The sequence below is a fragment of the Melanerpes formicivorus genome, unplaced genomic scaffold, assembly GCF_026170545.1.
Source record: "Melanerpes formicivorus ecotype bairdi unplaced genomic scaffold, bMelFor1.0.p_v2 SCAF_9, whole genome shotgun sequence".
Lineage (NCBI taxonomy): Eukaryota > Metazoa > Chordata > Aves > Piciformes > Picidae > Melanerpes > Melanerpes formicivorus.
The window spans coordinates 871,453-1,015,631 of NW_027142361.1; the positions used below are offsets into that span (position 1 = coordinate 871,453).

At 45.4% G+C, this 144,179-nt stretch overlaps 1 protein-coding gene across 1 annotated transcript; it reads left to right on the forward strand.

Moving 5' to 3' along the window:
• The first annotated feature begins 4,875 nt into the window (after positions 1-4,875).
• GCLC (glutamate-cysteine ligase catalytic subunit) lies at positions 4,876-117,880 on the forward strand. Its single transcript, XM_068142948.1, has 16 exons — positions 4,876-5,183; positions 72,707-72,819; positions 79,092-79,274; positions 86,519-86,632; positions 88,960-89,018; positions 89,107-89,243; positions 98,548-98,622; positions 104,122-104,238; positions 105,085-105,223; positions 105,727-105,839; positions 107,130-107,222; positions 107,948-108,052; positions 112,110-112,191; positions 112,288-112,391; positions 112,494-112,614; positions 116,049-117,880. Exons 1-16 carry the CDS (start codon positions 5,034-5,036, stop codon positions 116,252-116,254), a joined length of 1,911 nt encoding a protein of 636 aa, XP_067999049.1. The 5' UTR covers positions 4,876-5,033; the 3' UTR covers positions 116,255-117,880.
• Positions 117,881-144,179: the final 26,299 nt, after the last annotated feature.

The window sequence follows — 144,179 nt, forward strand, 5'->3', positions numbered from 1 at the left end:
AGAAAAATTTACCATTGCTTTTTCAAGTTCAAGTCTTTTCTCTCTGGTCTGATCAAGATTCCACACATGGGAACATGGTTTTTGATTTCGATTGGACTACTTATGTACAAATAGAGTTAGGATCAAAATTAGGCTCCACCAAGTATATGTGAACTCTGCCTCCTCAGCCTGCTGGGGTGCAACCAGCAGCCGGGTGTATTTTCTTCTCGGCAGCAGTTACATTCTTCAGGAGCCCTACAGATTTTTTAACTCCTTAACCCACTTCAAAATTCCATTTGGAGTCTCTTCTCTATTTCCTTGGTTAGTTTGTTTACCATTTCCCATTGTGCTTTTGTTATTTCAATTCCTCTTCCTTCAAAATCTTACGTCTCTTACTTTTCCTTTTACTAATCCTTTTAATTATTCCTGAGATTTCCCAACTAAAATTTCTCTAGTCTTTATTTCCCACTTATGCCAATCCCTTTCAATAATTTTCCATGGGGATTTAAATCCTTTTTCTCACCACAAAATAGGTTTTCTGTATTTACCAGCCCAAACTGCCTATTTTCAAATTCAGCATTCAGGACAAAATTATTTTGATTGATGCTTTTGACCCCAGATTATCAGAACAGTTATTGTGATCGATGTTCGACTTCATGGGAAATGTTGTTTCCTCTCAGTCTTGGTTCTTCTGCACATTAGTGATGGAATAGTTGTTAAAATTAATACCTATTTACTACAAACCTTAACTTATGCTAATACCAAAAATCCTTAAACCCTTAAAAAACTATGTTAAAATTAATCCATCAAATCAGTGTCTAAAAAGAAATAAAATTGTTACATTAACTAAAAAACACTTTCCAAAATTAAAACCTGTTTATACATTCCTTAACTATATTACATGGAGCTCCTTTGAAATGCCTAGGCAGACAACTAAGAAGGTTCGAACCAAAAGAAAATCTTACAATTTGAACTCTTAACTAAGTGCATACACCTTACTGCAATTACTATGTACTAAGTACTTATAAATACCAAATGCTTACTTATTCATTATGCTTATTAGAAAAACTTAACAAAACTCTAAATAACAAATCTCTGAAAGACGTTACAATCAGAAATGACAAAATGAGTACTGTTGCTTTAAATCAAAACAGAGTAGTGCGGCTAAAGCCGCTGCGGGGGAAAGGGGTGGGGGCTGCTGCCGTGGCAACTGCTCCGCTGCTACTGTCGGTGCTGTCGGTGTCGGTGGTGCGTCAGCCGGTACCGCCTTGGTCGGAGCCGTCGGTATCCGCGGGGGCCGGCAGGGCTCGCGGGAGGAGTGCGGTGGCAGGAACGCTGTAACCGCGAGCCTCCAAGCGCTCCATTTTTTCTAAGAGGGGCCGTAAAGCAAAGTCGGCGCTGTTTGAATTCCTCGCTGCCGGTATTGTCTTCCGAATCCGAGCCGTCGCTGGCGATGTCAGAGGAAGGTTCCCCGCTGTGTGCTAACGGCAGTGGTGACGGCTGGTAAACGCGGTGTGGTCGCCGCAAGATGTATCGGGGGCGGCCCCGGTCGATCGGTCGACAGTTCTCAGACACATCTTTCAGCTGCAACTCAGATACACCTGGCGCTGCATCTCGTCCTGACAAAGTTGCTCTAACTGCAGCAGCCATTCGCTGTTTCAGTTCGTAGGTTTTAACACAGTTCATGCATTCTCGCCACGACTTTTGCAGCTTTACAGCAGTTTTATGACCATCTATAACCAAGTCCCACAACTTGTTCCTGTATTCTCTCCAACAAGCTTCATCAAAATAACTATCTCCGCTAGGGAAATGCCCTAAAGCGGATCTATGGGCCAAAAGTCCAGGCATTACTTTAGACGATATCTCCGCCTTACGCTTTTCGATGACACTGTATTTCGTCTGATGACTGCTTATAGGGTCGGCCTTGCCCTTTCGAGTCTGTGCGCAAAGGTACTAAGGCTGCCATAACCTGTTGACTATGCTCAAGCTGTTTTGTCATTGTCATTGACAACACCTCAGCCTGTTTTTGTAATCCCTTATCAATCACCTCCGTCAACATGGCCATCGGATTGCTTGGCAAGTCCTGAGCCCTCTGCAACAATTCGGCTACCGTCCATCTAGGATCTGCTGATGTAATAAGCTGCTGCGTCTGCTGGTTCCCATTCTGCATTAAACACTGCCTTAAAATTGCCTCTCGGATACCTTCTCCTACGCTTGCTGCTCTAAGTGCAGCAAGCAACTTATCCACAAATTCACCAAGAGGTTCCTGTCTACCTTGCTTAATTCCCATATAGTGAGGATTTGCATTTCCATCCTTCTGCTTGTCAAAAGCCATCCTCACTATCTGGGCTGATGCTTGCAAAACAGGCGGCTGTAAAAGTGCCTGTAACTCTGGTCTCTCATTCTGTCCCGTTCCACACAACTGATCTACTGTTACACCAAATAATGGATCGTTTTGCTGTCTTTGTACTCCAGCTGATTGTCTAGCTAGGTGTTCCCACTCATTCAAAAATGTCATAAATTGAGATGCTGTTAGGATCAGCTTCATAACATTATAAGAATCTCTAGGTAACATATTATAGTTCATGTAAATAAAATCAATCATCTGTCTAGCTGGTTCAGATTGAACCCCAAATTGACTCGCAGTCTGTCTTAATTGAGATAACAATTTCCATGGCAATTGGGTTACATCAGCCTGAAAAACATTTTGCTCCCCAGGGACCTGTGTATACATCACTGGAAAAGCTTGATGTGAAGCAGCCAGCCGGCTAAGCCCTTCCTGATCTCCTTCGGCGTTTAAGTGTTCTGCAACCTTTCGCCAATACTCTGTGTGCTTTCTTGCATGATCTTTAACACCACCTCCAGGATCTATCGCCCTGTTTGTCTCCTCTCCCTCACTTACTTTCTCCTCCTGTACAATTTGCTCAGCTAAAAGATACGGGGAAGGCTCCTCAGCAGAGTCCTGTGTTACAGATTGTAATTCGACTCTGCCACCTAGTCCTTTTACACACGCAGCCTTCTCCTTTCTTAAATAATCCTGAACCTCTTCTGACAAAGGCAACCCAGCATGTGTAACACTTGCTCCATTTGGGTCCGTATAATCTAATCGTACCCTGGCTTGATAAGCTGCCATTTGCTCAGCACGATGCTGATCCAATGCTGTCATAACCATCTTCCACCATTTTCCACACTCCTTTGCTCGTTTTTCATCATCTAAGCCATGCAGCCACAAGTCTTGTCCAGACTTTTTCCACTGCAATCTTTCAAACACCTCATTTGGGTCCTTAAAATATCCTAACTCTCCTGCATAGCTTAACAGCGGCACCAACTCCTTTGTAAAATTTAACTTACACTGTCGCTTTTCTAAAAAGCATATAAATAAATCATACGCTGCCTGCCTATCCATAACCGTATTTAAACGTTAATACCTGTGCGCACAGTCCTCGTTTAAGCAGTTTCCGGCTCTACAGCGTCTTCGGCTTCAAGGCTGTCTTCCCTTTTCTTGCAGCCTCCGGTACTGCTATCCCGGGCCGGCCGTCTTCTTGCCTCCCGGCTTACTGCGAATCTCCCAACGTCCCGAAGAACTTCTTAAACCCTAACGTTTGTCTTCATTAGGGTCCCGTGTTCGAGCGCCACTTACTGCAAGAAGGGGGCCGCTTTAACGACCAATTTGATCAGCGGATTCCACTTTATTGAGCATCAGACACATCTTATATACAGTTTGCTATAATTATGCCCACTTGGCAACATACTATTGGTTGCTCTCTAAAAGGTTATTCTTCCATCCGGCCTAATTGCTCTCTTTCCCAGATCTCGCCTCCTCCTTATCTTGCTTGCCTCCCATCTCAGGGGCAGCTGGACTTCAGCATACCAAGCAATCAGCACTTTCTCACATCTCCCACTCCGCCACTATATCATCAACAGAGAATTCTTCAAGGCCTGAATTGCACAGGTGTTCCTGGGACCCATGTCCCCTCTTGCCCGACAACAGTATTCCTCAGGGTCTTTTCATTAGTTTTTGTCTATATAAGGAGTTGTTTTGGCAGACTTCTTATCGTGCATTTGCACAACATCCTCTTTCAACATCCTCTTGCACAATACATTGACATATAGGGGCCTATTTTGACTTCCACTCCTACTATTAGTTACAGGTCATGACCACAGTACATCCTATGCTAACATAAATAGCTAACTCTATTGTATAGTAAAACAATGGACAAACATTTTCTATAACACTATCTATACAAAGCTTATCTATCTAAAAATAGCAGAAGTATACATATCATGCAGGTGTCCTTTATCTTATACAAAAGATCATCTTGTCTAAGACTAACAGAAGGAAATCACTGAAAAATCCTGTTATTCCTTATCTATGCAAAGGCTGTCTGCCAACCCCTCTCCCCCTCCCTGCATTCCAGCATTTCAGCTAACAAGCGGAAAATTCTTATCAACTCTGTTATTCTGTTAATGAGAATTTTCTGTTCATCAGGCCGGACGCGGAACCGAAGAGGCCGTTTCCCTGCCGCCATTTCAGTAGGCAGGAAAGGGCCGCCACCTGGACGCCTCCTGGACGCTATGCAGGGCCGTGCTCCGGCAAAGTAAAGGGACAGTGGCGCTTGCTCACAAGCGCGCTGACAGAGCCGCGGTCTCTGGCGCTGGCTTTTCCAGAGCCGCTTCTTTTCCCGCCAGCTCCCGGGAGCGCTGAAGCGAAGCCGCCGCCGCTGCCTTCACCGCGCCAGCTACCGACTAAGCTCCCCCGCTTCCTGCCGAGGCCGGGGGCCACCCCGCCGCTAGGCAGCGCCTCAGCCCGCCCGCGGCGGGAGCGGGGCGGGGCCGGCCAGCGGAAAGTGCTGAGTCACGGCCTGACGCGTTACCGACGTCAGTGGGGCACCGGGCTCGGCTCCGCTGCCGCCGCCACGGCACTGATCAGCAGAGCGGAACAGAGCCGGCTAGAGCAGAGCGTACAGCACGGCACCGTATCCTGTGCCGCGCAGGTTCCCGCGTTCCTCTTCTTCCCGGCCCCGCCGCTTTCCTCCGCACCGCCGCGGGCCGGCATGGGGCTGCTGTCACAGGGCTCGCCGCTGAGCTGGGAAGAGACGCGACGGTACGCGGAGCACGTGCGAAAGCACGGCATTCTCCAGTTCCTCCACATCTACCACGCCTTGCGCGACCGTCATAAGGACGTCCTCAAGTGGGGTGATGAGGTGAGACCCTAGCGCAGAGCGGACCGGCACGGCCTGCCGCGGCCTCCGCGACCCGAGCGCAGGTGCCGCGGCGGTGGCAGGTTGGGCGTTACGGCGCTCCGCTCCGGTGCGGCACGGGCCCAGCCCGCAGTGGTGCGCGGAGCGGGTAGGGCCGCTCCACCGCCGTTCGTCGGCGAGAGGGGAAAGTTCAGGCTGCCCGACAGGGCTTTGTTTGCCACAGACACGCTTTTGCTCTCTTGACGCCTCCGGTTGCGCAGCACGGTTGACCCGGTATTACCGTGTGATTTTTCAAGCCCTAAAACAACTTTCAGTGCTTCTATCAGGCATCTGTAAATCCGCCTGAACAGCCCCTCCGGAGGTGTGTTACCTGGGGCGGAGATGCCTGGCATCCTTTCCCTTAGTGTGTTTATTTTCCCCGGAAGGAGGTCTGATCACAGCATGTGTATGTCAGAACCTCAAGGTAGTGGCAGCTCAGCCTCAGAATCCCTTTTTGGGACGGGAACGAGGGAAGCAGGGGCTGGATATGGTCAGGTGGGCTTAGCAGTGTCAGCCCTCTCACCATGCACCAGATTCCTCCCTGGCTTGCCCCTGTGGAACATGGACCCACCAAGTCTTGTTTTGCCCCAGAGTCTTCCAGGAGTCCAGCATAAGTCAGCCCACCTTCTGAACAAGGGTGAGGATGATCATTCGGGTCCTGACTTGAATTTTGTTACAGGTGCTTTGTGCCTGAGGACTGTAACTTTATCTGCAGGTCTTAACACATGTTGCCATGCAAACCCATACTGATTTGTGTCCCAGCCTGACAAGCACTCTGTGAAAAGCAGAGGCTTCTTCCTGTATTGATCAGTAGGCTTTTGCAGGGGTCCTAGCTTTCCTTGGAGACAGGGAGCAACTTCACATGTGCTGCACTAGAAGCCATCCTTGATCGTAGTGCTGGAGTGGTCCTGTATTTGTTACTTGGAGGTGTCTGTGATGTGACTGCAGGGAAGTTAGAAGACCAGTGTGGGAGCTTGGCCATTGCATCTCTGTCTCATGCTCCTTTTGTTTCTGAAAGGCAAAGGCACTTGTGATGAAACTTTTATCTGGGTGATGATAGTAGCTGTTTACAGATGATCATGGCAGGGGGGTTGGAACTAGATGATCCTTGTGGTCCCTTCCAACCCTGAATGATACTATGATACTATGATCATTGCCAGATGAAAATGCTGTTTCGGTTGTGCCTTGAGAGACCTCATCTCTTAAAGTCTGTTTATTTAAGGAATTGCCGCCATACACCACCTTGCTGAGCAAGACAAGCATCAGAGCACAGGAGCTGCTTTTGAGAGGAGTGGGGGCTTGGCTGCTAAAATCTGAACAGAATGATACTGCCAGCATGTCTGATTTACACCACAGAGTTTTGCAACTAAAATGATAGTCACTCAGGAAATGCAAATACATCTATGCCTCTCAGGTGGCTTTGTGTTCCTTGTGTCTCTTGTATGAATGAAGTATGCTGACAGAAGGGTCTTACTAACAGTCCTAAGTTCAGAAATATAGATAAAGCAAAGTCTCCCTATTGCTCTGAGACTTAGTTTGAGGGTTTTCTCATTAATCTTTAAGATGGGGTACTCATTTTTCAATAGGCGTTATGTTTTAGTTGTGCTTGCCTTGTCAAGGGTGAGATTTCACAAGGTAGCTAAGGCTGATCCTCTAGAGAGCTGATTCACCTTCCTTCCCCTTGCTCCAGGCTCGTATTTCTTCTGCCTTCCTTGTGTTGTTACTGGCTATGCAAATTGAGGATGTTAACCCACCAGAAAACTCTTCTCCCATTCAGTTTTTTAGTATGGTTCATTTTCTCAGCAGAGCTTCTGTTGTTCCACTGCAAGATCAACAGGTTCTGCTTAATGTGAGGAAAGTAGCAGAAACATGTGGAACAAAAGGGCAAGCAGAACCTGCCTCTGCAGCACCTGCAGCTACTCACTTGGTAAGCTTAGCTGTACAATGGGACTGTGCCCCAGGAGCCTCATTCTTCCTTTGACATGGGGACTGTACTGAAGAAAGTATTTCATAAAATTATAGAATTGTTTATGTTGGAAAAGACCCCTGAGATCATTAAGTCCAACCATCAACCTAAGACCACCATGGCCATTAAATCACGTCCCAAAGTGCTCTGTATGCATGTTTCTTGAACACTTCCAGAGACAGTGATTCCACCACCTCCCTGGGCAACCTATTCTAATGCCTGACCACTATTTCTGTAAAGAAAGTTTTCCTGATTTTCAATTTAAACCTCGCCTAGCAAGTTTCAGGCCTTTTCCTCTCATCTTATCACCTGATACTAGGGAGAAGAGACTCACACCCACCTCATTGCAACTTCCTTTGGTAAGTGGTTGTGGTGGTACATTATGTTTATGGAGAGTCACAGTCTTCTGTCATGCCCAGTGTGGCAAGAGGCAATTTAAAAGCAATATGAGTACAATCACAACTGTGATAAGGAGGTAAAAGCTGTATATGAAATGCATGTAAATTTTCAGAGGTCAGGTAACCTGGTTCATCATCTACCTTTGATTTTAGCAAATGGTAATAAACTCAAGTATGGTAGCTTATTAGTGTTAAGCAATTGTACTTTTTTTTTTTGTGTACATAGCACAGCATTTAGAGGTATGTTAAAGTACCAGATACTTATTGCCAGTCTGCTCTTGTTGTACAAACACAAAAACATACCCATCTGCATCACTTATTTAATCTGTGCTGTAGGTAGACTAGTGGATAAAGCAGTACATTTGTTGGGGTTTAATTTTTTTTTTCTTTCAAATATCTAGTTATTAGGAAGAGGCGCCAGATGTACATGTACCTTAGATGAATCAACTGACTAATTGGACAGCTTTCATAAAAAGACATTTATGCAATTTGAGCTTCATGTATAAAGTCATAGCCAGAAGGTATTTTATTGTTTTAAAAACCTCTTGAAGATAAAAATCAAGAATGAGGATGACAACCCTCACATGATGGTAGAGATGAAATCAGAATAAAAAAATTACTTTGGAGTTTGAGAGACCATGTTTGGTGACAAATGTTGTGGGTTTTTTTTACTTCATTTTTGAGATACGTTTATGAGTTTTGTCTTTCACATCAGGCATGAATAGTTTAAAGATTATCCCCACCCAGCTGATACTACTGTGAAAAATCTTTTGCTTGCTCGTGAGTATAGAACTAGCTTTCACTTTGGATCTGTTTTCAAGAGGACTCCACTTTGTAGTGTTTATTTTAAGACTCAAGAGTGCTTGTAACCACCTAGGGACTACATTCCCTGCTCTCCCAGGGAATGAAACTGAGGGCAGTTGTCATATGCTTTTTGTTTCTTGTATGCTAGCCACTCTGACCCCAGCCTGTAGCTCTGCATGGGATTGCCGTGGCCAAAGTGCAGCACCAGGCACTTGGACTTGTTAAATGCCATTCCATTGGATTCTGCCCATCTGTCCAGTTGGTCTCTAACTGACTAACATCTGCTCCTAACTTGGTGTCATCTGCAAACTTGCTGATGACTGACTCTACCCCCTCATCCAGATCATCAATGAAGATGAGGCCTGGTACTGATCCCTGGGGCACGTCACTGGTGACTGGCCGCCAGCTGGATGTGGCACCATTCACCACCACTCTCTGGGCTCGGCCCTCCAGCCAGTTCCTAACCCAGTGTAGAGTGTTGTGGTCCAAGCCACAAGCTGACAGCTTAGACAGCAGTTTGCTGTGGGGGACGGTGTCAAAGGCCTTGCTGAAGTCCAGGTAGACCACATCCACAGGCCTCCCCACATCCACCAGATGGGTCACCTGATCATAGAAGGAGATCAGGTTGGAGAGGCAGGACCTGCCCTTCCTAAACCCATGTTGGCTGGACCCGAGCCCTTGGCCATCCTTCAGGTGCGCAGTTATTGCCGCCAGGATAATCTGCTCCATCACTTTCCCTGGCACTGAGGTCAGGCTGACTGGCCTGTAGTTTCCAGGTTCCTCCATCCGACCCTTTTTGTGGATGGGGACCACGTTGGCCAGTTTCCAGTCACCTGGGACCTCTCCAGTGAGCCAGGACTGGAGGAAAATGATGGAGAGCGGCTTGGCCAGCTCATCTGCCAGCTCTCTCAGCACCCTAGGATGGATCCCATCCGGTCCCATGGACTTGTGAGTGTCCAAGTGGCTCAGCAGGTCCCGAACTAATTCCTCTTGGATTTCTGGGGCATTACACTGCTCTCCGACCCCATCGCCCAGCTCCGGAGGCCACTCGTCCTGAACTCCTCCTGCCTTGCTGTTAAAAATTGAGGCAAAGAAGGTGTCCAGGACCTCAGCCTTTTCCTCGTCTTCAGTCACCGTGTTCCCTCCCAGGTCCAATAAGGAGTGGAGGTTCTTCTTGCCCTTCTTTTTAGTGTTAATATATTTGTAAAAATGCTTTTTATTGTCTTTGACAGAGGTGGCCAGCTTCAGTTCCAGCTGGGCCTTTGCCTCCCTAATTTTATTCCTACATAATCTAACAACTTCCTTGAACATACCTCGAGAAGCCTTCCCCTCCTTCCAAAGGTGATACAGCCTCTTTTTTCCCCTTAAATCCTCCAGGAGCTGCTTGCTCATTCATGCCAGTCGCCTTCCCCGCCGGCTCGTCTTTCGACACGTGGGTACTGCCAGTTCCTGTGCCTTCAAGTGCTCCTGTTTGAAGTAGGTCCAACCCTCCTGAACCCCTTGGTTCATGAGGGCTGGTACCCAGGGAACTTTACTAATAAGTTTCTTAAACAGGCTGAAGTTTGCCCTCTGGAAGTTCAAGGTGAAGGTTCTGTTGGTGCTCCTCCCTATCTCCCTGCATATTGAAAACTTCACTATCTCAGGGTCACTGCACCCTAGGCAGCCTCCCACGATCACATCTGTCGTAGGGTTGAGGGAAAGGCCAGGCCCTTCCCCCCCCCCACTGTGAGTAGAGGGAAAGAAAGGTGAAAGGAAAAAAACAAAACTCACTGCCAGATTAGCAAAGGAGTGGGTGCTGTATATTTACAAAGCAGTTTAGGAAATGCAGGGAAATATATACAGAATTTACAGTATTTACAATATATACAGAAATATACAACAAAGTCACACAGAAATGAGGGTTCCCTCCTCTGTTGGGGGGGGGGGGTTCCCCACCTCTGCTCCCCCTTCTCTCCCCCTTTCCCCAGACAGGGTTAGAAAGAGAGAAAAGAGAAAATTAATTAAAAGCAGTTATGTGTTAATTGGAAAGCGGTTAATACAGGCCTTGCAGTTTATCAGTTTCAAGGTCAAGCCTGGTCGAAAGCCCAGAAACTGCGAGCTGCAAGCCACCGAAGGAGGGGAAGACAGACTGACCAGAAAAGTGCAGGAATGCCCAGGATTCTCTGCTGTACTCCGAGTTCAAAATGTGCTTCCCCCCAATCTACCAATGAAATTAGTTTAGATCCGTCTTTCATTTACAAACATCCGACCACAATATTCCCTTTCTTAAGGGGACAGCCTCAAACGGTCACAACATCTCCCACCAGCCCTTCCCTATTGGAGAACAGCAGGTCAAGCAGAGCCTGTCCCCTGGTAGGCTCACTTAACAGCTGCGTCAGGAAGCAGTCCTCCATTTGCTCCAGGAATCTTCTGGACTGCCTCCTCTCTGCTTAATTAAGTTCCCAGCAGATATCTGGCAGGTTGAAGTCACCGACAAGGACAAGATCTGATGATCTTGAGACAGCCTCCAGTTGTTTGTAGAACAATTCATCAGCCTCCTCATCCTGGTTGGGTGGTCTGTAACAGATTCCAATCAGGATGTCAGATTTGTTAGGCTGGCGTCTGATTTTAACCCACAGGTTCTCAATTCCTCATCTTCCACCTCAAGTTGTGTGGCAGAGAGTGAGTCTCTAATATACAGAGCCACCCCTCCTCCTCTTCTCCCTCGCCTGTCTCTCCTAAAGAGCCTGTAGCCCCCCAGTGTAGCACTCCAATCGTGGCTGTTGTCCCACCAAGTTTCTGAGATAGCGACTATATCATAGTCACCCTTGATGGATCAGGACCTCCAGCTCTTCTTGCTTTTTGCCCAGGCTGCGTGCATTGGTGTACATGCACTGCAGCTGGGTTCCTGACTTCTCAATTGACCCTACCTTTTGCCCTTTAAAGCTTTCTCCTTTTTCCTAATGAAAGGCTGGGCTGTGAAAAGAACTGCTTTTCATTTTGAACTATTCTTCCCACGGACCTGCTGCAGTTTACAGCCTGAATGATTTTGGGTTTGGGTTTTGGGTGTTTTTTCTTGGTGGTTTTTTTGGGTTGCTTTGTTTATTTGTTTTCCCTCAGGAGAGTAGCAATGTGTAAATGATTATGGTCAGTGATATTATGTTACAGTCTGCAGGTCTTCAGACTGATGAAGTGATTGCTACATTTTGAGGAAATGCGTTTGGGCTCAGATGCACACAGTTTGAAACTCCTTTTTGTCTATCACCCATTTAAAACCAAGAACGAAGTCTATAGTGTTTTTTAACAATGGTATATCAAGCTCATCAGATGACGTTTTGGTCATTAGTAAAACACAACAGTGAAGCTTACTGAGAGATGTGTGCGCATGGAAACATTCAAATAGACATAAGGATTGTGACTGATCAAAGCATCAGTAGGTTTGGAGAGCATCATGGTGTACAGGATAGGTGATGTTCTTTTCTCATTTGCAAGAAGTTTGGCTTATCTAATGGAACAGAAAAGCAGCAGATGTCCTTTTAAGATAATTATTTTACAAAGCCCAGATGTCCTGTGGATCAAGATGCCATGTGATACCTTTGAAGCCAAGACAGGCACTTGGGAAACAAGAATAGATACTTGGTAATGGTTTCTTTAAACTCCATTTGCTGCAAGATGTATATCCCTCTGTCCAAAACACTTAGATAATTGTCAAGTGACTCCCAAGGTTTCTTTAATGTTCACCAGCAACTTTCTAACCAGCTTTTTATTGTATATTTTATAAATAAAACAGAATCACAAAAATAAGTTGTTATATTTTCTTGGTTATAAATAATAGATGTTCTTTAAAAAAAAAAATCAGAGAAGTCATGATACAGGCTTGTCATCAATATTATGATCTCACATTTTTACTTTGTACAGACTGCTGCAATATACCAGAAATTGCTCTGTTTTAAAGCTTTTTCTGGGAATCTTGTATTTATAATAAAGCTAATACAGATCAGAAGTCTTAGAAAATGTGGTTGGTTTTCATTTGAGCTCTTGTCATTTTAAGACAATCACTTTGAGTCTCCCCCTCCCCCAGCAAAATTCCACAAACAGAATGCATTCTTGAATTTCTTTCATGCAGAAATTCTTCATGATGGCCTCCTGCCAATTGCACATGTGTGGATGCCTCTGAATGGAAGCTGTCTTAATGGATGCACTCGCTCCCTTGCTGTGGAAGGGGAAGCAGCACTCGTGAATGATTTGGTTATTTTTCACGTGCCTGCTCATTCAGCCTTTCTTGCTGAGCTTTATTTGGCTGAATCAAGGGGCAATGGCATTGTTTGTTTACAAATAGATTTAGTGCTTCCTTTAATATGTTTTGTAGCTGCATCTGTTCTTTGTCATAGCAGTGCTTCTGGGACAGGGTCTGAAGGTATGTTGTTAATGCTCACCTGCTTGACAGCTTTGAGTGTATGTATGCAACCGCAAAAACAAGCACACTAATGGATGCAACTGTAACTCTTGAATCTTGAGTGAAATAGGTACCCTTAAAGAGTAGCCACCTTTATTCCTTCCCTGGGTGCTTGGATTTGCTGTTGTGGAGCTACTTTTTCTGCCTGGCTTGAGGCTTTCCTTGACATGAGGAATTAAATCGAACTATGGCTAAACCGTCTAGCTCTCAAAACATACGTGATGTGTTAACCTCCCCTGATAACTGATTATTTTCCTTCAGCTCCCTCATATTCAGTTCTTCCATGAGCAGGCAATAAGATAGATGTAGGATGTAGTGCAGCACCACTGACCTACCTGTAAGCTTTGCCACTGGATGTGTTGTGCATGTGACCGTGTGGGATTCTCTGGGGTTTGTAGTGAGCTGCTTTTTCAAAAGCTACTTTTTGGAAAAGCTGATTCATAGAAACCAGCTTGGAGGGGGTTTTGTTTGGTTGATTGTTTTTTGAGTGTTTTGGGGTTTTTTCCTAAACAAGCTGTAATTTATCATAAACAGTAACTTTCCCCCATTTATTTCTTCCTTTCCAATCTCAGATCTTAATAAGAGGAGCTTAAATTTTCTGCTGTTTGTATATTTCTAATAAATAGTCTGTTCACAGTGAACTTCCTTCTGTGGATGTCGAGTGAATTGCTATGGTCTTGTCATGGGATTGTCTGCTGTAATTCCCCTTTTGCTAGGACCTTCCTCTTGCTGTGCATGTGCCTTATAACAGTATGAGAAAGGGTGAGTCAGAAGGCTGAGTACAGGAAATTTTTTGTTGGTGGTGTTTGTGTTTTTTTCTTCTTTCTTTTTGATTCAAGAGGAAACTTAGAAGCTTGTATCATCTTGTTTCACAGTTGAATAAATGCTATTTTACTATTCCATAAAAGCATTTAGTCTGTGTGGAATAGAAAATAGAGCTGTGCCAAAAATGCATTCTCATTTTCTGGTTTAGATTTAAAAAGTCATGTCAGTATGTTAAAGTTGTTAATCTCAGATTTCTGAAAAGGCATTGTACTAGTCTTTTCTTCAAATGTATTAACCTCAGGTTTTGCATAGTACAACAGTTAAAGAATAGAATAGAGACACTTTGTTCTGTAATGTGCCATGGCTTGTTCTTTAGAAAGATGCAAAGGGTTATAACCTCTAGATTTTAGTTTTCAATAACCCAGCCTCCTGGTTTGTGAGCTGTGCAGCACAAGACATCCTCCAGTCACATCCTATCACATGCAGAACAAGAAGATCTGCAGCCCTGATGTTGGCAGCTGGGAGAGTGTGCTGGGTTGAGGCAGCCCCCTTCCCCACCCCTGGCAACAATAAGCACTCAGACAAACGGATTGCAAAAGTGATGGAAAGCTTAAATAGAAAGCAGTGAACTTTTACAGAAAAGCAAAAGCAGAGTGACAAAGAAATATCCCAAACAGACCCAGAGAGATCCCATCCCCACCTGAGGGTACACCCGAGACCCCCAGGGCTCCTTCTTCCCCCTCCCACTGCTAGGCTAGTCTCAGCTGGCCAGATCTGAGACTGCCCATCCCCCTGTGGCCTTGGGCTTAGCCAGGCCCAAAGCCACGAGACATCTCCCCAGTTACCGGCTGACAGAGGAGGAAGAAAAGAGAACGTGCTAGACTCCGCACTGGATCTTATAGTGGTGCAAAGGATTGTGGTGTGAAATACTACATAATTTCCTGTGTCCACCCCTCTGGGCTGGACTTCTGGACACAGGAAGTAAACACTGCAGGGGGGCACCCAGCTCAAACTGTAACAGAGAGGGAACAGGCAGGAGCACTTAGCTGAAACTGGCTGTGTTGACTGAGATTAGAGCCCCAGTATCCTCATTGTTTTCTTTATCTATGCTCATCTGTAACATGGCATAGAAGTTCTTCATTGCTTGCTTATTTTCAATGTGATAAAGCATCATTTTGGGGTTTAGAACATGGTTTCTGTGCATTGGTGTCATATAGAGCTGGAGATGGTACTTAATTGGATGGACCATTTCTAGTTTGCTTGATCAAAATTAAGTATTTAGTAAATACATTTGAATCTTGGTTCTGCTGTTCATGGCAGGTTTTTGAAGTAACTTCCATGGTAGAGAGCATCCCTAGTAATCTCATGAGAGTGGAAGTGCTCAGCCTCATTCCAGTGCATAGTTGCTGGCTAGAAGCGGGATAGCCAGCTTCCATGGTATTGCCAGCCTTTTTCTTCCTCTGAACTTTGCTCCCTCAAGGCTTAGACTCCTGTTTGTAGGCTAGTAAACCTGTCATTAAATCTGTGTTACCAGCTGGTTATTACTGTAGCTCCATGTTTTATCACACCAATGGTGAGAAAATAACTGCATTTAAAAAAATTGAGCAATACACTCTACATCCATCAGAAGTCTGTGCATCTATGTACAAAATCTGCTTTTTTCCATCTTGACTTTGAAAACTTGTGGCAGAGGTTCTTTAATGAACAGTCAGATTATTAAAACTTTTTGTTCTCCCACAGACTGTCATTTTAATCACACTTGGTATTTTAATGATGCCTTAATTGACCAGCACTTGTATGGGAGAACTACTTAACTACTTTTTTTTTCTTCCCCATAATGAAGCTTAATAACTAATGAAAAAGACTTTGTTTCTTTGCTTCTGGGAAGAAAGTTTACCTTGATTTTATCTTCTACTGTATACATAAATATATGAGGCATTCTTCATGAAAATTCTTACGTTAAGTGTTTTAGTGGCTTTTGGTAATAGTAAACAAAAGCAATGAGACCTGACTTGGTGTTTATGAAAAAATTTAAATTTCTCTTGAAGCTCCAGAAGTGAGGGAGAGTGTGTATGAGGAGACTGCTAACAGTTGTTCCAGGTACATGTAGCAGTGGAAGGAGAAAGAAACCATCAATAAGACAGTCTTTGAGGAGCAACAATGGTCCACAAGTTGCTGCAATCACAGGTTTTTAGAATCACAGAATGGTTTTGATTGGAAGGGACATTCAAAGATCATCTAGTCAAACCCCTAAGCTTGGGCAAGGCCATCTTCCAATAGATTAGGTTGCTCATCCAGCCTGGCCTTGAACACTTCCAGTGATGAGGCATCCACAGCGGTGACAGGTGATCATAGTGAAAGTTGAATTCAGGGAGCTGTTTTTCACAGGCAGAGAGCATACAGACTTTCATTGCTTTCTGTAGACGACGGAGATAGGAATCAATACGGCTGACCAATATGATTGAGTATTGTTCCTTTATTGTTCCAGTGTTGCAGGCCTGAGGTGCAGGCCTATGGAGCAGGCCTGTAGTGCAAGTATAGCACTGTAAAGTAAAGAAGAACAGGAGACAGGAAAGGCAGAAGTGTGTAGCAAGGGAACTGCTAGAACTTATATAAACTCGGAGTGCCTCGTTGGCATAGCTCCATTGGTTCCCTCTGAGTGACCACACATTGCACTATTACAGATTATTGGTCCAACTACTAACGACACGCAAGGTTTGTTGATGCAGGTGCATGTCCTGTTGTCCCAAGATAACTGTCCATGTTTATAGCTACCAGTGTCTTGTTTTAGTTGCATGCTGCAGGCACAGCACTGTTTTGCTACACTGCTAGCTGGCTCTGCATTTATGCTGAGCATGGCCTACCACCATGTCAGGCTCTAGGCCTACACTGCCAGATTGCTCACACTGCTCGTCGCTGGCATTGCCACAGCTTTCCTCTCAAAAAAGCTTTTCATCAGATCATCCTTCTTAAACTATTTTCCTATATTATATAATATTTTCAACACATTCCTTCTGAGTTTACCAAAGTCCAGATTGCATACTTAACCTGTGTTTCCATATGCAGGAATACCTTGTGGCAAATACCGGAATATTAAAAGGATTTTAACATTTACTCTAGAGCAGAGGAGTTACTCAGAATTATTAGGAAGGTCTTTTCCCCCTGTGTACTTAGCATGATGGTGCTATATTGGATGTAAAAGGAGAGGTTATGATATTGGAAAGCAGACCACTGACAAGGCTCATATTTGGGCAGTGATGCTACATGCATCAACTTCGGTTCTCCTTGTTCTTTAAAATTCTTACTCAAGAGTCAGTTGACTGATATTTCTTAATTTGTAAGTAGTGTGCTTTATGCAGAAATAATATGTGTAATTACAGTCAAAGAAATCAGGCTTAACTGTTCCCACAGAATGATCATCCTTCATGTTGCCACTTGGCAAGTCCTGCATGACTGTTTTGTCTTAATGCATGGAGAGTGGTTTAGCTCCTCCCCAGCTGAGGGACTCTAAGATCACAGAATCCTAGAATATCACTTGTGGCTCTTTCTGCAGAGGCAAGGTAAAAAAATTGTCAGACCCCTGAAATTTCCTTGGTGGCTGACTGTGAGAACTATAGCAAGTGAGGTAATGCCATTCTGGGTGCTGTCCTTCCAGCAAGCTAATGGTGCATACTCCTTTTCTAGAAGATACAGCAAGGGAGTGGAGCTGACATGGAAGTACTCTGTAGATGTAGTGTATTTCAAGTCAGTAGCTGATAGGAAGGAAGTCTGCAAAGAATAGTTTGTGTTGGCTCATTTAAATATGTTATACTCAGATTATCTGCCATTTAAATGCATTTAAATTTGAACTCTTTTTCAGGCTTGCTCTGTGTGTGTGTGAATTTAGAACTTTTGCAGTCTTGCTGGCCAAACTTGTTCCTTCTTCTGGTGAGGTGCTACATCACTTCTGTAAGCCAGACAGAGCTGGGCTGTTCAGTGAGTGTGTCTGTCTGCAGGGAGAAGCTGGGAGGTTGCCTCTTGTCCTCAACAGCCTTGCAGCATACATCAACTGGAGGACAGACGTGTAGGCCTTGCTGCAAGGTGAGAGCCCACCTGGGCAAATGGGTCCAAAGCAGCCATCTTCCTTACCCTGGCAAGGTGCACTTTCCTGCCCAGCTCTTAACAGGGCTGCTTGTCAGCCATCTGCATCAGTAGTTGACCTGACACTTAATTTGCTGCTTGCTAGCAAGACTAGTTAAACCAGGGGAGAAAAGTCACTCTGGAGAGCCTGGCAAAATGGTGAATTTTGAATGTTGGGTGAAACCCTAGATATTTGACTTTTGGACTCTTGAAGCTCTGGCAGGCATGCTGGTGCTTGCAGCTTGGCTGCAGTTCTCTGAACTTTATTGTGGATAGAAAACATGTAACAAGTCTGCAAATGACAAGCTGAAATTAAATGTAAAAATTTATGAACTCTGAATTTGTTTCTCTCTTTCTAGCTGTAGGCTAAAAGTTTTATGAGTTTAGATTAAATTCTTTAAGGATGCCCATTCAGTCAGCCCTTCTGTTTGCAAGATTCTGTTGTGGATTACTTGGAATTGTTCACCGTATCACAGTATCGCTTAGGTTGGAAAGGACCTCGAGGATCATCGAGTCCAACCTATCAACACAGACCCCATGACTAGACCATGGCACCAAGTGCCACGTCCAATCTCCCCTTGAACGCCTCCAGGGTCGATGACTCAACCACCTCCCTGGGCAACCCGTTCCAATGACGAATGACTCGCTCGGTGAAGAACTTCCTCCTCACCTCGAGTCTAAACCTCCCCTGGCGCAGCTTGAGACTGTGTCCCCTTGTTCTGGTGCTGGTTGCCTGGGAGAAGAGGCCAACCCCTTCCTGGCTACAACCACCTTTCAGGTAGTTGTAGAGGGCAATGAGGTCACCCCTGAGCCTCCTCTTCTCCAGGCTAAACAATCCCAGCTCCCTCAGCCTCTCCTCATAGGGCTTGTGTTCAAGGCCTCTCACCAGCCTTGTTGCCCTTCTCTGGACACGCTCAAGTGTTTCGATGTCCTTCTTAAACTGAGGGGCCCAGAACTGGACACAGTACTCAAGGTGCGGCCTAACCAAAGCAGAGTACAGGGGCACTATGACCTCCCTGCTCCTGCTGGCCACACTATTCCTAATGCAGGCCAGGATGCTATTGGCCCTCCTGGCCACCTGGGCACACTGCTGGCTCATATTCAGGTGGCTGTTGATCAGCTCTCCCAGGTCCCTCTCTGTTTGGGAGCTCTCCAGCCACTCCGACCCCAGCCTATAGCTCTGCATGGGATTGCCGTAGCCAAAGTGCAGCACTCGGCACTTGGACTTGTTGAATGCCATCCCATTGGACTCTGCCCATCTGACCAGTCGGTCGAGGTCCCTCTGCAGAGCCTTTCTACCCTCTAACTGACTAACATCTGCCCCCAACTTTGTGTCATCTGCAAACTTGCTGATGACTGACTCTACCCCTTCATCCAGATCATTGATGAATATGTTGAAGAGGACAGAGCCCAGCACTGATCCCTGGGGGACACCACTAGTGACTGGCCGCCAGCTGGATGTTGTTGGCAGATGTCTTTTTTTTTTTTTTCCCTTGTTAAAACTAATGGCAGATCTTCTGTGTGTTAAGACAGCTTTGAAGATTTAGTCAATGTTTCTGGAGACAAGAGTAGCAGTTGTTTCTAAAGCTTGATGCATAAATGCATTATATTCAGTGCTGCACTTGGATTATGGTTTATTTGATTTTTGCCTTCTTGTCTTAGTGTTTCTTTATGCTTTTGGCTTATTTTCTTTTTTGAAACTTGCAATGTGGTTTAAAGAATAATTCAGTGGCCACATTACCAGCTCATTGCCGTTACATTTGGAGAGGAATTTTTAAGATGTGCTCATGTAATGGGGGACCAGTGTTTAGCTTTTGGGGCTCTTGAAAGCATCTGCAGTTCCTTTGCCTTCTCTTCTGCTACCTATCCACACAGGTGGTATGGTTGGAGGCAAGGCATGCACTAAGCTTAATGCACATTCATGCACCTGTCTGTATGTCTTGGAGAACTGTGCAGTTGTGTACCTTCTGTAGTTTTGTCTGGGTCTGAGTGATTTTTTCCAAAGTAGGAAGGGATTTTGATCATGGCAGGAAACTTGATGATGTGGGAGAAGGCCCTTTTTATTGCCACTAGTCATAGGTTAGGTGTCTCTGGAGAGACTGGTACTAGGTAAGAAGAATATCAGTGCTGGAGTGCATTCTGGTTGACTATCATCTGTAATTATCTCAAGCAGCATAATAGACTCAAACCACAAAGTATACCACATTAAGAAATGATGACTTAACAAACTTGAAATCACTATTTTTCATCAGGGGATTAAAATTTTATCTTAAAGAATCCAGAGAACTTGTGTAGTTGCTGCATGAGTCTCTCCAGAATTTGAGGAAATTCTGTAGAACTGCAAATATAGGATTATGTTCATTGTCATAGTAGCTGGCACCAACTCTTCATAAGCACTGCAGCAACCAAAGAACATGAAGTCCACAAGTCCAGTTACAGTGTGCTGGAAAATGCTGCACAAGTTCTGTGTTTTGGCAAGCTGTTTTTCGATGCACATCAGACTTTGGTACTAAATAGAAGTTGCCATGAATTAAGATGCTGAAGCTTTAACATCAGCATCTTGTGTGAATCTAAAGTCCTGGAGCTGGAGCAGTGGTGTTTGTGCATAGTTCTGGGCAGTGGTGGAAAAACATACTGCGGGGTACAGTGCAAAACTTGTGGCAAGCTCTAGCTGTGGAACACCAGCCTGGATTTTTAACTGCAGGTTGATGGAGTTTTGAAAGTTTCAGATACAGTGGTTTGAGAGCCTCCAACAGTAGATACTGTGTATCACCACTGGCTCAGCTGAAGGTTTTTGGAGGCAGTAATCATGTGATGCATTTCCACCTACAACTTCTGCTTTTATGTGGCAGGTGGCACATGGCAGCTGTTTTGTCTTTCATGCTTCCTAAAAACCGCAAAGTATTCCCTGCCAAGTATATGTTGGGATGTAGATTACATCAGTACGTACTAAAGGCCTATAGAATCCAGGAAGCTATTGTGTTGCTAGAATTGGTGGTGCTCTGAAAGACCTTACAGGAGATATCATGGCAAGTATGCATGCATATTGGAAAGTTCATATGAGAGTGCTCCAAGTTAATGGGACGACAGAGATTGGAGTCAATACAGCTGACCAACATGATCAAGTATTGTTCCTTTATTGTTCCAGTATTGCAGGCCTATGGTGCAGGCCTATGGTGCGAGTATAGCACAGTAAAGTGAAGCATAGAAGAAGAAGTGAAAGGAAAGGCAGAAGTCTGTAGCAAGGGAACTTCTACAACTTGTATAAACTCGGAGTGCCTTGTTGGTATGGCTTCATTGGTTCCCTATGAGTGACCACACATCGCACTATTATAGATTATTGGTCCAACTACTAACGACATGCAAGGTTTGTTGATGCAGGTAGTTTCATAGTTTTCATAGTTTCATTCAGGGTTGGAAGGGACCACACGGATCATCTAGTTCCAACCCCCCTGCCATGGGCAGGGACACCCCACACTAGATCAGGCTGGACAGAGCCTCATCCAGCCTGCTATTAAACACCCCCAGGGACAGGGCCTCGAACACCTCCCTTGACAACACATTCCAGGGTTTCACCACTCTCATGGTGAAGAACCTCCTCCTCACATCCAGCCTGAATCTCCCCACCTCCAGCTTCATTCCATTCCCCCTAGTCCTGTCACTACCTGAGATCCTGAGAAGTTGTGACCGTTTGAGGCTGTCCCCTTAAGAAAGGGAATATGGTGGACGGAAGTTGGTAAACGGAAAGAATAATCTAAACTAATTTCATTGGTGAAGTGGGAGGAAGCACCTTCTGAACTGGGAGTGCAGGAAAGATATCCTGGGCACTCCGGCACTTTATCTTCAGTCTTGCTTCTGCCTCTCCACAGTGCAGCAGCTCTGTCTGTGCTGGGCTTTCTGCCAAGGCTTCGGCCTTGAGAACTGATAAGGCCTGTATTAACTGCTTTCCAATTAACACAAAACTGCTTTTAACTTCTTTCTTTCTCTCTCTCTCTCTTCTAACCTATTCTGGGGAAAGGGGGGAGAGAGGGGAGAGAGGAGGTGGGGAACCCCCTCGGCATAGGGGGGCTACTCTCATTTCTGTGTTACTTTATTGTATATCTTAGTATATATTGTAGATATTGTAAATTTGTAAATATTCCCCTGCATATCCTGCATTGCTTTGTAAATATAAAGCTCCACTGCTTTGCTAATTCAGCTTGTGAGTTTTTTTTTCCTTTCCCTTCAATTTTCTTTCCCTTTACCTTACAAGGGGGAAGGGAGGAGGCTTCTTGGCCTTACCCTTCCAACCCACCACATTTTTTTTATTGGCGTACCCAACGTGCGGCAGATAATTAGCAAACATGAAGGTATTGTGGTTTGTGGAGCGATTATTCTTTTCAATTTTTGGGGCTCTGGTTTACAGATATTGTTTGGGTTTGACTTTGGATTACCTGGGTAAATATTTGGTGCGGACAATTTATATGTGGGTTATGTATAGAGTTAAATTATGGTATGGAAAATGCGTGAATTTCTTATGGCCAGTGAGATACAGGAATGTTACCTCCACCACTCTCCCAATTGAGATAAAGGGTTTTAAGATTCCGCCTGAGGAGAGAGTAACTTTAGGTGATGCCTGGGATCCAAAAGTGATTTATGTGATGTGTATAATTCTGCTGCTGGTGATAATTATCATGTATCTCCTGATTTCTTTACGGCGAGAGAGAAAGGTGTCCAGAGCTTGTTTTGTTATTAAAACTAGATCAAAAAGAAAACGCCGTGGCTCTCGATCAGTCCCAGAGTCATCTAGTGACGAAGAGTGTGCAGAATCTGTGTCAGTTAAAAAGAAGGCTAAAAAGTTAATTGGTAAGGCAGCTCTAAATGACTTTTCTGCTGATTCTAGCAAGCAGCCAAAGGCGGCAGCTGGTATCAACATGGCGCCTACTCCTTCTCCTACTCCTTCTCCTCCTTCTTCTTCTCCGTCGGCCATTAACGGAGCAACGTCACTTCCACCCACTCCCTCGGTGGGACCGGAAGTCACTGCCCCAGCAGCTGATTTATCTCAGGACTTGTCAGCTTCTATTAAGGTGGCTGTAAATTCAAACACAGCTCCAGTTAAGGTGGCTACTTTAAAGACTAGAAGTGGAAAGGCCAAAGATGGAGAAGAAGAGGTGGAGACTGATCCTGGTGAGGGGCCCTCTACTCTAAAAGATCCTGCTCAGGAGGAAGAGAAGGTTTGTTTTAAAGATCTAGCTAACCTAGTGAGATCAAAGCAGGATGGAGATGAAGTTAGGAAAGCAGCTGGCAAAGGTGGTTCTCAGCTTAAAGAGATCCTTAGGAGAATGACAGCAGGATTATATGGACAAAGAATTCAGGGAGACGAGGAGGAAGATGATATTTCAGAGTGTTCTTCTCCCCGTGAGGAATTGCGAAATGTCCGTAAAGATTTCACCAGGGCAGATAAGGAGCCAGTTCTAACTTGGCTTAGTAGGTGTTATGATACAGGTGCTCCAGCTCTAACATTTGGAGACAAGTCAGCAGCTCAATTAGGAGCTCTCTCAAGGGACAATGGAATAGATAGACATCTAGGCAGAGCTCTTGGTAAGGTTAGTCTTTGGATACGCCTTTTAATGGCGGTTGCCCTGAGATACCCTTCCCGAGATGATCTTCCCTGGAATCCTAAACCCTGGACTACCATAGATGAGGGAATTAAGCGCTTGAGAGAATTTGCTGTTAGAGAGCTACTCTATGGTGAACATGAAACTCTGAATCCTGATGACATTCCTGTGGGTATTGGTCTTGCTAAAAAGATCATCAAACTTGCTCCTTCTAATTATGCAAACATTCTGGCAAGCAGAATTGTGTCAAGAAATTATGGTGGAGCTTCTCCTACGGTTGGCCAATTCAGTGATCAAATGAGACAATTGGAGGATAGCATGACACGTGGTTCTTTGGTTTCAGCCATTGAAACTTTGTCTGGAAAAATTGAGAGTTGCATGAAGGATCTGAAAGATTCCATATACCAATTGGCACAGAAGGATAATTTCAATTCTTCCTCCAGGTGGGTACAAGTTTCATCTGTGAGGATGTGGTGGTTTGGCTCTGGCCTGGAGGCCAGATACCCACCAAGCCGCTCTATCACTCCCCCTCTTAAGCGAACAGGGGAAGAAGGGAAAGAAAATATAACAGAAGCCGGGGATAAGATAGGAGCAATTTAATAACACTAATAAGCAAACAGCAAATAGACCGCGCAGAAGCAAAAGAAAGCAGAGAGAGAGATGTTAGTCTCTCCTTCCCATCAGCAGGACGGTGGTCGGTCTCGGGAAGCAGGGCTCTCTAAGCTTGGTGGTTCCTTGGGAGGATAAACGCCATGGACGAATCCCCAACACTTCCTTCTTTCACGTCCTTCTTATACCTGAGCTGACGTCATATGGTATGGAATACCTCTTTGGCCAGTCTGAGTCAGCTGGCTCCGTTGTGTCCCCTCCCAAGATCCTGCCCACCCCTCAATGTACTCCTGGGGCAGGGAAATGTTGAAAGGACACAGCTCGGATACTGAATTCAGCCGTAGCCAAAACACTGCTGTGTTATCAACTGCTGCTGCAAAAAAACACAGCACTAAAACGATGCTGTGAGGAGAATTAACTCCACCTCAGTTCAACCCAATACAATCTCCACCCCTTATTCCATACCATTTGCATCAAGCTCAGGTTTTACACATTTCAATACATTTAACCATCTCATTTGATTCTTACACCAAAATAACAAGAGAACACAAAAATAACTTCTTGCTTACATTCACAACCTGATCTACATACTTAAACTATCTCAATACTTCAACATATAGAGACTTATATCAATGTCTCAGTCCTCTCTTAAAGTTTTCTTTCTGCTCCTGTAGATGTCACTTGGGAATATTCAAGACAGAAGCAGGATATTCTGTTCTTGGGCACCAACTCCAGATGGTCTCAACCACTGTGTCATTCTTGATCCTTGGAAAACTTCATCCGTCCGTGTTCTTCTTGCTTCATTACTTTCTGCAACATGCAATTACCTTCCCCCCAGTGTTAGGTCCCTTTGTGGCACACACTGAGTCTCCCCATTTCTTTTCATTACCCACCATGTACATCCAGGCCCCTGAGCAAAGACAATCCCACGAATGGGTTTGCCTTTCCCCATGGGAGGAGCAACCCACACTGCCTTTCCTAGCCACTTTCCCATGTGTACTACAGGGACTTTATCTCCCCCCACAGTGTGCAAGGGTTCTGTTTGGGCAGGACCAGGACGGTTAGCAGATCCTCGAGAATTAACCAGCCAAGTGGCTTCTGCTAAATTTACATCCCAGTGCCTCCATGCTCCATTACCCAATGCTTTCAGCATAGTCTTTAACAGTCCATTGTATCTTTCAACCTTCCCAGAGGCTTGTGGGTGATAGGGAATGTGATACACCCATTCGATGCCATGTTTCTTGGCCCAGGAGCTGATGGCATTGTTCCTGAAGTGAGTCCCGTTGTCAGACTCGATCCGTTCAGGGGTACCGTGCCGCCACAGGATTTGCCTTTCAAGGCCTAAGATGGTGTTCCGGGCAGTAGCATGATTTACAGGGTATGTTTCTAACCAGCCTGTAGTTGCTTCCACCATGGTGAGGATGTAGCGCTTGCCTTGGCGTGTTCGTGGCAGTGGTCCAATATAGTCAATCTGCCAGGCCTCGCCATAGCGAAAACCCAGCCACCGCCCTCTGTTCCAGGGAGACTTGGCTCTGGTGGCCCTCTTGATGGCAGCACAGGTTTCACAGTCATGTGTGACCTGTGCGATGGCTTCCATGGTCAAGTCCACCCCTCGGTCACGAGCCCACCTGTACGTAGCATATCTCCCTAGATGTCCTGATGTTTCATGGGCCCATCGAGCTACAAACAGTTCACCTTTTCGCTCCCAGTCTAGATCCACTTGAACTATATCAATCCTGGCAGCCTTGTCTGCATGCTCATTGTTTTGATGTTCTTCATTAGCATAACTCTTAGGTACATGAGCATCAACATGACGTACCCTCAGAGGCATGTTCTCCACCCGAGCAGCAATGTCCTGCCACAGTGAGGCAGCCCAAATAGGCTTGCTCCTGCGTTGCCAATTGGTCTTCTTCCACTGCTGTAGCCATCCCCACAAGGCGTTAGCCACCATCCAAGAATCTGTGTAAAGATAAAGTACTGGCCACTTTTCTCTTTCAGCAATTTCTAGAGCAAGTTGGATGGCTTTCACCTCTGCATATTGACTTGATTCACCTTCTCCTTCAGTAGTCTCAACAACTTGTCGTGTAGGACTCCATACAGCAGCTTTCCACTTCCGATGGCTTCCTACTACACGACATGATCCATCAGTAAACAGAGCATAAGGCCTTTCATCTTCAGGTAACTCGTTGTATGGTGGTGCCTCTTGGGCACGAACCACTTCCTCAGGCGATGCTCCAAAATCCCTACCTTCTGGCCAGTCCATAATCTCTTCCAGAATTCCTGGGTGGTTTGGTTTTCCCAGTCGAGCTCGCTGTGTAATCAGTGCTACCCACTTACTCCATGTAGCACTGGTGGCATGATGAGTAGAAGGGATGTTTCTTCTGAACATCCAATGCAGCACAGGCAGCCTTGGTGCTAAGAGGAGAGTTGCTTCTGTACCCACTACTTCTGATGCAGCTCGAACTCCCTCATAGGCTGCTAAGATCTCCTTCTCAGTTGGTGTATAGTGGGCTTCTGATCCTCGATATCCTCTACTCCAAAATCCTAACGGCCGACCTCGGGTTTCACCTGGTGTCTTCTGCCAGAGGCTCCAAGTAAGACCATGCTCCCCAGCTGCGGTGTAAAGGATATTCTGCACCGATGGTCCTGTGTGAATGGGCCCAAGTGCCACTGCACGAGCTATCTCTTGTTTGATCTGTTCGAAAGCTTGTTGCTGCTCACTACCCCATTCAAATTGATTCTTCTTTCGAGTTACTCGATAGAGAGGGCTGACAAGCTGGCTGTAGCCTGGAACATGCATTTTCCAGAACCTTACAAGGCCTAGAAAGGATTGTGTCTCTTTCTTGTTGGACGGTGGAGACATGGCTGTTATCTTGTTGACCACGTCCATAGGTACATGACGGTGTCCATCCTGCCACTTTATTCCCAAGAACTGAATTTCTTGCGCAGGTCCTTTGACTTTGCTTTTCTTTATAGCAAACCCAGCCTTTAAGAGTATTTGAATGATTTTTTCTCCCTTCTCGAACACTTCCTTTGCTTTATCGCCCCACACAATGATGTCATCAATGTACTGGAGATGTTCAGGGGCCTCACCCTTTTCCAGTTCACTCTGAATTAGTCCATGACAAATGGTGGAGCTATGCTTCCACCCCTGGGGCAATCGATTCCACGTGTATTGAACACCCCTCCAGGTGAAAGCAAATTGTGGCCTGCACTCTGCTGCCAATGGGATTGAGAAGAACGCATTGGCGATGTCAATAGTAGCGTACCATTTAGCTGCCTTTGACTCCAGCTCATACTGGAGCTCTAGCATGTCTGGTACAGCAGCACTCAGTGGTGGTGTCACTTCATTCAGGCCACGATAGTCCACAGTTAATCTCCATCCTCCATCAGATTTTGGCACTGGCCATATGGGGCTGTTAAAAGGTGAGTGTGTTTTGCTGATCACTCCCTGGATCTCCAGCTGGTGAATCAGTTCATGAATGGGACCCAGGGAGTCTCGGTTTGTACGATACTGCCGTCGGTGCACTGTTCTAGTAGCAATTGGCACCTGTTGTTCTTCAACCTGTAGCAATCCCACAACGAAAGGACTTTCTGAAAGGCCAGGCAGGGTAGACAGCTGTCTGATCTTCTCTGTATTCACCGTGGCCACACCAAAAACCCATCTATAACCCTTTGAATCCTTGAAGTACCCTCTCTTGAGGTAATCAATACCAAGAATGCAAGGGGCTTCTGGTCCAGTCACAATGGGATGTCTTTCCCACTTGTCCCCTGTTAGGCTCACATCAGCTTCTAATACAGACAGCTCCTGGCAGCCTCCTGTCACTCCAGAAATCCTAAGAGATTCAGCACCTCTATGCCCTGATGGCATCAATGTACACTGCGCCCCTGTGTCTACCAGCGCCTTGTATTTCTGTGGCTTTGATGTGCCAGGCCATCGAATCCACACAGTCCAATATACTCTGTCATCCCTCTCCTCCTCCTGGCCGAAGGCAGGGACCCTCTACTCCTGGTCCTCATCAGAACATTCACTGTCTGATCTGGGTAGTGCCTGGCCAGAGGTCCCCTCATCGGGATCAAGGGGTGTAACCTCAATTCTTCTCCTGAGAGATCGTTGATTACTTTCCTGGCTCTTTACAGCAGATACCTTTGCTGTTTTCTTAAATGATCCCTTTTTAGTTGTTGTTTTTCCTTTCAGTTCACGTACCCGAGCTTCCAGTTTATAAGTGGGTTCACCATCCCACTTCCTCATATCCTCTCCCTGGTCACGAAGGAAAAACCAGAGTATTCCACGTGGTGTGCGTCTGGGGCTCCCTTTCCCTCCGATTGAGGCAGGAGGGGACAGATTTCTTGGAGTAGACCTGGTCAATGAGGCACTGGTGCGTGGAAATGAGTTAGTACAGAGGTTATCTTCAAAATTCTGGAGCCAGGCTGACACAATCTCCACAGACCGTGCGTCCTCATCCAAATAGTACATCATTGCTAGGCTGTTAGAATACGATGCTGGAGCGCCTTGGATCACTTTCCTCCACATGGCCCGTGTGCATGGGACATCTTCTGGATCTGTGGAGACACTTTGATCATCTAAATCACTATAGATAACTTCCAGCACCGCTAATTCTCTTAAGTATTGAATTCCTTCATCTGCCGTATTCCACTTCCCTGGAGAACTCATAAGGTCCTCCTTGCATGGGTACCTGGCCCTCACACTTAGCAGGAGTCGTCTCCAGAGGCTGCATATGCCTGTCTCCTTTGCAATGCCTTTCTCAATACCTCTGTTTCTAGCAATGGGTCCCAATTGTTGGGCCTCTTTGCCTTCCAGCAGTTGGCTGTCAGCCCCATTATCCCAGCACCGGAGCAGCCAAGCAGCAATTCGCTCTCCTGGCTGGCGACTATAATCCTTGCGTATGTCTCTCAGTTCTGCTGAGGTCAAGGACCGAGTAGTCTCTGCTTCTTGTCTAATCTCACTCACATCCTCTGATCTCCCACTTGATGGACCAGCCTCTTGATCATAATCCTCCTCATCCCTTATCAATCGATGAGAGGGACCTGTTGACCTTCTTGTCCACTGCTTCTTTTTTACAACTGGGGCAATCTCTCTGGTTGCTGTCTGGGTCCCCATCTCCACCATGGTGTCCTCAGGTAGTGTTTGGGTGCCTGCCTCAGCCATAGTCCTCATAGAATATTGAACTGTGGCTCGGTAAGCACAGGCCAGGCCCCAGTAAAGTGCAAGAAGTTGTTTGTTCTCATTGGGATAAGCGAGGCACCCTTCTATCAGATGGCGAGTTAGTTTAGTAGGATCGCTCGCCTCTTCTGGGGTAAAGTCCCAGGCTATGAGAGGTGATAACCGTCCTAGGAATCTGCCCAAATCCTTCCACACACCCTGCCACCCAGGGACTGACCGCTTCAAGTCACACTTCAATATATCCCCACCCGAAGACTGTCTCTTTTCATGCCATGATGGAATCAAACTCCACAAAACCCGCAACATGCCAGTAATGTTGATTAACAGTACTAGGGAGCTTACATATGGATGGATCAAAATCTTGGGGGCCTGCATAATAAAATTCTCTACACTCATTTCAGGTGGGGAGACAGAAATGATGATCTCTCTAGCATAGCTCCTACAGAACAGCAGCCCTACAAGCAGGAGAAAGAGACACATAGCCGTTATTTGCTTCGGCATGTTCCTAAACAAATGAAGTATTTCCAAAACAAAGCAGAAATTATCAGCAAGCCACGTGACCAGCACAGAAGCCTGTATCATAAGCAAGCTTATATAAAAAAAAAACTGCAGAAACTACAGCTATGTTATATTTTCATGTTCCCGGCCAATGCACCAAAAAGGACTGTGGTGGTTTGGCTCTGGCCTGGAGGCCAGATACCCACCAAGCCGCTCTATCACTCCCCCTCTTAAGTGAACAGGGGAAGAAGGGAAAGAAAATATAACAGAAGCCGGGGATAAGATAGGAGCAATTTAATAACACTAATAAGCAAACAGCAAATAGACCGCGCAGAAGCAAAAGAAAGCAGAGAGAGAGATGTTAGTCTCTCCTTCCCATCAGCAGGACGGTGGTCGGTCTCGGGAAGCAGGGCTCTCTAAGCTTGGTGGTTCCTTGGGAGGATAAACGCCATGGACGAATCCCCAACACTTCCTTCTTTCACGTCCTTCTTATACCTGAGCTGACGTCATATGGTATGGAATACCTCTTTGGCCAGTCTGAGTCAGCTGGCTCCGTTGTGTCCCCTCCCAAGATCCTGCCCACCCCTCAATGTACTCCTGGGGCAGGGAAATGTTGAAAGGACACAGCTCGGATACTGAATTCAGCCGTAGCCAAAACACTGCTGTGTTATCAACTGCTGCTGCAAAAAAACACAACACTAAAACGATGCTGTGAGGAGAATTAACTCCACCTCAGTTCAACCCAATACAGAGGAATACACGTTCTCCAAGGAGGTCATTCGAAAACAGGTCATTCCAAAACAGGTCATTCCAAAACAGACCACCAAGGCAATCACGTAGAACTATTTGGATAACTCTGCGTGATCAGTTTGGTGAGAACATGAACCGCTGGGATGGCCAACCAAGTTCTAATCTTTTCAGGAGACTGAGAGAACTGCAAAGTGGCAGAACCCAAGGTAGCAATACCAGAAGGGTAGCTGTTACTTCCACAGTTCCCCAGAACGACTCTTATGGCTCCAACAGTGGCTCCAGTTATAACATGCAAAGTTATAACCCTGCAAACTATGTGCAATGCACATGTGCGCATGTTCCCCATAACTAGGGGTGCCCTGCCTCCCGCCAGGGGGAGGAGAGGGATAACAGAGATAATAGAATCTATTGGGATGTGTACATCCAGTGGCCTGGCACTTCACAATTTTGGAAGTACAGGGCCTTGGTTGACACAGGAGCTCAGTGCACCATAATACCATCAAATTATCAGGGATCAGAGTCCATAACTATTCTGGGAGTCACTGGTGGATCTCAAGAGTTAAGTAAGGTAGAGGTTAATATAAGTTTAACTGGTAAACAGTGGAGGAAGCATACAGTTGTGACCGGACCTGATGCACCTTGTATTTTGGGAAATGATTTTCTAAGAGAAGGGCGTTTCAAAGACTCTAGAGGTTACAAATGGGCTTTTGGAGTAGCTTCTATAGAAATTGATGGACAAAAATTGAAGCTGCCTGCTAGACCTGAGCTTTCTGATGAATCTGCAGTTGTGGGACAACATAAGATACAGGACATTAAATTGCCGGTTGCTTCTCAGACTGTGCATCACAGACAATACAGAACCAACCGTGACTCTTTGTTGCCCACTCAGAATCTGATTCGTCAGTTGGAGAGTCAGAAAGTCATCAGCAAAACTCATTCACCTTTCAACAGTCTAGTGTGGCCTGTGCGGAAGCAGAATGGAGACTGGCGTCTGACAGTAGACTACCGAGCCCTGAATGAAGTGACGCCACCTATGAGTGCAGCAGTACCAGACATGATGGAGCTACAGTATGAGCTGGAATCCAAAGAGGCCAAATGGTATGCTACCATAGACATTGCTAATGCATTTTTCTCTATTCCCATAGCAGAGGAATGCAGGCCTCAGTTTGCTTTCACCTGGAGAGGAATCCAGTACACTTTCAACAGACTGCCAATGGGCTGGATCCACAGCTCAAGCATCTGTCATGCAGTGATCCACAATGCTCTGGAGAAAGGCGGTGCTCCAGAGCACATCCAGTTCATCGATGACATCATCGTCTGGGGTAAAACTGCTGAGGAAGTCTTTGAGAAAGGTAACAAAATCATTGACATTCTTCTGAATGCAGGTTTTGCCATCAAACGACACAAAGTGAAAGGACCTACCACAGAGATTCAGTTTCTGGGAGTGCGATGGCAGGATGGACGCCGACACATGCCAGTGGATGTGGTAAATAGAGTCTCTACCATGGCAAGTCCCACAAACAAGCAAGAGACCCGACGTTTCTTGGGGATAGTGGGATTTTGGAGACTGCACATTCCTGGATACAGTCAGATTGTGAAACCTCTGTATGATGTAACTCGAAAGAGAAACCATTTCCACTGGGGACCTGAGCAACAAGCAGCCTTTGACCAGATAAAGCAAGAAGTAGTTCAAGCAATGGGTCTGGGACCAGTCCGAGATGGTCCAGACATTACTTCTCAGGATCTCAGGTAGTGATAGGACTAGGGGGAATGGAATGAAGCTGGAGGTGGGGAGATTCAGGCTAGATGTGACGAGGAGGTTCTTCACCATGAGAGTGGTGAAACCCTGGAATGTGTTGTCCAGGGAGGTGTTCGAGGCCCCGTCCCTGGGGGTGTTTAAGAGCAGGCTGGATGAGGCTCTGTCCAGCCTGATCTAGTGTGGGGTGTCCCTGCCATGGCAGGGGGGTTGGAACTAGATGATCCTTGTGGTCCCTTCCAACCCTGAATGAAACTATGAAACTATGAAGCTATTGTACACGGCTGCAAGTGACAATGGTCCAACCTGGTGCTTGTGGCAAAAAGCTCCAGGTGAGACACGTGGACGACCTCTTGGATTCTGGAGTCGAGGTTACAGAGGTTCAGAGGCTAATTATACTCCAATAGAAAAAGAAATTTTAGCTGCCTGTGAAGGAGTGAAAGCATCTTCTGAAGTGATTGGAACTGAATCACAACTTCTTCTAGCTCCCCGATTACCAGTTTTGAATAGGATGTTCAAAGGCGAAGGTTCCACACCACATCATGCCACAGACTCAACATGGTCTAAGTGGATGGCTCTGATAACACAGAGAGCTCGAATGGGAAATCTTGAAAGACCTGGTCTAGTGGAGGTGATCTCAAGTTGGCCTGAAGGCATCAACTGTGCTAAACCTCCAGAGGAGAAAGTAACTCGTGCTGAGGAAGCTCCTCCTTACAATGACCTTTCTGATGATGAAAAGAAATATGCTCTGTTCACAGACGGTTCCTGTCGTCTTGTTGGAAACAAGCGAAGGTGGAAGTCTGCAGTGTGGAGTCCAACACGCCGAGTTGCAGAGGCGAAAGATGGAGAAGGAGAATCCAGTCAGTTCGCAGAGGTAAAAGCTGTCCAGCTAGCTCTCGACGTAGCTGAACGTGAGAGATGGCCAAAGCTTTATCTCTATACCGACTCATGGATGGTAGCCAATGCTCTATGGGGTTGGCTAAAGAACTGGAAGAAGAGTGGTTGGCAGAGGAAAGGAAAACCCATTTGGGCAGCCAACCTATGGCAGGACATTGCTGATCGAATCGAGAGAATTCCATTGAAAGTGAGACACATGGATGCTCACATTCCTAAGAGCAAAGCTACTGAGGAACAGCAACACAACCATCAGGCAGATCTAGCTGCAAGAGTTTCTCAAGTAGACATGGACTCTAATCTTGATCTCGACTGGAAACACCGAGGTGAGATATTCTTAGCTCGGTGGGCTCACGATTCGTCAGGACATCAAGGCAGAGATGCAACATACCAATGGGCTCGTGACAGATCCATAGACATTTCCATGGATGCCATCACACAAGTCATCCATGACTGTGACATTTGTGCTGCTATTAAGCAGGCAAAACGACTTAAGCCCTTGTGGTATGGTGACAGATGGTCCAAGTACAAGTATGGTGAAGCTTGGCAGATTGACTACATCACTCTACCACGTTCTCGTTCTGGTAAGCAGTACGTGCTTACTATGGTAGAGGCAAACACTGGATGGTTGGAAACTTATCCAGTTCCACATGCAACTGCACGCAACACCATTCTCGGTCTGGAGAGACAAATCCTGTGGAGACATGGAACTCCAAAGAGGATTGAGTCAGACAACGGAACTCATTTCAAGAACAACCTTGTAAAGAACTGGGCAAAAGAGCACGGTATTGAGTGGGTATTCCATATTCCCTACTATGCACCAGCTTCAGGGAAGATTGAACGCTACAACGGTTTGTTGAAGACCACTCTCAAAGCCATGGGAGGTGGATCTTTGAAAAACTGGGAAAAACATTTAGCACAAGCAACCTGGCTGGTAAATAGTAGAGGTTCAGTGAACCGAGCTGGACCTGCACATTCAGATTTGCTACGGAAAGTAGAAGGTGATAGAGTTCCTGTTGTTAGAGAAAAGAATCTGTGAGGTAAAACTGTTTGGGTATTTTCGCCCTCAGGAGAGGCTAAACCTGTCCGAGGGGTGGTTTCAGCTGAAGGTCCAGGTCACACTTATTGGGTAATGCAAGAGAATGGTGAAATTCAGTGTATTCCACAAAGAAATCTAACTTTAGCTGAAAGAGGTTAATTTCAAACTGCTGTACAGCTACATCGTGCCCAAAAGAAGAATCAACGAGGAATCTACGGTGCACGAACGCTGAGATCCCTAAGAGCCCTGAGTCAACTAAGAGACCCTGAGATTTCCCTGTTTCCCTTTTCTTCACTTCGTCGGTGAAGAAATGAACTGTTTTCCATTTTTCTCATTTTCTGATTTTCTTGGACTTTTGAATCATCTACATCTGAGCATAGCCGGAATGGACTATGAACTTTACTTACGAACTGTAAATATCGTTTTGGATTGGATGGACAGTATGAACAGCCAATGAAATTGTTTAGAAGGGGTGGACTGTGACCGTTTGAGGCTGTCCCCTTAAGAAAGGGAATATGGTGGATGGAAGTTGGTAAACGGAAAGAATAATCTAAACTAATTTCATTGGTGAAGTGGGAGGAAGCGCCTTCTGAACTGGGAGTGCAGGAAAGATATCCTGGGCACTCCGGCACTTTATCTTCAGTCTTGCTTCCGCCTCTCCACAGTGCAGCAGCTCTGTCTGTGCTGGGCTTTCTGCCAAGGCTTCGGCCTTGAGAACTGATAAGGCCTGTATTAACTGCTTTCCAATTAACACAAAACTGCTTTTAACTTCTTTCTTTCTCTCTCTCTCTCTTCTAACCTATTCTGGGTGTGGTGGGATGGAAGGGTAAGGCCAAGAAGCCTCCTTCCTTCCCCCTTGTAAAGTAAAGGGAAAGAAAAATTGAAGGGAAAGGAAAAAAAACTCACAAGCTGAATTAGCAAAGCAGTGGAGCTATATTTACAAAGCAGTGTAGGATTTGCAGGGGAATATTTACAAATTTACAATATCTACAATATATACAAAGATATACAACAGAGCAACACAATAATGAGAGTAACCCCCCCTCGGCAGAGGGGGTTCCCCACCTCCACTCTCCCCTCTCTCCCCTCTTTCCCCAGAGTGGGATAGAAAGAGAGAGAAAAGAGAGGAAAAAAAATGTTAGAAGCAGTTCGTGTTAATTGGAAAGGAGTAAATACAGGCCTTCTATCTTATCTTCAAGGCCGAGGCCTTGGCAGAAAGCCCAGCACAGAAAGAGCTGCAGCACGAAGAAGAGGCAGAAGCAAGACTGATAGAAAAGTCCTGGAAATGCTCAATTCACTCCCAGTTCAGAAAGTGCTTCCTCCCACTTCACCAATGAAATAGTTTAGATTATTCTTTCCGTTTACCAACTTCCGTCCACCATATTCCCTTTCTTAAGGGGGCAACGTCAACCGGCCACACTGGGGAAAGGGGGGAGAGAGGGGAGAGAGGAGGTGGGGAACCCCCTCGGCATAGGGGGGCTACTCTCATTTCTGTGTTACTTTATTGTATATCTTTGTATATATTGTAGATATTGTAAATTTGTAAATATTCCCCTGCATATCCTGCATTGCTTTGTAAATATAAAGCTCCACTGCTTTGCTAATTCAGCTTGTGAGTTGTTTTTTTTCCTTTCCCTTCAATTTTCTTTCCCTTTACCTTACAAGGGGGAAAGGAGGAGGCTTCTTGGCCTTACCCTTCCAACCCACCACAGAAATCCTTCCCCAGCCTTCCTGTAGGCCCCCTTCAGATACTGGAAGGCCACAATTAGGTCACCTCGGAGCCTTCTCTTCTGCAGACTGAACAGCCCCAACTCCTTCAGTCTGTCCTCATAGGAGAGGTGCTCCAGCCCTCTGATCATCCTTGTGGCCCTTCTCTGGACACGTTCCAGCACCTCCACATCCCTCTTGTAATAGGGGCTCCAGAACTGGACACAGTACTCCAGGTGGGGTCTCACCAGGGCTGAGTAGAGGGGGAGGATCACCTCCCTCGACCTGCTAGCCACACTTCTCCTGATGCAGCCCAGGATCTGATTGGCTTTGCGGGCTGCAAGTGCACACTGAGAGCTCATGTTGAGCTTTTTGTCCACCAGCACCCCCAAGTCTCTCTCCTCAGGGCTACTTTCCAGCCAGTCACTGCCCAGCCTGGATTTGTGCCTGGGATTGCCTCGACCCAGATGCAGGACCCTGCACTTGCTCTTATTGAACTTCATGAGGTTGGCTTGTGCCCACCTCTCCAGCCTGTCCAGGTCCCTCTGGATGGCCTCCCTTCCCTCCAGCGTGTCTGCTGCACCACACAGCTTGGTGTCATCAGCAAACTTGCTGAGGGTGCACTCAATGCCACTGTCCATGTCACCCACAAAGATGTTGAATAAGACAGGTCCCAGGACTGATCCCTGAGGGACTCCGCTTGTCACTGGCCTCCACTGGGACATGGACCCATTGACAGCCACTCTTTGGGTGCGGCCATCAAGCCAGTTCCTTATCCATCTAGTGGTCCACCCATCAAACCCATGTGTCACCAGCCTGGAGACCAGGATGTGGTGTGGGACAGTGTCGAAGGCTTTGCTCAGGTCCAGGTAAACGACATCAGTTGCTCGCCCCTCATCTATTAATTTTGTCACCTGCTCATAGAAGGCCACCAGGTTGGTCAGGCAGGATTTGCCCTTGGCAAAGCCATGCTGACTGTTCCCAATCACCTCTTCACTATTCTTTTGAGCGAGTAGTGACTCCAGGAGGATCTGCTCCATGGTCTTTCCAGGCACAGAGGTGAGACTGACTGGCCTGTAGTTCCCTGGTTCCTCCTTCTTACCCTTTTTGAAGATGGGGGCAATGTTTCCCCTTTTCCAGTCTGTGGGGACTTCACCAGACTGCCATGACTTTTGAAATATAATAGAGAGGGGTTTAGCAACCTCATCTGCCAGTTCTCTCAGTACCCGTGGGTGTAACCCGTCGGGTCCCATGGACTTGAACACTTTCAGGTTCTTCAGATGATCACGAACCTGATCTGCACTTACAATGGGCAGTTCTTCCTCCCCGTCCCTGGCTTTGACTTCCATAACATCAGGAGTGTGGCTAGAGGCCCTTGCAGTGAAGACTGAGGTAAAGAAGTTATTAAGTACCTCAGCCTTTTCCTCATCACTTGTGACCATGTCACCATTTTCCTTTCTGAGGGGGCCCACACCTTCCCTAGTCTTCTTCTTCCCATTAATATACCTGTAAAAGTTCTTAGTGTTCCCTTTAATCTCCCTGGCTAGATTCAATTCAAACTCTGCTTTGGCTTTCCTAACCAGGACTCTTGCTGCTCGGGCTGCTTCCTTATATTCCCCCTGTTCTACCTGTCCTTCTCTCCACTTCCTATAGCGTTTCCTTTAAGTAATAGTACATGTCCTGTTGTCCCAAGATAACTTTCTGTGTTTATGTGACCATTTGAGGCTGTGCCTTTAAGAAAGAGACAGTGCTGGGACACTATGGCTGAATGTTTTGGAATATTAACGAAAACAGATATTCTAAACAAATTTCATGGGTAGATTGGTAGAATGCAACTTTAAGTTTTGAGTTCAGTTGGAACTTTTCTCAGTTCACTCCTTTCCTTCTCCCTTTCCAGCTCATCTGCTTCTCGGCTCCCTGCCAGAGTGACCCTGAACAGATAAGCAACTAAAGCCTAGTAAGATTCTGCCTTATTAATAATTACCTTTTCTCTCTTTCTAACCCTTTTTGGGGAAAAAAAGGGAGGTAGGGGGAGATAAGGGGGTACAGGGGGGGAACCCTCCTCTGCCTCGGAGGAGGGAATTTTTGTTCCTGTTTTCCTGTTGTTTTTTTACTTTGCTGTATATCTCTGTATATATGTTGTAAATACTGTAAATTGTGTTAATATTCTCCATTTTCCACATTGCTTGTCAAATATAGTATTTCCCTTGTGCTTCTCCGGTTGAGTTAGCTGTGGTTATTTTTCCTCTTTCTGGGGGAGAGGAGGCTAGGCCTTCTCTGAAACCACCACATTTCTTTTTGGCGCCCAACGTGGGGCTTGAGGATAATTAGCTTGATTTATTGCTTGCTTGAGACGGACTAGCAAACATGAAGGTGCTTTGGATTTTTAAGCAATTGCTCTTCTCCGTATGTTTGGTTCTGATCTACAAGTATTGTCTGGGCCTCCTTATCGATCACCTAGGTAAATATTTAATGCAGAGGTTATATTTGTGGTTTGTGTATAAAATTAGGCTTCTATATGATCGCTGTCTGGGATTCTTTTGGCTTACCTGATACAGGAATGTAACTTCTAGCACTCTCCCAATCGAGATAAGGCAGTTTAAGATTCCAGTAGGAGAAAGAGTAATTTTAAGTGATGGCTGGGATCCAAAGGTGATTTATTTGATGTGTGTAATCCTGCTCTCGGTGATAATTAATGTGTATTTCTTATTTTCCTAGCGCCGGGAGAAAAAAGTGTCCAAGCCATGCTTCATTATTAAGCATAGATCAAGGAAGAGGCGGCGTACCTCTGGGTCAGCCCCAGAGACGTCCAGTGATGAAGAGAGTAGAGAATCTGTGTCAGTTAAAGATAAAGCTAAAAAGTCTATTGGAAAAGCTGCTTTGAACGGTTCTGTTGCTGATTCTGGCAAGCAGCCAGGGGCGGTGGCAGCTTCCAACATGGCGGCTCCCCCGTCTTCAGCCGCCATTAACGGGGCAAAGTCATTTCCCCCCGCCTTCTCGGCAGGACCGGAAGCCCCTTCCACAGCAGCTAATCTGTCTCAAAAACTGTCAGCTTCTGTTCAGGCGGCTGTAAATTCCCTCTGCTGGTAATACAGGCTGGAAGTGATGAGATTGACAGGAAGGGCACCAAGGCGATTAAGAAGGAGTCCAGGGCCCTTGGACAATTGATAGATGGGGCAGGAGCTCAAGTGGTGTTCTGCTTAGTTCCCTCAGTGGCAGGGGTGTACACTGAGAGGAATGGGAGGACCCACACCATCAACAATTGGCTCAAGGGATGGTGCCAGAGGCAGAACTTTGGGTTCTATGACCATGGGACAACTTTCACCGCACCTGACCTGGTGGGTCCTGATGGGGTGCATCTATCTAGAAGGGGTAAGAGAGTCCTGGCACTGGAGTTGGCAGGGCTCATTAGGAGGGCTTTAAACTAGGTCTGAAGGGGGTGGGTGAGGCAATCGGTCCCTCTGCAGAGGTAAGAGTAGGGCACAAGGTAGGGTCAATTGAGAAGTCAGGAAGCCAGCTGTGATGCATGTACACCAATGCACGCAGCCTGGGCAACAAGCAAGAGGAGTTGGAGGTCCTAATCCATCAGGGCGACTATGATGTAGTCGCCATCTCAGAAACTTGGTGGGACAGCACCCACGATTGGAGTGCTACAATGAGGGGTTACAGGCTCTTTAGAAGAGACAGGCGAGGGAGAAGAGGCGGAGGGGTGGCTCTGTATATTAGAGAGTCAATCTCTGCCACACAACTTGAGGTGGAAGATGAGGGAATTGAGAGCCTGTGGGTTAAAACCAGAGGGCAGCCTAACAAATCTGACATCCTGGTTGGAATCTGTTACAGACCACCCAACCAGGATGAGGAGGCTGATGAAGTATTCTACAAGCAGCTGGAGGCCGTCTCAAGATCATCAGATCTTGTCCTTGTTGGTGACTTCAACCTCCCAGATATCTGCTGGGAACTTAATTAAGCAGGAAGGAGGCAGTCCAGAAGATTTCTGGAGCAAATGGAGGACTGCTTCCTGACACAGCTGTTAAGCGAGCCTACCAGGGGACAGGCTCTGCTTGACCTGCTGTTCTCCAATAGGGAAGGGCTGGTGGGAGATGTGATCGTGGGAGGCTGCCTAGGGTGCAGTGACCACGAGATAGTGAAGGTTTCAATATGCAGGGAGATAGGGAGGAGCACCAACAGGACCTTCACCTTGGACTTCCGAAGGGCGAACTTCAGCCTATTTAAGAAACTTGTCTGCAAAGTCCCCTGGGTACCAGCCCTCATGAACCAAGGGGTTCAGGAGGGTTGGACCTACTTCAAACAGGAGCTCTTGAAGGCACAGGAACTGGCGGTTCCCACGTGCCGTAAGGCAAGCTGGTGGGGAAGGCGACCGGCCTGGATGAGCAAGCAGCTCCTGGAGGATTTAAGGGGGAAGAGAAGGCTGTATCACCTTTGGAAGGAGGGGAAGGCTTCTCGAGGTATGTTCAAGGAAGTTGTTAGATTATGCAGGAATAAAATTAGGGAGGCAAAGGCCCAGCTGGAACTGAAGCTGGCCACCTCAGTCAAAGATAATAAAAAGCATTTTTATAAATATATTAACAATAAGAAGAAGGGCAGGAAGAACCTGCACTCCCTAGTGGACCTGGAGGCGAACACGGTGACTGAAGACAAGGAGAAAGCTGAGGTCCTGAACACCTTCTTTGCCTCAATTTTTAACAGCAAGGCAGGAGGAGTTCAGGACGAGTGGCCTCCGGAGCTGGGCGATGGGGTCGGGGAGCAGTGTAATGCCCCGGAAATCCATGAGGAATTAGTTGGGGACCTGCTGAGCCACTTGGATATTCACAAGTCCATGGGACCGGACGGGATAGATCCTAGGGTGCTGTGAGAGCTGGTGGATGTGCTAGCTAGGCCACTCTCCTTCATTTTCCTCCAGTCCTGGCTCACCGGTGAGGTCCCAGATGACTGGAAACTGGCCAACGTGGTCCCCATCCACAAGAAGGGTCGGATGGAGGAACCTGGAAACTACAGGCCAGTCAGCCTGACCTCAGTGCCAGGGAAAGTGATGGAGCAGATTATCCTGGCGGCAATACCTGCGCACCTGAAGGATGGCCAAGGTCTCGGGTCCAGCCAACATGGATTTAGGAAGGGCAGATCCTGCCTCTCCAACCTGATCTCTTTCTATGATCAGGTGACCCGTCTGGTGGATGTGGGGAGGCCTGTGGATGTGGTCTAGCTGGACTTCAGCAAGGCCTTTGACACCGTCCCCCACAGCAAACTGCTGACTATGCTGTCAGCTCGTGGCTTGGACAGCAACACTCTGTGCTGGGTTAGGAACTGGCTGGAGGGCCGGGCCCAGAGAGTGGTAGTGAACGGTGCCACATCCAGCTGGAGGCCAGTAACCAGTGGTGTCCCCCAGGGATCAGTGCTGGGCCCTGTCCTCTTCAACATATTCATCAATGATCTGGATGAAGGGGTAGAGTCAGTCATCAGCAAGTTTGCAGATGACACCAAGTTGGGGGCAGATGTTAGTCAGTTAGAGGGTAGAAAGGCTCTGCAGAGGGACCTCGACCGACTGGTCAGATGGGCAGAGTCCAATGGGATGGCATTCAACAAGTCCAAGTGCCGAGTGCTGCACTTTGGCTACGGCAATCCCATGCAGAGCTATAGGCTGGGGTTGGAGTGGCTGGAGAGCTCCCAAACAGAGAGGGACCTGGGTGCGCTGATCGACAGCCACCTGAATATGAGCCAGCAGTGTGCCCAGGTGGCCAGGAGGGCCAATGGCATCCTGGCCTGCATTAGGAATAGTGTGGCCAGCAGGAGCAGGGAGGTCATAGTGCCCCTGTACTCTGCTTTGGTTAGGCCGCACCTTGAGTACTGTGTCCAGTTCTGGGCCCCTCAGTTTAACAAGGACATCGAAACACTTGAACGTGTCCAGAGAAGGGCAACAAGGCTGGTGAGAGGCCTTGAACACAAGCCCTATGAGGAGAGGCTGAGGGAGCTGGGATTGTTTAGCCTGGAGAAGAGGAGGCTCAGGGGTGACCTCATTGCCCTCTACAACTACCTGAAAGGTGGTTGTAGCCAGGAAGGGGTTGGCCTCTTCTCCCAGGCAACCAGCACCTGAACGAGGGGACACAGTCTCAAGCTGAGCCAGGGGAGGTTTAGACTCGAGGTGAGGAGGAAGTTCTTCACCGAGCGAGTCATTCGTCATTGGAACGGGTTGCCCAGGGAGGTGGTTGAGTCATCGACCCTGGAGGCGTTCAAGGGGAGATTGGACGTGGCACTTGGTGCCATGGTCTAGTCATGAGGTCTGTGTCGATAGGTTGGACTCGATGATCCTCGAGGTCCTTTCCAACCTAAGCGATACTGTGATACTGTGATACTGTGAAACACAGCTCCAATTAAGCAAGTAACAGTTTTAAAGACTAGAAGTGGAAAGGCCAAAGCTGATCCAGAAGCTAATGGGGAAGAAGAGCAGGAGACTGATCCTGGTGAGGGACCTTATACTAGAAAAGATCCTGCTGAGGAGGAAGAGAAGGTTTGTTTTAAAGATCTAGTGGAGTTAGTGAGATCAAAACAGGTTAAAGATGCAGCTAGGACAGGAGCTAGCAGTGGTGGTTCTCAGCTTAAAGAGATCCTTAGGCGAGTGACAGCAGGATTATGGGGACAACAAGTTGAGGAAGAGGAGGCAAAGGAAGAGGGGGATATTTCAAAATGTTCTTCATCCCGGGAAGAACTGAGAAATGTCCTTAAAGATTACACCAGGGCAGATAAGGAGCCAGTTCTAGCTTGGCTTAGTAGGTGTTATGATACAGATGCTCCAGCTCTAATAGTTGGAGACAAGTCAGCAGCTCAGGTAGGAACTCTCTCGAGGGATAATGGAATGGACATCTACGCAAGGCTCTCGGTAAGGTTAATCTGTCAATACACCTTTTAATGGCGGTTGCCCTGAGATACCCTTCCCGAGATGATCTTCCATGGAATCCTAAGCCCTGGACTACCATAGATGAGAGAATTAAGTGCTTGAGAGAATTTGCTGTTAGAGAGATACTCTATGGTGAACATGAAACTCTGAATCCTGATGACATTCCTGTAGGAACTGCTCTTGCTAAAAAGCTCATCAGGCTTGCTCCTTCTAATTATGCAAACATTCTGGCAAGCAGGATTGTGGCGAGAAATTATGGTGGAGCTCCTCCTATGGTTGGCCAATTCACTGATCAAATGAGACAATTGGAGGATAGCATGACACGTGTTTCTTTGGAAAAATTGAGAATTGCATGAAAGAGTTGAAGGATGAATTTAAAAACACCATATCCCAATTGGCACAAAGAGATAATTCCAATTCTTCCTCCAGGTGGATACAAGTTTCATCTGTGAGGAATAGACGTCCTCCAAGGAGGTAATTCCAAAACAAATCAAACCAATACAGACCACCAAGGCAGTCACATAGGATTATTTGGATAACTCTGCGTGAACAGTTTGGTGAGAACATGAAGAGGTGGGATGGTGTGGTGAAGGCACATTATGCCCCGATACTGAATCTTGTCCCAGCATGTGGGCAAGTTCCCCCTCCCTTTAGGAGGGAGACAAAAGCCAAGGCATTAGCCAGGCTTGCACGCACCCAGCGCATGCAGTGCTTGTGCTTACACCAAGTATGGGCATAATTCTAGCTTCACGCTTTCTATAGGCTGAAGCCAGTTGCTTATGAGAGTGCCCATTGGTCAAGCCCAGCCTCGAGGAATCTATAAGTATCACCCCAGTTGGTGAACATGTTGCCCCCTCATTTACTTTGTTTCTGTGCTTGCTCGAGAGAGTAACTCTCGAGCTGCAGCCTTTGCCATTGAGCTGCTTGTTGTTAGCTTCTGTTATACATGCACGCATACTGGAAGCCTCTGCATCGTTGAAGAAGCCCAGAGGGAGGACCTTCGCTGAGCCTGAGGAGCTCAGCATTGCTACAACCAGTCGTGCCGATCGGAAGAGTCCATCGTGCCACCGGAGGACTGGACCAACCCCCGCGGGTAAGATCTGCCCAGTTGCCGGGGTGAAGGGACTCGATTGATAACCGAGTCCACGTATGCCTAGCCCCGCCGTAGCGGGAGAGGAGCCGCCGAGTGCCGCTCTGAGCCCTGTGAATTCCAGGGAAAACCAGAGCATTGTTCGTGCTTGTATTGCACCGGACCCGGGACCACTGCGAGAGTCCTGTTGCTCCTTTAACCTCATTAAAGAGAATCCGCCGCCTAACGCAGCCGCATTCTCTCCCCGAGGCTGTTTGCATCAGCCCCGAGAACCGCCGTGGTTGGGCCGACCCCCGTAGCTTCGCCTGCTTCCGTCGTTCGAGCCCACCTACCGGCCACCGTCGTCCCGCCCTGCCGTGCGAGCCGACTTTAGAGGGCCGACCCCACGGGCCGACCCCGACCAGGACCGATCCCTGTTGTCTGAAGGGAACTGAATATCGTTCACGTGCTTTCCATCCACTAGCACTCAGTTCAAAGTATCCGCGTCTAGCAGAGTAAGCGCTGACGCATAGAAAGATTGTAACATTGCTGTGTATAGCCAGAAGCCGCCCGCGTCCCGCCGAGTCTCCATCTAGTGGCCAAGCGGCGGAACTGCACCCTTCGTTACATAAATACAGAAAGGGTTTATAGATCGTTCAATGACGTTATAATTATAACACTAAGCCAGTTGTGGAATCTATTTCATGAACGTGCACTAGAACATGTATATAAGTTGGTGATTCATCGGTTATTAATAGTTTGATAATTAATAAAATTTTATTTTTCATAATTCATATTTCATATTCATAAATTTAATAACCTCTTCACCACAGATGGCCAACCAACTTCTAATCTTTTCAGGAGACTGAGGGAACTGCAAACTGGCAGAACTCGAGGTAGCAATACCAGAAGGGTAGCTGTTACTTCCACAGTTCCCCAGAACAACTCTAGTAGCTCCAACAGTGGCTCCAGCTATAACACTTCACACTGTGCTCAATGCACATGTGGGCATTGTCGTGGGTTTCAGAGGAAGGCCCCGCCTTCTCCCCCCAACAAAGTGAAGGAAAAAAAATGACCACAGCTAACCACAGCCAGAGGAGCAAAGGGAATGCTATATTTACAAGCAGTTTTAGGGAAATGCAGGATATATATACACAATTTACAATATTTACAATATATACACAGAAATATACAGCAAAGTAATACAGGAACGAAATTCCCCCCCCTTCGGGAGGAGGGTTCCCCCCCTCTACCCCCTTCTCTCCCGTTTTTCCCCAAAGAGGGTTAGAAACAGAGGAAAGGAGCAGTTGTTAATTAAAAGCAGTTATGAATTAGAGCAAAATGTTAGTAGGTTTGTAGGCCTCAAGCTTATCAGTCCAAGGTTAGTCTGGCAGAGAGCCTAGAAGCAGACAAGCTGCGAAAAGAGAGGAGGGAAAGTGAAGTGAGGAAAGTCTCAGTTGGACTAAAAACTTAAAGTTGCAGTCTACCAATCCACCAATGAAATTTGTTTAGACCTGTCTTTTGTTTACAAAACATTCAGCCATAGTGTCCCTTTCTTAAAAGCACAGCCTCAAACGGTCACAGGGCATGTTCCCCATAACTAGGGGTGCCCTGCCTCCCGCCAGGGGGAGGAGAGGGATAATAGAGATAACAGAATCTATTGGGATGTGTACATCCAGTGGCCTGGCACTTCACAATTTTGGAAGTACAGGGCCTTGGTTGACAGAGGAGCTCAGTGCACCATAATGCCATCAAATTATCAGGGATCAGATTCTATAACTATTCTGGGAGTCACTGGTGGATCTCAAGAGTTAAGTAAGGTAGAGGTTAATATAAGTTTAACTGGTAAACAGTGGAGGAAGCATACAGTTGTGACCGGACCTGACGCACCTTGTATTATGGGAATTGATTTTCTGAGAAAAGGGCATTTCAAAGACTCTAGAGGTTACAAATGGGCTTTTGGAGTAGCTTCTATAGAAATTGATGGACAAAAATTGAAGCTGTCTGCCAGACCTGAACTTTCTGATGACTCTGCAGTTGTGGGACAACATAAGATACAGGACATTAAATTGCCGGTTGCTTCTCAGACTGTGCATCACAGACAATACAGAACCAACCATGACTCTTTGTTGCCTGCATTCAGAATCTGATTCGTCAGTTGGAGAGTCAGAAAGTCGTCAGCAAAACTCATTCACCTTTCAACAGTCCAGTGTGGCCTGTGCGGAAGCAGAATGGAGACTGGCGTCAGACAGTGGACTACCGAGCCCTGAATGAAGTAACACCACCCATGAGTGCAGCAGTACCAGACATGATAGAGCTACAGTATGAGCTGGAATCCAAAGAGGCCAAATGGTATGCTACCATAGACATTGCTAATGCATTTTTCTCTATTCCCATAGCAGAGGAATGCAGGCCTCAGTTTGCTTTCACCTGGAGAGGAATCCAGTACACTTTCAACAGGCTGCCAATGGGCTGGATCCACAGCTCAAGCATCTGTCATGCCATAATCCACGATACTCTGGAGAAAGGCGGTGCTCTGGAACACATCCAGTTCATCGATGATATCATCGCCTGGGATAAAACTGCTGAGGAAGTCTTCAAGAAAGGTAAAAAAATCATTGACATTCTTCTGAATGCAGGTTTTGCCATCAAGCGAGACAAGGTGAAAGGACCTACCACAGAAATTCAGTTTCTGGGAGTGCGATGGCAGGATGGATGCCGACACATTCCAGTGGATGTGGTAAATAGAGTCCCTACCATGGCAAATCCCACAAACAAGCAAGTGACCCTACATTTCTTGGGGGTAGTGGGATTTTGGAGACTGCACATTCCTGGATACAGTCAGATTGTGAAACCTCTCTATGATGTGACTTGAAAGAGAGACAGTTTCCACTGGGGACCTGAACAACATTCAGCTTTGGACCAGATAAAGCAAGAGGTAGTTCAAGCAGTGGGTCTGGGACCAGTCCGAGATGGTCCAGACATTAAGAACATTTTGTACACAGCTGCAAGTGACAATGGTCCAACCTGGTGCTTGTGGCAAAAAGCTCCAGGTGAGACACGTGGACGACCTCTTGGTTTCTGGAGTCGAGGTTACAGAGGTTCAGAGGCAAATTCTACTCCAACAGAAAAGGAGATTCTAGCAGCCTATGAAGGAGTAAAAGGAGCTTCAAAAGTAATTGGAACTGAATCACAACTTCTCTTAGCTCCCAGATTACCAATTTTGAATTGGATGTTCAAAGGCAAAGGTTCCACGCCACATCATGCCACAGACTCAACCTGGTCTAAGTGGATGGCTCTGATAACACAGAGAGCTCGAATGGGAAATCTTGAAAGACCTGGTCTAGTGGAGGTGATCTCAAGTTGGCCTGAAGGTATCAACTGTGCTAAACCTCCAGAGGAGAAAGTAACTCGTGCTGAGGAAGCTCCTCCTTACAATGACCTTTCTGATGATGAAAAGAAATATGCTTTGTTCACAGACGGTTCCTGTCGTCTTGTTGGAAACAAGCGAAGGTGGAAGTCTGCAGTGTGGAGTCCAACAGAGTATCACAGTATCACAGTATCACTTAGGATGGAAAGGACCTCGAGGATCATCGAGTCCAACCTATCAACGCAGACCCCATGACTAGACCATGGCACCAAGTGCCACGTCCAATCTCCCCTTGAACGCCTCCAGGTTCGATGACTCAACCACCTCCCTGGGCAACCCGTTCCACTGACGAATGACTCACTCGGTGAAGAACTTCCTCCTCACCTCGAGTCTAAACCTCCCCTGGTGCAGCTTGAGACTGTGTCCTCTTGTTCTGGTGCTGGTTGCCTGGGAGAAGAGGTTAACCCCTTTTTGGCTACAACCACCCTTCAGGTAGTTGTAGAGGGCAATGAGGTCACCCCTGAGCCTCCTCTTCTCCAGGCTAAACAATCCCAGCTCCCTCAGCCTCTCCTCATAGGGCTTGTGTTCAAGGCCTCTCACCAGCCTTGTTGCCCTTCTCTGGACACGCTCAAGTGTTTCGATGTCCTTCTTAAACTGAGGGGCCCAGAACTGGACACAGTACTCAAGGTGTGGCCTAACTAAAGCAGAGTACAGGGGCACTATGACCTCCCTGCTCCTGCTGGCCACACTATTCCTAATGCAGGCCAGGATGCTATTGGCCCTCCTGGCCACCTGGGCATACTGCTGGCTCATATTCAGGTGGCTGTCGATCAGTGCACCCAGGTCCCTCTCTGTTTGGGAGCTCTCCAGCCACTCCGACCCCAGCCTATAGCTCTGCATGGGATTGCCGTAGCCAAAGTGCAGCACTCGGCACTTGGACTTGTTGAATGACATCCCATTGGACTCTGCCCATCTGTCCAGTCGGTCGAGGTCCCTCTGCAGAGCCTTTCTACCCTCTAACTGACTAACATCTGCCCCCAACTTGGTGTCATCTGCAAACTTGCTGATGACTGACTCTACCCCTTCATCCAGATCATCGATGAATATGTTGAAGAGGACAGGGCCCAGCACTGATCCCTGGGGGACACCACTGGTTACTGGCCTCCAGCTGGATGTGGCACCGTTCACTACCACTCTCTGGGCCCGGCCCTCCAGACAGTTCCTAACCCAGCACAGAGTGTAATGGTCCAATCCACGGGCTGACAGCTTAGCCAGCAGTTTGCTGTGGGGGACGGTGTCAAAGGTCTTGCTGAAGTCCAGGTAGACCACATCACGACGAGTTGCCGAGGCGAAGGATGGAGAAGGAGAATCCAGTCAGTTCGCAGAGGTAAAAGCTGTCCAGCTAGCTCTCGACGCAGCTGAATGTGAGAGATGGCTAAAGCTTTATCTCTACACCGACTCATGGATGGTAGCCAATGCTCTATGGGGTTGGCTAAAGAACTGGAAAAAGAATGGCTGGCAGAGGAAAGGAAAACCCATTTGGGCAGCCGACCTTTGGCAGGACATTGCTGAATGAGTCGAGAGAATTCCAGTGCAGGTGGGACACATCGATGCTTACATTCCTAAGAGCAAAGCTACTGAGGAACAGCAACACAACCATCAGGCAGATCTAGCTGCAAGAGTTTCTCAAGTGGACATGGACTCTAATCTTGATCTCGACTGGAAACACCAAGGTGAAATATTCTTAGCTCGGTGGGCTCATGATTCGTCAGGACATCAAGGCAGAGATGCAACATACCAATGGGCTCGTGACAGATCCATAGACATTTACTTGGATGCTATCACACAAGTCATCCATGACTGTGACATTTGTGCTGCTATTAAGCAGGCAAAACGACTTAAGCCCTTGTGGTATGGTGACAGATGGTCCAAGTACAAATATGGTAAAGCTTGGCAGATTGACTACATCACTCTACCACGTTCTCGTTCTGGTAAGCACTACGTGCTTACTATGGTAGAGGTAAACACTGGATGGTTGGAAACTTATCCAGTTCCACATGCAACTGCACGCAACACCATTCTTGGTCTGGAGAGACAGATCCTGTTGAGACACGGAACTCCAGAGAGGATTGTGTCAGACAACGGAACTCATTTCAAGAACAACCTTGTAAAGAGCTGGGCAAAAGAGCACGGCATTGAGTGGATTTTCCATATTCCCTACTATGCACCAGCTTCAGGGAAGATTGAACGCTACAACGGTTTGTTGAAGACCACTCTTAAAGCCATGGGGGGTGGATCTTTGAAAAACTTGGAAAAATATTTAGGATAAGCAACCTGGCAGGTAAATAGTAGAGGTTCAGTGAACCGAGCTGGACCTGCACATTCAGATCTGCTACGGAAAGTAGAAGGTGATAGAGTTCCTGTTGTTAGAGAAAGGAATCCTTTAGGTAAAGCTGTTTGGATATTTTCTCCCTCAGGAGAGGCTAAACCTGTCCGTGGGGTGGTTTCAGCTGAAGGTCCGGGTCACACTTATTGGGTAATGCAAGAGAATGGTGAAATTCAGTGTATTCCACAGAGAAATTTAACTTTAGCTGAAAGAGTTTAATTTGAAGCTGTTGTACAGCTACATTGGGTGCAAAGGAAGAATCTGCACGGAATCTGCCGGAGGGCAGTGACGTAGCTGGGGGAGGGGTTGCCGCGGAGACCGCGCGCAAACCAAACAGACCCCAGCGCGTGGCTGAGGAGAGAGGCAGCTTGAGAAGCGCAGCTCTGGGAGTTTGGCTTTTGGCTTTGATTCCCTTGCTTTTCAGGCGGTAAGGGGCTGGTGGCTTGGGACTTTCCAAAGAGAGGAGGAGGGGCAGCGGGCTCGGATTGCCTACCTGCCGGAGGGCAGTGACGTAGCTGGGGGAGGGGTTGCCGCGGAGACCGCGCGCAAACCAAACAGACCCCAGCGCGTGGCTGAGGAGAGAGGCAGCTTGAGCAGCGCAGCTCTGGGAGTTTGGCTTTTGGCTTTGATTCCCTTGCTTTTCAGGCGGTAAGGGGCTGGTGGCTTGGGACTTTCCAAAGAGAGGAGGAGGGGCAGCGGGCTCGGATTGCCTACCTGCCGGAGGGCAGTGACGTAGCTGGGGGAGGGGTTGCCGCGGAGACTGCGCGCAAACCAAACAGAACCCAGCGCGTGGCTGAGGAGAGAGGCAGCTTGAGAAGCGCAGCTCGCCTGCTCACCGACAGGGAAAAAAAAAAAAGAAAAAAAAAAAAAGAAGCCGTGTGGAGAGGGTGGTTACTGCAAGATGGTCACCACTAGAGCAAAGGCTAACAGAAGGACAGTGGGCACCCAAACAGAGACCACACACAAGCATGCAGATGTTCAGGCAGGTGGCTGCAGTGAGTGCTGGAACCTGGCACTCGACATGGAGGCTGGAGGGAGCAGCTCCTGTTTCAGGTGTGAGCAGGTCAGTGATCTGATGAGCATGGTGGTCAAACTAAAAGAAGAGGTGGAAAGGCTAAGAGCTAGAAGAGATGGCGAGCAGAAAATTGACAATTCCCATAATGTAATCTCTTCTAAACCAGAACAGGGGGTAACACTTAGGGGAACAGGGAGTTTGATACCTTCCCAGAAGCAAGATTCTCAACCTCCCTGTAGTAACCCCCATGAGCAGGGCCAATGGGAACAGGTCTCTGCCCGACGGAAGAAATGCAAACAAAGGAAGTCTGCTCCTGTGAGCAGCACGCTGCCTCCAGTGCAGTTACAGAACAGGTATGAGGCTCTGCAGGAGGAACAGGTCATTGGTAAGGTCGAGGACCCAAGAAGGTCAGAAGCTGCACCAATGACAGGTTGCCTCAGGCCAGCCATCAAAACTTACCCAGAAAAGAAACCTCGCAGGGTCATCGTCATAGGAGACTCCCAACTGAGGGGAACAGAGGGCCCAATATGCAGACCAGACCCATTTCATAGAGCGGTCAGCTGCCTCCCTGGTGCCCAAGTAAAAGATGTTGTAGATAGAATTCCCAACCTCGTGAGTCCTTCGGACTACTACCCACTGCTGGTCTTTCAGGTGGGCAGTGACGATGTAACAATGAGAGGCTCACAATCTATTAAAAAAGACTTCAGAACCTTAGGGCAAATGCTAAAGGGATCAGGGGCTCAAGTCGTGTTCTCTGCCATCCCTCTAACGTCAGCAATGGATGAGGACACACTGAGGAAGGGCCGACAGATCAATTCATGGCTCAGGGGTTGGTGCCATCGACAGGGCTTTGGGTTCCACAATCATGGATTGGTTTTCAAGGCACCTGAGCTGAAAACAACTCATGGGACACACTTGTCCCAGAGTGGGATAAGAATCCTGGGGCAGGAGTTGGCAGGGCTCATTGATAGGGCTTTAAACTAGATTTGAAGGGGGAAGGGGTTAATAGTCTCCTGCTGGCTGGTGACAAACAGAGGGGCAGCTCACCAGCAGTAGAGAGAAGGAGAGCTGGTAAGGGCTCTCAACTTGCTACCCTGAGGCAAGCCACGAATGATCCACCAGGACATTCTGTGGAAACCGAGGGGAATTGGCACAAGAGGAGGACAGGGCCAGCCCAGCTGAAGTGCTTCTATGCGAATGCACGCAGCTTGGGCAACAAACAGGATGAGTTAAGGGCCACCGTGCTGCTGGGATGCCACGACATAGTGGCTGTTACTGAAACTTGGTGGGATGAATCCCATGACTGGGATGTAGGCATAGATGGGTATAAACTCTTTAGGAAGGATAGGCAGGGAAGGAGAGGAGGAGGTGTTGCCCTCTATGTCAATAGCCAGTTGGAATCAGTGGAGCTCCAACTGGGGAGGGATGATAAGCTAGTTGAGAGTGTATGGGTCAAAATTAAAGGCAGGACAGGGGAAGAAGATATTACTGTGGGGGTCTCCTACAGGCCACCTGACCAGCAGATCCAAGCAGATGAGGCCCTCCATAGGCAAATAGAAGCAGCTTCCAGGTCACAAGCCCTGGTCCTCATGGGTGATTTCAACCACCCGGATATCTGCTGGAGGGACAACACAGCAAGGCACCAGCAATCCAGGATGTTCCTGGACTGCATAGAAGACAACTTCCTCCTCCAAATGGTGGAGGAACCAACAAGAAATGGTGCTATGCTGGACCTTGTTCTCACCAACAGGGAAGGGCTGGTAAGCAATGTGAGGCTCATAGACGGCCTTGGCTGCAGTGACCATGAAGCAGTTGAATTTAACATCCTCAGGGCAATCAGGAGGAAGTATTCCAAGCTCACGACCCTAGACTTTAGGCATGCAGATTTTGATCGCTTCAGGGATCTGCTAGCCAAAGTGTCGTGGGACAAAGCCCTGGAGGGAAGAGGGACCCAGGACAGCTGGTCAGTATTCAAGGACCACCTCCTCTGTGTCCAGGAGCTCTGTGTACCAACAAAGAGAAAAGCAGGTAAGAATGCTAGGAGGCCTGCCTGGATGGGCAAGGAGCTACTGGACTCACTATTACTTAAAAGGAAACTCTACAGGAAGTGGAGGGAAGGACAGGTAGAACAGGGGGAATACAAGGAAGCTGCCCGAGCAGCAAGAGTCCTGGTTAGGAAAGCCAAAGCAGAGTTTGAGTTGAATCTAGCAAGGGAGATTGAGGGGAATACTAAGAACTTTTACAGGTATATTAATGGGAAGAAGAAGACTAGGGAAGGTGTGGGCCCCCTCAGAAAGGAAAATGGTGACATGGTCACATGTGATGAGGAAAAGGCTGAGGTACTTAATAACTTCTTTACCTCAGTCTTCACTGCAAGGGCCTCTAGCCACACTCCTGATGTTATGGAAGTCAAAGCCAGGGACGGGGAGGAAGAACTGCCCATTGTAAGTGCAGATCAGGTTCGTGATCATCTGAAGAACCTGAAAGTGTTCAAGTCCATGGGACCCGACGGGTTACACCCACGGGTACTGAGAGAACTGGCAGATGATGTTGCTAAACCCCTCTCTATTATATTTCAAAAGTCCTGGCAGTCTGGTGAAGTCCCCACAGACTGGAAAAGGGGAAACATTGCCCCCATCTTCAAAAAGGGCAAGAAGGAGGAACCAGGGAACTACAGGCCAGTCAGTCTCACCTCTGTGCCTGGAAAGATCATGGAACAGATCCTCCTGGAGTCACTACTCGCTCAAAAGAATAGTGAAGAGGTGATTGGGAACAGTCAGCATGGCTTTGCCAAGGGCAAATCCTGCCTGACCAACCTGGTGGCCTTCTATGAGCAGGTGACAAAATTAATAGATGAGGGGCGAGCAACTGATGTCATTTACCTGGACCTGAGCAAAGCCTTTGACACTGTCCCACACCACATCCTGGTCTCCAAACATGTGACACATGGGTTTGATGGGTGGACCACTAGATGGATAAGGAACTGGCTTGATGGCCGCACCCAAAGAGTGGCTGTCAATGGCTCCATGTCCCAGTGGAGGCCAGTGACAAGTGGAGTCCCTCAGGGATCAGTCCTGGGACCTGTCTTATTCAACATCTTTGTGGGGGACATGGACAGTGGCATTGAGTGCACCCTCAGCAAGTTTGCTGATGACACCAAGCTGTGTGGTGCAGCAGACGCTGGAGGGAAGGGAGGCCATCCAGAGGGACCTTGACAGGCTGGAGAGGTGGGCACAGGCCAACCTCATGAAGTTCAATAAGAGCAAGTGCAGGGTCCTGCATCTGGGTCGAGGCAATCCCAGGCACAAATACAGGCTGGGCAGTGACTGGCTGGAGGGTAGCCCTGAGGAGAGAGACTTGGGGGTGCTGGTGGACAAAAAGCTCAACATGAGCTCTCAGTGTGCACTTGCAGCCCGCAAAGCCAATCAGATCCTGGGCTGCATCAGGAGAAGTGTGGCTAGCAGGTCAAGGGAGGTGATCCTCCCCCTCTACTCAGCCCTGGTGAGACCCCACCTGGAGTACTGTGTCCAGTTCTGGAGCCCCTATTACAAGAGGGATGTGGAGGTGCTGGAACGTGTCCAGAGAAGGGCCACGAGGATGATCAGAGGGCTGGAGCACCTCTCCTATGAGGACAGACTGAAGGAGTTGGGGCTGTACAGTCTGCAGAAGAGAAGGCTCCGAGGAGACCTAATTGTGGCCTTCCAGTATCTGAAGGGGGCCTACAGGAAGGCTGGGGAAGGACTTCTCAGGCTCTCAGGTAGTGATAGGACTAGGGGGAATGGAATGAAGCTGGAGGTGGGGAGATTCAGGCTGGATGTGAGGAGGAGGTTCTTCACCATGAGAGTGGTGAGACCCTGGAATGGGTTGTCCAGGGAGGTGGTCGAGGCCCCGTCCCTGGGGGTGTTTAAGAGCAGGCTGGATGAGGCTCTGTCCAGCCTGATCTAGTGTGGGGTGTCCCTGCCCATGGCAGGGGGGTTGGAATTAGATGATCCTTGTGGTCCCTTCCAACCCTGAATGAAACTATGAAACTATGAAACTATAATCTACAGTGCACGAACCCTGAGAACCCTGAGAGTCCTGAGTCAACTAAGAGACCCTGAGAATCCCTGTTTCCCTTTTCTTTGCTTCGCCAGCGAAGAGACAAACTGTTTTCCATATTTCTGATTTCCTGATTTTCTTGGACTTTTGAATCATCTACATCTGTGCATAGCTGGAATGGACTATGAACTTTACTTACAAACTGTAAATATTGTTTTGGATTGGATGGACAGTACGAACAGCCAATGAAATTGTTTAGACGGTGTGGACTGTGACCGTTTGAGGCTGTGCCTTTAAGAAAAAGACAGTGTTGGGACACTATTGCTGAATGTTTTGGAATATTAACGAACATAATTAGATATTCTAAATGAATTTCATGGGTAGATTGGTGGAATGCAACTTTAAGTTTTGAGTTCAGTTGGAACTTTTCTCAGTTCACTGCTTTCCTTCTCCCTTTCCAGCTCATCTGCTTCTGGGCTCCCTGCCAGAGCGACCCTGAACAGATAAGCAACTAAGGCCTACTAAGTTTCTGCTTTATTAATAATTACCTTTTCTCTCTGTCTAACCCTTTTTGGGAAAAAAAAGGGAGGTAGGGGGAGATAAGGGGGGTACAGGGGGGGAACCTTCCTCTGCCATGGAGGAGGGAATTTTTGTTCCTGTTTTCTTGGTTTTTTTTACTTTGCTGTATATCTCTGTATATATGTTGTAAATACTGTAAATTGTGTACATATCCTCCATTTTCCACATTGCTTGTAAAATATAGTATTTCCCTTGTGCCTATCCAGATGAGGTAGCAGTGGTTATTTTTCCTCTTTGTGGGGGAGAGGAGGCTAGACCTTCTCTCAAACCCCCACAGTTTATAGCTACCAGTGCCTTGTTTTAGTTACATGCTGCAGGCACAGCACTGTTTTGCTCCACTGCTAGCTGGCTCTGCATTTATGCTGAGCATGGCCTACCACCATGTCAGGCTCTAGGCCTGCACTGCCAGATTGCTCACACTGCTCATCGCTGGCATTGCTACAAATCCCCCTTTTTGTTTTTGTGAGCAATCTGGTCATGGGAATTTTTTTCATCGCATACAAGATACTCCTGGAAACACAGAAGCAAGCAAGGTAAACTAAGGTAAGCTAAGCTCTATAGCAACAGCAATAGTTCTGTAGCGCAGCATGTCTAACAGACTAATGTAACCCATAAAAGGCACGAAGCTTAAGTTGAACTAGTTATAATGCTCTAACAGAGCTGGCATAATACATGGTCAAAGATAACAAACATTGTAAAGAAGAACTTAGATCTTAATAGTTCCGATCTTTACATTTCACTCCTCTTATTGACAGAGAAGACTTGATTATGCCTGAACGCATTGCACACAGAGATTGAGGCACAAATGCAATCCTTAGCACTGTCTTTTACAATCTGCTTTGGGATTATGTTGCATCTTTATTTTCTCTAGGATGGTCAAAAATCATGAATTGTTTAATGGTAGCAAGATGAAAGAAATCTGTAAAGGTTGATCTGGCCGGGCTCTACCTTCACAGACAGAAAACTTGCAGGCAAGCAGCAAGAGCAAAAAGAGCTTCATTGCTTTGCCCAATATAAAATTACACAGAATAATGTGTTTTTGCTCATCCTAGTAATTCTGATCTCTTAATGTTCACACAACACTTAAGCAGTCACGGCATTCAGTTATAAGTTAGATGCTTTCTGTTAACATCTCGGTTTATCGTGACAGTCGTTGAGGTCAGTGCTAAGCAGGTTTGCTGATTGTCATTTTCATGACAGTTGTTCTGTGTTTGTGTTGTCTTGTAGTGAGAGGGTTACAGCACTTTGCAAAGTTGATGTTTCTAGGGTTACAGCATTTCTAGGGTTGCCATGAGCTAATTTTTTTGGTATGGGGGATTTCTCTCTTCCCCCCCCCCCTTTTTTTTTTTTTTAAATAATCTCTACTAAGCAAAATGTAAAGATGAAACTTTATCCCCTAGGATGTCTACATTCTGAGGCACATTTAGTTAACAAGAGGGAACACAAAGTTATCAAACAACCATAATATTCAGTCCTAATTCGCATGATGCTGTGGTACATTTTTTCTGAATGATGTTTTTTGATCTCAGATTATCATAACAGTTATTGTGATCGATGTTCGACTGCATGGGAAATGCTGTGTCTTGATTCTTCCGCCGTTGTTTATTGCAATGATTGCAGTTAGCAGAAAAGAAGGCTCGAGGTGACCTGATCATGGCCATCCAGTATCTGAAGAGAGCCTACAAGAATGCTGGGGAGGGACATCCTAGCATGTCAGGAAATGACAGGACTAGGGAGAATGGAACAAGGCTAGGGATGGGAAGATTCAGGCTGGATGTGAGGAAGAAATTCTTCACCATGGGAGTGATGAGGGCCTGGAATAGGTTGTCCAGGGAGGCAGCCGAGGCCCCATGCCTGGAGGTATTCAAGACCAGGTTGGACGAGGCTCTAGCCTGCCTGATCCAGTATGCGGTGTCCCTGCCCATGGCAGTGTGGTTGGAACTAAATAATCCTTGTGGTCCTTTCCAAGCCTGGCGTATTCCATGAGTCTATGATTCCCCATATTTTGTAACTAATTTTGACTGTTTTTTGTTTGTTTTTAATATGAGCCATTTTAAAATTTCTAATTAATTGTCTGTTTAATATTTAATATTTTTAAATCTATTTTAATCAATGTGTTTAATTTTGTTTTGATTTTATTTTATATATTATTTTCTCTAAGTTTAATTTTAATATTTTTGTCATTATTTTTACATGTTCTTAATTGGTTTTAATTTTTAAATTTCTTTTCAATTTTTTGTAAATTATTTTTATATAGTTTCTTTTTAATTCTAATTTGAGTAGTTTCATTTTTTATTTTGAATGTACTTATTTTATTTATTATTTTTTCTTTTTTATTTCATTTTTAGTTATTTTCTATTCTGAAATTATTATCTTTACATGTTTAATATTTTTACTTTTAAGCTATATTTTTGTTTAATCTCTATTTTTTTATTTTTGTTTTTACATTATTTTTTACACCGTTTTAATGTATTTTTATTGTATTTTATTTTTATATATTTTTTTAATTATTTATTGTTAATATTTTTGTTAATTTTTATCTAATTTTTATTTTTGTTTTCAAGTTAATTTTTGTTATTTAGTATTTTATTTTAATTTTTCTTTGGTCTTTAAATTTTGATTATTATTTTTAACTTACTTTTTATCATTTCAAAATTTATTTTTTTTCTAGCTTCCTTATTATTATATTAATTTTGTTATTGCAATTTTTTAATCTGTATTTTAATTTGTTATTCTAATAATTTTTTTAATTGCAATTTTTTAAATATACTTTTAAAATTTATCTAGTTTTAAATATTTTATTTTTTATCTTATATTCTTTATTGTAAGTATTTTTTATTTTTTGCATGTTTGTTTTATTTAATCTATTTTCTATTTTAATTTTCATTTTTCCTTTTTTATTATATTTTTTAACTTTCTTTTCTATTAATTATTTTTTATTATCATTTTTCATTTTAATTTTCCTGATTTTTTTTCTTTTTATAGATTTTGTTTGTTTGTTTTAATCTAGTAGTCTTGATAATCCTTATTTTTATTTTTTGCTAACAATTCTTATATTTTTTTGTAAATAGCTATTCTGTGTTAGTAATCCTTATGATTTTTTAGTGTGTCATATTTTGGTTTTATTTTTTTGGTTTTATTGTTGCTCTGCTTTCTTATTATTATTCTGTTATTTAGTATTCTATTTGTTGTATCCAGAGTTTTTGTACTTTTGTTATATATTTCTATGTTTAAATTTGTTCTTTGCACTTGTTACCTTTTTGTTTACCTTTTTTTTTTTTTTTGTATTTTTTCTAGTCTATGTCTAAGAAGGAAATATAAAGACATTACCTTAGCTAAGGAATACCTTTTTAAAATGAATACCTATTTACTAGAAACCTTAACTATATTACATGGAGCTCCTTTGAAATGCCTAGGCACACAACTAAGAAGGTTCGAACCAAAGGAAAATCTTACAATGTGAACTCATTACTAAGTACTTACACCTTACTACAATTACTATGTACTAGGTGTCTGTAAATACCAAATGCTTACCATTCATTATGCTTACCAGGAAAACTTAGCAAAACTCTAAATAACAAATCTCTTAAGGACATTGCAATCAGAAATGAAGAAATTAGCACTGTAGCTTTAAATCAGAGCAGAGCTTTGGTTGGCAAGAGTCGTACCAGAAAATCCTCCCTTTTCTGGGGGTGGGGGTAGGGGTGTGTGGCTAGCAAGGTGTGCTCTAGTTGCTATTGTTTCTGTATTAGGGTCTTAACGACTTGCAGCCTATCATGTCTGAACGACCATTGTTCCACCCATACTGGATTATGTGTTTTCCTTTTTAATTTGAGGGTTGGTTGCTGACTAGTAGCCGCTACAGAGAAGGAGCAGTAACGAGTTTTGCTCCTAGTTGACTTAAGGCATCTCAGCCCATTGGAGCAACTGGAAGGGTTAACATGTACGGTCTTACAGTGATTGATTTGCTGTAGTTAAAAGCTAATTGCACTGGCTCTTTGCTAACCCAGGTTGTTTGGACACCTTTTAAACCCATGACTTCAGCATTTGCCATGAGCAATGGCTAGTGACCATTCCATTTATGACTAGGTATAACAATTGCCATTGTCTCCAGTATGCATAATAATTGAAAACTGCATGAAGATTGTATAATTTGTCCACAAGGGTGTCTGACAGATACAATCTGTTCCAGTTTTCCCTTTTGGATTTGTAGGGCTAATAAGGTATTAGGCATATCGGTGGAACCAGAGCCTTCTTGCCCTTGGATCCTGTTAGAAGTTTTAGGCACTCGGGACTCAGATGGTATTAACTGAGCAATTTCTGTCCCAACAAGAATGCTAACAGGAGAGGCAATAGTATAGAGCATAATTTTCATAGCCCAGTCATAATCAGAATGTATTGAACCAGGAATTATAAGGATGCCCTGTCTAGAAGTAGACAATCTGCCAATTAACAGAGCACAGGGTCTGTGACCCAAAGGACCATGCCAGTTGAACTTGACAACGCTTTGTGGATTCAAAAGTGATATGCGGCTGTTGTCAGGTCTGCTATGCGCTGCCAGAGGGGGGCTGCAGGGGGGGGCGTGGTCCAAGCACCCTCGTTTGGTGTCGTCGCGCGGGGTCTACTTGCGCTGCGGCAGCGTTTTTCGTGCCTACAACAATCTGGAGGAAAATGATGAGGTCTGTGTCAAGGTCCGGATACACTAAATGTCTTGGTCCAGAGACACAGTTCTTTTAAGTATTCCTGTGTTGTGAAATTAGAGGCACAAACGAGGCCAAAGTATCAACAGCTAGACTATTTATTACATAAATAAAGTGGACATAAGAAGGGGAGAGGGAGAAGAGAGAGGGAGAGAGAGAAGAGGAAAGGAATTATATTACCACACCCCTCATCCCCCCCAAGTCAGTTAAAGTCTGTGGAGGAAAGGTGCTGCAGGAGATGGGTTTGTAGAGAAACGGTGTTGAGGCTTTTGCTGGAGAACAGCTGTGGTCCTCTGGGGAGATGTTGGGTTGATACAGGAATGGTACTGGGACTCCTCTGGGCAGCCTGGGTCTGTAGAGAAAGGGTGCTGAGGCGTTGGCTGGAGCTGTGGTCCTCCGGGCAGCTTCTTTTCTCCGGAGCAGCATTGTCCTGGCTTTCTCTTCTCAGCGGCCTGGCCCGTCTCCTGTGTTTTCCTTCATCTCCGTTTTTCTCCCCGTTTTTCTCCTCTGTTTCTCTCTCTACAAACCAGTCTTTTATACAGTTTTTAGTCCTTAGGTATGTATTCAAATATTGTCCCTCAGGAATTCCAGTGGCAGGAAATAATCCTTAGGTTCTGTGTATTGCTGTGTGTTTGGGCAAGATCCTGGCTGGAGGGGGGGGAATCTCCGTCTACCCCGTCTCCATCCAGACAAGGCTCCCCATATTCCTTACACCTCAGGAAACAGGTGGTAAAACCCATTGTATCACCCTGCCCAGGGTACTTGATGGGTGGAGATTGTCTTGCCCTGAAGGCGTGAATGGCTGGGTCATTGTTGTAGGCCAGCTGTGGCCCAGTGATCAATGTTATCTTTGCACCTTCCAAGAGTCCTTAGTGGCTCTGCCCAATACATATTGTCTGGGCAAACAGCAAGTGATTTTATCTTTGTTGAGTATACCGAGAGAGACAAACTTATTAGTCTCTCACAGTCTGTGACACTTTCGAGTCTGTCCAGCAGTCAGGCAATTTGATTTAAGGTACTTAGGTTGCACAGAAGCACGATGATTTCCACCCAGGTTGTTTCAAGACTGTGTCTATGGCCGTGGCTAGATACATTGCTGTTTGTCGGTGCTTCATTCGTTGTTGCGTCCAGCAGTCATGAGACAGTGGCACCTGTTGATAAAATGCTGAGAACCTGTTTAGTTTCTTCATTAGCATTGTCAAATGCCAAAATATCCAGCATTTTTACCTTCATATCATGAGTCAGATCTGAATTAGTATTGAATGCTGTATGTATGGTATCGACAAAGGAACCAAATGGCCCTGTTAGACCCTGCTGAGTAGTGAGAAGCACAGGATCAGAGTTATTGTCCTGGATTCTGGACCACTCTTTGATCACTATATCCTGACTTAATTGCAAAGCCTTCTCAGGAAGCTGCAATTGCTGATATGATCTTGCAAAGGTTTCACCCCAACGGGGTGGTTAGCAGTGAAGAAGTCTGCTGGCTGCCGGGGTCTGGCTTCTGAGGCAAGTGAATTGCCACTTAATTGCAAGGTCTGAGGCGGTGTGACTTTCAGGTCTCTGCTTGCTGACAGGGGTTGAAACTCAGAGAGCACTGTCTTAGGATGTAACTGTTTTGTTGCAATCAGAATATCATCCATAGAATTACAGATGAGAAAGTCACAATAAGTCTGTCTAAATGGGAACAAAAGCCAAGCCAGAGAATTCTGGCATGCCTTGAGGCTACCCATTGATATCGGTGGGTGGAGTCTGCCTTAATCGATGGCTCAGTAGATGCAGACTTTGTTGAATCCTCAGGGTGTAAGCAAATTGTAAAGAAAACAATCATTCAAATGAATAATAATCAGGTCCCAATTTGTGGGGACTGGGAGTTGGGAGGCCAGGTTGTAAGGCACCCATCTCCTCCATGATCGATTGGTCTCAGATCGTGTAATAAACACCATTTGCTACATACGTGTGTCAAAAGGGATTAAAAATGTGTTGGAAACAACTGATTGATTACAGCAGTTGTGTATCCTGACTGTAGCCCATAGGTAGCTATGGCTTGTCTAGCTTCCTTTAACATTTGTCAGTCCAGAGATTGCCATAGTCCTTATTAACTTCTACAGATTCTCCATCGGTGACTACATTTCCAGCAATACCTTTCCACCAGCGCAGCGGAACAGTTCCCTGTCCCTCCCACCTCCCAATTGTCCTATCGGGACTTGATTGGAACCTCCGTCAGAGTGCTATACTCTGCTGATAATATCTGGAATGTAGGAGACGGGGGGGTGTAGTGCAGCTGAAACCGCCGGGGGGGAAGGGGCTGCTGGTGCGGGCCGTTTCTGCCGCCGCCATGGGGGTGGCCGCTGCTGGTAACGGTGGTGCTGGTATCGGTGGGTGCCGCAGGGGCCATGGGGGCCAGGAGAACTGCTGGGGTGGCAGGCACTGCTGGCGTGGGCGCCGCCGGGATGAGCGCTGCCGGGACGGGCGCTGCTGAGGTGGGAACCACCGCCGGGATGGCCGGGGCTCGCGGGCGTGGTGCAGCCACAAGAATGCTGCAATTGGGAGCCTGCAAGCTGCAGTTTTTTCTAAGGGGAGTTGTAGGGCAGCGTCAGCACTCTCCGGCCTCCCAGCATCGGTCCTCTCGTCTTCCAAGTCCAAGCCGTCGCTGGTGGCATCAGAGGAAGATGTTGATGAAGGGGATCAAAAATGCCAAGCCACAGGTTTCGCCACTTTTTTATGGCTTTTTCTCTACTTGGGGCGAACAGCGGTGGTGGTGCCTAATAAACGCGATGTGCTTGCCAAGATGGCAGACGTGGCGTCTTCTTTGTCTAATTCTGAATGCGTAGCGACCTCCATTTTGATTTTGTGCGCCTTATCAGTTCGATCAGGATTCGCTTCTACCGCTATTGACGTGGCAGGAGCAGATTTTTTTTGCGCAAAAGGACGGTAGTAAGAGAGCCGCGATTCATGTAGAAGGATGAGAGAAACTGGTTATGATATTTGGCTTTCGCAAGGGGAATTACTGGTGTTATAGATGACTCCAGGTAAAAGTTTTTGGTAACAGATTTATTGGCACTAAAAGATCGTAAAAAGGCAATAAAAGCAATAAAAGCAAGCAAAGCAACCGGTTGGGCATGTGAGGGTACAAAACTTCACCCAAAAAGCAACCTTACAATAGTTTTCTTCATCTTATATAGTTACATCATCTACATAATCAAACTTATGCTAAATAGAAGGCAGGCATATGATAATTAGTCTTAGAATAGATGGTCAAATCCCTTCTCCCTACATTCAGTGTGGTAAGGGTCAAAGTATCCACTTGCACACATGCTCAATTGTGCAGGCTTCTTATCTGAAGAAAACAAATTCCCAGTTCTGAATGTTTATCTTTAAGACAGCTCCTTCTCAGCTGTGATGTCTCCAATTAACCAGACAGTGTCCTTGCAAGTCTGCAAGATAGGTTTCTTTCCCTTTACCCTCTAAACAGGCCTCACAAGATCCTGACCCTTAATCCCAGTGCACTCTAAGTCTTATAATTTTAACACAAATCACCAGTATATTCATCACAATCCCCCATTTTCTTTTTGTCACCATTGATTTGTGTTAAAATTTCCAGATATTTCAGAACCTTCTTAATTGGATCATAACCATCTGCTTGTAACTTATTGGCATAAACAATTTTACCTAAAGGTCTTACCATTTTAAAACAACAATTACAATGAATTACACAGATCAGTATTACAATTAGTCCAACAGGTATTACAAACAATTTTTTAAAGCAACTTATATTCGATAAGCAAGAAGTTAACTTATCCCATATTTCTTTAAATCCAGAAGAAGTATCATCCAAAGAAATCTGATGTAATATTTGATTGTGTTGGACAATCACTTAACAAAACTACAGATTAACATAACTACAACAGCTTACATTTATGTCTACACATACAACATGTAAGAAATCCAAAGCTAACCTGTTTTGAGAGACTATTGACTTCAAGCTATTGAGCTTTTATTGCATCTATGCTTGCATTCATCATAATTTCAGCTGTAGCAGAAAAATTTACCATCGCTTTTTCAAGTTCACTAACCCCAAACCAAGGTAGAAAACTCCTAGCAAAACTATGAAACTTGCTATGCCTGGTTGGTAGTGGATTTGCTCCCTTTTTGGTGGTTCTTGCAAAGCTCCTGAGTAATTCCTGTGGCTGATTTACTATAAAGATATGAGGACAGGCCAGTCCTATAGCACATCTTCCTTACCAGCTTAAGGGTAATACCTTATAAGCATTTTTATCACATATCCAATACCATCCTGACCCAATAGGTATCAGCCATCCTTTAGGTATGTGTTCTTTCTTTCTGGTCTGATCATGTCCCCCCATATTTCCTTCTTCCTAAATAATAAATTGTGATCACTTTGATTACTGTCCTATAAAAATTACATTCCCACATCCAGGGTACAGGTATATTTACATCCAAGGGTACTTCAAATTGTAATCTCCCCCTTAACTGAAATTGTGGAATCTTGGTACAATCCTCAAGTTCCTGGGCTTTTGGAATGCTTTTTGTATTTCTGTTACATCAGGAAAGACTGTCCCTATCAAAGGAAACCTGTATGCTGAATTCTCAGGTAGCTGGGAACATATCCAACAGTAAAAGGGCACTACTGCCTGTCTGATGCAGGCTTGAACCCACAACCCTGAGATTAAGAGTCTCATGCTCCACTGACTGAGCTGACTGTGCTCCCTTTCAACAACTGCAGATAAGTGTTCTGTTCTCATACCTTTACTTCAGGTGATGTTATAATCTTAGCTCCATAATGGCCTTTCAACCTACCTGTCATTACTAATATTAGAAGAGAATTTATCCACACATGGGAACATGGTCTTTGATTTTGATTGGACTCCTTATACAAAAACAGGGTTAGGATCAAGATTAGGCTCCACCAGTATATGTTAACTCTGCCTCCTTAGCCTACTGGGTGCAACCAGCAGCCAGGTGTTATGTCTTCTTGGCAGCAGTTACATTCTTCAGGAGCCCCACAGATTCCTTAACCCACTTTAAGATTTCATTCGGAGTCTCTTCTCTGCTTCCTCAGTTAGCTTGTTTACCATTTCCCATTGTGCTTTTGTTATTTCAATTCCTCTTCCCTCAAAATCCTGTACAATAATTTTTCTTATGTCTTCCTTACTTTTTTTCCTTCTACTAACCCTTTCAATTTCAAAAACCTGATCTCCTCCTATGATCAGGTGACTGCCTGGTGGATGTGGGGAAGCCTGTGGATGTAGTCTACCTGGACCTCAGCAAGGCTTTTGACACTGTCCCCCACAGCAAACTCCTGGCCAAGCTGTCAGCCCATGGCTTGGACAGCAGCACGCTGAGCTGGGTTAGGAACTGGCTGGAGGCAGAGCCCAGAGAGTGGTGGTGAATGGTGCCACATCCAACTGGTGGCCAGGCACCAGTGGTGTGCCCCAGGGATCAGTGCTGGGCCCCATGCTCTTTAACATCTTTATTTATGATCTGGATGAGGGCATTGAGTCCATCATCAGTAAATTTGCAAATGACACCAAGCTGGGGCAGGAGTTGATCTGCTGGAGGGTAGAGAGGCTCTGCAGAGGGACCTAGACAGATGGGCAGAATCCAACGGCATGAGATTTAACACATCCAAGTGCTGGGTTCTGCACATTGGTCACAGTAACCCCATGCAGTACTACAGGCTGGGGTCAGAGTGGCTGAGAGCAGCCAGGCAGAGAGGGACCTGGGGGTGCTGGTTGATGGTAGGATGAACATGAGCCTGCAGTGTGCCTAGGCAGCCAAGAGGGCCAATGGCATCCTGGCCTGCATCAGGAAGAGTGTGGCCAGCAGGAGCAGGAAGGTCATTCTGCCCCTGTACACTGCACTGGTTGGGCCACACCTCGAGTACTGTGTCCAGTTCTGGGCCCCTCAGTTTAGGAAGGATGTTGGCTTGCTGGAATGAGTCCAGAGAAGGGCAATGAAGTTGATGAGGGGTTTGGATGACAAGCCCTATGAGGAGAGCCTGAGGGAGCTGGGGTTGCTTAGCCTGGAGAAGAGGAGACTCAGGAAAGACCTCCTTGCTCTCTACAACTACCTGAAGGAAGGTTGTAGACAGGCAGAGGTTGGTCTCTTCTCCCAGGCAGCCAGCACCAGAACAAGAGGACACAGTCCCAGGCTGCACCAGGGCAGGTTTAGGCTGGATGCCAGGAAGAAGTTCTACACAGAGAGAGTGATTGCCCATTGGAATGGGCCACCCGGGGAGGTGGTGGAGTCACCACCACTGGAAGTGCCCAGGAGGAGACCCGATAGGGTGCTTGGTGCCATGGCCCAGTTGATCAGGTGGGTTGGATTGGTCGATAGGCCAGACACGATGATCCCGAAGGTCTCCTCCAACCTGGCCTACTCCATTCCATTCTGTTCTATTCTAATTGTTCTTGGTATCCCTAACTAAAAATTTCTCTAGCCTTTATTTCCCACTTATGCCAATCCCTTTCAAGAATTTTCCATGGGGATTTAAATCCTTTTTTGTTACCACAAAATAAGATCTCTATATTTGTCAATCCAAACTGCCTATTTTTGGGCCTACTTTTACAGTTTTACAGTTACAGCATTCAGGACAAAATACTCCTCAATTATAAGAGATACAAGACCATTTCTTACAGCATTTAAAACATTTACAAGTTACCCATCCCCCATGAGTTCTATGATGTTTTATACACAGAATGAAATGGGGATATTCCTCAATGTTCTCTTGCAACACAGATTCAATATCACACACTATTGCATATATTTCAGGAGGTGGGTCTGTCTTGTAAGTTCCGGAGCTTTCAGACTGAGATGTTACAGTATTGCATCGAGTACTTATCTGTCAGCACTAACTGCAGTCTCGGAGATGCTTCCAATCATCTGTATAAGTGGTGTGGAATTCATGCTGATGTCAGTTTTGCTTTGTCTGTAGAGTCACTCTAATCTCTCCAGGCTCAGAGGTTACTGTCCTTTCACTCGCGACACATGCATCCACCCTTTTTCTGCAGTCCGGACAGCTGCAATCTGTTGTTGACACAACAAAAAAAGATCTCTCCCAAGAGAGTGTATTCAGTCTCTGAAACAACTTACAAATCATTTAAACAAATCCTTTTCCAGATTCTATTTCTATAGTTTTCAAGCAGGGGCACCTTAAAAGGTTCCCCTTTAGCTTCAATTACTGTTGCTGGGGTTTTTCCTTCTCAACCCTCTTAGGAGTCTTAGGAGTCTTTTGTATAATCAATTTTCTGCTCCCATATCTACCAAAAAAAATTACCTCCTCCTTCTGGGGACTCATTAGATATTCTTGTCCCCAGAAGATACAGCCCCTGACACCTTTATCCATGATCGATAGTAGCCCAAAGGTCCGAGCAGCTACCTGATTTCTGACTTTCCCTTACAGCAGTTACAAACAGTTTAGCCTCTGCTTTTTGTTTCTCTTCATCCCACCTTACATATACTTTCTGAGCTTCCTGTAGTAACTCCTCTAATCCCCTGTCTTGCCAATCCTCGATCTTTTCCAGTTTCTTTCTAATATCTCCCCATGATTTCACCACAAACTGTGTCCTGAGAAGTATCACTCCAACTGCAGGATTGGGGTCTATTCCAGAGTACATGTGCAAATCTTTCTTTAATTTTCCCATCCACTCCGTGGGAAATTCATCTTTCCTCTGTTGGTCACTAAAAGCTTTATCAAAATTCTGTCCTCTAGGAACAGCTTCCCTAATTCCTTGTATTATTATAGTTCTCAGGTCACTCATATTCTGTCTCCCTTGGGGCTGCTGATGGTCCCACCCAGGGTCTTGATTAGGCCACTTTTGATCTCCTGGTGGCCCCCCCTGGTTCTGCCTTTCCCATATTCTCATACCAGCCTGTCTAATCCTGTTTCTTTCCTCTGCAGTGAATAGAATACTCAAAATAGACTGCACCTCTTTCCAAGTATATATATTGGGACCCAAAAATTGGTCCAGTCTCTCAGCTACACCTAAGGGATCATCCAGCAAGGTACCCATCTCTTTCTTAAAACTGCAGAAATCTGGTGTACTGAGAGGTACAGTCACAAACCCTATATCTCCTTGCTGCCCCCCCATAGGCACTTCCCTGAGTGGATGGAATCCTACACTGTCTCCCTCTTGTTCATTCCTATCATTCCTCACTCTACTTCTTGTTTGGGTGGGTGAAGGAGAAGTTGGTTGCAGGGCTATTTGATGTAGGGGACTTTGACCCCTGTTCTGCTGAAAAGGTGGTGGTAGGTTATCTAGGGGTTCCCATTTCTCCTTCTCCTTGTCTTTGTCCTTATCCTCAGTTCTTAATATTGGAACAGGAGAGGGCCGTGAGACCCTAATCCAAATAGCAACATATTCAGCTTCTTCCTTACTAAAACACTTTTTAGAATTCACATGATGGTTCAAAGCTTGGCAAATCCAATCCTCAAAAGATCCAAAAATAGGCCAAAACACATGTGGTCTTAATGATTCTTTTGGCCATACCTCCATACAGTAGTGAATCATTCTTTCTTTTGATTTCCCTTTTCTCTGTTCATCATCCTCCCAGTATTGAATGAGCATTCCTAACGGACTCTCTGGAGGAATAGAAGGTAAAGCCTTCTTTCCATCCTGCCTTGATGACTTACTCTTCTTTTGTCCCATTTTCTCCTGACTACCACAAATATTACAAATAATAAACAAATAAAATAAAACTAAAATAAAAAACTAAAAAAAATCCAAAGAATTCCAAAAACTCATGCGAGTGGAACAGTCTAAACAATTCCTACTCACGAATACAATTCCTGGCTACTACAAAAACTCATGCGAGTGGAACAGCCTAAACTATTCCTACTCACGAATACAATTCCTGGCTACCACAAATACTTAGGCAAGTGGAATAAACCACAAATACTCATTCAAGTGGAACAATACCACAAATAATCATGCAAGTGGAATAATCAAAATAATTCCTACTCACGAATACCCCTCTTCTTTATCAGCCAGAGCCACCGCGCCAGATCCACCGTACCTCCCCCCTTGCAGAATCTGAAACAGCAGACTCAAACACTCAAACTACGGTAGCCGAATACAAATGTAGCCGAATCCTTCCCCCCCCCAAGCGGTATTCTCACCACCATGGTCGTTGTCGCTTGGATCTCGTATACGAAGTTTTACGGGGTCCACGTCCTCCAATTGGACGTCAAACAACAAAACAACACCAAATAAAAAGAAAAAAATAAAAAGGAAAATAAAATAAAAGAAAAAAAATTAAAAGAAAAAAATTAAAAATTTCTTTGCTTGCCTCTATTGAGTTCTGATCGTGCTGACCATTCCATCTTTTGACTACAATGAAGCCACAGAAAATGCTGTGGGGCGCCCCTTCATTTGCAGTTCAAAAGATGTGAAGGTTCAGACGATTCCCGGCCAATGCACCATTTGTTATAGATGACTCCAGGTAAAAGTTTTTGGTAACAGATTTATTGGCACTAAAAGATCGTAAAAAGGCAATAAAAGCAATAAAAGCAAGCAAAGCAACCGGTTGGGCATGTGAGGGTACAAAACTTCACCCAAAAAGCAACCTTACAATAGTTTTCTTCATCTTATATAGTTACATCATCTACATAATCAAACTTATGCTAAATAGAAGGCAGGCATATGATAATTAGTCTTAGAATAGATGGTCAAATCCCTTCTCCCTACATTCAGTGTGGTAAGGGTCAAAGTATCCACTTGCACACATGCTCAATTGTGCAGGCTTCTTATCTGAAGAAAACAAATTCCCAGTTCTGAATGTTTATCTTTAAGACAGCTCCTTCTCAGCTGTGATGTCTCCAATTAACCAGACAGTGTCCTTGCAAGTCTGCAAGATAGGTTTCTTTCCCTTTACCCTCTAAACAGGCCTCACAAGATCCTGACCCTTAATCCCAGTGCACTCTAAGTCTTACAATTTTAACACAAATCACCAGTATATTCATCACACTGGGGACCATTGGGTTCGATCGTTGGGCTGATGGTCTGTATTGTGTGGGGTATTGGGAGAGAAAGGTGAGGTGCCAACATGTCTAAAGACTGGCCAGGTCAAAAGTGCAGGTTTTGTCTCAGTCCTCATGGAGGGGGTGGATGCGTGCTGGGGAATATATGAATAAGTACGTTTTAATATATGAATATGTATGTTTGCCGTCTATATAAGTTCAACTCGTGTTGTTAGGGTGCGCCTCTAGCAAACTCGCTATGCACCCAGTGCTGTGTTGCCTTTATTTTATAATAAACTGGTTTTAAATTTCAGCAGTGAGTTCGTTTCTCACAAGGAGGAGTAGCGGACAATTGAAATTGTGAGGATGCTGACAGAGCGGCAGACGATGTGCAGGGAGAGAGGAGGGGGGCGGAGGGCGGGGGTGCCTTCCGAGTCTCCCTTTTTCATCTCGATTAGAACCAATGCTGCAGAAGCTGAATCAGGAGTAGACTGCTCTGCTTTTATCGATTGCAATGTATGTGACGGTCTGCCACATGGTGCTATAGTGAAAAGCTTCTTTTTAAGTATTTAGCAACTCATCCCGCAGCTGGGCTACAATTTTGTCCCATGATTCGGAAGTAAAAGTTTAGTTGCCATGGGGATGATTCTGGGCCCAGGCTAATAACCCTTTTAAGATCCCAGAATCACCAGTAATACCTCTAACGGAGAGGATAGTTTGGAGGGAGTTTAGCACAACCTCTTCTGTTTTGTGGCGTGCTTCCCCTTGCCCCCCCCCGGTCGCTCACTGGGCCCAAGGTGAGATTCATTTCCTTTTCTGAGTGCGAGCTGCTAATTTTTTCAGCACCGGGGCAGTGCTAGTCCGACCGGCTTTCCGTATCGTTCGGACGTACCTCTTTGTGCTGAGTCGAGCAGCATCGTACTCCAAGGATCCCTTGTCCATGAGTTCAGGTGTATTCGGGCGCCAGGTAATGGGACGACAGAGATTGGAGTCAATACAGCTGACCAATATGATCGAGTATTGTTCCTTTATTGTTCCAGTATTGCAGGCCTATGGTGCAGGCCTATGGTGCGAGTATAGCACAGTAAAGTAAAGCATAGAAGAAGAAGAGAAAGGAAAGGCAGAAGTGTGTAGCAAGGGAACTTCTACAACTTGTATAAACTCGGAGTGCCTTGTTGGCATGGCTTCATTGGTTCCCTATGAGTGACCACACATCGCACTATTATAGATTATTGGTGCAACTACTAATGACACGCGAGGTTTGTTGATGCAGGTGCATGTCCTGTTGTCCCAATATAACTTTCTACGTTTATAGCTACCAGTGCCTTCTTTTAGTTACATGCTGCAGGCACAGCACTGTTTTGGTACAGTGCTAGCTGGCTCTGCACTTAATGCTGAGCATAGCCTACCACCATGTCAGGCTCTAGGCCTGCACTGCCAGATTGCTCACACTGCTCTTCGGTGGCATTGCCACACCAAGTTTGGCTGCTTTCAGGTAATCTCTGTTAGGGAAACATTGTTCTCCAATGCTCAGATGCCATGTTGGCAGTGCTGCCGTTAGCTGCCTTTTTGGGTTGAGTTCTTCACCGATATGTCACGAGGAGTGGATGAAGATTGCAACCTGGGGCAGGGAAAGGGATAAGGAGGCAAAAGTCCTGGGGGCAAGGCACACCTCTAGGCAGAAGGGAAAGAAAGGCTGGCAGCAAAGCCGAATCAAGAAGCGATGGAAATCCCTGTGTTGTGCCAAGAGCTGGAGCATGTTAATATTGGGACTGATGCTGTCTGTTTAAAACCTTGGGCTTTCTGTGGTGTAAATGAAGCTCTGTCGTGCTAGTCTTAAACAGCCTTGAGAAGGGGTGATTATAAATAAATCTCTTGTTTCTAGAATTAATTTTTGTTTGTTTTTGTCATCAGCAGAGCCACTTAACACATGGAATGATACAGAGTTGTGGTTAATAGCTTCCATAGTATATTAAATTTTTTTTAGTCTGAACAATACTGTAAAGGCAAATACAAATTCAGGAACATTTTTTCTGAAATATTCACAATTAGTGTCATAGGGTTGGAAGGGTAAGGCCCAAAAGCCTCCTCCCTCCCCCCTGTAAAGTAAAGGGAAAGAAAATTGAAGGGACAAGGGAAAAAAAAACTCACAGCTGAATTAGCAAAGCAATGGGTGCTATATATTTACAAAGCAGGGAAATGCAAGGGGATTTACAGAATTTACAATATTTACAATATATACAAATATATACAATAAAGTAGCACAGAAATGAGAGTTCCCCCCTCTGCTGAGGGGGTTCCCCACCTCCGCTCCCCCCTCTCTCCCCCTTTCCCCAGAGTGGGTTAGAAAGAGAGGGAAAGAGAAAAAAGTTAGAAGCAGTTATGTGTTAATTGGAAAGCAGTTAATACAGGCCTTGCAGTTTATCAGTTTCAAAGTCAAGCCTTGGCCGAAAGCCCAGAACAGAGAGCTGCTGCCCAAAGGAGGAGCGGAAGAAAGACTGATAGAAAAGTGCAGGAATTCCCAGGAAATTCTGCTGCACTCCCAGTTCAGAAGGTGCTTCCTCCCAATCTACCAATGAAATTAGTTTAGATCCATCTTTTCGTTTACAAACATCCGACTACCATATCCCCTTTCTTAAAGGGACAGCCTCAAACGGTCACAATTAGGAATGGAGGGAAAATTATTTCAACACCAATTTCAAGGAATTTCACCTCTTAAAGATTAAATAAGCATGCACCAGTCTTGTAGTGTTTGCTGCATTTGTAGTCAGTGATGGTTTTTAAGCTATATAGGTAAAATTAATTCTGGCATCCTTTTTTACTTTTTTCTTTCCATTTGATGCTTTACATTATGTACCAATATGTTTGTGTGCAAACAAACCCTTACCACTGAATTATTTTGGTTTTATTATTTATTAGGTGGAGTATATGTTAGTAAAATTTGACCATGAGAATAAGAAAGTGCGCTTGGTGCTCTGCGGTGAAGAAGTTCTTCAAACACTGCAAGACAAGGGTGAGAAGGTAAACCCCAAGTGAGTAGCTGTTTCCTGGTTTGTTTGGTTAGGGTTTTTTTGCTTGTTTGGTGGGTTTTGTTCTTCTGTGGGGTTTTTGTGTGTGTGATGGTGTTTGGGGGTTTTTGTTTGCTTTTTTGCGGGGTATCGGATTATTTGTTTTGGTTGGTTGTTTTTTTTTCTCCTCCTGTTATGATACTCTGTAGTGTTTTGTAGACCTGGCTTAATTTTAAAGTCTGCATTTGGTAAAACTGTAAGCCACAGATACTGATATTTTCAGATAAAGCTGGGGTGCAGGAAGTGAAAGATATTGATCACATTTAAGACCAGCAGGGCAGACATCCTGGTTAGAGTCTGTTATAGACCACCCAACCAGGAAGAAGATGTTGATGAAGCATTCTATAGGCAGCTTAAGGCTGTCTCAAGATCTCCTGACCTTGTTCTCATGGGCGACTTCAACCTGCCTGACATCTGCTGGGATCTCAACACAGCAGAGAGGAGACAGTCTAGGAGGTTCTTAGAGTGCATGGAGGACAGCTTCTTATCCCAGGTGCTGTGAGAGCCTACCAGGGGCAAGGCTATGCTTGACCTCCTCTTCACCAATAGGGAAGGGGTGGTGGGTGATGTAGTGGTCGGAGGGTGTTTAGGGGCCAGTGACCATGAGATAATTGAATTTTTGGTATTCGGTCAAGCTAAGAGGGGTTGCAAGAAGACCTCCACTCTGGACTTCCAGAGGGCAGACTTCGGGTTACTCAAGGAACTAATTCAGAGTGTTCCTTGGGATAAAGCCCTTAAAAATAAAGGGGTCCAGGAGGGCTGGACCTACTTCAAGGAAGAATTGTTGAAGGCTCAGGGACAGGCTGTGCCAATGTGCCGGAAGATGAGTCGCCGGGGCAGACAGCCAGCCTGGGTGGGTAATGAACTTTTAATAGAACTAAGGGAAAAAAAGAGGGTGTATCACCTTTGGAAGAAAGGTGAGGCAACCCACAGAATGTTTAAGGATGTTGCCAAATCATGCAGGAAGAAAATTAGGGAGGCAAAAGCACATTTGGAGCTTAAACTGGCCTCTACTGTGAAGGACAACAAAAAGTCCTTCTATAAATACATTAATAGCAAGAGGAAGGGCAAGGACAACCTCCACTCCTTGGTTGACATGGAGGGAAATGTTGTATCAAATGATGAGGAAAAGGCAGAGATACTTAACACCTTCTTTGCCTCAATTTTTACTAGCAGGACAGAACGTCTTCCAGACAGCTGGCCTCCAGAGCTGGCAAAAGGAGCCAGGGAGTTGCACAGTTTCCCTATGTTCCATGAGCAGGTAGTTGGTGATCTGCTCAGCCGCTTGGATCCCCACAAGTCCATGGGACCACATGGGATCCATCCTAGGGTGCTGAGAGAGCTGGCAGATGAGCTGGCCAAGCCACTCTCCATCATTTTCCAGCACTCCTGGCTCACTGGAGAGGTCCCAGAAGACTGGAAGCTGGCCAACGTTGTGCCCATCCACAAGAAGGGCCGGTTGGATGAGCCAGGGAATTATAGGCCTGTCAGCCTGACCTCAGTACCAGGCAAGATTATGGAACAGGTCATCCTGAGTGCAATAACACAGCACTTACAGGATGTCCAAGGGGTCAGGCCTTGACAGCATGGATTTAGGAAGGGCAGGTCCTGCCTGACCAACCTGATCTCCTTCTACGAGCAGGTGACCCGCCTGGTGGATGTGGGGAGGCCTGTTGATGTAGTCTACCTGGACCTCAGCAAGGTTTTTGACACCGCCTCCCATAGCAAACTCCTGGCCAAGCTGTCAGCCCATGGCTTGGATGGGAGCACACTGCGATGGGTTAGGAACTGGCTGGATGGCCGAGCCCAGAGAGTGGTGGTGAATGGTGCCACATCCAGCTGGCAGCCAGTCACTAGTGGTGTGCCCCAAGGATCAGTGCTGGGCCCTGTGCTCTTTAACATCTTTATTGATGATCTGGATGCGGACATTGAGTCGATCATCAGTAAATTTGCTGATGATACCAAGCTGGGGGCAGGAGTTGATCTGCTGGAGGGTAGAGAGGCTGTGCAGCGGGACCTCGACACGCTGGACAGATGGGCAGAGTCCAACGGCATTCAATTATCTCGTGGTCACTGGCCCCTAAACACCCTCCAACCACCACATCACCCACCAGCCCTTCCCCGTTGGTGAAGAGGTCAAGCATAGCCTTGCCCCTGGTAGGCTCTCGCAGCACCTGGGATAAGAAGCTTTCCTCCATGCACTCTAAGAACTTCCTAGACTGTCTCCTCTTTGCTGTGTTGAGATCCCAGCAGATGTCAGGCAGGTTGAAGTCGCCCATGAGAACAAGGTCAGATCTTGAGACAGCCTTAAGCTGCCTATAGAATGCTTCATCAACATCTTCTTCCTGGTTGGGTGGTCTATAACAGACTCCAACCAGGTCTTCCCTATAATTCTTACCCGATTGTCCCTAATCTCCATCTCAATGGTATCCAGTGCCTCCCTGATGTACAGGGATACCTCTCCACCCCTTCTTCCTTGCCTGTCTCTCCTGAAGAGCCTGTAGCCGTCAATTGCAGCGCTCCAGTCATGTTAGTCATCCCACCATGTCTCTGTGATGGCAACTACATCATAACTTTCCTGCTGCAACAAGGCTTCCAGCTCCTCTTGTTTATACCCATGCTTCGTGCATTAGTGTACATGCACTTCAGCTGGTCTGCTGGTTTCACCTCTGACTCTAGCTTGTCACCCCCAGACTCTTGCCTGAGGGGACTTGTTTCAGCCCCTTCCCCCCTCAAAACTAGTTTAAAGCCCTGTCGATGAGACCTGCCAATTCCCTTCCCAGGATCTTTTTACCTTTGGGGGTGTCGTAGTTTGGGCTGGGTGCCCTCTGCTACAGGGGTGTTTCCTGTGTCCAGAAGTCCAGCCCAGTGGGTGGACACAGGAAATTAGGTTATTTCCTACCATGATCCCTTGCACCACTATAAGTTTCATGGCGGGGTCTGGCACTTCTCATATACTGTGACCTTTCCCCTTCTCTGGGACAGATGTACTTCATCTGTTGCCAGCTGGCCTGGTGCAGTAGAAAGTTTCCCAAGATCAAAAAACCCAAAATCCTTTTGCCTGCACCAGCCTCTAAGCCACTTGTTAACTATAGCTGCTGACCTGTTTCTTATGGTATTCCCTCCTGCAACTAAGGGTATTGATGAAAAAATTATTTGTGCACCTGATCCCTCAACCAGGTCTCCCAGGGCCCTGAAGTCATCTTTGATAGCCCTGGGAGTTCTGGTTGCAACATCATCATTCCCTAACTGCATAACTAGTAAGGGATAGTAGTCAGAAGGCTGCACCAGGCTAGGCAACCTTCTGGTAACATCATTAACTTGGGCTCCTGGCAGACTACAGAGTTCCCTATGAGATGGGTCTGGCTGACATATAGGGCCCTCCTTTCCCCTCAGAAGGGAATCACCAATAACAATTACCCTCCTCTTTTTTTTGAGGGAACAGGTCCTGATGCCAGGGGAAGGCTGTTTAACCTTAGGCTGCTTTGCCTTAGGCTGTTTAAGCTTAGGCTGTTTAACCTCAGGGAGAACCCCAGATGGTGTGTCCTCCGGCATCAGGATCACCTCACCCTCGATCTCCAGTGCCCCATACCTGTTTTCCAAGAGCAGCGGGGAAGATGAGGGGAGGCAAGGAGGTTTAACTTTGCATCTCTTGAGAGGAACCTGCGTCCATTCCCCTCTGCTTTTTGGATAACCAGCCTCTGCTGGGGGAGCCTGCAGAGCCTGCTTACTCTGATTCATCTCTTTCCTCCTCTGGTTCATCTCTTTCCTCCTCTGGTTCATCTCTTTGCTACATTCCCTTACATTTCTAAGGCTAGCAATCTCATCCTTCAGTCTGGCCACCAGACTAAGCAGATAGTCAATCTGCTCACACCTTATGCAAGAGTTGCCCCCACTACCCTGCTTCTCAAGAGCCTGGCTCCAGCACTCTCTACAGCCAGATACCTGGACAGCTACCTGCTTGTGTTCTACCTCAGTCTGGGTCAACACTGATTTTTTTAGGGAGATTTTGCTGCGAGTTACAACCATACCTGTCCCTGGCCACAGCACCTACTGCACACACACACACGCACAAAAAAAAAAAAAATTAGAAAAAGTGCGGCGGCGCGTGAGAGCATGAGAGAGTACAAGAGAATACGGGCTTCCCACTGAACAGAGCCCCCACAAGCCGCAGAAAACCATTTTAAAATAAGCCACTCCCGCCGCTGGGATCACGAGTCTGAGCCACATGAAAAGATGGCTCCTCCTGCCTCGTGGCGTGTGCAGGAATCTCCGTGGTGCCGGCGATTCCGCAGCCCAAAAAGGAGAGCAGCGGCTAGTCCCTGGCGGCTGCTGGTCCCAGTGCTGTCCCGAGAGGGCTTCCTGCTGAATGATTGGCCACAGCAACCCCATGCAGAGCTACAGGCTGGGGTCAGAGTGGCTGGAGAGCAGCCAGGTAGAGAGGGACCTGGGGGTACTGGTCGATGGTAGGCTGAACATGAGCCTGCAGTGTGCCCAGGCAGCCAAGAGGGCCAATGGCATCCTGGCCTGCATCAGGAACAGTGTGGCCAGCAGGAACAGTGTGGCCAGAAGGAGCAGGGAGGTCATTCTGCCCCTGTACACTGCACTGTTTAGGCCGCACCTCGAGTACTGTGTCCAGTTCTGGGCCCCTCAGTTTAGGAAGGATGTTGACTTGCTGGAACAAGTCCAGAGAAGGGCAACAAAGTTGGTGAGAGGCTTGGAACACAAGCCCTATGAGGAGAGACTGAGGGAGCTGGGGTTGCTTAGCCTGGAGAAGAGGAGACTCAGGGGTGACCTTATTGCTCTCTACAACTACCTGAAGGGAGGTTGTAGACAGGCGGATGTTGGTCTCTTCTCCCAGGCAGCCAGTACCAGAACAAGAGGACACAGTCTCAGGCTGCGCCAGGGGAGGTTTAAGTTGGATGTTAGGAAGAAGTTCTATATAGAGAGAGTGATTGCCCATTGGAATGGGCTGCCTGGGGAGGTGGTGGAGTCACTATCATTGGAGGTGTTCAGGAGGAGACTTGATGGGGTGCTTGGTGCTATGGTTTAGTTGTTTAGGTGGGTTGGATTGGTTGATGGGTTGGACGCGATGGTCTTGAAGGTCTCTTCCAACCTGGTTTATTCTATGTATTTGCAGGCAGCCCACGCGCCTTTTGTGTTAGTAATATTTAAAAAATGGAGGGTGTGACAGTGAGCTCTCAGAAGTTACAGCTTGGGTATTTGTTTTGTCTTGCTCTGGCTTGGTGTCTCTGTGTACACAGTACACACTTCCCCTGCCCCTTAAAGTCTCGGGCTGTGTGCACGTGACCCTGTGTCCCTGTCTGCAGGAGCAAGTGAGGGCTGTATAGGGAGTCTGTAGGAGTACTCTCCCATTCTTTTCAGAATTAAGAATGTAGGTGTAAGAATAGCAGGGCAGTTCTTCCCTGTCCTCTCCCATGGAGTTGTCAGGAGTAACTGGATTATATCCTTGCTTCAGCTAGCCAGAGAAGTGTGAATTGCTTTTTATTTGGTGGCTGAGAAATGATACCAGAACAGAAGTGCTTTGGCTGAAGAGAGCCAAAAGTAGGTCACAGCTTATAGGAAGGTGGACAAACTCTAGTGTTGTGAGGAAAGGCTTTTGTGCCCTGTCCACTTATTTCTAGGTAACTTAACATTGTCTTCCAATAAGTCTTCCCTATTGGTCTTCCTCAGTAGTGGGACTAATGAAAGCCTGCCAGGGGGTATCCTTTGCTTTTTGGCTCAGAATTGCTACTGCCAGAACAGTAGGGGAGATGTGATTGTGCCTCTGGTAGAGTGTGCTCCGTAGAGATGGCATGTCTTGAGGAGGGGATGGGAAGCTGTTACCTTCCAGGGGCAACTAGGTACGCTCAGACTGCATTTATTTTCTTAACGTAATCGATTTGTGACTTTGTTGTGGAAGTACTTAAATGTTCTGATTTTCTAGTTCCAGTTAAACCTTCTATGCTTGGGATAGAAACTAAGGATGATTACAGTTTGACATAGGCAAATCCAACTTGCTGCCCGGTATGGCAACGCCTGCTGCCAAACTGCGACTTAATTTCTTTTCACTGCCTCCTGGCAGTGAGGTACATTGTGTCTCTCTACCAAATAATCAAACTTAGGAGATTTATTTTTTTTTCCTTGAAGTTGCATTCACTCCTGAAATTCTTGCAAATGATCCATCTTTCTCAAAGTTGTACAAGTGTTTCAACAAGGTTGTTCTTATATCATAGCCACCCAACACTCTGGCGACCAGAATATGGAAGCTATATGATTGAAGGGACACCTGGGCAGCCATATGGGGGAACCATGTCTGAATTCAACACTGTTCAAGACAACATGAGGAAAAGACGGCAAGAGGCTGCTTCTGTGCTCAAAGAAAATGAGGCTGTTTGCACTGTGACATCATTTCCAAGGTGAGATGACTGATGAAGTATAACAGTTTGGTATTCTCCCTCTACGCTTTTTCTCCTTATTGCACATAGCTAAACTGAGCAAATTATGATTCAATTTAAGTACTCTGACTTCATGTTCTGGTCATATTTCCCAAAATTTTTATTGCAGCGAGACAATAAAAGGTATATTTTCTATTTTTAGGTTACTTCTGATCTGTGATGATTTTGTATTAGGAGAGAATTAGGAGTAGTTTATGCGGAGGACTAGTTTGCCATCTTGAACTGATATGGCCAATTGTATATAAAAGGTTTTTCTTTGTCTATTTCATAACCTTTGATCTTTGTAAGTAGCAGTTTTATAAAACAGGATTAACTTGATCTGATTTTTAACACTCTTTTTATCACTGCCGGAGGGCAGTGACGTAGCTGGGGGAGGGGTTGCCGCGGAGACCGCGCGCAAACCAAACAGACCCCAGCGCGTGGCTGAGGAGAGAGGCAGCTTGAGCAGCGCAGCTCTGGGAGTTTGGCTTTTGGCTTTGATTCCCTTGCTTTTCAGGCGGTAAGGGGCTGGTGGCTTGGGACTTCCAAAGAGAGGAGGAGGGGCAGCGGGCTCGGATTGCCTACCTGCCGGAGGGCAGTGACGTAGCTGGGGGAGGGGTTGCCGCGGAGACTGCGCGCAAACCAAACAGAACCCAGCGCGTGGCTGAGGAGAGAGGCAGCTTGAGAAGCGCAGCTCGCCTGCTCACTGACAGGGAAAAAAAAAAAAAGAAAAAAAAAAAAGAAAAAAAAAAAAGAAAAAAAAAAAAAGAAGCCGTGTGGAGAGGGTGGTTACTGCAAGATGGTCACCACTAGAGCAAAGGCTAACAGAAGGACAGTGGGCACCCAAACAGAGACCACACACAAGCATGCAGATGTTCAGGCAGGTGGCTGCAGTGAGTGCTGGAACCTGGCACTCGACATGGAGGCTGGAGGGAGCAGCTCCTGTTTCAGGTGTGAGCAGGTCAGTGATCTGATGAGCATGGTGGTCAAACTAAAAGAAGAGGTGGAAAGGCTAAGAGCTAGAAGAGATGGCGAGCAGAAAATTGACAATTCCCATAATGTAATCTCTTCTAAACCAGAACAGGGGGTAACACTTAGGGGAACAGGGAGTTTGATACCTTCCCAGAAGCAAGATTCTCAACCTCCCTGTAGTAACCCCCATGAGCAGGGCCAATGGGAACAGGTCTCTGCCCGACGGAAGAAATGCAAACAAAGGAAGTCTGCTCCTGTGAGCAGCATGCTGCCTCCAGTGCAGTTACAGAACAGGTATGAGGCTCTGCAGGAGGAACAGGTCATTGGTAAGGCCGAGGACCCAAGAAGGTCAGAAGCTGCACCAATGACAGGTTGCCTCAGGCCAGCCATCAAAACTTACCCAGAAAAGAAACCTCGCAGGGTCATCATCATAGGAGACTCCCAACTGAGGGGAACAGAGGGCCCAATATGCAGACCAGACCCATTTCATAGAGCAGTCAGCTGCCTCCCTGGTGCCCAAGTAAAAGATGTTGTAGATAGAATTCCCAACCTCGTGAGTCCTTCGGACTACTACCCACTGCTGGTCTTTCAGGTGGGCAGTGACGATGTAACAATGAGAGGCTCACAATCTATTAAAAAAGACTTCAGAACCTTAGGGCAAATGCTAAAGGGATCAGGGGCTCAAGTCGTGTTCTCTGCCATCCCTCTAACGTCAGCCATGGATGAGGACACACTGAGGAAGGGCCGACAGATCAATTCATGGCTCAGGGGCTGGTGCCATCGACAGGTCTTTGGGTTCCACAATCATGGATTGGTTTTCAAGGCACCTGAGCTGAAAACAACTCATGGGACACACTTGTCCCAGAGTGGGATAAGAATCCTGGGGCAGGAGTTGGCAGGGCTCATTGATAGGGCTTTAAACTAGATTTGAAGGGGGAAGGGGTTAATAGTCTCCTGCTGGCTGGTGACAAACAGAGGGGCAGCTCACCAGCAGTAGAGAGAAGGAGAGCTGGTAAGGGCTCTCAACTTGCTACCCTGAGGCAAGCCACGAATGATCCACCAGGACATTCTGTGGAAACCGAGGGGAATTGGCACAAGAGGAGGACAGGGCCAGCCCAGCTGAAGTGCTTCTATGCGAATGCGCGCAGCTTGGGCAACAAACAGGATGAGTTAAGGGTCACTGTGCTGCTGGGATGCCACGACATAGTGGCTGTTACTGAAACTTGGTGGGATGAATCCCATGACTGGGATGTAGGCATAGATGGGTATAAACTCTTTAGGAAGGATAGGCAGGGAAGGAGAGGAGGAGGTGTTGCCCTCTATGTCAATAGCCAGTTGGAATCAGTGGAGCTCCAACTGGGGAGGGATGATAAGCTAGTTGAGAGTATATGGGTCAAAATTAAAGGCAGGACAGGGGAAGAAGATATTACTGTGGGGGTCTCCTACAGGCCACCTGACCAGCAGATCCAAGCAGATGAGGCCCTCCATAGGCAAATAGAAGCAGCTTCCAGGTCACAAGCCCTGGTCCTCATGGGTGATTTCAACCACCCGGATATCTGCTGGAGGGACAACACAGCAAGGCACCAGCAATCCAGGATGTTCCTGGACTGCATAGAAGACAACTTCCTCCTCCAAATGGTGGAGGAACCAACAAGAAATGGTGCTATGCTGGACCTTGTTCTCACCAACAGGGAAGGGCTGGTAAGCAATGTGAGGCTCATAGACGGCCTTGGCTGCAGTGACCATGAAGCAGTTGAATTTAACATCCTCAGGGCAATCAGGAGGAAGTATTCCAAGCTCACGACCCTAGACTTTAGGCATGCAGATTTTGATCGCTTCAGGGATCTGCTGGCCAAACTGTCGTGGGACAAAGCCCTGGAGGGAAGAGGGACCCAGGACAGCTGGTCAGTATTCAAGGACCACCTCCTCTGTGTCCAGGAGCTCTGTGTACCAACAAAGAGAAAAGCAGGTAAGAATGCTAGGAGGCCTGCCTGGATGGGCAAGGAGCTACTGGACACACTATTACTTAAAAGGAAACTCTACAGGAAGTGGAGGGAAGGACAGGTAGAACAGGGGGAATACAAGGAAGCTGCCCGAGCAGCAAGAGTCCTGGTTAGGAAAGCCAAAGCAGAGTTTGAGTTGAATCTAGCCAGGGAGATTAAAGGGAATACTATAAACTTTTACAGGTATATTAATGGGAAGAAGAAGACTAGGGAAGGTGTGGGCCCCCTCAGAAAGGAAAATGGTGACATGGTCACATGTGATGAGGAAAAGGCTGAGGTACTTAATAACTTCTTTACCTCAGTCTTCACTGCAAGGGCCTCTAGCCACACTCCTGATGTTATGGAAGTCAAAGCCAGGGACGGGGAGGAAGAACTGCCCATTGTAAGTGCAGATCAGGTTCGTGATCATCTGAAGAACCTGAAAGTGTTCAAGTCCATGGGACCCGACGGGTTACACCCACGGGTACTGAGAGAACTGGCAGATGATGTTGCTAAACCCCTCTCTATTATATTTCAAAAGTCCTGGCAGTCTGGTGAAGTCCCCACAGACTGGAAAAGGGGAAACATTGCCCCCATCTTCAAAAAGGGCAAGAAGGAGGAACCAGGGAACTACAGGCCAGTCAGTCTCACCTCTGTGCCTGGAAAGATCATGGAACAGATCCTCCTGGAGTCACTACTCGCTCAAAAGAATAGTGAAGAGGTGATTGGGAACAGTCAGCATGGCTTTGCCAAGGGCAAATCCTGCCTGACCAACCTGGTGGCCTTCTATGAGCAGGTGACAAAATTAATAGATGAGGGGCGAGCAACTGATGTCGTTTACCTGGACCTGAGCAAAGCCTTTGACACTGTCCCACACCACATCCTGGTCTCCAAACATGTGACACATGGGTTTGATGGGTGGACCACTAGATGGATAAGGAACTGGCTTGATGGCTGCACCCAAAGAGTGGCTGTCAATGGCTCCATGTCCCAGTGGAGGCCAGTGACAAGTGGAGTCCCTCAGGGATCAGTCCTGGGACCTGTCTTATTCAACATCTTTGCGGGAGACATGGACAGTGGCATTGAGTGCACCCTCAGCAAGTTTGCTGATGACACCAAGCTGTGTGGTGCAGCAGACACGCTGGAGGGAAGGGAGGCCATCCAGAGGGACCTTGACAGGCTGGAGAGGTGGGCACAGGCCAACCTCATGAAGTTCAATAAGAGCAAGTGCAGGGTCCTGCATCTGGGTCGAGGCAATCCCAGGCACAAATACAGGCTGGGCAGTGACTGGCTGGAGGATAGCCCTGAGGAGAGAGACTTGGGGGTGCTGGTGGACAAAAAGCTCAACATGAGCTCTCAATGTGCACTTGCAATCCGCAAAGCCAATCAGATCCTGGGCTGCATCAGGAGAAGTGTGGCTAGCAGGTCGAGGGAGGTGATCCTCCCCCTCTACTCAGCCCTGGTGAGACCCCACCTGGAGTACTGTGTCCAGTTCTGGAGCCCCTATTACAAGAGGGATGTGGAGGTGCTGGAACGTGTCCAGAGAAGGGCCACGAGGATGATCAGAGGGCTGGAGCACCTCTCCTATGAGGACAGACTGAAGGAGTTGGGGCTGTACAGTCTGCAGAAGAGAAGGCTCCGAGGAGACCTAATTGTGGCCTTCCAGTATCTGAAGGGGGCCTACAGGAAGGCTGGGGAAGGACTTCTCAGGCTCTCAGGTAGTGATAGGACTAGGGGGAATGGAATGAAGCTGGAGGTGGGGAGATTCAGGCTGGATGTGAGGAGGAGGTTCTTCACCATGAGAGTGGTGAAACCCTGGAATGGGTTGTCCAGGGAGGTGGTCGAGGCCCCGTCCCTGGGGGTGTTTAAGAGCAGGCTGGATGAGGCTCTGTCCAGCCTGATCTAGTGTGGGGTGTCCCTGCCCATGGCAGGGGGGTTGGAACTAGATGATCCTTGTGGTCCCTTCCAACCCTGAATGAAACTATGAAACTATGAAACTATTAAAGCATGTGCAAGCTAATTTTGGGGGCTTGGAGCACAAAGTAAAATAGGACTGTGATTATTTTGAAAAATGAAGAGTTAAAACTTCTATAATACTGTACTTAGTGAATCTGGAAAGCAGTGCACCTCTCTTGGGTTCTTAAGACCTTTACAAAAGGTAGATTTCCTCCTTTTTAATATTATAAAGAGACACTTGAATTCAAGATGTACTTTGTTATCCAGGAGAAAACTGTACTTCGTGACCTTCTTTTCAAAGATGATTCTAAGTAGGCTTTATTACGTTCACTCTAACTAGCCTTGGTCATTGAACTGTACTTTAAATAGTGAAAAAAATACTCTGTAGTGGGAGAGAAGCAAAGTTCAGGTACCAAAATGCCTGCTTTATCACAGTATCACAGTATAACTAAGGTTGGAAGAGACCTCGAGGATCATCGAGTCCAACCTGTCACCACAGACCTCATGACTAGACCATGGCACCAAGTGACACGTCCAATCTCCTCTTGAATACCTCCAGGGACGGTGACTCCACCACCTCCCTGGGCAGCCCATTCCAATGACGAACGACTCGCTCGGTGAAGAACTTTCTCCTTACCTCGAGTCTAAACCTCCCCTGGTGCAGCTTGAGACTGTGTCCCCTTGTTCTGGTGCTGGTTGCCTGGGAGAAGAGACCAACCCCTTCCTGGCTACAACCACCTTTCAGGTAGTTGTAGAGGGCAATGAGGTCTCCCCTGAGCCTCCTCTTCTCCAGGCTAAACAATCCCAGCTCTCTCAGCTTCTCCTCATAGGTCTTGCGCTCAAGGCCTCTCACCAGCCCCATGTATGCTAGCAAGAACACTCTCTTGGCAAAATATGCTTCCTGTTTATGGGGGGAACTATACTAGTTATTTTTTAAGTACTTATTTGAAGTACAATGTTAAGTAGTTTTCAGCATGTTTACAGAATTGGTGGGGCTTCTTTTGTCCTGCAACATTACAAACAGATCATGTCATTTAATGAACTTCATATACAAACATTTCAGACCCAGTCATGCATGGAATAGAGAGATGAGTTTTTAATCACTTTATGAATGCAGATAAATACTTCTTACCTCACTGTAAGAGCAATATATCTGACTTAAGTAGAAGCTAGTAAACAGTAAAATATTATTTATTACTTATGGATCGTCCCAAACATAGGTTCATCTTTCGTAGATTGCTGTCCCTAGGCTATTTAGTTTCTTGTTTGCACCTTTTGCTATCTTGCCATTCAGTTCCCTGCTGGTTTGACTGGAGTGATGCTAATGTATTTCTGAGGTTTTGTAGGTTTTGGTTTCTTTGCTACATTCTCTGTACAGTAACATGCATCACAGAATATATATATATGTCTGTGCTCTCCTTACACATGTGTGTGTGATAAAAATCTGTGCATCTGAAAAGGGGGGGGGGGGGAAAGGTAAGAGTGCTGACAGAAGTAAAAGAAGTAAGCTCATTCAAATTAAAAAGAGCTTGGTTGAAACTGAACAAACCTTAAAAAAATACTATCTTAGCAACATAATCTTTCTAGAAATGTTTCCAGATAATTTGAATAGTTTACTTCTAGTTGTATCAGCTAACCCTTTTATATACGTTCACATACTAGAGCCTCTCAAGAGAACACAGTATTTTCCATTAGGCTGTGCAGCATAGAGAAATTAATCTTCTACAACTTTACCAGCAGCTTCCTAAATGTTTATTTATGTCAGTTGTACTGAAAACCTACTTAGTCTTGTTTCATATTACTCTTAAACTTGCAGTGGAGGTTCAAAAGGGGAGGGTTGTATTTGGATCTACTTGCCCATTTCTTGGGAGCATAGTTGAATAAATTATATCATCAATCAACATTATCCTGTACCTTCTACAGAAACTGTTTAAGGCAGAGAATGCAACTGCATGTCAGTGTCAACGTCAGGTGCTAACACATTAAAATATAGATGTACTCTGCATAATACTGTAAATTTTCCTGCTCTAGCCACTGGAAAGATCTGTGTTTGCTGTCCAATTGTAGAGTAACAGTTTTTGAGAAACAGAAGTTTGTTGGCCTGTTTTAACAACCATGGAAGCCAGTTCTTGGCAAGTGCTGACCATTGAACAGCAACTGTTTTAATATCTCTTTCTCACACTTCCATGTTCAAGTTTTTAAAAAAACTCTTTTTGTTCTTTTTTTCTACTGGAATCCTCATCTCTGATCATCTGACCTTTTTAAAATCACAGCCCATTTTCGCTGCAGCTTGTGTCCCATTGTTGTCTTACACAGGTTAGGGTGTCCCGGGTTTACGCTGCCAGAACATAAACCAACACCAGTAGAAGGAGGAGCTTCAAAATCCCTCTTTTTTCCAGATGAAGCCATCAATAAACATCCTAGATTTAGGTAAGATTATTTGGAGTGTGAATGAGAGGATGAATATTTTTCTGCTCCTAAATATTATAGGCATACCTGCAGCTTCTTTGCATTACAGAAATAGAGAACTGTGTGGCTAGTTGCTGCAGGTATCACAAGGACTTGGGCAGATGTGCTTGCAGTGACATGGATTATCTGTCAAAGTGACAGAACTAAAGTGTTAAGTTCAAGTACCTTAATATAGTAGTTCACTTCATCATGGGGCAAAAGGTGTTGATTATGCTGCTGCAAAATTGTTTCTAGTTTGAAATCCCATGACTAACCACTTCATCATAGTTAATCCAGCTCTTATTCAGGTGTGTCACTGCAGCATCTTAGTGTACTCTGTAACTTGCCCTAGATGCTGTGAAATGGAGCATGGTGTCAAACTACTTGTACAATCTGAGAGGGGTTTCCTTTGTAAGGTGAGACTTAAAAATAATTAATTTTAAAAACTAAGTGTGGCTTTCCACTTGCCTTTGTATTCTTCAGGTAAGTGGCCTTTAAATTCTGCCTATTCTTATAGTTTCATAGTTTCATAGTTTCATTCAGGGTTGGAAGGGACCACAAGGATCATCTAGTTCCAACCCCCCTGCCATGGGCAGGGACACCCCACACTAGATCAGGCTGGACAGAGCCTCATCCAGCCTGCTCTTAAACACCCCCAGGGACGGGGCCTCGACCACCTCCCTGGACAACCCATTCCAGGGTTTCACCACTCTCATGGTGAAGAACCTCCTCCTCACATCCAGCCTGAATCTCCCCACCTCCAGCTTCATTCCATTCCCCCTAGTCCTATCACTACCTGATATCCTGAGAAGTCCTTCCCCAGCCTTCCTGTAGGCCCCCTTCAGATACTGGAAGGCGACAATTAGGTCACCTCGGAGCCTTCTCTTCTGCAGACTGTACAGCCCCAACTCCTTCAGTCTGTCCTCATAGGAGAGGTGCTCCAGCCCTCTGATCATCCTCGTGGCCCTTCTCTGGACACGTTCCAGCACCTCCACATCCCTCTTGTAATAGGGGCTCCAGAACTGGACACAGTACTCCAGGTGGGGTCTCACCAGGGCTAAGTAGAGGGGGAGGATCACCTCCCTTGACCTGCTAGCCACACTTCTCCTGATGCAGCCCAGGATCTGATTGGCTTTGCGGGCTGCAAGTGCACACTGAGAGCTCATGTTGAGCTTTTTGTCCACCAGCACCCCCAAGTCTCTCTCCTCAGGGCTATCCTCCAGCCAGTCACTGCCCAGCCTGTATTTGTGCCTGGGATTGCCTCGACCCAGATGCAGGACCCTGCACTTGCTCTTATTGAACTTCATGAGGTTGGCCTGTGCCCACCTCTCCAGCCTGTCAAGGTCCCTCTGGATGGCCTCCCTTCCCTCCAGCGTGTCTGCTGCACCACACAGCTTGGTGTCATCAGCAAACTTGCTGAGGGTGCACTCAATGCCACTGTCCATGTCCCCCACAAAGATGTTGAATAAGACAGGTCCCAGGACTGATCCCTGAGGGACTCCACTTGTCACTGGCCTCCACTGGGACATGGAGCCATTGACAGCCACTCTTTGGGTGCAGCCATCAAGCCAGTTCCTTATCCATCTAGTGGTCCACCAATCAAACCCATGTGTCACCAGTTTGGAGACCAGGATGTGGTGTGGGACAGTGTCAAAGGCTTTGCTCAGGTCCAGGTAAACGACATCAGTTGCTCGCCCCTCATCTATTAATTTTGTCACCTGCTCATAGAAGGCCACCAGGTTGGTCAGGCAGGATTTGCCCTTGGCAAAGCCATGCTGACTGTTCCCAATCACCTCTTCACTATTCTTTTGAGCGAGTAGTGACTCCAGGAGGATCTGTTCCATGATCTTTCCAGGCACAGAGGTGAGACTGACTGGCCTGTAGTTCCCTGGTTCCTCCTTCTTGCCCTTTTTGAAGATGGGGGCAATGTTTCCCCTTTTCCAGTCTGTGGGGACTTCACCAGACTGCCATGACTTTTGAAATATAATAGAGAGGGGTTTAGCAACCTCATCTGCCAGTTCTCTCAGTACCCGTGGGTGTAACCCATCGGGTCCCATGGACTTGAACACTTTCAGGTTCTTCAGATGATCAGCATAGTGCTGTGAAGTTAATCAAAATAGGACTGGCTTTACTGAAGGAACATTCAGTGTTGTATCTGTTATAGTCTGTCTTAAACTTGGAAGGAAAATGCTCAAAATAAATAGAGCTGACTTGCTCAGACCCTGAGAATTGCTGAGAAACTTACATTCAAAAACATTTTCATAAAGAGAAGATTTCAGATGTTTCAGCAAACTTTTTGTTTGTTGCAGTACTCTGACCAGAAACATTCGGCACCGAAGAGGAGAGAAGGTTGTGATAAACGTACCAAGTGAGTAAATTCAATCGGTGTTTATTTGTTCAAAATAATTCTTCAATGTAAAGCTCTGGGTTACTGAGTGTCTGCATTTTCCACACAGTATTTAAAGACAAGAACACATCATCACCATTTATGGAAACATTTCCTAACAATGATGGAGAAGCAGCAAAGGCAGCAAAACCAGACTATATATACATGGATGCTATGGGTTTTGGAATGGGAAACTGTTGTCTTCAGGTAAAATGTGTCTGTTTTTAAGATTTTGTATATGTTGTCTTCCCTAAATGCTTCCCTTTTTAAAGTTTGCCTTGTCTAATTTCTCTAGCTTAGTTCAACTGATGTCTTTTTAGTGGAAACAGGGGGAACGAGACAGACTTACACCTAGTAATGTAGTTTTAAAATCCAGATTTGCTTGCTTGTGTTATGTTTATTTTCTGCTAATATTCAAATGCAATTGGATGCCTTGCTGATGGGGTTTCTTAAACTGATCAAGCCCCATTTGATCAAGCACCTACACTTAGAACTTCAGCACTTTTGAGGTGTGAAGTATCATCTTCACTGTGGTTGTCTTTCAGGCATGACTAAAGGATACTGTGCAAATGAAAACTGAGCTGTCTTGTAAGAATGTGTAGTGCTTTCTGATTATTCATTTTGTGTTGGTTTTTTTTTTTTTACCTTCTTCCCCACTCTTTAGACCAGCAAAAGCAGGGAGTGACAGGAAGCCACTGAGATATCTTTAAAAATAAGTAGCTTTCTCCTGCATAATCTTATTTTATTTTCAAGTAGCATGAACTCCTCTAGAAAATTTTTCATTCTTAAACATTATCAACTATCTGCTAAGAAGTCTTCTTACTACTTGTACCATGACCCTATAAAGTCCATGTGGGTAGCTGTCTCGTTACTGCATGCTGGGAGACATTCTTGGTTCTCTTTTCTCCCATTATCAGAAGCCTAGTTTTTGTTTTCAGTCCTTTGCCTGAATGACTACTAACTTACAGTATCCTTCATTGAAATCTTGGGAGTGCTTTAATCCTTCCAGTATCTGTTTGTTCTAGATGTTTCTTCATCATAGTGACCTGCTGCTAGGGACTGAGGCCTTAGGTAGTAGTGATGTATTTGACTGTCAATAAAATCTGCTCATTGCCACTACTGTCTTGGAAGCAGAGCTAGGAAGAGGCTATTGTTAAGTCCCTTGGGGATTAAAGGAAATTCTTCAAGATGTTCTGGTTCCACAGCAGTCCCTGTGACACTGAGAAACTACAAAAGCTGAATAAATAAAAAGTTCTTGACAGCAGCTAAGTATAATTGTTTGGTTGGGTTGGGGTTTTTTTCTGATGGCCACTTGAAGGAAAAAAGACTTGCACAGAAAAAAAGACTTCATTGCATGCACTTTGCCTTGGGATGTATCCATGACTGTTGGCTGCCAATTTAAGAAGAAAAAAGAAACACAAATCCCCTATTTCTCCTACCACTCTTCTCACACCCCCTTAATGAAAAAATCCTACTAGTGACCTCAAGAAGGTTTGAGTTTTTGTGGATTTTTAGTGTTTGGAGATTTAATTATTATTTTTTTTTGTTAGATAGTTGTTTTGGTTTTTTTTCAGGGAATGCTTGGGGTTGGAGTTGGCTTCAGTAGCAGACTGAGAAAAACCCGCATGTCTTGTGGGACTCTACAATTGTAACTTCTTGTGGTGGGTGGAAGGGTAAGGCCAAAAAGCCTCCTCCCTTCCCCCTTGTAAAGTAAAGGGAAAGAAAAATTGAAGGGAAAGGAAAAAAAAAAAAACTCACAAGCTGAATTAGCAAAGCAGTGGAGCTATATTTACAAAGCAGTGTAGGATTTGCAGGGGGATATTTACAAATTTACAATATCTACAATATATACAAAGATATATAATAAAGTAACACAGAAATGAGAGTAACCCCCCTCGGCAGAGAGGGGGTTCCCCACCTCCGCTCTCCCCTCTCTCCCCCCCCTTTTCCCAGAGTGGGATAGAAAGAGAGAGAAAAGAGAGGAAAAAAAAATGTTAGAAGCAGTTTGTGTTAATTGGAAAGGAGTTAATATACCGGCCTTTATCTGTCTTTGTGGTGGGTTTGGAAGGGGTAAGGCCAAGAAGCCTCCTCCCTTCCCCCTTGTAAAGTAAAAGGGAAAAAAAAATTGAAGGGAAAGGAAAAAAAAACTCGCAAGCTGAATTAGCAAAGCAGTGGAGCTATATTTACAAAGCAATGTAGGGAATGCAGGGGAATATTTACAAATTTACAATATCTACAATATATACAAAGATATACAACAGAGCAACACAGAAATGAGAGTAATCCCCCCTAGGCAGAGGGGTCCCCCACCTCCGCTCTCCCCTCTCTCCCCCCCCTTTCCCCAGAGTGGGATAGAAAGAGAAAGAAAAGAGAGGAAAAAAAGTTAGAAGCAGTTCGTGTTAATTGGAAGGGAGTTAAGATACAGGCCTGGTGTCTGGATTTCAAGGCCGAGGCCTTGGCAGAAAGCCCAGCACAGAGATAGCTGCAGAGCTGCTGCACCGTAGAAAGGCGGAAGCAAGACTGACAGAGAAGTGCTGGAAATGTCCAGTTCACTCCCAGTTCCGAAGGTGCTTCCTCCCACTTCACCAATGAAATAGTTTAGATTATTCCTTCCGTTTACCAACTTCCGTCCACCATATTCCCTTTCTTAAGGGGGCAACGTCAACCGGCCACAGTCTTCAAGGCCGAGGCCTTGGCAGAAAGCCCAGCACAGACAGAGCTGCTGCACGAAGAAAAGGCGGAAGCAAGACTGAAAGAAAAGTCCTGAAAATGCTCAGTTCACTCCCAGTTCAGAAGGTGCTTCCTCCTACTCTTCCAATGAAATTAGTTTAGACTATTCCTTCCGTTTACCAACTTCCGTCCACCATATTCCCTTTCTTAAGGGGGCAACGTCAACCGGCCACAGTCCACCCCTTCTAAACAATTTCATTGGCTGTTCATACTGTCCATCCAATCCAAAACGATATTTACAGTTCATGAGTAAAGTTCATAGTCCATTCCGGCTATGCTCAGATGTAGATGATTCAAAAGTCCAAGAAAATCAGAAAATGAGAAAAATGGAAAACAGTTCATTTCTTCACCGACGAAGCGAAGGAAAGGGAAACAGGGATTCTCAGGGTCTCTTAGTTGACTCAGGGCTCTCAGGGATCTCAGGGTTCGTGCACCGTAGATTCTTCGTTGATTCTTCCTCTGGACGCGATGTAGCTGTACAGCAGTTCGAAATCAACCTCTTTCAGCTAAAGTTAAATTTCATTGTGGAATACACTGAATTTCACCATTCTCTTGCATTACCCAATAAGTGTGACCTGGACCTTCAGCTGAAACCACCCCTCGGACAGGTTTAGCCTCTCCTGAGGGCGAAAATACCCAAACAGTTTTACCTAACAGATTCTTTTCTCTAACAACAGGAACTCTATCACCTTCTACTCTCCGTAGCAAATCTGAATGTGCAGGTCCAGCTCGGTTCACTGAACCTCTACTATTTACCAGCCAGGTTGCTTGTGCTAAATGTTTTTCCCAGTTTTTCAAAGATCCACCTCCCATGGCTTTGAGAGTGGTCTTCAACAAACCGTTGTAGCGTTCAATCTTCCCTGAAGCTGGTGCATAGTAGGGAATGTGGAATATCCACTCAATACCGTGCTCTTTTGCCCAGTTCTTTACAAGGTTGTTCTTGAAATGAGTTCCGATGTCTGATTCAATCCTCTCTGGAGTTCCGTGTCTCCACAGGATCTGTCTCTCCAGACCGAGAATGGTGTTGCGTGCAGTTGCATGTGGAACTGGATAAGTTTCCAACCATCCAGTGTTTGCCTCTACCATAGTAAGCACGTATTGCTTACCAGAACGAGAACGTGGTAGAGTGATGTAGTCAATCTGCCAAGCTTCACCATACTTGTACTTGGACCATCTGTCACCATACCACAAGGGCTTAAGTCGTTTTGCCTGCTTAATAGCAGCACAAATGTCACAGTCATGGATGACTTGCGTGATAGCATCCATGGAAATGTCTATGGATCTGTCACGAGCCCATTGGTATGTTGCATCTCTGCCTTGATGTCCTGACGAATCGTGAGCCCACCGAGCTAAGAATATCTCACCTCGGTGTTTCCAGTCGAGACCAAGATTAGAGTCCATGTCTACTTGAGAAACTCTTGCAGCCAGATCGGCCTGATGGTTGTGTTGCTGTTCCTCAGTAGCTTTGCTCTTAGGAATGTGAGCATCGATGTGTCTCACTTTCACTGGAATTCTCTCGATTCGATCAGCAATGTCCTGCCACAGGTTGGCTGCCCAAATGGGTTTTCCTTTCCTCTGCCAACCACTCTTCTTCCAGTTCTTTAGCCAAACCCATAGAGCATTGGCTACCATCCATGAGTCGGTGTAGAGATAAAGCTTTAGCCATCTCTCATGTTCAGCTGAGACGAGAGCTAGCTGGACAGCTTTTACTTCTGCGAACTGACTGGATTCTCCTTCTCCATCCTTCACCTCTGCAACTCCCACTATCCCCAAGAAACGTAGGGTCTCTTGCTTGTTGGTGGGACTTGCCATGGTAGAGACTCTATTTACCACATCCACTGGAATGTGTCGGCGTCCATCCTGCCACCGCACTCCCAGAAACTGAAACTCTGTGGTAGGTCCTTTCACTTTGTCTCGTTTGATGGCAAAACCTGCATTCAGAAGAATGTCAATGATTTTGTTACCTTTCTCGAAGACTTCTTCAGCAGTTTTACCCCAGACGATGATATCATCGATGAACTGGATGTGTTCTGGAGCACCGCCTTTCTCCAGAGCATCGTGGATCACTGCATGACAGATGCTTGAGCTGTGGATCCAGCCCATTGGCAGCCTGTTGAAAGTGTACTGGATTCCTCTCCAGGTGAAAGCAAACTGAGGCCTGCATTCCTCTGCTATGGGAATAGAGAAAAATGCATTAGCAATGTCTATGGTAGCATACCATTTGGCCTCTTTGGATTCCAGCTCGTACTGTAGCTCCATCATGTCTGGCACTGCTGCACTATTAGGTGGTGTTACTTCATTCAGGGCTCGGTAGTCTACTGTCAGACGCCAGTCTCCATTCTGCTTCCGCACAGGCCACACTGGACTGTTGAAAGGTGAATGAGTTTTGCTGATGACTTTCTGACTCTCCAACTGACGAATCAGATTCTGAATGGGCAACAACGAGTCACGGTTGGTTCTGTATTGTCTGTGATGCACAGTCTGAGAAGCAACCGGCAATTTAATGTCCTGTATCTTATGTTGTCCCACAACTGCAGATTCATCAGAAAGTTCAGGTCTGGCAGACAGCTTCAATTTTTGTCCATCAATTTCTATTGAAGCTACTCCAAAAGCCCATTTGTAACCTCTAGGGTCTTTGAAACGCCCTTCTCTCAGAAAGTCAATTCCCAAAATACAAGGTGCGTCAGGTCCGGTCACAACTGTATGCTTCCTCCATTGTTTACCAGTTAAACTTATATTAACCTCTACCTTACTTAACTCTTGAGATCCACCAGTGACTCCCAGAATAGTTATAGACTCTGATCCCTGATAATTTGATGGTATTATGGTGCACTGAGCTCCTGTGTCAACCAAGGCCCTGTACTTCCGAAATTGTGAAGTGCCAGGCCACTGGATGTACACATCCCAATAGATTCTGTTATCTCTGTTATCCCTCTCCTCCCCCTGGCGGGAGGCAGGGCACCCTTAGTTATGGGGAACATGCGCACATGTGCATTGCACATAGTTTGCAGGGTTATAACTTTGCATGTTATAACTGGAGCCACTGTTGGAGCTATAAGAGTCGTTCTGGGGAACTGTGGAAGTAACAGCTACCCTTCTGGTATTGCTACCTTGGGTTCTGCCACTTTGCAGTTCTCTCAGTCTCCTGAAAAGATTAGAAGTTGGTTGGCCATCCCAGCGGTTCATGTTCTCACCAAACTGATCACGCAGAGTTATCCAAATAGTTCTACGTGATTGCCTTGGTGGTCTGTTTTGGAATGATCTGTTTTGGAATGTCCTGTTTTGGAATGACCTCCTTGGAAGACGTGTATTCCTCACAGATGAAACTTGTATCCACCTGGAGGAAGAATTGAAATTATCCCTTTGTGCCAATTGGGATATGGAATTTCTAAATTCATCTTTTAACTCCCTTATGCAATTCTGTATATCACCAGACATAGTTTTAATGGCCGAAACCAAAGAACCACGTGTCATGCTATCCTCCAATTGTCTCATTTGATCACTGAATTGGCCAACCGTGGGAGAAGCTCCACCATAACTTCTTGACACAATTCTGCTTGCCAGAATGCTTGCATAATTAGAAGGAGCAAGTTTGATGATCTTTTTAGCAAGACCAATACCCACAGGAATGTCATCAGGATTCAGAGTGTCGTGTTCACCATAGAGTAGCTCTCTAACAGCAAATTCTCTCAAGCGCTTAATTCCCTCGTCTATGGTAGTCCAGGGTTTAGGGTTCCATGGAAGATCATCTCGGGAAGGGTATCTCAGGGCAACCGCCATTAAAAGGCGTATCCACAGATTAACCTTACCGAGAGCTTCGCCTAGATGTCTATCTATTCCATTGTCCCTTGAGAGAGTTCCTAACTGAGCTGCTGACTTGTCTCCAACTATTAGAGCTGAAGCACCTGTATCATAACACCTACTAAGCCAAGCTAGAACTGGCTCCTTATCTGCCCCGGTGAAATCTTTACGGACATTTCGCAATTCCTCCCGTGGATAAGAACATTCCAAAATATCATCTTCCTCCTCGTCTCCCTGAATTCTTTGCCCATATAATCCTGCTGTCATTCTCCTAAGGATCTCTTTAAGCTGAGAACCACCTTTGCCAGCTGCCTTCCTAACTTCATCTCTATCCTGCTTTGATCTCACTAGGTTAGCTAGATCTTTAAAACAAACCTTCTCTTCCTCCTGAGCAGGATCTTTTAGAGTAGAGGGCCCCTCACCAGGATCAGTCTCCACCTCTTCTTCTCCATCTTTGCCCTTTCCACCTCTAGTCTTTAAAGGAGCCACCTTAACTGGAGCTGTGTTTGAATTTACAGCCACCTTAATGGAAGCTGACAGGTCCTGAGATAAATCAGCTGCTGGGGCAGTGACTTCCGGTCCCACCGAGGGAGTGGGTGGAAGTGACGTTGCTCCATTAATGGCCGACGGAGAAGAAGAAGAAGGAGAAGGAGTGGGAGAAGGAGTAGGTGCCATGTAGATACCAGCCGATGCCCTTGGCTGCTTGCTAGAATCAGCAAAGTCATTTAGAGCTGCTTTACCAATTAACTTTTTAGCTTTCTTTTTAACTGACACGGGTTCTCCACAGTCCTCGTCACTAGATGACTCTGGGACTGACTGAGAGCCACGGCGTTTTCTTTTTGATCTAGTTTTAATAACAAAACACGCCCTGGACACCTTTCTCTCTCGCCGCAAAGAGACCAGCAGATACACGTTAATTATCACTGAAAGCAGGATTATACACATCAAATAAATCACTTTTGGATCCCAGGTATCACCTAAAGTTACTGTCTCCTCAGGCGGAATCTTAAAACCCTTTATCTCAATTGGGAGAGTGGTGGAGGTAACATTCCTGTATCTCACTGGCCATAGGAAATTAATACATTTTCCATACCATAATTTAACTCTATACATAACCCACATATAAATTGTCCGGACCAAATATTTACCCAGGTAATCCAAAATCAAACCCAAACAATATCTGTAAACCAGAGCCCCAAAAATTGAAAAGAATAATCGCTCCACAAACCACAATACCTTCATGTTTGCTAATTCAGCTGGAAAACACTAAATCAATCAAATAATAAATTGAACTAATTATCTGCCGCACGTTGGGTACGCCAATAAAAAAAATGTGGTGGGTGGTAGGGTAAGGCCAAAAAGCCTCCTCCCTTCCCCCTTGTAAAGTAAAGGGAAAGAAAAATTGAAGGGAAAGGAAAAAAAAAAAACTCACAAGCTGAATTAGCAAAGCAGTGGAGCTATATTTACAAAGCAGTGTAGGATTTGCAGGGGGATATTTACAAATTTACAATATCTACAATATCACTGTATCACAGTATCACAGTATCACTTAGGTTGGAAAGGACCTCGAGGATCATCGAGTCCAACCTATCAACACAGACCCCATGACTAGACCATGGCACCAAGTGCCAAGTCCAATCTCCCCTTGAACGCCTCCAGGGTCGATGACTCAACCACCTCCCTGGGCAACCCGTTCCAATGACGAATGACTCGCTCGGTGAAGAACTTCCTCCTCACCTCGAGTCTAAACCTCCCCTGGCGCAGCTTGAGACTGTGTCCCCTTGTTCTGGTGCTGGTTGCCTGGGAGAAGAGGCCAACTCCCTCCTGGCTACAACCACCTTTCAGGTAGTATATACCTTTCAGGTATATACAAAGATATACAATAAAGTAACACAGAAATGAGAGTAACCCCCCTCGGGAGAGAGGGGGTTCCCAACCTCCGCTCTCCCCTCTCTGCCCCCCCTTTTCCCAGAGTGGGATAGAAAGAGAGAGAGAAGAGAGGAAAAAAAAATGTTAGAAGCAGTTTGTGTTAATTGGAAAGGAGTTAATATACCGGCCTTTATTTGTCTTCAAGGCCGAGGCCTTGGCAGAAAGCCCAGCACAGACAGAGCTGCTGCACGAAGAAAAGGCGGAAGCAAGACTGAAAGAAAAGTCCTGAAAATGCTCAGTTCACTCCCAGTTCAGAAGGTGCTTCCTCCCACTCTTCCAATGAAATTAGTTTAGACTATTCCTTCCGTTTACCAACTTCCGTCCACCATATTCCCTTTCTTAAGGGGGCAACGTCAACCGGCCACACTTGTGGAGGAGGAAAGTCTGTGTTCAGCTGGCATTTTTCAGGACAGCAAGCCGCTGAAGCCTGGTATGCAGTGGTACACTGCCTTCTAAGCTGTCCTCTGATCTATTAATATGTAAACTGCAAAGATGGAGAGAGAGTTAAAAGTCACAGTTGACTCAGATATTTATTTTTCACAGTTTTGCAGGATCAAACAAAGGTGTCATGAAATGTTCTTTCAAATAGGATTAGCTGTCACATAAAACAAATGTTACATCTACAGTAATTTCTGACTGTTGTTCTAAGAAAATAGGTTTCTGGCATATTTCCTAAGGTGCATTACTGACCTATGTGTATTGATGTTAACTCAGTTTTCTTTGGCTCTGGCAAGTGTTTGCATATTTAGCCTAAGTCTTGCGTTCTTAGATCTTTTCATGAATGTTGAAATTGTGGAAAGAAGATTCTGATACAAACATTGCTAATAGATGGGGTAAAAGTTTGTTCAAGAGCCGTGTGGAAGGCGAGCCCACATAAAAAAACCTCATTCAAAACCAAACAAATGAGAAGGAAATAAACGCCCACCAAAAAACAACCTTGAAATTCTTGGTAGTTAAATTGTTTTATTTTATGAGGGATTCTAAATCTAGGAAGGCTGTGCCTGCTCTATGATTATAGAAATCATGACGGCAATTGTACTTATTCCAACAGGTAACATTCCAGGCTTGTAGCATTTCTGAAGCAAGGTATCTTTATGATCAGCTGGCCACAATCTGTCCCATCGTGGTAAGTAAGGGACTTCTATGACATCAGCTCTTCATTGTCCAAAATCTAGTATAAGTTAATGTAGTGGGCTGAGAGAGAAGGCCTAGCTTTCTCTCCCCCACAAAGAGGAAAAAAAAACCCACAGCTAACTCAGCCGGAAAAGCTGAAGGAATGCTATATTTTACAAGCAATGTGGAAAGGCAGGTTAGATATACAAAAGATATACAGTATTTACAATATATATACAGAAATATACAGCAAGGGAAAAAAAAGAATATAGGAACAAAATTCCCTCCTCCGGACAGAGGAGGGTTCCCCCCCTGTACCCCCTTCTCTCCCCCTACCTCCCTTTTTTCCCAAAAAGGGTTAGAGAGAGAAAAAGGTAGTTATTAAGAAAGAAGAATATTAGTATGCCTATTAGTGCAGGATTAGTGCTTATCTTTATCCAAGGTCAGAACTCCGGCTGCTCAGAGGCAGACAGGCTGGAAAAGCAGGACAGAGAGAAACTGAGAGAAATTCCAACTGAACTCAAAACTTAAAGTTGCATTCTACCAATGAAATTCGTTTAGAATATCTGATTGTTTTCATTATTATTCCAAAACATTCAGCCAGAGTGTCCCAGCACTGTCCCTTTCTTAAAGGCACAGCCTCAAACGGTCACAGTTAAAAAAAAAAAATTAAATCTAAACTGAAAAAACCCAACACTTGAACACTTCTCATAGTTTTGGTTCTCTGGGGGAAGCAGTGTGATTCATTTAATGTTCAAATGACCACAGCACTGGTGTTTGTTTCTTCTCCTCTGCTGTCCTTCCCAGATGCACAAGACTCCTATTCTATTCCTACCTGGACAGGCTGGAAAGTTGTGTAGAGAGTAACCTTATGAAATTCTACAAGGGTAAATGTAGGGTATTGCACCTAGAGAGGAATAACTCTAGGTATCTGTACTGGTTAGGGGCTGACCTGCTGGAAAACAGCTTTGTGGAAAAGGACCTTGGAGTTCTGGTCGACCACAGGATAACCATGAGCCAGCAGTGTGCCTTTGTTTCATCCTGGGGTGCATCAAGAAGAGTGTGGCAAGCAGGCTGAGGGAGGTTCTACCCCTCTACTCTGCCCTGGTGAGGCCTCAGCTCAAAAAAAGACAGGGAGCTGCTTGAGATAATACAGCAAAGGGCTACCAAGATGATGAAGGAAATAGAACATCTCACTTATGAAGAAAGACTGTGAGGGACTTGGGGCTTTTTATCCTATGGAAGAGAAGACTGAGGGATCAATGCTAATACGTACTTAAAGGGTCAAGGGTGGGTATCAGGAAGATAGGGCTGGTCATTTTTCAGTAGTGCCCAGTGACAGGATGTAGTGGGTCGAGAGAAGGCCTAGCTCTCCCTCCCCCACAAAGAAAGAAACCACAGCTAGCCCAGTCGGAGGAGCAAACGGTAGAAGCTGTATTTACAAGCAATATGGAATGCAGGTTGTATATACACAATATATACAGTATTTACAATATATATACAGAAATATACAGCAAAGAAAGATACAGGAACAAAACTCCATCCTCCGGAGAGAGGAGGGCTCCCCCCCTGTACCCCCCTCTCTCCCCCTACCTCCCTTTTTTCCCAAAAAGGGTTAGAGAGAGAAAAGGCAGTTATTAAGGAAAAGAATTCTTATTAGGCCTCCAAGTGCATGCAGCGATTAGTGCTTATCTGGTATTCAAGGTCAAAACTCCGGCTAGTTGCTCAAAAGCAGACAGGCTGGAAAGGGAGAACAGAGAGGAACTGAGGAAAATTCCAACTGCACTAAAACTTGAAGTTGCATTCTACCAATGTACCAATGAAATTCATTTAGACCTATCTTTGTTTTTCAAAATATTCAGCCAGATTGTTCCAGCACTGTCCCTTTCTTAAAGGCATAGCCTAAAATGGTCACAATCCACCCCTTCTAAACAATTACATTGGCTGTTTGTACTGTCCATCCAATCCAAAACACTATTTACAGTTTGTAAGTAAAGTTCATAGTCCATTCCGGCTATACTCAGATGTAGGTGATTCAAAAGTCCGAGAAAATCAAGAAACAAGAAAGTGGAAAACAGTTTGTCTCTTCGCAGATGAAGCGAAGAAAAGGGAAACCGGGATTCTTAGGGTCTCTTAGTTGACTCAGGGCTCTCAGGGTTTGTGCACCATAGATTCCTCGTAAACTCTTCCTCTGGACACGATGTAGCTGTACAACAGTCTGAAATCAACCTCTTTCAGCTAAAGTTAAATTTCTTTGTGGAATACACTGAATTTCACCATTCTCTTGCATTACCCAATAAGTGTGACCCGGACCTTCAGCTGAAACCACCCCTCGGACAGGTTTAGCCTCTCCTGAGGGTGAAAATACCTAAACAGTTTTACCTAACGGATTCTTTTCTCTAACAACAGGAACTCTATCACCTTCTACTTGCTGTAGCAGATCTGAATGTGCAGGTCCAGCTCGATTCACTGAACCTCTACTATTTACCAGCCAGGTTGCTTATCCTAAATATTTTTCCAAGTTTTTCAAAGATCCTCCAAGTTTTTCAAAGATCCACCCCCCATGGCTTTAAGAGTGGTCTTCAACAAACCGTTGTAGCGTTCAATCTTCCCTGAAGCTGGTGCATAGTAGGGGATATGGAATATCCACTCAATGCTGTGCTCTTTTGCCCAGTTCTTTACAAGGTTGTTCTTGAAATGAGTTCCGTTGTCTGACTCAATCCTCTCTGGAGTTCCGTGTCTCCACAGGATCTGTTTCTCCAGACCGAGAATGGTGTTGCGTGCATGTGGAACTGGATAAGTTTCCAACCATCCAGTGTTTGCCTCTACCATAGTAAGCACGTATTGCTTACCAGAACGAGAACGTGGTAGAGTGATGTAGTCAATCTGCCAAGCTTCACCATACTTGTACCTGGACCATCTGTCACCATACCACAAGGGCTTAAGTCGTTTTGCCTGCTTAATAGCAGCACAAATGTCACAATCATGGATGACTTGTGCGATAGCATCCATGGAAATGTCTATGGATCTGTCACGAGCCCATTGGTATGTTGCATCTCTGCCCTGATGTCCTGACGAATCATGAGTCCACTGAGCTAAGAATATTTCACCTCAGTGCTTCCAGTCGAGATCAAGATCAGAGTCCATGTCTACTTGAGAAACTCTTGCAGCTAGATCTGCCTGATGGTTGTGTTGCTGTTCCTCAGTAGCTTTGCTCTTAGGAATGTGAGCATCGATGTGTCTCACCTTCACTGGAATTCTCTCAACTCGATCACCAACGTCCTGCCACAGGTTGGCTGCCCAAATAGGTTTTCCTTTCCTCTGCCAACCATTCTTTTTCCATTTCTTTAGCCAACCCCATAGAGCATTGACTACCATCCATGAGTCGGTGTAGAGATAAAGCTTTAGCCATCTCTCATGTTCAGCTGAGACGAGAGCTAGCTGGACAGCTTTTACTTCTGCGAACTGACTGGATTCTCCTTCTCCATCCTTCACCTCTGCAACTCGTCGTGTTGGACTCCACACTGCAGACTTCCACCTTCGCTTGTTTCCACCAAGATGATAGGCACCGTCTGTGAACAAAGCATATTTCTTTTCATCCTCAGAAAGGTCATTGTAAGGAGGAGCTTCCTCAGCAAGAGTTACTTTCTCCTCTGGAGGTTTACTACAGTTGGTACCTTCAGGCCAATTTGAGATCACCTCCACTAGACCAGGTCTTTCAAGATTTCCCATTTGAGCTCTCTGTGTTATCAGAGCCATCCACTTAGACCATGTTGAGTCTGTGGCATGATGTGGTGTGGAGCCTTTGCCTTTGAACATCCAATTCAAAACTGGTAATCTGGGAGCTAAGAGAAGTTGTGATTCAGTTCCAATTACTTCAGAAGATGCTTTCACTCCTTCATAGGCAGCTAAAATTTCTTTCTCTGTTGGAATATAATTTGCCTCTGAACCTCTGTAACCTCGACTCCAGAAACCTAGAGGTTGTCCGTGTGTCTCACCTGGAGCTCTTTGTCACAAGCACCAGGTTGGACCATTGTCACTTGCAGCCGTGTACAAAATGTTCTTAATGTCTGGACCATCTTGGACAGGTCCCAGACCCATTGCTTGAATCACCTCTTGCTTTATCTGGTCAAAGGCTGCTTGTTGTTCAGGTCCCCAGTGGAAATTGTTTCTCTTTTGAGTCACATCATACAGAGGCGTCCATCCTGCCACCACACTCCCAGAAACTGAATCTCTGTGGTAGGTCCTTTCACCTTGTCTCGCTTAATGGCGAAACCTGCATTCAGAAGAATGTCAATGATTTTGTTACCTTTCTCAAAGACTTCCTCAGCAGTTTTAGCCCAGACGATGATATCATCGATGAACTGGATGTGTTCTGGAGCACCACCTTTCTCCAGAGCATCGTGGATCACTGCATGACAGATGCTTGAGCTGTGGATCCAGCCCATTGGCAATCTGTTGAAAGTGTACTGGATTCCTCTGCAGGTGAAAGCAAACTGAGGCCTGCATTCCTCTGCTATGGGAATAGAGAAAAATGCATTAGCAATGTCTATGGTAGCATACCATTTGGCCTCTTTGGATTCCAGCTCATACTGGAGTTCCATCATGTCTGGTACTGTTGCACTCATGGGTGGTGTCACTTCATTCAGGGCTCAGTAGTCGACTGTCAGACGCCAGTCTCCATTCTGCTTCCACACAGGCCACACTGGACTGTTGAAAGGTGAATGAGTTTTGCTGACGACTTTCTGACTCTCCAATTGACAAATCAGATTCTGAATGCAGGCTGGAAAGGGAGAACAGAGGGGAACTGAGGAAAATTCCGACTGCACTAAAACTTAAAGTTGCGTTCTACCAATCTACCAATGAAATTCGTTTAGGCCTATCTTTGTTTTTCAAAACATTCAGCTAGAGTGTTCCAGCACTGTCCCTTTCTTAAAGGCACAGCCTAAAACGGTCACACAGGACAAGAGGTTACAAGCACAAGCTTGAACATAGGATGTTCCATCTAAACATGGGGGGGAACTTTACTCTGAGAGTGGTGGAGCATTGGAACAAGTTGCCCAGAGAGTCTCCATCTCTGGAGTAATTCAAAAGCTGCCTTGACACAGTTCTGTGCAGTCTGCTCTAGAGGAACTTGCTCTGGCAGTAGGGTTGGACTAGATTATCTCTAGAAGTCCCTTCCAACCCCTATCATCCTGTCATTTGAAATTGTGTTTTACCACAAAATTGCTTCTACAACTATCCTCATTGTGTTCCTTAAATGCTTATTTGTAGAGATAATAACTGTGGAAGAGTCTGATGCCAGTTCAGAAGAACCAATCCTTTGTCTAGGCATTTTCTGGAGATAGTAACTGAGAAATTTTGTGGTTGTGTGGGCTTCAGCTGTGTGTCAAAATGAAGTATCTACTTGGGTTACTTCTAGACCATCAAGTTTCCCTTTGCAATGGGGTTGCAGTTTGCTTTTGGTTCATTGGCTTGTCCTTTCTTTTCATGTCTGTCCGTTTCATTTTAGATGGCGTTGAGTGCTGCATCTCCATTCTACAGAGGCTATGTGTCTGATATTGACTGTCGCTGGGGAGTAATCTCTGCATCTGTAGATGATCGAACACGAGAGGAGAGGGGGCTAGAGGTAATGTTAGGTGTTAGTTCTCTGAGTTCTTCCAAGCAAAAGTTAAACCTCCTTTAGCATCAGATGCTGCTTTTGCTCATCAGAATCCTTAAAAAATGAACATGGCAGTCTTTGTGTTAAATATAAGGGAGATGGTGTAAACATTCATTTTAGTCATGCAATTTACATTAGCAAAAATATGTTTAGTTAGGTATGGAATCCCTTTAGAACTCTACTCACTTCTCCATAGCTTGCTGAAAATGTCCCCTGCTGTGCTGAAACTTCCAGTCTGTGCTTGAGCCCAAAAGCAAAGAGTGTTTTGAGTTAACTAGCAGGTGCTGCTGAGTAATCCAGTAGTATAAACTAGAACTATGTGAAAAGAGCCGTTTCTCTAAGCAGGGATTGTCATTCAAGGTGCTTCCGAAATTACAGAATAGAAAGAGAAAAAACAATTCAACTACCTGAAATATTTTATTATATTTTTAACTACCCATTTTAAGAGTATTTCTAACAATGTGTGCATAATGAAATTATTGGTATGTGTTGCAATAGGTAGAATAATGCTTTCCAGGTACTTGGAGTAATAGTATATTACATCAGGAAAATACTTCCAATTCTAGAGAGTTGTAGTCAATGTGATGACTTTTTGGTTTTTTTGCTCAGATACATGTCTCTACTAACAACATAGTCATAGTTCCTGGATTACTTTTGATTAAGCCTATTTAAAACTCATGCTTTGAATCATTATAATTGAAGCTGTAGGGTTTTTAAACAGGGTAATAATTCTCACATAAGTGTCATTAGTGAGAAAAGCTTAGGTAACGTTGTTAACAAGCTGTTAAAATATTGTATTCTTAAATTATATAGCCACTGAAGAACAACCATTATAGAATCAGTAAATCCAGATATGATTCCATAGACAGTTATCTATCTGAATGTGGTGAGAAATACAATGACATTGATTTGACAATAGACAAAGATATCTACGAGCACCTGATAAAGGAAGGTAAGTGTTTGCTTCATTATGAGCAGGTTAAGAATTACACTTGCAGTGTGTGGGGATATTTTACCCTTTCTGTTCTTGTTTGTTTCAATCATTGTGCTACTCAGGAAGTAACTTCATAGTGTGGTTTTGATTTTATTTTTTTTAAGTATTCATTTGTAACAGAAACTGACCCTAACTCCAGCTTGAGAAGCTCAGTGGTTGACGCATTTATGTTTTATCTTTGTGGAGAGAGCGCTGCTTTAGGAAAGATGGTACAGGAGGGCATCAGAAAACAGGCATAATGGCAGCCACACAAGTATTCAGCTGCCATTTCCAAACCACTTTCTTCCATTTTTTTCCCTCCTCTTTAATGATTTCCTTCCTTCCTGAAGTCATCGTTTAAACTTGAACAGGATGTGGTGGGTTGAGGTAGCATTGCAGAGTTGGATGTTTTCGGTTTTGTAAAACAAATTATTTCTTAGAGCTGCTTTGCTATGTGAATTGTTTGAATTTTCATTTTGTAGGTATTGACCACCTTTTGGCACAGCATATTGCACACTTGTTCATTCGAGACCCCTTGACTTTGTTTGAGGAGAAAATACATCTAGATGATGCAAACGAATCCGACCATTTTGAGGTGGTGTCTGATTTGAAGAAATACATTAAATACATGCATTAAAATTACTTTATAGTACTGCTTAATTGAAGGATGGGTATATTAGCAAAGATATTTTTTTCCTGACTTTTTCACTTGAACCTAGTTCTTTAGCATATGACTTTGCAGTCATAAACACATTTATTACTTTGCTTTATCATTTATTTAGGAGAAGGTGATGGCTTCTGCTTTAAGCTCAATATAGTATATCCATAGCTACGGTTTGAGCTCTTCATAAGTGTTATGGGAATATTTTTATGGCTTCCTACAAACAGTTTTGCTTGATACTTATAAATGTGTCTCTTATACAGCTTTATGAAATAATGACTGTCGTAGGGTTGGAAGGGTAAGGCCAAAAAGCCTCCTCCCTCCCCCCTGTAAAGTAAAGGGAAGGAAAAATTGAAGGGAAAGGAAAAAAATTCACAGCTGAATTAGCAAAGCAATGGATGCTGTATATTTACAAAAGCAATACAAGATATGCAGGGGAATTTACAGAATTTACAATATTTACAATATATACAAAGATATACAATAAAGTAGCACAGAAATGAGAGTTCCCCCCTCTGCTGAGGGGGTTCCCCACCTCTGCTCCCCCCTCTCTCCCCCTTTCCCCAGAGCGGGTTAGAAAGAGAGAGAAAGAGAAAAAAGTTAGAAGCAGTTATGTGTTAATTGGAAAGCAGTTAATACAGGCCTTGCAGTTTATCAGTTTCAAGGTCAAGCCTTGGCCGAAAGCCCAGAAACAGCGAGCTGCTGCTGAAGGAGGGGAAGACAGAACTAAACTGGAAAAGTGCAGGAATTCCCAAGATACCCTGCTGCACTCCCAGTTCAGAAGGTGCTTCCTCCCAATCTACCAATGAAATTAGTTTAGATCCATCTTTTCGTTTACCAACATCCGACTACAATATTCCCTTTCTTAAGGGGACAGCCTCAACCAGTCACAATGACTGTATTCATGGTAATATTAGATATTTTTAATTTGGGATGCATCAGCCCCTCACAAAAAAAAGGTCAGCTAAATCTTAGCCCTTTAGTATCTTACGCATAATCCTCAAACAAAATAACATAAGAAAGCATAACTTATTTGCTCCAGATGACTAGTTACACTTCATTTTTTAGGAAGTCATGTCATGCCACATAGTCTGTAAGCACTTCTATAACTTGAGCTCTTCCAGGGAAAATACTAAAGCTCTAGTTATCTACTTACTGTTCTTTAATTATATTATAGAATAATGCATATCTTGATTGTAACAGATTATTTCCTATGCTTTGCAGAATATTCAGTCTACAAACTGGCAGACAATGAGGTTTAAACCACCTCCTCCAAATTCAGATATTGGATGGAGAGTGGAATTCAGACCTATGGAGGTAAGGAAGGTGCCAGTATGCACAAAAGCACATTTAAGTGGAAAGTACCAGGCATTCTGCCATCCAGTATCAAACTCTTATTACTTTATGCTGTGTTTTCTCCCATCTGAATTGCTAGATGCAAGTGAAGCGGACAGCAGTGTTTAATCAGACATGAACTGTGGGAATGTAACTGACAGGAGAATCCACTGCAGCACAGCAAAGCATGCTAATGGATTTGGAGTGATGGGGAAAGGAGTTAGGCTTGTATTAAAACAACAGTAAACAAAGCCCCATTTAGTTTCTAGGAACTGTATTTATCCAGTACTTTTCCTGGTACTGAACAATTCCACTGTTGTGATTTTCACTAGTACTTTTACACCTGTCTATTTCTGAGCTCTCTGAATTCAGTCCCTTTTAAAGTGAAATTGTAAAAGCTGTTATACGCTTGTAATTACACAGAGAGCCTGTAGGTGCAGTTTGTTAGATAGTCTTCTGAAATGCAAATGTGTTTTGGCATTGGATTAAAAAGTTGAATTTGTTTAAGTGTGTGCATGCTTTGTTTTTGAAGTCACTGCTGATGACTCTAGCCCTCGTGCATCACCATCTCTGCTACCAGAATGTGTGTGAATGCAAGTACCAACATGAATGTTTGTGTCAAACATTCAGATTCCACTGGATATTTATCTACTTCCATGAGTGTGTTCTCACTAAAGTAATTTCATCTCTTATCCTTTTATGTCTAGGTCCAGTTAACAGACTTTGAAAACTCTGCATATGTTGTGTTTGTGGTATTACTAACCAGAGTGATTCTGTCATATAAACTGGATTTTCTCATTCCATTGTCCAAGGTAGGTGTGAAAGATCAGGTCTATTAGAACTAAATTCAGCATACTTGCATCAAGTCTGGGTTTTATCCTCTGCAAGTCAGGAATTAATATTTATGCACTTAAAGAAAGTTATTTTTAACTCTCAGTCTTTCTTTTTTCTTTTGTGCACCAGTAGTTTGAACTAGTTTCAATTCTACAGTATGAAACAAATATTTTACTGCTGTCTCATGGAATTTAAGCTTATAGACAAGTACTGTGGGAATTTCTGTGGTGTCTAACAGTGTCTGACTGCTCCAGAAATGTTGAGAAATACCATGGTCACAAGACTGTTTTGAGACTGGGAAAGGGCATGCTTCCATCAATTTGTATATGGAGAAAATAACCAGCGGAAGTTAAAATAAAAATTTTAGATATTTATTTTAACTTGGCTGTTGCCTATGTCTCCTGTTTTGTTCTCTGTTTGGTTTGTATCTGGTGGAGAGGGGAAGGAGGAGTTCAGAATGCCTTACAGCCTGTCTGAGTGATAACAAACACTGCTGATTCTGGTCACAACTGTGACTTAGACAGACAGACAGACATGCAAAACAGCTTTTCCTTAATCTTGTTCTCACAATTGTGGAACTGTTTTCGTTGAAACTGTCCTTGCACATCTTTCTTCTGTTTGAGTGCCTCAAAAAATGCCTTTTTAAATGGAAAGTTCCAGGTAACTTTGAAAAAGGTCTTGAAGTGCAGAAGGCTTTTGACAGACTATGTACTAGAAAATGCTGCCAGTGCTCACTATCACATGGCAGTATTATCCTGTGGCTTTTCTTAGTGTTTTGAATTAAAATGGAGGAAAATACTGAGGCTGTAAATTAACTGTAATCATACCGTACAGTTTTTATGATTTCTAAAAGGATAAATTCTCTTCCTCATGACAGGGAGTTCAAGCTTCATACAATAATGCAGCATTTTAGCACTTAGTGTATAATTACATGGTTATTTTGGATGTACAAAAAGCACAAAATTTTTGGCTAATGAATGCCAGTTAAGACTGAAAAAGAGATCAGGTGCTTAAAGAATTGGGGGACTTAGGAGGGAGAATAAAATTTAATGAGCTTAACAAGCAGTTTGGCAGGTAATGCACCAGAGAATTGCACAACCATTGGTAAGCCTGCCTCTTTCAAGTAAAATAATAGGGGCTAATCTCACAGTAATCTTTGCTGTCTCATTGAGTGTGGTTGTACTCACATCAGCTAGGACTGGAGTTCTTTCAAACTTTCAAAACAGCCTGTTGTGTAAATAGGTTTCATAATATAGAAAGAATGAAAACAGAGTTTTGAAAACAGCTTTAAAAGGTGAGAAGTGAAGATTTCTGCATTGCCCTTATATAAAAGTCGGACAAAGAATTCAGCGAATCTGAAGACATACAGTAAAGCTCGTGTCCAGAGGATGTGTGATGTGAATTCTCTGGGAACATACTGACCAAAGAACTTGGGACAAAATCTTCTGGACAGAAAAACAGAGAAATGCTTATGTCATCTGCAGAGTATATGAGCAGTGCTTTGTAGTTTGTAGATGTTTGAGGAGGCTGTAATTTAGAACTTACTCACTAGCAGTCTGAGTTTATCCAACAGATATTTGGGTATGGAATGGACAGGATTCCCATTAAAAGTTACTGGAATTCTCCTTATGAAAGTTTAATACAGTGGTAACTCTTCTAAAGACTTCAGTGAGTTTGTTAATAAAAGCAGCAGGTAAGAATGCTAGGAGGCCTGCCTGGATGGGCAAGGAGCTACTGGACACACTATTACTTAAAAGGAAACTCTACAGGAAGTGGAGGGAAGGACAGGTAGAACAGGGGGAATACAAGGAAGCTGCCCGAGCAGCAAGAGTCCTGGTTAGGAAAGCCAAAGCAGAGTTTGAGTTGAATCTAGCCAGGGAGATTAAAGGGAATACTAAGAACTTCTACAGGTATATTAATGGGAAGAAGAAGACTAGGGAAGGTGTGGGCCCCCTCAGAAAGGAAAATGGTGACATGGTCACAAGTGATGAGGAAAAGGCTGAGGTACTTAATAACTTCTTTACCTCAGTCTTCACTGCAAGGGCCTCTAGCCACACTCCTGATGTTATGGAAGTCAAAGCCAGGGACGGGGAGGAAGAACTGCCCATTGTAAGTGCAGATCAGGTTCGTGATCATCTGAAGAACCTGAAAGTGTTCAAGTCCATGGGACCCGACGGGTTACACCCACGGGTGCTGAGAGAACTGGCAGATGAGGTTGCTAAACCCCTCTCTATTATATTTCAAAAGTCCTGGCAGTCTGGTGAAGTCCCCACAGACTGGAAAAGGGGAAACATTGCCCCCATCTTCAAAAAGGGCAAGAAGGAGGAACCAGGGAACTACAGGCCAGTCAGTCTCACCTCTGTGCCTGGAAAGATCATGGAACAGATCCTCCTGGAGTCACTACTCGCTCAAAAGAATAGTGAAGAGGTGATTGGGAACAGTCAGCATGGCTTTGCCAAGGGCAAATCCTGCCTGACCAACCTGGTGGCCTTCTATGAGCAGGTGACAAAATTAATAGATGAGGGGCGAGCAACTGATGTCGTTTACCTGGACCTGAGCAAAGCCTTCGACACTGTCCCACACCACATCCTGGTCTCCAAACTGGTGACACATGGGTTTGATTGGTGGACCACTAGATGGATAAGGAACTGGCTTGATGGCCGCACCCAAAGAGTGGCTGTCAATGGCTCCATGTCCCAGTGGAGGCCAGTGACAAGTGGAGTCCCTCAGGGATCAGTCCTGGGACCTGTCTTATTCAACATCTTTGTGGGGGACATGGACAGTGGCATTGAGTGCACCCTCAGCAAGTTTGCTGATGACACCAAGCTGTGTGGTGCAGCAGACACGCTGGAGGGAAGGGAGGCCATCCAGAGGGACCTTGACAGGCTGGAGAGGTGGGCACAGGCCAACCTCATGAAGTTCAATAAGAGCAAGTGCAGGGTCCTGCATCTGGGTCCAGGCAATCCCAGGCACAAATACAGGCTGGGCAGTGACTGGCTGGAGGGTAGCCCTGAGGAGAGAGACTTGGGGGTGCTGGTGGACAAAAAGCTCAACATGAGCTCTCAGTGTGCACTTGCAGCCCGCAAAGCCAATCAGATCCTGGGCTGCATCAGGAGAAGTGTGGCTAGCAGGTCGAGGGAGGTGATCCTCCCCCTCTACTCAGCCCTGGTGAGACCCCACCTGGAGTACTGTGTCCAGTTCTGGAGCCCCTATTACAAGAGGGATGTGGAGGTGCTGGAACGTGTCCAGAGAAGGGCCACGAGGATGATCAGAGGGCTGGAGCACCTCTCCTATGAGGACAGACTGAAGGAGTTGGGGCTGTACAGTCTGCAGAATAGAAGGCTCCGAGGAGACCTAATTGTCGCCTTCCAGTATCTGAAGGGGGCCTACAGGAAGGCTGGGGAAGGACTTCTCAGGATATCAGGTAGTGATAGGACTAGGGGGAATGGAATGAAGCTGGAGGTGGGGAGATTCAGGCTGGATGTGAGGAGGAGGTTCTTCACCATGAGAGTGGTGAAACCCTGGAATGGGTTGTCCAGGGAGGTGGTCGAGGCCCCGTCCCTGGGGGTGTTTAAGAGCAGGCTGGATGAGGCTCTGTCCAGCCTGATCTAGTGTGGGGTGTCCCTGCCCATGGCAGGGGGGTTGGAACTAGATGATCCTTGTGGTCCCTTCCAACCCTGAATGAAACTATGAAACTATGAAACTATAGCTAGGGAAATGGCAATCTTTATCCGTCTGTATTCATTGAAACTGCACCTATATAAGCAAAGAAGTATGCCATATGGGATGCAACCTGCTAGTCACAGCTGTTTCCGTCCAAACTTAAAAGATTAACGTAGTCTCTTGCAATACCATTACCTCTTCACTTGGAGACCTACTTTCATAGATTGTCATTTCTTTGTGGTTTTGCCTGGGACTCTTGAAGAATGACATAATAGTAGTGGATGTTTCCATTAATGAGACCAAAATGTGAGGATCTGGGAGAATCTTAATTTTCTGAAATGTCACAAATCTCTGAAATACTTCCTTTTCCAGGTGGATGAAAATATGAAGGTGGCCCAGAAAAGAGATGCTGTCCGGCAGGGGATGTTTTACTTCAGAAAAGATATTTGTAAAGGTATCAAAACAAGCAACCTGATTAACACTGTTGTGGATGCTTAGTGTGTCTCTTGCCTTCTAACTATTTCTTCCTTTCCCTTTGTCACCCTTGAAGGTGGAAATGCTGTTGTGGATGGATGTGGCTCTGCACAGAACGGGACAGGCACCAACATGGAGGAATACACCTTAATGAGCATTGATACAATTATCAATGGGAAGGTCATAGCCTCTTCAACATGAAATGTGTAACTTTCCCCTCCATTCCACCCTCCCAGAAACCAGATCAGGCATGTTTTATGCTGATTCTGTTCTCTTACACAGGAAGGAGTCTTTCCTGGTTTGATCCCAATTTTGAATTCCTATCTTGAAAACATGGAAGTGGATGTGGACACGAGGTGCACCATCCTAAACTACCTGAGGCTAATAAAAAAGAGAGCATCTGGTATGTTTGACACTCCTGACATTGATTTTCCTGGCATTTTTGTACTTAGTAATAGGGCTGTTCTCTTGTTTTCAGTCGGCTAAAACTGGTTAAGTGTTGAATCATAGAAGCAAAGGGCTACACTGTGTTCTGGCTTAAATCTGGTTCTAAATCTAATTATAAATGTTTCATGATCCACTTTAGAACCTAAATCAGGAATAATTGATACAGTTACACTAACTTCTAAGCTCTAATTGTATCTCCTTTCAGCATCACTTAGTGCTCCATTTGCCAGGGTTTTGTGTAGTAGTTTGCACATATATCATGTATACTAATCCCTTTGCCTGTCACTTGAGTGTTGTAGGATTATGTATGGCAGGGTCTGATAGCCTGGTGTTCATTTCACTCCAAAGCATTCCTAAGTCTAAAGTCTGGTATGCTAGAGCATGGGATCTAGTATTTAGCTTCCTGATAAAGCTCTTCTGTAAGGAGCAAAACTACTTCAAAGGAGGGCAAACCAGGTGTTTCCCCTGCCTTCCCCATGGTACAGTGTTTTTGGAGAAAGGTGTTGTGACTATGCTGCTTTTTTAAATGCAGCAGTATAGCAACTAAAAGATGGGGGCTAAACTTGAATTCAGAACTGAGCATGTAGCACAATCTGCAGCAGCTTTATACCATGTAGACCTGCCCTAATGTAAATTTAGCTGGACAGTTAATTGTAATCTCATAAACCATCTTTCTCCTTTTTTTAAAAATTGTTTTTACCTTCCCCAATTTTAAAGTGAACTCTTGCATTCCTTTTTAATTCTTGAAAATGGCTGTAGAAGCTTCTTGGTTAAGACATTTTTAAGCTGAGGTGGAAATCAGGTCTTTCTCTCACCTAGTAATTCAGTACTTTATCAGTAATGGTAACAAGTTTTGATTGATGACAGCTTTCACTGTAAACCCTCTTTCCTAAGACTGCTTGTAGGAGGCTTCTGCCTGTCAGGAAACACAGGCAAGGCTTTGGTGCTTGACTTAATTGAGGGAGAGAAGAGAAACTGGCAGGAAGAAAATGTCTGAGGCATGTCAGCCTTCAAAATTGGGATGCTTTCAAAATATTCCATCATTATTTGGGGGGAAAAAAGGAAAAAAAAAATCACACATGCACAAAAAAAAACACCCTGTTGAAAAACCAAGGAGTTTGTCAGTCTTACAGAGGCTTTTTTCCAAGAGCAAATGATCTAGGCTCAACCCCCTGTGGCAGGTGTTCCCCTTCCAAAGAGCAACTTTGCTTCCTGGTGTGGAGTTGCAGGCATTGCATCAGTTGTCTTGTGTATTTACAGAGTGAGGTAGTCTGAGGTTTATATCTTGGATCTGATTAAGTAAATTTTAAATAATGTTTTTAAGAACAGAATTTGCAGTATTACTGAGTCATGATGTTTCTCAGTTGTGAGCTTTGGATTATTGCATTTTATTCAAGCTCAAATCAAATGTTCCTGAACTGCAGCCTCTTTTGTTCACAGGAGTGGCCATTTTTTAGATTTCTCAAATGGTGAACACAGCACTCAGGAGAGTTAACCACTGGCACCTTAGCTGCTATGGCTTTAGCTTTGCCCTTTCATAGTTCATCTGTGCTTGAATCACATCTTCTCTTGTGATCCTCCTGGTCTCCATCTAGCTGGCATGTGACTTCCACCACTTAGTAAGGCTACAGATTTGCCAGGCAGACAGCAGCTGCTGACCACTGCCAAATATTAGTGAAAGCAGTATTAAGACAGCAGCATCAAGTGATCCTTGTCCTGACATGCTTTCCTGGTTCCTGGCTGTCTTCAGTGTAGGCATTTTCCCAGCCAAAAGTGGTGCAGTAACCATGGTGCTTGATGACCATTCACAGACATGATTTCCATGATCATTGCCTTACCCTTTTTGAAGCAGTTACACAGATTTTTCCCCATGAAGCCATACAATAAGAAATGCCACAATTTTATTCTGTTCTCGTAGAAAAACCTAATTCCTGTAGTTACTTATTTCATGATATGCCTTCTAGTTCCTGCACTGTAGGACAGGGCTTCTCTACTCCTCATCAACGAATGATTCATAATTTTACAAACTTCTTAAGTATATTGTTGCTTCCAAACCTGTAATTCCCTTTGTCTCATTCTTCCTCACACTTTTTGTTGGTCTGTGGTTGCTTTTCCTGATGTGTGCTTCCAGAGACCCATGCAGTGTGGCATTCACAGTGAAGGTGCTGCAGGTTGACACTGGTACAAAGGATGGGCTGCTTGACCACTAGGTGTCAGTGGTGCTGTGAGCTGGGCTGATTTGAAGTCTCCTGACAGCCTGCAGCAGCTTTTGAACAAGAAATGTCTCTTTATGGCCTGCTCATCTCTTTGCCCAGCTGATTTTATTGCAGGCTCCCTGCTTCTCATTGGTTTGAGAAAGTTTGTGTGTGAGTTTTTAGTGCCTTCAACAAACAATGCTGTTTGGGTGGGTTTTTTTCTGACCTCTTTTTAAATACAAGGATAAACTCTGGCCTCACGTTTTTAAAACATGACTTCTGGGTTTAGATGGACATAATAATAACCTTTTCTTACTGTGATTTTTTTAATATTTTCCTGTACTTTCACAATTTTTCTAGTTTGTGTTCATTTATGTCTGATATGCTTTCTACTCTTTATCTGTGTGTTCCTCCTTGCTTTCCCTAACTTGATTCCTCTTTCTTTTAAAAATATTATTAAACCAAATATTTCGGTAGTCAGTGGTCTTTGCTTTCTTACAAGGAAGCTGAAGTTGCAGTAGCAAAGAAAGTTTTTCTTGGCTCTGAGCATCCTGTCAACTTGTGCTGGTCAAGGTTTACTTGCATATGCTGCATTCGGGAGCAAGATTCAGTAGTCTAAATGCTGGCGTCATTTGATGACCCTTTATAGAAGTGTCAGGAATCCTTAGGCACATGCTGACTGCCCCATGGTCAGCTGTGCCCTGCACAGTGAAGTGGCAGCAGCATGTACAAGCCAGGAACTGGTATAATCAGGAACTTGCCTATTTTTTGCTAGGGGAAGAAAGAATAAGTCAATCTAGACAGAGCAAAGCTAGTACTTGAGTTGGATACAGAAGTATTTTTATATACATAGTTGTTGTAGAGGTGTCTTGATTGGTCTCAGATTCTGTTAAATGGCATGTTGAAGACCTCTGTTAGTGACATCTGTCCCAGTGGCTGCTTCTGTCTCCACTGCCACGTGACAACACCTGGAACTTTGAAGGTCATGCCGGACAGGTGGATTTTAGACTCAGCGATACATCAGCTTACTTTGCCTGCGGTTCAGCCATATTTAACGAAAAACCCCACCACATAGGAGTGTTTTTTTATGAAAGTATGGACTGTTCATCATTTGTTAGATAATGCATAGAACTTTAAGTGTCGTACCGCTGAATTAGATGTATAAACTCTGACCTTTGACTTCCCTTGCCCACAGGGGAACTAATGACAGTGGCTCGCTGGATGAGGGAATTTATCGCACAGCATCCAGACTACAAGCAAGACAGTGTGATCACTGATGAGATGAATTACAGCCTCATTTGGAAGTGCAACCAAATTGCACAAGGCCATGCAGAGTGCCCTGAACTATTGGGGGTAGGATTTAATAAGAAACAAAGTGGAAACAAAACTGGCTCTTTGTAATAGTTTCATAGTTTCATAATGAATGAATGTTTCTTAAATAATAGAACATGTAAGCCTTTTAGTGAAACACTAGCAAAGATACTGTGAATCTGGTACAGTTTCATGGTGTGAAGACCAAAACAGGGATACTGCACTAAAAAATGGGCCAATCTGCCTAAATACTCATTCAAGGCATCGAAAATGGGCATATTGTTATTGTCAAGGTTTATACAATGTATATGTAAATAGTAAAATATTTTTATGATTAACATCAATGTATTTTAATAACACTGTATCTAAAGTTATTGTGAATTAGCTTGTAACTTTTTTATGCTTATTCTAGAAAGAAAAAATTGAACAGCCTTGTAAATTTAATGGTACTTGTATATTATATGCATTCCAGTTACTGAATATTTACTGTAATTTTTTAGCCTGGAATGTGCTAAGTAATCTACTATATCGTGTAAGAAAAACAAAACAACAACAAACCACAAACAAAAAAAACCAACAAGTCTGATGGATCTACCTGAATCACAGATACTTTTTCTTTCACTTTGGGTTTTGAAAGTATATAAGAACAGACAAATGCACGTGCATCTCACTTGTTAATCTTTATAGCAGTTTCTCGGTTGCCACAAGACCTGCATCCATCTGCTCTTAAACTGCAAAACTTGGAGGAGCAGGTCTGTCCTATTCAGATAGCCTGCTTGTTTCTTGGTAACTGAACTTAGGAAAGGTCTGCCATCTTCATATGTAAGCTGCATTTCCTGGAAAAAAAATTACTAAGCTGTATCCTCTCTTAGATACATCATTACTTTTTTCCCCTCTGAAGTAAATTTGTATGCTATCACAGTTCAGAAATTTGTCCAATGATCTAACAAAAAAAGCAGTAATGAGGAAGAGGTGAAAGAGAGGAGGAAATGAGAGCTGAACTTAAAGCTCTCTTTACAAAGGAACAAGAGAGAGATGATCTGGACTGCAGCATTCCTTAACCACTGTTTCTTCTATGTTGCTGCTGTTCCCAGTCAATGACTGCAGAACAAAACCTGTTGATTCTTCCTATAGGTTGAGTTTCTCATTTGTCATTCATTATTATAAATATTGTTGTCAGCATGTTTATTTCCTATAAGGTACTTTTTTATAGATAGCTGAAGTACCTACACAGCTGTAGCTATGGACAACTTAGTCCCCTCTAGCAAACAGCCGCAAAAAAAATGTGGGATGCACTAATCCTTCAGATTGGGAACCGGTGCTGGGAGTGACTGTAACATATTTAAAATTTAGCCATTGCAGCTGTAAATAAAGCAAACTTAAGGGGCCTTTTTGATTTAGCTTCTTAACTGATTTCTAGAAGTGAGTTGTGTTATGGGTAGATAATGTAAAGCTCAATGGAAGCATATATGAATACCTGAGGTGTAATAATTTTTTTAAAAAATAACTAATGGAGAAACTGCAATGAAGAGGTGCACTAAGAACTATTTATATACTGACATTAGACTTTGTTCTGTGTTCACAGGTGTGCTTTAGAGAATAAAAAAAATGCTTTTTTCTGCAGTGGTGAATTTGTTTTAATCAAGATGTAGGCACATGCTAATCTAGTTTCTGTAATAAGGAAATAAAAATAAAATCTGCAGTATGTGTTGGTCACTTGCATGACTTCAACCCACATTTTCAGATTGAAAATAAGGAAGAGTTGTATACCTGGCAAGTACAGTTCATCTTACCTGGACTCGCTTTGCTAAAAGGCAGAATGCTTTCCTGCATTCTGCATGTTTTCTCTTTTAAACTGACATTAAATCACCCTTCTGGACTAATAGGTAGCTACTGTCCTGTATGCCTTATGCTGTGGCTAGAAGTTTTCCTTGTGAGTTCTTGTATGCATGTTTCCAGAAAGGACAGAGAAGATCAAACACAAAGCTGCTGCTTGTTTGATGTGTCCGTGGTTGCAGTATCTAAGCAGTATACATTTCGCAGATGAAGAGTTAAGGTATGTGCTCCAGCCTGTTCCTGATGATGTGGCATAGTGAAGGCTCTCACAGAGGGCAAGCAGGAGCTGCTGCCAGCAAGGGAAAGCTTTGCCACTAGTTTTGAATATACCTTGGAGGTGGCTGTGTGGTACCTCCACCCACTCTGAAGTAGGCTCCCTGTCCACTCCCTCTCAGGGAGGAGGATTCATTCTGTAATGGAGAAGTAAATGCAAGTTTCTACAGCTTGCTCAGATACAGGTATGAGATATGCTCTCCTCCCACAGCTTTGCCTGTTGCTTAAATTAAAAAGTCAGCTGCAAGTGAGCTTATTTTCAGACAGAAGCTAACCTGGTTCTGGCAGGACTTTGACAAGGTTGACAGATGCAGTATTTATTCTGACTGTATTGGCCAACTAGAATGGAGATTATTTCCTGAAAATGTCCCTAATTATTTATTTATGCCCTCTAAAATCAGCGAGGGGAGTGCAAAGGCTATAAGGTGGGTGGCCCTAAAGGTGAACCTTGCAGAGCTGCAGGCACTAGTGCTGAGCTATGCTTGACTTCAGGGTGTTTATGGGTCCTCCTCCCTGATATGCCACCATCCTGAAGAGGAAAAAACATGGCCTTGACTAGCACCATGCTTGCCAAGCATGTTACAAACATTGGCAGCAGCCAAGTGGCTGAGGAGGGTTCCTGCTGTTTGCCTGCATACCCTGACATCCTTACTGCAAGGGCCTAAAGGTGGGAGGGACAGCATCTTGTCTCACTCTAAATCATCCCATGTCTTTCTGGAAGAATAGTGTAGCTGTCCATAATGCTGGCTGTGAATTGAACAACTGTGTGAAATCCTGTGGTTTATGTTTAGCCAGTCTGTTAATCTAGTCCTTGAATTTAGTAACCTGCCTCAGAGATATTCCAAAAACTAGCCCTGTTACATCTGAAAGGACGACTGTAGTTGTGCTGGCACTGAGAAGGTAAGCATGACCCTAGTGAAGCAAGATGAGGGTGTGGGGGACTGTGATGCATCTGTGAACCTTCGGAAGAGCTCTAGTGAGAAAACATCACTGTGCTCCCATGAGAATCTGGAAACTCCCTGGACAGAATGAGTGGGAATGAGAAACTGCAAGATAAGATGTGAGGCCACCTGGACTAGCTTAACAAGTAACTATAGCAATGCTATCGCTGACCCATGAGAATCTTGAGAAAAGTTCATTAACCAATTACAGGCAGCCACACTAACAATACACACAATATATGAGTTGTGTGCTTGTCAAGGGTTGAGGGGAAGGCCCAGCCTTCTCCCCCCCCTGTAAAGTGAAGGGAAAGAAAAATGAAAGAAATTAAAAAACCCCACAGCCGGATTAGCAAAGGAAATGTGCTGTATTTACAAGCGGTTTAGGAAATGCAGGTTTATATACAGAATTTACAATATTTACAATATATACACAGAAATATACAACAAAGTGACACAGGAATGAGATTCCCTCCTCTGCTGAGGAGGGTTCCCCCCCCCGTACCCCCCTTTTCTCCCCTTTTTCCCCAAAGAGGGTTAGAAAGAGAGGAAAAGAGCAATTGTTAATTAAAGCACAATGTGTTAGTAGAGGCCTTATCTGTTCAAGGTCAGTCTGGCCGAAAGCCCAGAAGCTGTGAGCTGCAGAAGGAGGGGGAGAAAGTGCAAGACTGAGACTAGTTGCTTTCTACCAATCCACCAATGAAATTAGTTTAGACCTGTCCTTTGTTTATAAAACATTCGGCCATGGTGTCCCTTTTCTTAAAGGCACCGCCTCAAACGGTCACAGTGCTGAAATAAATCAGTTCGCTTTTTGCCTTCTATATGCGCTGCTCTTGTTTGATTCTTGTCGCACAGACTGTCACCTTATCCTTACCCTGACCCCTATACAGCGACAGTGAGGGTAATACCTACAGCCATATTGTCCTCAAAAATTGCAATTGAAAGTGTTGGTGCATGATGGCTTCTCATCATTGACTTCCAAGATTTTGTGTTCTGGCTGAAAAAATGCTAGTTTATAAAATACTTAAGCAACATCAAGAGTTCTTATTTAAGGTCCTGCTAAATGCCAATGTGTCAAAGGAAAGCAGGTTTCTATGAGGATGAGGGTGCAGATTTTGATGAAGGCATCTTAAATCGCTCCTTGGCATCTGATACAGCCAGTCTGTGTGGAAGCCAGAAGCCTCTTTAGGTATGTTGCTCTTGCAGGTCATGTTCAGAAAAGACTGGGGGCAACAAGAAAGAGTATAAAGTAGTAAATTCATCAAAGCCATCAAATCCGTGAAGCATACCACTTTCTCCTCACTCTTTGATTTGTCCCAGGGAAGCAGTTGTGCCAAAATAACCTCAAACTCTCTCTCAATATATTTTAGTTAGGTTAATTCCCTTCAACCATTTTGGTGGGTTTGGCTATATGCCTTCCCATGCATTCCCATCTGTTGTGACCGGTTGACGTTGTCCCCTTAAGAAAGGGAATATGGTGGACGGACGTTGATAAACGAAAAGAATGGATCTAAACTATTTCATTGGTGAAGTGGGAGGAAGCACCTTCTGAACTGGGACAGCAGGAAGGTATACTGGGCTTTCCAGCACTTTTCTGCAGTCTTGCTTCCGCCTCTCCACAGTACAGCAGCTCTCTCTGTGCTGGGCTTTCTGCCAAGGCTTTGGCCTTGAGAACTGATAAAGGCCTGTATTAACTCCTTTCCAATTAACACAAACTGCTTCTAACTTTTTTTTCTCTCTTTCTCTCTTTTCTAACCTGCTCTGGGGAAGAGGGGGAGAGAGGGGGAAAGCGGAGGTGGGGAACCCCCTCAGCAAGGGGGGGGGAACTCTCATTTCTGTGTTACTCTGTTGTATATCTTTGTATATATTGTAAATATTGTAAATTTGTAAATATTCCCCTGCATACCCTACATTGCTTTGTAAATATAAAGCTCCACTGCTTTGCTAATTCAGCTTGTGAGTTTTGTTTTTTTTTCCCTTTCCCTTCAATTTTCTTTCCCTTTACCTTACAAGGGGGAAGGGAGGAGGCTTCTTGGCCTTACCCTTCCACCCCACGACATCTGTGCATGCACAGGCAGTGCTGGACAACTAATGCCTGTGAGCCATGGGCATTCAGAGGCCAAGAACTTGCAGTATTTTTCTTGGCTGTGTAAGGAACTGGGGCTACTTGCCTGAAGACCATCATGCAGCTGCCTAATGAAAACCAGGGAAGTCTCCAGAAAAGAAAGCTCTGCACCTAGGGGAAGCAAGGCTTGGCATCACCCACACTTCATAGACTTTGCCCTACCTTGCAGCATTCCTGTGCATTATTCATCCCTCTGGCATCAGCTACAGCAATCTGATTTTAAACAGCAATAGGACAGAGGATTACCAGGGATGTTACCAGAGGGAGGCCAAGCTGACAGCCAGCTCTCCAGAGCCACCACCCATCACCCCCCACCATTATTTTTTTTTATTTGGTGAGGAGATGTGGCTGTGTAGTGCTTTGTCTCAGACATTAACTAGACTACCAAGCACAAGACACTTCTGCCTGTAATTTCTGACCCTGGCTGAGTGAAGCAGAGCAATGCAGTATCAACTCTGATGTGATCCCTGAGCTATGACATTGTTAGTGTGATGAATATACTGGTGATTTGTGTTAAAATTATAAGACTTAGAGTGCACTGGGATTAAGGGTCAGGATCTTGTGAGGCCTGTTTAGAGGGTAAAGGGAAAGAAACCTATCTTGCAGAATTGCAAGGATACTGTCTGGTTAATTGGAGACATCACGGCTGAGAAGGAGCTGTCTTAAAGATAAACATTCAGAACTAGGAATTTGTTTTCTTCAGATAAGAAGCCTGCACAATTGGGCATGCGTGAAAGTGGATGCTTTGACCCTTACCACACTGAATGTAGGGAGAAGGGATTTGACCACCTATTCTAAGACTCATTATCATATGCCTGCCTTCTATTTAGCATAAGTTTGCTTATGTAGATGATGTAACTATATAAGATAAAGAAAACTATTGTAAGGTGGCTGTGGAGGTGGAGTTTTGTCCCCTCCCAAGCCCAGTGCGCTGCTTTGCTTGCTGTTATTGCCTTTTTACAATCTTTTAGTGCCAATAAATCTGTTACCAAAAACTTTTACCTGGCGTCATCTATAACAAATGGTGCATTGGCCGGGAATTGTCTGAACCTTCACATCTTTTGAACTGCAAATGAAGGGGCGCCCCACAGCATTTTCTGTGGCTTCATTGTAGTCAAAAGACAGAATGGTCAGCACGATCAGAACTCAATAAAGGCAAGCAAAGAAACTTTTAATTTCTTTTCTTTTAATTTTTTTCTTTTATTTTATTTTCCTTTTTTTCTTTTTTTTTTGTGTTGTTTTGTTGTTTGATGTCCAATTGGAGGACGTGGACCCTGTAAAACTTCATATACGAGATCCAAGCGACGACGACCACGGTGGCGAGAATACCACTTGGGGGGGGAAGGATTCGGCTACATTTGTATTCGGCTACCATAGTTTGAGTGTTTGAGTCCGCTGTTTCAGGTTCTGCAAGGGGGGAGGTACGGTGGATCTGGCACGGTGGCTCTGGCTGGTAAAGAAGAGGGGTATTCGTGAGTAGGAATTCTTTTGATTATTCCGCTTGCATGATTATTTGTGGTTTATTCCACTTGCATAAGTATTTGTGGTAGCCAGGAATTGTATTCGTGAGTAGGAATTGTTTAGACTGTTCCACTCGCATGAGTATTTGTGGTAGCCAGGAATGGTATTCCTGAGCAGGAATTCTTTGGATTTATTTTTTTTAGTTTTTTATTTTAGTTTTATTTTATTTTAGTTTTATTTTATTTATTTATTATTTGTAATATTTGTGGTAGTCAGGAGACAATGGGACAAAAGAAGAGTAAGTCATCAAAGCAGGGTGGAGAGAAGGCTTTACCTTCTATTCCTCCAGAGAGTCCGTTAGGAATGCTCATTCAATACTGGGAGGATGATGGACAAAGAAAAGGGAAATCAAAAGAAAGAATGATTCACTACTGTATGGAGGTATGGCCAAAAGAATCATTAAGACCACATGTGTTTTGGCCTATTTTTGGATCTTTTGAGGATTGGATTTGCCAAGCTTTGAACCATCATGTGAATTCTAAAAAGTGTTTTGGTAAGGAAGAAGCTGAATATGTTGCTATTTGGATTAGGGCCTCACAGCCCTCTCCTGTTCCAATATTAAGAACTGAGGATAAGGACAAAGACAAGGAGAAGGAGAAATGGGAACCCCTGGATAACCTACCACCACCTTTTCACCAGAACAGGGGTCAAGGTCCCCTAAATCAAATAGCCCTGCAACCAACTTCTCCTTCACCCACCCAAACAAGAAGCAGAGTGAGGAATGACAGGAATGAACAAGAGGGAGACAGTGTAGGATTACATCCACTCAGGGAAGTGCCTATGGGGGGGGCAGCAAGGAGGAATAGGGTTTGTGACTGTACCTCTCAGTACATCAGATGTCCGCAGTTTTAAGAAAGAGATGGGTACCTTGCTGGATGATCCCTTAGGTGTAGCTGAGAGACTGGACTAATTTTTGGGTCCCAATACTTATACTTGGAAAGAGATACAGTCTATTTTGAGTATTCTATTCACTGCAGAGGAAAGAAACATGATTAGACAGGCTGGTATGAGAATATGGGAAAGGCAGAATCAGGGGGGCCACCAGGAGATCAAAAGGGGCCTAATCAAGACCCTGGGTGGGACCATCAGCAGCCCCAAGGGAGACAGAATATGAGTGACCTGAGAACTATAATAATACAAGGAATTAGGGAAGCTGTTCCTAGAGGACAGAATTTTGATAAAGCTTTTAGAAAGCAACAGAGGAAGGATGAATCTCCCATGGAGTGGATGGGAAAATTAAAGAAAGATTTGCAGATGTACTCTGGAATAGACCCCAATCCTGCAGTTGGAGTGATACTTCTCAGGACACAGTTTGTGGTGAAATCATGGGGAGATATTAGAAAGAAACTGGAAAAGATCGAGGATTGGCAAGACAGGGGATTAGAGGGGTTACTACGGGAAGCTCAGAAAGTATATGTAAGGAGGGATGAAGAGAAACAAAAAGCAGAGGCTAAACTGTTTGTAACTGCTGTAAGGGAAAGTCAGAAATCAGGCAGCTGCTCGGACCTTTGGGGTACTATCGATCATGGATAAAGGTGTCAGGGGCTGTATCTTCTGGGGACAAGAATATCAAATGAGTCCCCAGAAGGAGGAGGTAGTTTTTTTTGGTAGATATGGGAGCAGAAAAATCGATTATACAAAAGACTCCTAAGACACCTAAGAGGGCTGAGAAGGAAACACCCCAGCAACAGTAATTGAAGCTAAAGGGGAACCTTTTAAGGTGCCCCTGCTTGAAAATACAGAAATAGAATCTGGAAAAGGATTTGTTTAAATGATTTGTTAGTTGTTTCAGAGACTGAATACACTCTCTTGGGAGAGATCTTTTTTTGTTGTGTCAACAACAGATTACAGCTGTCCGGACTGCAGAAAAAGGGTGGACACATGTGTCGCGAGTAAAAGGACAGTAACCTCTGAGCCTGGAGAGATTAGAGTGACTCTACAGAGAAAGCAAAACTGACATCAGCATGAATTCCACGCCACTTATACAGATGATTGGAAGCATCTCCGAGACTGCAGTTAGTGCTGACAGATAAGTACTCGATGCAATACTGTAACATCTCCGTCTGAAAGCTTCGGAACTTACAAGACAGACCCACCTCCTGAAATAGATGCAATAGCGTGTGATATTGAATCTGCGTTGCAAGAGAACATTGAGGAATATCCCCATTTCATTCTGTGTATAAAACATCATAGAACTCATGGGGGATGGGTAACTTGTAAATGTTTTAAATGTTGTAAGAAATGGTCTTGTATCTCTTATAATTGAGGAGTATTTTGTCCTGAATGCTGTAACTGTAAAACTGTAAAAGTAAGCCCAAAAATAGGCAGTTTGGATTGATAAATATAGAGATCTTATTTTGTGGTAACGAAAAAGGATTTAAATCCCCATGGAAAATTCTTGAAAGGGATTGGCATAAGTGGGAAATAAAGGCTAGAGAAATTTTTAGTTAGGGATACCAAGAACAATTAGAATAGAATAGAATGGAATGGAGTAGGCCAGGTTGGAGGAGACCTTTGGGATCATCGCGTCTGGCCTATCGACCAATCCAGCCCACCTGATCAACTGGGCCATGGCACCAAGCACCCTATCAGGTCTCCTCCTGGGCACTTCCAGTGGTGGTGACTCCACCACCTCCCCGGGCAGCCCATTCCAGTGGGCAGTCACTCTCTCTGTGTAGAACTTCCTCCTGGCATCCAGCCTGAATCTCCCCTGGTGCAGCCTGGGACTGTGTCCTCTTGTTCTGGTACAGGCTGCCTGGGAGAAGAGACAAACCTTCGCCTGTCTACAACCTTCCTTCAGGTAGTTGCAGAGAGCAAGGAGGTCTTCCCTGAGTCTCCTCTTCTCCAGGCTAAGTAACCCCAGCTCCCTCAGCCTCTCCTCATAGGGCTTGTGTTCCAAACCCCTCATCAACTTCATTGCCCTTCTCTGGACACGCTGCAGCAAGTCGACATCCTTCCTAAACTAAGGGGCCCAGAACTGGACACAGTACTCGAGGTGTGGCCCAACCAGTGCAGCGTACAGGGGCAGAATGACCTTCCTGCTCCTGCTGGCCACACTGTTCCTGATGCAGGCCAGGATGCCATTGGCCCTCTTGGCTGCCTGGGCACACTACAGGCTCATGTTCAGCCTACCATCGACCAGCACCCCCAGGTCCCTCTCTGCCTGGCCACTCTTCAGCCACTCTGATCCCAGCCTGTAGCACTGCATGGGGTTACTGTGACCAATGTGCAGAACCCAGCACTTGGATGTGTTAAATCTCATGCCACTGGATTCTGCCCATCTGTCCAGGTCCTTCTGCAAAGCCTCTCTACCCTCCAGCCAAGGGCTCAGGTCCAGCCAACATGGATTTAGGAAGGGCAGATCCTGCCTCTCCAACCTGATCTCTTTCTATGATCAGGTGACCCGTCTGGTGGATGTGGGGAGGCCTGTGGATGTGGTCTAGCTGGACTTCAGCAAGGCCTTTGACACCGTCCCCCACAGCAAACTGCTGACTATGCTGTCAGCTCGTGGCTTGGACAGCAACACTCTGTGCTGGGTTAGGAACTGGCTGGAGGGCCGGGCCCAGAGAGTGATAGTGAACGGTGCCACATCCAGCTGGCGGCCAGTCACCAGTGGAGTCCCCCAGGGATCAGTGCTGGGCCCTGTCCTCTTCAACATATTCATCGATGATCTGGATGAAGGGGTAGAGTCAGTCATCAGCAAGTTTGCAGATGACACAAAGTTAGGGGCAGATGTTAGTCAGTTAGAGGGTAGAAAGACTCTGCAGAGGGACCTCGACCGACTGTACAGATGGGCAGAGACCAATGGGATGGCATTCAACAAGTCCAAGTGCCGAGTGCTGCACTTTGGCTACGGCAATCCCATGCAGAGCTATAGGCTGGGGTCGGAGTGGCTGGAGAGCTCCCAAACAGAGAAGGACCTGGGTGTGCTGATCGACAGCCACCTGAATATGAGCCAGCAGTGTGCCCAGGTGGCCAGGAGGGCCAATAGCATCCTGGCCTGCATTAGGAATAGTGTGGCCAGCAGGAGCAGGGAGGTCATAGTGCCCCTGTACTCTGCTTTGGTTAGGCCGCACCTTGAGTACTGTGTCCAGTTCTGGGCCCCTCAGTTTAAGAAGGACATCGAAACACTTGAACGTGTCCAGAGAAGGGCAACAAGGCTGGTGAGAGGCCTTGAACACAAGCCCTATGAGGAGAGGCTGAGGGAGCTGGCATTGTTTAGCCTGGAGAAGAGGAGGCTCAGGGGTGACCTCATTGCCCTCTACAGCTACCTGAAGGGTGGTTGTAGCCAAAAAGGGGTTGGCCTCTTCTCCCAGGCAACCAGCACCAGAACAAGGGGACACAGTCTCAAGCTGCGCCAGGGGAGGTTTAGACTCGAGGTGAGGAGGAAGTTCTTCACCGAGCGAGTAATTCATCATTGGAACGGGTTGCCCAGGGAGGTGGTTGAGTCATCGACCCTGGAGGCGTTCAAGGGGAGATTGGACGTGGCACTTGGTGCCATGGTCTAGTCATGGGGTCTGCGTTGATAGGTTGGACTCGATGATCCTCGAGGTCCTTTCCAACCTAAGTGATACTGTGCTAACTTCTGCCCCAGCTTGGTGTCATCCGCAAATTTACTGATGATGGACTCAATGCCCTCATCCAGATCATCAATAAAGATGTTAAAGAGCATGGGTCCCAGCACTGATCCTTGAGGCACACCACTAGTGACTGGCCACCAGCTGGATGTGGCACCATTCACCACCACTCTCTGGGCTCTGCCTCCAGCCAGTTCCTAACCCAGCTCAGAGTGCTGCTGTCCAAGCCACGGGCTGACAGCTTGGCCAGGAGTTTGCTGTGGGGGACAGTGTCAAAAGCCTTGCTGAGGTCCAGGTAGACTACATCCACAGGCTTCCCCACATCCACCAGGCAGTCACCTGATCATAGGAGATCAGGTTTTTGAAATTGAAAGGGTTAGTAGAAGGAAAAAAAGTAACAAAGACATAAGAAAAATTATTGTAGAGGATTTTGAGGGAAGAGGAATTGAAATAACAAAAGCACAATGGGAAATGGTAAACAAGCCAACTGAGGAAGTAGAGAAGAGACTCCGAATGAAATCTTAAAGTGGGTTAAGGAATCTGTGGGGCTCCTGAAGAATGTAACTGCTGCCAAGAAGACATGACACCTGGCTGCTGGTTGCACCCAGTAGGCTAAGGAGGCAGAGGTAACATATACTGGTGGAGCCTAATCTTGATCCTAACCCTATTTTTGTATAAGGAGTCTAATCAAAATCAAAGACCATGTTCCCATGTGTGGATAAATTCTCTTCTAATATTAGTAATGATAGGTAGGTTGAAAGGCCATTATGGAGCTAAGATTATAACATCATCTGAAGTAAAGGTATGAGAACAGAACACTTATCTGCACTTGTTGAAAGGGAGCACAGTCAGCTCAGTCAGTGGAGCATGAGACTCTTAATCTCAGGGTCGTGGGTTCAAGCCTGCAGCAGACAGGCAGTAGTGTCCTTTTACTGTTGGGTATGTTCCCAGCTACCTGAGAATTCAGCACACAGGTTTCCTTTGATATGGACAGTCTTTCCTGATGTAACAGAAATACAAAAAGCATTCCAAAAGCTCAGCAACTTGAGGATTGTACCGAGATTCCACAATCTCAGTTAAGGGGGAGATTACAATTTGAAGAACCCTTGGATGTAAATATGCCTGTACCTTGTATCCAGCAATGTTGGGAGACAACTATAGGCAGGAATAAAGGGGAAATAGGACTGACCCTGGATGTGGGAATGTAATTTTTATAGGGCAGTAATCAAAGTGTTCACAATTTATTAGTTAGGAAGAAGGAAATATGGGGAGCCATGATCAGACCAGAAAGAAAGGACACATACCTAAAGGATGGCTGATACCTATTGGGTCAGGATGGTATTGGATATGTGGTAAAAATGCTTATAAGGTATTACCCTTAGGCTGGTAAGGAAGATGTGCTATAGGACTGGCCTATCCTCATATCTTTATAGTAAATCAGCCACAGGAATTACTCAGGAGCTTTGCAAGAAGAACCAAGAGGGGAGCAAATCCACTACCAACCAGGCATAACAAGTTTCATAGTTTTGCTAGGAGGTTTCTACCTTGGCTTGGGGTTAGTGAACTTGAAAAAGCGATGGTAAATTTTTCTGCTACAGCTGAAATTATGATGAATGCAAGCATAGACACAGCAAAAGCTCAACAGCTTGAAGTCAATAGTCTCTCAAAAGTATCTACTGAAAATAGGTTGGTTTTGGATTTCTTACATGTTGTATGTGTAGTCATAAATGTAAGCTGTTGTAGTTATGTTAATCTGTAGTTTTGTTAAGTGATTGTACATCACAATCAAATATTACATCAGATTTCTTTGGATGATACTTCTTGTGGATTTAAAGAAATATGGGATAAGTTAACTTCTTGCTTATCGAATATAAGTTGCTTTAAACAATTGTTTGTAATACCTGTTGGAATAATTGTAATACTGATCTGTGTAATTCATTGTAATTGTTGTTTTAAAATGGTAAGACCTTTAGGTAAAATTGTTTATGCCAATAAGTTACAAGCAGATGGTTATGATCTGAAGGTGATCAAAATAGAGGAACTTAATTATGATCCAATTAAGAAGGTTCTGAAATATCTGGAAATTTTAACACAAATCAATGGTGACAAAAAGAAAATGGGGGATTGTGATGAATATACTGGTGATTTGTGTTAAAATTATAAGACTTAGAGTGCACTGGGATTAAGGGTCAGGATCTTGTGAGGCCTGTTTAGAGGGTAAAGGGAAAGAAACCTATCTTGCAGACTTGCAAGGACACTGTCTGGTTAATTGGAGACATCACGGCTGAGAAGGAGCTGTCTTAAAGGTAAACATTCAGAACTAGGAATTTGTTTTCTTCAGATAAGAAGCCTGCACAATTGGGCATGCATGAAAGTGGATGCTTTGACCCTTACCACACTGAATGTAGGGAGAAGGGATTTGACCACCTATTCTAAGACTCATTATCATATGCCTGCCTTCTATTTAGCATAAGTTTGCTGATGTAGATGATGTAATTATATAAGATGAAGAAAACTATTGTAAGGTTGCTTTTTGGGTGAAGTTTTGTACCCTCACATGCCCAACCGGTTGCTTTGCTTGCTTTTATTGCTTTTATTGCCTTTTTACGATCTTTTAGTGCCAATAAATCTGTTACCAAAAACTTTTACCTGGAGTCATCTATAACAGTTAGCATCACCAGCAAAGTGAAAGAATCCCAGCAGAGAGAGTAGAAAACCAGCCAGGATCCTCGCTGGGGTGTGCTCATGGCACAGACGCGGATGAGGTGGCTAAAAGCTAATTGCTAAACCCAGGGTGAGCCCTAGGTGTCCTTCTAAGCCAAGAGCCAAGTGAGCTGGAGGGAGAAAACTGTTATCTGGGGAATGAGGAGAAAAAGAAGACAGAGCCAAAGTGGTATGTCAAATATGACTCCTCTGTGGATTTTAGCCCAAGTTTCTACTCTTGGGCTTAGCCCGAGCCTGCACAACCAGTGCAAACTTCTTTTCATTCTGGTGTCCCACTGAGGTTGCTCAGCAGAGCATATATGGTGGCTTTGCAGCCCTGGCCTGCTGCTTTCCCCCAAAGAAAATGCAGAGGGGAGCTGACAGGGCTGCCTGGGGGACACCCTGGAAATGGAGCTCTCCATGCAGATGCGCTGTGTAAATGTCCTACAAGCAGGGAAGTGCCCATGTGCGTGTGTATTTTAAAAGGGTATGTCATAGCACAGGCTGGAAAATAGTCCAGCCCACCTTTTTCAGACATGCAGTTCAGCTGCACAATTGCATTGCTAAGAGCAAAATTGGCCCTGAATTAGAACATGTAATATCCCAAATGCTTCTTGAACAGCCACGTGAGGTGGAGAGGAGAATTCTCCTTTCAAGTGCAGTTAGATCTTGCTCTTAAAATAGTCATTTATAGACAACAAACCTCACTCACTTAAAAACTGCCTGGGCCTCCTCAGAGAATGGCACAAAATAACATAGTACAGATTTTTGTCTTTTCCCCTTTACTTACAGTTCATCCTGACAAGCACAACTTGTACTGCTTCTGCTGGGAGAGTGATGGGGCCACTTCCAGAGGTGCATGTGAAAAGCAGAGCTCCAGAGGGAGTGTCCACATGTTCCTGGAAACGCATTCTAACTTCCCACTTCTCAGCCATCCCAATGCACGTCATGTCATTAGTATCTCCCATTCCCACTCGGACACAAGGGTTTGAAGATGTGGAGTGGCTACACCGGAAGAAGGAATTCCTACAGCCTGCTTCAGTTCCCCCTGCTGTGACTTGGCTTCCAGCAATGTAACGGGGTGGTGACCTGATAAAAAGTGACAAACCTAGTACTAGGACAAGATGTTTTTTCTCATCCTACCTTGGAAGAGCAAAATACACACACACATTAAAAAAAAAAAAAAAAAAAAAAAAAAAAGAAGATTCAAATTGTGCAAGAATACAAGAATATCCAGGGAAAAGCTCTTAACCGCTGTGTTTCTCACTGTCTGCCTTCTGTGCTCCTGTGTTTGTGCAAAGCTCTCTCTATATATATAATGGTTTTCAGGATATATCAGGACAAGTTGTTCTCTAGGGAAGAGAGAGATTTGCTCCACAACCATGCTGCCCAGAGGGGACAATCTGCCAGGTGCATCACCAGTCAGGCCATCAGTGCAGCTGGTTTCTGTTTCCAGCTCTGCTTACATCCAGAAAGAGAGGTTTTATCCTCCTTTTGTCCTAATGGAACAGAGTTTTTAAAACTTTGGTGCCAAAAATGTTTGCTGTTGCAGTGACATGCTAGATCACTGCACAGTTAGATCCTCTGTTGTCATATGGCAGCCAGAGGCATAATTCTGGTGTAGAAGAGCTGCAGGATGATGTGGTGTGGTGAGCCTGATGCTCTAACTGCAATTAAAGTGAAAAGCATTATGTCTGATTTTATCAAACTCTTCTGTCTTTGCAACATTTTCTTGCCTGTGCCCAGAATTTGAGAGAAATGCCATAGTGACAGCCTTGTACACTCATTTCCTATCTTTAATCCTTAACAAATACAGTGCATGTATAAACTTGGTCTGCACTACCTATGTGCTTGTAAAAAGCTTTCACTGGTGGAGCCCAATGGCAGTAAGGACTCAAAATCAGCCAGATTTGTGTTTATCCAATACCTACCAAAGACTTTGGTAGACTATGTCCTGGGACACCACAGGTGGAATGTGCCTCCCAGGGGACATTACAGACAGTGTTGAAATCACTAAATACTTGTACTGTGTCTTCATGGCATACTTCCAGCTGAAGATCAGATGCTATGACAGGCTCTACAACAGGAGCTGGAGATTTAGCAGCTACTTTCAAAAGCTCTTTTGATGGGGTAAGAAACACTGACATAACACCATGTTCCTGGTTTTGTGACCTGCCTGATGATTTCTGTGGGGATAGGAATGGGGAAAAAAAGTGAATTCACATGTTCACAGAAAATCCCAGCTGCTCTGTCCTAGTGCTCCCATGAGCTCTGCTTGCTCCAAGAAGCAAAGCTAAATCTAGTTGAGAAAAACTGCAAAGATAGCTTTCAGGGCAAAAAGGCTAGTTTCATCATTACATCCCTTTTTCCCAGCCCTGCCTTCTCTTTCAGAAACCAGCCCCACCATCTTCCTCTTTCTCCCCAGGTAGTATATCTCCATGGCTGAGTCTCCTGTCCAGTGATTCTTTTTCTCCTGTTCTTGGTCTTGATTCTGCCCTGCCTGCCTGACTCACAGGAGAGCAGCTGCCTGCCCCTCTGCAGTTGCATGCCAGCCATCCTGCAACCTAAGGATGCATAAGGGGAAGCTGTGCCTGTTTCCCACTGCCCAAGTGACGGAAGAGACAGAAAAACCTGTGGAGGCAGGCACAGGCATAAGCCACCCAACAATCCCTCTGTAATGGGTTGGGGCAAACCCCCTCCCCACCACAGGGCAAAAACAACGACTCAGACAAAGGGATTGCAAAAGTGATGGAAAGTTTAAATAGAAAAACAATTTAAAAACAAACAACAATGAAAGCTTTACAGAGAACCACAAGCACCATGACAAAGAGAGAGATCCCAGAACATGCCCAAGAACATCCCATCCCCACCTGGGGGTACACCCAAACCCCCCCAGGGCTCTTTCCTCCCCCCCAACCCAGCCTTGGGCCTGGGCAGGCCCAAGGGAGGCGGCTCACACCATTTTACCTAGGCTGCAGCTGGGGACAAAAGAGGAAGTGAAGACCCCGCATGGGCATTTTATAGGGGAGCAGGGCATTATGGGAAATGGAATACCTGCCTGTGACCACCCCCTGGGCTGGGTCCACCCCTTGGGACCTCCCAGGTGTGGTCTATGCAGTGGCATCTGGGCCAGCACCCAGCATAAACCACCACACCCTCTTTAAATGCCTCACTACTTGCCATTACGAAGGAACACCCTGCAAGGCGTAGACAACCTGGACACGGGGATTGAGTGACCAGGTTACAAGTTTCTGTGTGACTTTTTTATCTGTGGTTAAGAAAAATAAAAGGAAGAGGGAGATGCTGAAGAGCTCCATTCTGTCCAATCTCAGCTGCTCTGGCAGCTAATCTTAAAGAAACTAGCTGAGATTTCAGTGTGGGCAGACAGCAGTGGGCCTGGCATAGTGAGCTGTAAATTGTCTGCAAGGAGACAGGCAAATGAAATTCTGCTTTTATTCAGAGACAGGAGAAGAGGCATCAGCAATGGAGACCTGAAGGCTACATAGGAGAGGTGAGAAGATAAGGAAAAGCCACCAAAGGCAACCTGATAAAGCAAGGAGATAGTCAGGAGGTAACCCAAGGGTAGGCAGGACAGGAGAAAGCCAGGGAAGATGAGATAGTGGGGAGAGGTCATCAGTGTCTGTGAAGCTTGATGGCCCAGGGAAGATAAGGCTGGTGTATAATTTGAGATGGAAGGCCTTTTTGTTTGCAAAATTTTATCTGTGAAAGAAAATTTTAAAAGAAAAATGGAAAAACAAATTAAGCTTTTCTGGGTTTGAGCCACTCCTTTCAACTTAGACATCCTCAAATGACTGCCAAGGAATGCTTTCATACTCTTACCTCGTTAGTTTTGGCACGCAGCAAGGCAGGCAGAAACTCTTCTGTGTCTGGCTACTGTGGAACCGGTTTTGGACATGCAACTGGCAATTCCTCTCCATAAATCCTAGCAATTGCTTCTTCCTGGGAAAAGTTGGGGGTTCCCTCCTCCCTTTGCATCTTTCTGTGTGGCAAATAGAAAGCGAAAAGGAATGAAGGATTTCTGGGGTAAAATGGTACCTCTACAGGAAGAGGGGGCCTGTGGGCCTCAGTCAACATGTCAGGACTTGGTGCTGAGTAGAGGGGGCTTCATGCAGATGAGGCTGGAAAGCAACTACATCCAACCAGACCACTGCACTGTGAGGATGGCTCTGTCCTGCAGCCATGGGATGGCAGCTGAAGCTTTATGTTGCCTATGGCAGTAATCCTAGTATGAAAGTAGGCTTTTGCAGACTTACAGCAATGTTTTTTAACTAGATCAGGAGTGATAAAATTCCATTTATGTCAACTTTTTTTTTCCCAAGATGGGTTGAGATATCAGACCCTTGCTCAATTTTTTGTCTTCTATAAGGGTCTGAGCTTCAGACTCCTCTCATATTTGACCTCTAAGTTTCTCTGGCATCTCAGCACACACATGTCCAGACAGAGGGAAGCATGAAGAGACTTCTCTAGGTCCAGTCACTGCCAGACTAGCAAAACCCAAACCTCAGAGGACTCAGTTTGGAAGGTAAGTAACAGGCAATGGCAATCCACAAACTGCAATAGTGACCACTTTCTTTTTTTCAAGAATGGCTTAGGAGAAAAATATGTTGTCTCAAAGTTTATATGGGACTCTTGTGGTCAGGGCATTTCTCAGAGAGTGGAAAGTCAAAGGCTTTTCTACAGAGGATTCAAATGCACGTCATCTCCACACAGAATACCTAAACCAATTCCTTAACATAATTTTTAAGGGTCTCTGGAAAGGATGGAAATTCTTCATCTTCTTTATTGGGCTTTGCTACCACATACAACAAAACAGAGAGACAAAACATTGAGATGGAGGCTAGGGATGATCGGGTTGAATGCTTGTGGATAAGAATTAGAGGGAAGACCAGCAGGGCAGACACCCTGGTTGGAGTCTGTTATAGACCACCCAACCAGGAGGAAGATGTTGACGAAGCATTCTATAGGCAGCTTAGGGCTGTCTCAAGATCTCCGGACCTTGTTCTCGTGGGTGACTTCAACCTGCCTGACATCTGCTGGGAACTCAACACGGCAGAGAGGAGACAGTCTAGAAGGTTTTTAGAATGCATGGAGGACAGCTTCTTATCCCAGGTGCTGCGAGAGCCTACCAGGGGCAAGGCTATGCTTGACCTCCTCTTCACCAACAGGGAAGGACTGGTGGGTGATGTGGTGGTTGGAGGGTGTTTGGGGTCCAGTGACCACGAGATAATTGAATTCTCGGTTTTTGGTCAAGCCAAGAGGGGCGGCAAGAAGACCTCCACTCTGGACTTCCGGAGGGCAGACTTTGGGTTACTCAAGGAACTAATTCAGAGGGTTCCTTGGGATAAAGCCCTCAATAATAAAGGGGTCCAGGAGAGCTGGACCTACTTCAATGAAGAATTGTTGAAGGCTCAGGGACAGGCTGTGCCAATGTGCCAGAAGATGAGCCGCCGGGGCAGACGGCCAGCCTGGATGGTTCATGAACTTTTAATGGAACTGAGGGAAAAAAAGAGAGTGTATCACCTTTGGAAGCGAGGGGAGGCAACCCACAGAATGTTTAAGGATGTTGCTAGGTCTTGTAGGAAGAGAATTAGGGAGGCAAAAGCACACTTGGAACTTAAACTGGCCTCTACTGTGAAGGACAACAAAAAGTCCTTCTATAAATACATTAATAGTAAGAGGAAGGGGAAGGAAAACCTCCACTCCTTGGTGGATACGGAGGGGAACATTGTAACCAAGGATAAGGAAAAGGCAGAGATACTTAACACCTTCTTTGCCTCAATTTTTACTAGAAGGGCAGAACGTCTTCCTGACAGCTGGTCTGCAGAGCTAGCAGAAGGAGCCAGGGAGCTGCACAGTTTCCCTATGTTCCATGAGGCGGTAGTTGGAACTCTCCTTAGCAGCTTGGATCCCCACAAGTCCATGGGACCAGATGGGATTCATCCTAGGGTGCTGAGAGAGCTGGCAGATGAGCTGGCCAAGCCACTCTCCATAATTTTCCAGCAGTCCTGGCTCACTGGCGAGGTCCCAGAGGACTGGAAGCTGGCCAACGTGGTGCCCATCCATAAGAAGGGCCGGTTGGATGAGCCAGGGAATTACAGGCCTGTCAGCCTGACCTCAGTGCCAGGCAAGATCATGGAACAGGTCATCCTGAGTTCAATAACACAACACTTACAGGATGGCCAAGGGATCAGGCCTAGCCAGCATGGATTTAGGAAGGGCAGGTCCTGCCTGACCAACCTGATCTCCTTCTATGATCAGGTGACCCGCCTGGTGGATGTGGGGAGGCCTGTTGATGTAGTCTACCTGGACCTCAGCAAGGCCTTTGACACCGTCCCCCATAGCAAACTCCTGGCCAAGCTGTCAGCCCATGGCTTGGACGGGAGCACACTGCGATGGGTTAGGAACTGGCTGGAGGGCCGAGCCCAGAGAGTGGTGGTGAATGGTGCCACATCCAGCTGGCAGCCAGTCACTAGTGGTGTGCCCCAAGGATCAGTGCTGGGCCCTGTGCTCTTTAACATCTTTATTGATGATCTGGATGAGGGCATTGAGTCCATCATCAGTAAATTTGCTGACGACACCAAGCTGGGGGCAAGAGTTGATCTGCTGGAGGGTAGAGAGGCTCTGCAGAGAGACCTGGACAGGCTGGACAGATGGGCAGAATCCAACGGCATGAGATTTAACACATCCAAATGCCGGGTTCTGCACATTGGCCACAACAACCCCATGCAGTGCTACAGGCTGGGGTCAGAGTGGCTAGAGAGCAGCCAGGCAGAGAGGGATCTGGGGGTGCTGGTTGATGGTAGGCTTAACATGAGCTTGCAGTGTGCCCAGGCAGCCAAGAGGGCCAATGGCATCCTGGCCTGCATCAAGAACAGTGTGGCCAGCAGGAGCAGGGAGGTCATTCTGCCCCTGTACACTGCACTGGTTAGGCCACACCTCGAGTACTGTGTCCAGTTCTGGGCCCCTCAGTTTAGGAAGGATGTTGACTTGCTGGAACGAGTCCAGAGAAGAGCAACAAAGTTGGTGAGGGGTTTGGAACACAAGCCCTATGAGGAGAGGCTGAGGGAGCTGGGGCTGCTTAGCCTGGAGAAGAGGAGACTTAGGGGTGACCTTATCACTCTCTACAACTACCTGAAGGGAGGTTGTAGACAGGCTGATGATGGTCTCTTCTCCCAGGCACCCAGTACCAGAACAAGAGGACACAGTCTCAAGCTGCACCAGGGGAGGTTCAGGTTGGATGTTAGGAAGAAGTTCTATACAGAAAGAGTGATTGCGCTATGGAATGGGTTGCCCGGGGAGGTGGTGGAGTCGCCGTCATTGAAGGTATTCAGAAGGAGACTTGACGGGGTGCTTGGTGCCATGGGTTGGCTGTTTGGGTGGGTTGGATTGGTTGATGGGTTGGACACGATGATCTTGAAGGTCTCTTCCAACCTGGTTTGGTTTATTCTAATAAAGGTTTATTCTAATAATTTTAAGCCTCTCTATAAATCTGCAGTGTGCTGACATCTTCATTACTGTGCAGTGTCCTGATCTCAAAAACCAGAGTGAGAGACGACCAGAGCCAAAGGGGATTTTCAGAAAAATTGAAGTTCTTTCATAATAAGGGAGACAAAGTAAGTTAGAACTTGTTCTCAGAGAAAATAGACCTCAGGGGAAGTGAGGGAGTGTAACATGACAGAAGTACATAAAATTAAATCATCCCAGGACATTGTAGAACTGACCACTGCAAGATATTACGGACGCCAAACCGTGGAAGGGTTCAGCAGCTGATCAACCAAATAAATGGAAGCTATGGTAGTTAGATAGTGGCATCATCATCATCACTGTCATAATATTATTGTTATGTGGTTTAATATTCAGCATCCTGGTTCCTGTGGTCTGGGTGCCATCTCTGTCTGAGGAAGTCCCCAAACCACAGGCTACTGAAACATGGGAAATACATCAGAGAAGGATCATTTTGTAGCATCTGTTTCTCATGTTCTTTCCCTAAGCATCCACATCTGTCAGGGAGAAAACATTGCCTCTCTGTTCTGACTGAATTAATTTTTACATAATTCAATGTTAATTGAGAAGAAGCCATGGGAGAAAAAAGGACTGCAGCCTAGTAGGCAGGTATTGAGTTAGGAGTCCTGGGTTTGGGGAGCTGGATCAGCATTCAAGCAGTCATTAGCAGAGTATAGAAAAAGATAATATAGACCACTCAGATCTCTCCCCTAGCATGTAAACTCCCAGTCACCAGGACTGCACATGCCCTTCTCTATTGGGAGCCTTGGCCATGCTTGGTGGCTCCTCCAGGGGGGTGATTGTTAGTGGCTGAGCATGCAACTGCGTTAAAGTCTTTCACTTTCTGGGTGAGCCCTCCAATCATGATAGCATTGAACAGAAGACAGCTAGACCAGCTGCAGCCATGTTGCCATATTCTTTGACAGAAGGGTGAAACCTGCCCATCCCTCTTAGCAGACATGTAGAACAGGTTGGTTGCTTTGTCTCCTGAGAGGACTCAGGGCTCTCATGACACTACCTCTAACAACCTTGACTAAGCGGGATGTAAGGAAAACCTCATCATTTCTTATTAACAGCAACATTTTCAATTGTTTTGCTCCATGCCCCTGCTCTAGGTGAACTAATTCACACCCTTCCCCCTAATTACTCAAGTTATATATTAATCTCCCTGTAGTTGCTCTTTCTCATGCCCCAACTGCCTTCCCAATCATGTCTTCTAACCAGGTCAATAGGTACAGCCCTACACCTTGGGCAACATTGCTTTAACAACCTACTAACATTAACAGCCTACTTTGATGGAAGTACTGGTTGCTTTGAACCACAGAGATACCTAACCTTAACTATGAGGTAGAAAAAGAATTTAAGGTTCATACACAGTCCTAGGAAAGCAAACAGTCCTGACTGGCCGTATATGCACAGATAATATATGGTTAGCTTATTCTCTGCATGGTTCTAGCTCAGGTTGACCCTACTCTGCAGGCATGGACCAAGAGTTACGCAAGAAGGCAGGATGCAGCCATCACAGTATCACAGTATCACTTAGGTTGGAAAGGACCTCGAAGATCATCAAGTCCAACCTATCAACACAGACCCCATGACTAGACCATGGCACCAAGTGCCACGTCCAATCTCCCCTTGAACACCTCCAGGGTCGATGACTCAACCACCTCCCTGGGCAACCCGTTCCAATGACGAATGACTCGCTTGGTGAAGAACTTCCTCCTCACCTCAAGTCTAAACCTCCCCTGGCACAGCTTGAGACTGTGTCCCCTTGTTCTGGTGCTGGTTGCCTGGGAGAAGAGGCCAACCCCTTCCTGGCTACAACCACCTTTCAGGTAGTTGTAGAGGGCAATGAAGTCACCCCTGAGCCTCCTCTTCTCCAGGCTAAACAATCCCAGCTCCCTCAGCCTCTCCTCATAGGGCTTGTGTTCAAGGCCTCTCACCAGCCATGCTGCTCAGAGGAGGAGAAGGTTTAGCTATACAGACTTGTGTTGTGCTGGCCTCAGGGTGAGTTATCCCCTTTGGACTGTTTAATTTACTGGTACAGGTGTAGCATGTGTACCTCCTCCCACTGTGTTCTGCTGGTAAGAACAAGCTGTATCTATGAACTAGGCATAATGACATCTAACTCCCATGTACCCAAATCTTTTCTTGGTTTTGCCACCAATAACTAGAGGAATGTTACGCTTTTGTGGTTACATCCAGCAGTACTTGATGGCAAAGCATCAGAAATTTATGATTCAACCTTATGAAATCAAGCAGCAGTTCAATCTCATATAACAAATGTGAGATTTTTACACAAACTGTCTTTAAGTCCAACTTTTTGTAAAACATCTGAAAAGCTACATCTATACTTTATGTCTGAAATAACAAAAAGATGTTCCTGCTGGTTGATGAGAAATTCAACAGAAGGCAGCAATGTGTGCTTGCAGCCCAGAAAGTCAACCAAATCCTGGGCTGGTTCAAAAGCAGCATCGCCAGGAGGTTGAAGGAGGTGATTCTCTTCCTCTACTCTCATGAGACCCCATCTGCTGTACTGTGTTCAGCTCTGTAGCCCTCCAACACAAGAAGGACATGGAACTGTCAGAGTGTGTCCAGAGGCGGGCCATGAAGGTGGATCAGAGGGCTGGAGTACCTCTCCTATGAAGACTGACTGAGAGATTTGGGATTGTTCATCACAAGTGATGAGGAAAAGGCTGAGGTACTTAATAACTTCTTTACCTCAGTCTTCACTGCAAGGGCCTCTAGCCACACTCCTGATGTTATGGAAGTCAAAGCCAGGGATGGGGAGGAAGAACTGCCCATTGTAAGTGCAGATCAGGTTCGTGATCATCTGAAGAACCTGAAAGTGTTCAAGTCCATGGGACCCGACGGGATACACCCACGGGTACTGAGAGAACTGGCAGATGAGGTTGCTAAACCCCTCTCTATTATATTTCAAAAGTCCTGGCAGTCTGGGGAAGTCCCCACAGACTGGAAAAGGGGAAACATTGCCCCCATCTTCAAAAAGGGTAAGAAGGAGGAACCAGGGAACTACAGGCCAGTCAGTCTCACCTCTGTGCCTGGAAAGATCATGGAGCAGATCCTCCTGGAGTCACTACTCGCTCAAAAGAATAGTGAAGAGGTGATTGGGAAGAGTCAGCATGGCTTTGCCAAGGGCAAATCCTGCCTGACCAACCTGGTGGCCTTCTATGAGCAGGTGACAAAATTAATAGATGAGGGGCGAGCAACTGATGTCGTTTACCTGGACCTGAGCAAAGCCTTCGACACTGTCCCGCACCACATCCTGGTCTCCAAACTGGTGACACATGGGTTTGATGGGTGGACCACTAGATGGATAAGGAACTGGCTTGATGGCTGCACCCAAAGAGTGGCTGTCAATGGGTCCATGTCCCAGTGGAGGCCAGCGACAAGCGGAGTCCCTCAGGGATCAGTCCTGGGACCTGTCTTATTCAACATCTTTGTGGGTGCCATGGACAGTGGCATTGAGTGCACCCTCAGCAAGTTTGCTGATGACACCAAGCTGTGTGGTGCAGCAGACACGCTGGAGGGAAGGGAGGCCATCCAGAGGGACCTTGACAGGCTGGAGAGGTGGGCACAAGCCAACCTCATGAAGTTCAATAAGAGCAAGTGCAGGGTCCTGCATCTGGGTCGAGGCAATCCCAGGCACAAATCCAGGCTGGGCAGTGACTGGCTGGAAAGTAGCCCTGAGGAGAGAGACTTGGGGGTGCTGGTGGACAAAAAGCTCAACATGAGCTCTCAATGTGCACTTGCAGCTCACAAAGCCAATCAGATCCTGGGCTGCATCAGGAGAAGTGTGGCTAGCAGGTCGAGGGAGGTGATCCTCCCCCTCTACTCAGCCCTGGTGAGACCCCACCTGGAGTACTGTGTCCAGTTCTGGAGCCCCTATTACAAGAGGGATGTGGAGGTGCTGGAGCGTGTCCAGAGAAGGGCCACAAGGATGATTAGAGGGCTGGAGCACCTCTCCTATGAGGACAGACTGAAGGAGTTGGGGCTGTTCAGTCTGCAGAAGAGAAGGCTCCGAGGAGACCTAATTGTGGCCTTCCAGTATCTGAAGGGGGCCTACAGGAAGGCTGGGGAAGGACTTCTCAGGATCTCAGGTAGTGATAGGACTAGGGGGAATGGAATGAAGCTGGAGGTGGGGAGATTCAGGCTAGATGTGAGGAGGAGGTTCTTCACCATGAGAGTGGTGAAACCCTGGAATGTGTTGTCCAGGGAGGTGGTCGAGGCCCCGTCCCTGGGGGTGTTTAAGAGCAGGCTGGATGAGGCTCTGGCCAGCCTGATCTAGTGTGGGGTGTCCCTGCCTGTGGCAGGGGGGTTGGAACTAGATGATCCTTGTGGTCCCTTCCAACCCTGAATGAAACTATGAAACTATGAAACTATGAAGCCTCTAGGAAGACCTTATAATAGCCTTCCAGTATTTGAACTAGGTCTTGACAAAGGCATGTAGTGACAGGTCAAGTTCTAATGGCTTCAAACTGGAAGAAGCTAGACTCAGAATAGATATTAGGAAGAAAATCATCACCATGAGGGTGGTGATGTTACTTTTTGAGATTAGGTAGCCAGAATACTGCTGAGTGTGATGGAGCATCATACGTTTGCTCTGAATGTCTCAGATTAAAAGGTTTAAAGGTTAAAAAGTTTAAGGTTAAGATTAAAGGTTAATCTTAAAGTCAAATTAAAAGGTTTTAAGGCTTTAAGGTCTCGGATTAAAAAGTTTTAAGGTTTAAAGTTTAAATTCAAAAGGTTTTAAGGTTCCAAATAAATACTGCATCAGGAAGTTTGGACGGGATGTGAGCGGCAGGTCCTGATGCTCAGAAGGTGGATATTGTGGGTAGCCTTCCTCCCTATATGCCCACTCTTCTGTTTCTTGGTGTAGTCATGACCCTTGCACAGCTGCAAGGCTATAAGCAGTTCACACCTTTTACCTTTGGTACCAACCTACAACCATGGGTAAGGCTAGAGCTGGCAGCACATCTTCCTTCCTTTGAAGGCCAGGGATGGAGAGTGGTGAAAAGGAGGAACAGGGAGAGAGAGAGGAGCACAGAGGGAATGAGAAAAAAACAAGATGGAATTTTAGTAGGAATTCTCATACTTCCTCAAATTTGTACAAACAGACCTTATTATGTCCATGAATGTTTGCAAGGCATTTACCTGCATCAGATGACAGACAGTTAGTCCTACCAATAATTTGGGTTTAGCTGGTTTGGAACAGAGTACATGTATCTCCTTACATGCCTACACTGTGATGAGTGATGCTCTCATATGCACCGTTTGCAGTACTTGGAGAACTTCTGATCATGTAAGTACAAATGCATGTCCCCTCTTCCTTCACACATTTCTGGTGCAAGACAAGTTTCCATTGCTGATGTCTTTGTGGTTTACTCCTCAACTTCTACCAGTCATATGGCATCTACCTAAAAAATATTGCACCTCAAAGCAGAGATGTGTTACCTGTGAAGACTGTGCAGAGCCATGTAAACCACTGCCTGATGGTAACAGATGCCCAGAGCATTTTATATCAACAGGAAGTAGGCAGGTAGATTTTGGTTCTCTCACCTACATTACTGTAGATGTGGAGTTACTGTACCGAGGTTATCTCAGCATTGCACCAACAGCAGAAAATCATCCAGCAGGAGGATTTTGCAACTGCAATGAGTAAACAGATTATCTTTTGTTTTTCTTATCAATTTATCCAGTCACTGATGATGTTATATAACCTACAACTGCACTCTGGGTTTGTTTAAATGTATGAAGGCAACATCCTTAAAGTCCTTTGCAAATACACTAAATATATCTTGAGAAAAAAAAAATGTTTAACATTTTTACAAGAGAAAGGCAGACCAGGAGTATGGCATGCTTGCTTGCTCCCAGTCCTTTCCACTACAGCAGATATTAGCAGTAAATAGGTGGGGAAAGCTGTTTCTGAGAGCATTTTCTCTTTTTGAATGTTGCATTTCCACTGTGCATTTGACAGGAAAAAGGAAAGTCAAGCAAATGTCACAAAAAGTTTAATTTTGATAAAAGTTTCACCCTCTACAAAATCCAGAAGGTACAGTAGGTGAGTTTGCTTCACTTAGACCTTGTCTTTACTTGCTCTTTTGCAGGATGTGTAAAAGAATGGCATAAAATTTTAATGTACTGCAACAGAAGACAGTGATTATTGCACACTGACACATGTACTTGCATACATCTTTCTGGCAAGCTAAAAAAGCCTGCAGTGAATCCACATTTTAAAGCCTTTTCCCACTGCTGGAGAACACAAAAGCATAATTAGGTTGCAAAGTGCCTTAAGTGGTTGTGCTGGGTTGAGGCAGCCCCCTTCCCCACCACTGGTAACAATAAACACCCAGACAAACGGATTGCAAAAGTGATGGAAAGTTTAAATAGAATGCAGTGAACATTTACAGAGAACCAAAAGCACAGTGACAAAGAAAGATCCCAAAACAGACCCAGAGAGATCCCATCCCCACCTGAGGGTACACCCAAGACCCCCA

What these genes read in the sequence shown, in the direction of transcription:
- GCLC (XM_068142948.1), top strand. Translation starts at nt 5,034, where the DNA reads ATGGGGCTGCTGTCACAGGGCTCGCCGCTGAGCTGGGAAGAGACGCGA. An exon ending in ACTGTGACATCATTTCCAAG is followed by an intron (nt 79,275 to 86,518) that starts GTGAGATGACTG and finishes TGTCTTACACAG; the next exon opens with GTTAGGGTGTCCCGGGTTTA. An exon ending in ATACAATTATCAATGGGAAG is followed by an intron (nt 112,392 to 112,493) that starts GTCATAGCCTCT and finishes TCTCTTACACAG; the next exon opens with GAAGGAGTCTTTCCTGGTTT.